The sequence below is a fragment of the Zootoca vivipara genome, chromosome Z (genome assembly GCF_963506605.1).
Source record: "Zootoca vivipara chromosome Z, rZooViv1.1, whole genome shotgun sequence".
Lineage (NCBI taxonomy): Eukaryota > Metazoa > Chordata > Lepidosauria > Squamata > Lacertidae > Zootoca > Zootoca vivipara.
Window position 1 is genome coordinate 7,305,057 of NC_083294.1, and position 118,590 is coordinate 7,423,646.

At 44.7% G+C, this 118,590-nt stretch overlaps 1 protein-coding gene across 6 annotated transcripts; it reads left to right on the top strand.

Moving 5' to 3' along the window:
• Positions 1 to 11,021: 11,021 nt before the first annotated feature.
• On the top strand, positions 11,022 to 98,652 carry TNC (tenascin C). Of its 6 annotated transcripts, XM_035112807.2 has the most exons (27): positions 11,022 to 11,414; positions 40,996 to 41,588; positions 44,344 to 45,936; positions 47,564 to 47,827; positions 50,993 to 51,108; positions 51,212 to 51,368; positions 54,556 to 54,825; positions 56,483 to 56,668; positions 57,085 to 57,174; positions 60,513 to 60,776; positions 66,140 to 66,412; positions 67,436 to 67,708; positions 69,593 to 69,868; positions 71,385 to 71,660; positions 72,818 to 73,090; positions 76,069 to 76,341; positions 80,567 to 80,689; positions 81,967 to 82,110; positions 83,272 to 83,391; positions 84,590 to 84,733; positions 85,071 to 85,201; positions 87,953 to 88,085; positions 89,973 to 90,124; positions 90,358 to 90,454; positions 91,199 to 91,360; positions 96,395 to 96,558; positions 97,778 to 98,652. In XM_035112807.2, exons 2-27 carry the CDS (start codon positions 41,126 to 41,128, stop codon positions 97,886 to 97,888), a joined length of 6,528 nt encoding a protein of 2,175 aa, XP_034968698.2. In that variant the 5' UTR covers positions 11,022 to 11,414; positions 40,996 to 41,125; the 3' UTR covers positions 97,889 to 98,652. The 6 variants fall into 6 exon arrangements, with proteins under 6 accessions (XP_034968698.2, XP_034968699.2, XP_034968700.2 ...); XM_035112808.2 differs by lacking the exon at positions 71,385 to 71,660 and having other exon boundaries at positions 11,023 to 11,414; XM_035112809.2 differs by lacking the exons at positions 71,385 to 71,660; positions 72,818 to 73,090 and having other exon boundaries at positions 11,025 to 11,414.
• The last annotated feature ends 19,938 nt before the right edge of the window (positions 98,653 to 118,590 follow it).

Below are 118,590 nucleotides of genomic sequence, written 5' to 3' on the forward strand. Positions count from 1 at the left end.
GTTGATCCAGATAGCCCTCCTTTTCTTTTGATCCTATATTGTGACAAATATGGGTTGTCTCTAATGCTAGTCCTACTCAGATTTTACCTGTTAAAATTAATGGGCCAAAGTCATGTTCATTAATTTCAATGGGTCCACTCTGAATAGGCCTTGCATTAGATGCACACACATCTATTGTGGTCCATTGACCCAACACAGTACAACAGTTATTAAGGTGTAAGATTGGCCTTGCTAGCCAATAGAGGAGCTTAAACCTGTACATACTGCTTTCTGATTTTTACTGCCTCCGAGAGGAATTATGCTACAAACAGTGTAATACTAGGGTTGCCATATCTTGAAGCGCAAAAAAGAGGACACATTTGCTGACTTCGACTATTCATTCATTCATTCATTCATTCATTATACATCAGCCCAGACTTGCTACTTGCTTAGGTGAACTGCATCATTCTGAATCCAACTTTTATGGGATAACGCCTAAACATACAAATGTGATCCCTGAAACAGCAGGGTCTTAATTTGTTTTGTTGCATTGAAACACTTCTGGATCAGGCACAGCATCGTGAACCCAAGTCATATATCTCCTGAATAAGATGTGAACATACCTGGCGGTGATGCTGCCAACCTGAGCCTGGGAAAGAGGCGTGTGGGCCTGGCACCACAGTGATGATGCTGGTGGCGGCAGAGGCAGCACCCAACTCAGGCTTCAACAGCATGCAATCAAGACTCTCATATGAGACTTCCAATTCCTCTTTACAAGTCCAGTGGGTTCCAGTGGTATCTTTCTTGATTTCTAAAGTTAGTTGTTATTCTAATGATTAATCAAGTTAAGCCAAATATTACAACTTTCCTAAACAATGGTTAGCAAAACAAACACGAGAAAATCCCCTGTGCATTGCAATAGATTAATGAAATAATGCTGCCTCTGGCAACTAGTCCAAAATCTCCCCTGCCTTCAGTCCTTCCATTAATGAGTCATGTTGACATGAACCATTTCCCCCTCCTTGCGACTGCGATGTAAAAGCCAGGGAAGCAAAATAACAGGATGTTTAGGGGGAATTGATGGGCACTGGGACCTAGAGGAAGCCAGAATAGCAATGTGTCATGGCAACCATGTGCACACCTGGTGCTTGGCAGTAGCAGATTAGACCTGATCAAATGCAAGAGGGAAGGAATAGATACCAGGGGCTGTGTGATGGAGGAATTGAAAACAATCAAGGAAAGAGTCAAGGGTGAAGACAGCATCCTCCACTGTAAATAGTGGTAGAGGTCAAAAGAGATAAAAAGGACTTGGCTCTTCTGAAACCCTTTCCCCTTGTTGGGGCAGTTTGTCTTCATCTGTTACCATGAACATCCCCTGTTGTGTGTGGGGATGTGTCCTTTCATCTTCTGTCTTTGTGTGCATCCCTTTGCATCTGAGACTTCACTAGGTGGAATGTTGCTGCATGGTAAGTGGGCTTCTGGAGGCGGGAAATGATTCAGTGCATAGCAGTGATATCTTAACCTATTTTAATAAAATAATAATAATAATAATAATAATAATAATAATAATAATAGCAGCTTTATTATTTATACCCCGCCCATCTCGCTGGGTCTCCCCAGCCACTCTGGGCAGCTTCCAACAGAAAAATGAAATAAAATAATGTATTAAACATTAAAAGCCTCCCTAAACAGGGCTGCCTTCAAATGTCTTCTAAAAATCTGGTAGCTGTTTTTCTCTTCGATGTCTTTTAAAAGTTGTTTATTTTCTTGATATCTCATGGGAGGGTGTTCTGCAGGGTGGGCGCAACTACCGAGAAGGCCCTCTGCCTGGTTCCCTGTAACTTCACTTCTCGCAGTGAAGGAACCACATGAAAGAGTCACCTGTTGCTGTTTTCTGCAGATGCAATAGAGGCGGTTAAGAAGGTCCGCTTTGCCATTGCTATCGCCACTTGGTAGACTCAACATTGAGCTCTAACCCACGTCCAGTCTGATTCAAAATGAGTTTTCCACCACCAACACTCTTAGCCATCTCAGTGATTGTTTCATTGCCCTCAGCTCTGGGGAAAACCGCAGGGCCGTCCAAGCTCCATACAATTGGAGAGGGCACTTCAGAGCCAGACAGTTGATAGCCTTGGTTAACTTCGCATTGTAGGGGGCCACCAGGGAATCAGTTGAGAGGCCATCAATGTGGGATAAAACACCCCCACCACTCTTTGGAAACCATTTGGATCCATTAAGTGGAGGGGGTGGAACGTCCAAATCGGTCCCACAACCCTGCAGAGGGGAAGGGTTGTGGAGAAGTCCAGTTGCACCAGGAAGTGATATGACCATGGCACTTCTTTTGTTTCACTTTTACTTAGTATCAGATCACCAACATCCATAGAGGTCTAAGGCATTTCTGTGGCTATGGGTTGGGCCAAACTTAGTCAGGGACAGCCTCATGGACGCCATGTTTTCCACGATGTCCCAAGCAGCCCCTTGTAAGGTTGTGTCGGCATGGATGTTAAAATCCCCTGGGACAACCAAACTAGATGTCTCCAGAAGAACATACGCCATGATCTGCCCCTTGAGAGAGGGTAATTGAAACACAAAAATAAATCATTACTCTTTTGCACAATTTAAAACTGCACATGTCCTGATGTCACACTTTGCAGAAGAAAATAATCTCAAAATCGTTCCCTTTTCCATAACCTACCACCACCAACCTGATTCACATGATGGGAAGCATAACAGGGTCTGAATTCTTCATCCCAACTCCCCTTGATAGTCCCTTTGGGGAATTGCCATAGTTCAATGGTGAAGCATCTGCTTTGCACGCAGAGGGTCCCAGCTTCAATCATCAGGATCTTCAGGTAGACCTAGGAGGAAACCCTGTTTGAAATTCTGGAAAGCCACCATCAGTGTAGATAGATATTTTTAGGGTTACCATATTCTAAAGAGCAAAAAAGAGTTCACATCTGCAGACTTCTAGGTCAGTATTGTCTACACTGACTGGCAGCATCTCTCCAGAGTTTCAGGCAGGGACTCTTTACCCAGGTCCACATGGAGATGCCATGGATTGAAATCTGGGGCCTTCTGCATTCAGAGCAGATGCTCTGCCACTGAGCTATGGCTCTAAAGCAAACAGAAGATTGCATAAGCAGGGAGAGGTTTAAAGAGGTGGACAGACCCTCGATGAGGCTCTCACTCAGCATTAGCCATTGGCTGGGCAGTGTAGTGTAGGGGGTAGAACTTGGGAGGGTGGACTTGCAGCGGGCGGTGGGTGGAGGGGGAGGGGGAAGCCCTTGGTGAGAAGAGGGAATCAGGAGGGTGAATGGAAGAGGGATCCCAGCAGAAGGAGAGAGAGGGAAGGAAAGGAAGAGGGGTCTGGAGGAGGAGGAGGAGAGGGGAGTGCTGGGGGGGTAGGGTCAAGGGAGACACTGGAAAAGCTATGCAATGGCAAGAGGCGGGGGGCAAGGGAATGCAGCAACAGAAAAAGGGAGAGCAAGCGAGTGGGGAACGATCAGATATTGAAGCAGGAGGAAAACCCGTTTGGGGGGTGGGTTCAGGGAGCGCAGCAGAGCTGCTGGTAAAGGAGGCAGGGGGTAATTAAATCAATAACTCCCAGTTGGGGAAAAGGAGGGTCTCCCAGAGCCAAAGATAGCCTCATTTTCTGGAGGATGCCCCCAAAATGGGAGAGAAAGATGGTTGTGTGGTGTGGGGAGGGAATCGTTGGATGGAAAAAAAAAAGAGCGTGAGAGGGGGGATGTGGAGGAGGCATGCTGGGGGAGGAAGGGGAGGGAGCCGGGGGGGGGGGGAGAGAGGCAGCTATCGATCTTGTCCTGGGGGGCTTCAATCAGGAAGTGCTGCTGCAGTCGGGTGATGAGAGGTGGCTGCCTGTCTCTTGGTCTCCCTTCCTCCTGCTCTTTCTTTCCCCCACACTCCTTTTCACATAGGGGAATTCAAAATTGCCCCAGCACGTGTATCACACACACACATACAATTCAATGGGTTTTCCAAATGACAAATAAACATGCACTGTTGGCAGAGGGCCTTCTCGGTAGTGGCGCCTTTCCTGTGGAACACCCTCCCTTCAGATGTCAAGGAGATAAAGAATTACACAGCTTTTAGAAGACATCTGAAGGCAGCTCTGTATTGGGAGGTTTTCAAAGCTTGATGTTTTTATGATGTTAGATATGCTGTAAGCCGCCCAGAGTGGCTAGGGAAACCGAGCTAGATGGACAGGGTATAAATGATAACATTGTTGTTGTTGTTATTGCAGCTGCCTTCTCCTTTCTGTGCAGCAGCCCCTCCAAACCCAGTCTGCGTCTTCACGCTCTTGCGCCAAAGCACCCGAAAGTGGTGCGAAAAAAGAGACTCAAGTTCCACAGCCAGGCAAGCAGCCTATCAGAAGCTGTTATGATGGTATCCAAAGCATATCTGTGTTTCAGTTCACTTATTGCTTTGGAAAGTGAAATTAGGAAGGTTCACATTTAAATCGAGAATCGATTTCATTGTTGTCCCTTCTCCATTTCCCCCCTCTGCAGAACCCTGTGAGGTAGATTGGGTTGAGAGACAGTGATGTGGTCTCCCAGTGAGCTTCCATGCCAGTGTGGGGATTTGAACTCTGGTCTCCCAGATCCTAGTCCAATGCTCTAACCACAACACCCATAGCAAAGCATGGCTCTAGGAATAATGTACCACAGAGGGAAGGTTGCCTCCCTCATTCTCAGATTCGAGAATTATCCAGTCACAGCATCTACATCTTACCAGGATTCAATCTGATGTTAGCTTTGCACTGGATTTCACCACCATATTCCTACCTGGAAATACAAGGTGATAGGGAGTTGTTCTTGGGGTGGGGGTGAGGAGAGATATTAAATCTTAATTCTGCATAATCGTGCACAGCTAACATAATGACAGCTTACTCATTCCTTCTGAACTGCCAAACATTCTCTCTCTCCCTGCTCTGCAAGTCTGAGCTGAGCAACGGGGAAAGATTGCAGAGAATCTGTCATCAGAGCATTGCTACGGAGCTACTGAAATCTGCTGGAAGGGATTTCAGGATAGCAGCTGTCTTTAATAATAATTTAAGCATACACGCACAAGTTAGCCACAGAAAATGTGAACAAGTCAAATCCCATATGCTTGGAGGTTTCCTTCTCGTCCCCAAAGACGTCGAGGCAGGATATGAGCAGAGGTGTACGCTGCTGTGCCGGAAATGCAGAAAGAAACATGAGGCATTATGCCTCCCTATGCTCTCTTTGTCTGCCTTTCGGGAATGACCTCATCAGCCACGGCCTCCCACCATGACAGGAACTGGAGAACCATACATGGCCCAGAAGAAAACACAAGGGCTGAAGGAACTGTACACACTATATGGCTTAATCAGAGGATCTTGTCCCATGTGGCTTCCTTTCCAGATATGCGGGAGTGGAGTAGGTGTTGAAAAGGGCCAGGAAATCAACAGAAGCTTGGAACGACTGTTTGAGGAAAGCTTACGGCTGGGGTATAGAAACTCTTTCAGCCCAGGGGCCACATTCCCTTTGGAGAAACCTTTTCATGCAAGTGGTGGGTTGGACCAGAGGTAGGCAAAAGCGGGCAGAGAAATGAATGCACATTTTATATTTGTACAGTAGGCAAGTTTCTACACTTACACACCTCTCTTTGTTCCCCATCCACATCAGAGTTCAAGGACACCTATGGCCTGGCAAAAAACACTCAACACTTCAGTACCTGTCATTGAACTACTGGTAGAGATGGGGGAGAAATTATATTTACAGTTTCCAAAACAATACAAGAACTGAAACACAGACATCCTTTGAAATTAGCACTTCTCTGAATTTTGTTATGCAATTCTCCAATTAAACAATGTGTACAAATATATATATATAAATTAGGGGGAGGTGTGCATTAAAAAATGAATAAAGGAATGAAAGTAGCTTGGAACATGCATTATATTAAGTGAAATGCCTTACAAAAATCTGCACGTCTGACAAATTGCCTACAAAAAATGTGTTTATTAAGAGAAAATTGCACTAAAACATGAATATTTTTTTATATGTATAGAAGGGGTAAATTTCTGCAGCCACATGAAAAACTGAATTTAAGATGGGGAAAAGGAGAAACAAAGAGAACCAAAATTGACAGATCCATGCCTATGGGCAATCTTCCATAGACTGTATGTTACTTTTGGGAGAAGGTGGATCCAAAGATGGGAGGACAACAGATAAGACTCTCACCTTTGTACAGTTAGCTACTTGTGGGAGAAGGTGGAGCCACTGGCGTAGCAAGCCCAGACGGTACCCAGTGCAGCACCTGTGCGGCACCTTGTACGGACTGTGCATGTGTACAGGGCCATCTTAAGCATGACGGGCACCCGGGCGCCGTGGTGCGAAGATCGCTCTGGCGCCCCCGCCCCGTTTCTTGCCGCGGCTGGTGGGCGGGCGCAGTGCGCGGTGCCCCCCTGGCGGCTCGGCGCCCTGGCGCCCCGCGCCACCCAGCCTTCCCCTAGAGCCTGCCCTGCATATGCAGCACCTCGCGCATGCGCACTCCATAAGGGGTGCCACACATGCACAGTCGGTACAGGGTGCCGCTCACACAGCAGCCTAAACAGCCGCCATACATGAGCAGCGCGAGAACGGCAGCCTGTAAGGCGTGACTAGTGTCATCCCCCTCCAGGGTGGCACCAGGGCGGCTCGCCCCCAACGTACCCCCATGCAACGCCCCTGGGGGGAGCCAAAGATGGGGGGACAACAGATAAGATTCTCACCTTTGTACAGTTAGCTATGTTCCAGCCACACAAAAGCCAAAGGTTTCTATACACGCACCTCTCCACTGTATATCCAGGAAAGCAAGAGCTGTTAATGAGCACGGTTCAAGGACACATCCCAACCAGGCAAAGGTACCGTAATATATCTTTCAGGCTCAGAACAGTTCTCCCCCCTTGTTCTAACCATTATGCCGCACCAGATGTGAAGAGTGTTGTATTACCTCTCCTATTTAATGAGTATTCTAAAATCCACCCACCCACACTCTCACACATAAACAAATATCACTACAGCCAACCAAAGACAACCAACCACCCTCTAGGCCACCCCCAACCTCTCTCACCACCAAGGAAATACAGCAAGTGAATAGTGACCCTGACACAACCCCCTCCCCACATACACTAAGTAGAAGAATAGAAGCATAACCACCCGACCCAACCCCACTCACCATTCCCCGTCTTTTCTTACCAACCTAATACCGCATGCAACACTAATGTCTCACAACAAATGAGACTGATACGTAGAAAACACAAATTGAAAAGAGACAATGCACGTATTTTCGTAAACTAACAATTTTTTTAATGAAATGAAAGAAAAACTGTAAAAAAAATTTTTTTTGAGAGGATTATACAAATCAACAGAGGAGAAGTCTGTTGATGGCCATGATGACTACTCCATTCTCCATTGTCAGTGATGGTATGCCCAAATACCAGTTGCTGCAAATCAAAGATGTTGGGATCGCTGTTGTGCTCAGGGTCCACTCTTGGGCTTCTCAGGCATTGGGCCAGCCACTGTGAGATTAGGATGCTGGACCGACTGGATGGGGTTTTGCAGCTTCATTTTTTTCTAGCTGCATGGAGATAATGTCTGTTGTGCAAACCATATTAATATCAGCGCAGGATGGGGCCTCTCAGCTGTAGCCCTGAATCCTTTGTTTTCTCCAGTGATGTCCTTGTGTTCCTCGGCAAATTCAGCCTTTTCTTTCCATGCATCCTACTTTAGGGAGATCCCAAGAAAATAGTGAACCTCTCTCTCTCTCCCCATTCCAACCCACCCCCCTCCTGAAACTAGTCCCTGGGTTGGCTAATGGCTCCAGCATGTGTGCTTCTGTCGGAAGTGAGAACTGCATGTAAAGTTATCAGACACCCATCCATCAGGGTAAGTGGCTCCCTCCTCTCACCTTGCCCCACACATTGTTAAATCCTTTGCAGAGCAGTTAAAAGCTGGTGCTGCTAGATGACTCATTGCAAACCTACACAGGGGCTGTGGAGTGGCTGAATCAGCAAAGGGATATACCGTGTGTGTGTGTGTGTGTGTGTGTGTGTGTGTGTATGGGTTGGGAACCCTGTGGTGGAGTGAACCTCTTTCCGAATTTGAGCGAGTTTATCTGCAAAAAAGCTTTGCCAAATTATTGCTGGAATTTTGGTAGTCCTTTAAGGACCCTGATGGAGAAGGTGGCACTGTTAAACTACTGTACATGAAAGCATCTCCTGGAACTGTTTTCAGCAGATGCAAAAGAGATGGTTAAGAAAGCCTTCTTTACTATCATTTTTTTTGTTAATTATTTTTTATTAAGGATTTTCTTGGGTTACAAAGGTAGTGCAATGTCTCATTTTCTCTCTCTCCCATGTATCATTTATACACATCAATTTTACTTATTATGAGGAAGGGGGGAAAGGGATGGGTGGGATGGGGAGTTGGGTGTGGTGGATTGCCGATGTTTCTCTTTTCTTGATATGTGTAGGGGTTCGGCGTCAGCGTCGTTTGTGCAGGTTCTCCGTTGTTTGTTTGTGCTCCTTTGTTGGTGAGAGAGGTTGGGATTCATCTTAGGATGCGATTGTTCATTTGTGGTTGGCTGTGGTGATCCTTAGTTTCTTGTGTGAGTGGGGAGGGAGGGTGTTTTGATTAGGTTAGCCATATTGATTTGTATGCTGACGGTAAGTTTTTGTCAATTTACTATCATTATTGCCTCTTGGTAGGCTCAACATTGAACTCTAACCTGTGTTTTCACCAATAGTGCTCATCTAGCAGTGTCAGTGATTGTTTCTAGTTCTAGTTATCTCCCGCTTGGACTACTGCAATGCGCTCTACGTGGGGCTACCTTTGAAGCTGACTCGGAAACTGCAATTAATCCAGAATGCGGCAGCTAGACTGGTGACTGGGAGCAGCCGCCGAGACCACATAACACCGATCTTGAAAGATCTACATTGGCTCCCAGTACGTTTCCGAGCACAATTCAAAGTGTTGGTGCTGACCTTTAAAGCCCTAAATGGCCTCGGTCCAGTATACCTGAAGGAGCGTCTCCACCCCCACCATTCAGCCCGGACACTGAGATCCAGCGCCGAGGGCCTTCTGGCGGTTCCCTCATTGCGAGAAGTGAGGTTTTAGAAGACATCTGAAGGCAGCCCTGTTCAGGGAGGCTTTTAATGTTTAATAGATTATTGTGTTTTATTCTTCTGTTGGAAGCCGCCCAGAGTGGCTGGGGAGACCCGGCCAGATAGGCGGGGTATAAATAATATATTATTATTATTATTATTATTATTATTATTATTATTATTATTATTATTATTATCATCATCATCATCCCATGGTCCCCCCACCTTGGTTTTCCCTGAGGCAAGGGCGGGGGAAGGGGTGGATGGTCGGAGCAGTCTACCCCGGGTGTCACCACTGAGGGGGGTGACAAAATGCCGGGCGGCACTCACAGTGGTGCCTGCAGCACGCCCAAGCCATGCATCTCTCCTGGGAGAGATGCAGTGGCTTGGGCGTGCACAGGCTCCGTGCTTCCCAGATGTTCTGCCCGCTGCCCTCCCTGCCCCCCAAAGCTGTAGGGCGGCTGAGTGGGAGGAGGCAGGCAGACTCTGGAGGCCCCACGGCACCCAGGCAGCTTCTTCCGTGGCTGCAGAGAGGGCACTTTGGAGTCAGACAGTTGGTAGCCCTGGTTAACTCCACATTCCAGGGGGCCAGCAGGGAATCAGCTGAGAGGCCATCAGCATGGGATAATGTATCCCCTACTATTTGACCATTCAAATTGGTCCCACCTCCCTGCGGAGGGGAAGGGTTGCAGAGAAGTCTAGTTGCACCAGGAAGTGATCTGACCATGGCACTTCTTTTGTTTCACTTTTACTTGGTGTCAGACCACCCATGTGCACAGAGGTAAAGGCATGTCAAAGGCTTTGTGTAGGGACATTTTATCCACCCTAGGCTGTACTTTTGAGCCAGCCCTGACCCTCTCCCCTTAAAACCAAACGAACCTATAAAAAAACTAATTAAAAAAGTACACACAACAATTTTAAAATGATTTGAAACACTCCCCACCCCATTAAAATATTGAAACGGGGAGGATTTTGTAAAGGAATGGAGAGGAGGTAGGACCACAAGAATCTCTGCTCATTGTCTGTCTCTGTTGACAGGACTGCCTCCTTCTGGTCACATTGGGAACTGACACTCGCCCAGCAATTCAAGCTGGAACATCCTGCAGAAACGCCATGAAGGCAGTCCTCAAGGACACCCTGGGATGGGGCTTTGCCCATGATCTTGTTCAAGCACTCTATGAGGGTGTTGTAAATGTCCTTGGCACAAGACAAGGTAGCTCAGTCAATAGAGCATGAAACTCTTATCCGCAGGGTCATGGGTTCGAGCCCCACATTGGGCAAAAAGATTCCTGCATTGCAGGGGGTTGGACAGGATGGCCCTCGTGGTCCTTTCCAACTCTACAATTCTATGATTCTAAGAGATCTGGGACTTGATTAAGCTGAGACACTGAGTGTAGGGCACACTCTCTACCTAGACCGTGCCAGACTTAGTATCTGACAGCGCAGGGGGCCTGCCACTGTCAAGACTCTGGGAGAGGCACCTGTAGACCAAGTGTAGGCACAACTCCAGCTGGTCGCAGCTGACTCTATTCACTTAAGCACCTGCTTTTGAGATCCGCCAGCTATCAACAAAGCATATACTTTTCGTGAGCACTGGAAAACTAGTTCACACTTGTGTGTGTACACATGCACACACTGGATATATGGTGCTGCCTTAAGAGGACTGTCCTAGAAAGTCCTGGCAGCCTTAGTGATCTGATGGGGTGGGGGGAGGGTTTATGTGTGTGCTAACAAAAGTATAATGAAATGTGCAATATTCCTTGGAGAAATGCTCTCCCCTCTGAATCATTTGATGCCTTGAGCTGACTTTCCTACACACACACACACACAGAGTCCCTTAGTGGGGAGGAAAGGGGGTGCGGTTATGCCTTCCTCTCATCATAAATTACATGCAAATGCCTTTTGTGCCTCCGCGCCTATATATGTGAGTGCCTGGGTCTTTCACGCAAGCGAGCACAGGGTCCAGAGACGACCTGTGCCTTTAATTTGCCAACTGCAAAACTACAGAGTCTGTGCCTTGAAGGCATCCCATTACAGTGGAATGAGCTAAGGATCTACTCAGCTATATAAACCAGCAGAAACTGCTTACTCCAACCAGAGTTTGCCTTACTGTCAAACATTCTCTCTCCCTCCCTCTCTTTCCCCCTCTCTCTGTCTTTCTCTCTCTGACTTGTCCTGTCTATACCATAGATGGGACAAGTTTTCTGAATTTTTTTCCCTCAAGACAGAAGCGGACAAGAGAAAAGCATCCTATTTATCCCCTGGAGACTTGACACAACACAAGGAACTAACACATATCAAAGGCAAGCAGGTAAGTCTTCTCTCCAACATTGAGCATGACTTTTTTCAGGGGATGGAAAAGTGAATGTGTTAGAATAGGTTCCATTTTTTAATGGTTTTTTTCCCCCCGAGTTGCTGGAGTTTGGACCTGGAGATGCTTTTGAGGTTACTAGGCGATATGGATATAGATGATACAGATACAGATATAGATATGCAGAAATTTAAAAGTTTATTTTGTGTAATGCCAGATGGGATCAGATCTGTGTTTCTATGGTGTTTTCAGTGGATGCATAAATTAGCCAATGAATGAATGAGAGATGAAGGCATGCTAACGGGAGGGTGTGCATGCACACACACACACACACACAGGCACACACAGGCACACACACCCCCAATTAAAGTAGCAAAGCAAACACACAATGAAAATGGCAAGTGAGGATGGGGAGATGGGGGGTCATTTATGTTTCTGAGACTTCAAGGGGTGATGGAGATTAACTGATAGCATTGGGAATATAGCCTTTTAAAGATGCAAATGAACCTTGTTCATTGTAAAGAAAGAAAGAAGCCCATCTTGTGTTTGGCAGTGGGTTCCAATTTCTTCCTGAAATGTGTGTGCCTGCCTTCCAGACCAAGATTTTTAAAGGCAAAGTTCAGCATGTATATTTCTTTCATTTGGCTATTGAAAACAGAGGGTGATCTGTGCCAGAGGATGAAAAATGCTTCTCTTCTCCCACCTCTCCACAGCTCATGAAGCAAACTGTTTTTTTACACCCTGAGCAGCCTATCACTCTGATAGTTTTATTCACCTCTATACTTTTCTGAGCACCAGCTGGCTGAATAGTGCATTTGTACAAGCATGGGATCTCATGGGTTGAATGAGAAGAAAAATGGGTCTGTAACCCTTGGCTTGTCTGAGTAGCTGGATCTAACTTCTCAACTTGCCAGCTACATGCAGTCGTCTAATATTTTTCAGGACAGGCTGTAGGTTGTTATTAATGGAACATTTTCTTGCTCGCTTTCTCAAGTACTTCAGAAGTCTTGTGTTGTGTAGTATGGATCTGAGGCTGGCTGGTCCTATGCGTTTTCATTCAGAAGCCATACCCATTGGGTTGGATCCAACAATTCTACTTGGAGTAGACCCATTGAAACTATTGGACCTAAGTTAATCATGTCAGTGATTTTCATTTGGGTCTGCTCTCCATATGGTTGATATTGTGTTCAGAAGGGTTTACTCTCACCCAAGTGTGCTTAGACTTACAGTCAGTTAGGCTTATCGCGCAGTTAAAAAGCACCAATACTGTGAAATCCACTTTGAAGATTGCACTGAATTCTGCCTAAAGTGAAAGTTGGACTCTTAAAGGAAGCTATCGTAGGGTTTTTGGTAAGCAGCTTTTTCACAGAGGAGAGGTTGTTTTCGCCTATCCATAGGTGAACCCAAAGCTAAGCCATTTAGAGTTGTATTCCTAACTAAACACCCCATCAGACATAACAGAAAATGTTGTCTGAGGAGATGCCTGAAGGATCATGTTGCATCTACTACTCAGTCCCATGGGAGAGAGAGAAAGGAGTAGTCTGACCTTATGAGCGTTTGCTCCAAACTAACTCCCGCTTTGCTTAATAGAATTACTCACAATGAAGTAAGATCAGATTCACAACACTGCAGTCTTATACACCATGGATGGGAAACTGGCTTCAGACTAAAATAATAATAAAATAAAATAAAACTCCCCTACTCAGACAAGCTAGGGGAACCAGGTGGCGCTGTGGTTAAACCACTGAGCCTAGGGCTTGCTGATCAGAAGGTCGGCGGTTCGAATCCCTGTGACGGGGTGAGCTCCCGTTGCTTGGTCCCAGCTCCTGCCCACCTAGCAGTTCGAAAGCACGTCAAAATGCAAGTAGATAAATAGGTACCGCTACAGCGGGAAGGTAAACGGCGTTTCCATGTGCTGCTCTGGTTTGCCAGAAGCGGCTTTGTCATGCTGGCCACATGACCTGGAAGCTGTACGCCGGCTCCCTCGGCCAATAATGTGAGATGAGCGCGCAACCCCAGAGTCGGTCACGACTGGACCTAATGGTCAGGGGTCCCTTTACCTTTACCTTACTCAGACAAGCAGGGCTGCACTGCACCACCTGCCTACCTGTGCAGGAGAATCCCCTCAACACTGGGGGGGGGTCATTCAGCAAGGGGGGAGGGCCACAGCAGTGAGGCCAGGCTGGGCTCTAGGGCCCAGAGACCCTCAGCAGCAGGCAGGGTGGGATGGGGATCCCTGCATGGGGGTGCCTGGTTTGCGCCCCCTCAAAATCATGTGCTCAAGGCTATGGCACCCCCGCTTCCCCCCCGCTACACCCCTGCTTTGTATGGTAGACTAGTTTCACTCACAGTCCCCTCCCTGTTCTCCATCCAGGCAACAAAAGGGCACCATGAAAGTTTAAGGACCTATCCCAGCTGGGGATGCAGAGTGCGGGGGGATGTTCAAGGAGAGTATGATGTAAGGCTGGGAAGGGGATGTGGCTGGGTAAAAGAAGTGGCCTCCAACTAATGGGGTCTAGAGGACTGCATTTGGGAATAAGTCCCATTGAACTCACATCTGAGTAAATGGGAAGAGGATGCGCCAAGAACATGCATCAGAATAGGCTGTGGATTGTGCACGAGAAAGCACATGGGACACACCAGCCAGACTGCGCCACATTCAGCTTACAGCCCTCCTTGTATCAGCTCCCACTTTCAGCATCCCCTTATGAGGAAGTCTGAATACAACCCAGCCAGTAGCAAGTTTAGGCTTCAACTTGACACACAGTTACCCGGGAACAAGTGCTATTGAACTTAGTGCAGCTTACTCCTGACTGACTAGACGTGTCTGGGACTGCCAAGAAACTGTTTGGACAGAGGGGTGTGCGCACTTGCAACTCCCCCCACCCCACCCCACCGCCTGCCAGCTCCTATTTCACTACTGTGTCTTATTTCATCCCCTTGCAAGCACACACAAAGCAATATGTAGTGCTCCCAGTGCTCCCAATGGCTATTGTTTTAAAGCAACTGGTAATTTATTTATGGCACAGTCTTGGATCAGTTTAATGTGCTGAAAGTATAACTGGTTCCAGTTTTGCTGGGGGGGGGGGAATGCAACCCACTAAAAGAAGTAGTTCTAAATAATCTGAAGAGATAAGCATTGGCAGGATGAGAACGTAACCTTAGCAGAGAAAAAATTTCCACACCTGGCTACCAGAGGTGGAAGATAGGTTTACAATGAGACCTCTCCTTCTTAATGGGATCCCACTCTCACACAAACAATCAATGTTTAGCAGGGGGGAATTACAAAACTCTTCAGGTTTAGAGTTCAAATTGTGTTGGGAAGTAATGCCCTGAAGACTGTCGATTAGTTTATATATTCAGTAGTACAGTTGATCAAGTGGCCAGGACCATTACCATATTTGTGCAGCAACATCCAAATGTGTAATCAGCTTACCTATTGTCTAGGTAGCTTGCCCTGGGAAATGGGGTGGGTCAGATAAGGAGGTGATAGACCTACCTTTAGATCAGGGTTTCCCAAACTTGGGTCTCCAGCTGGTTTTGGACTATAGCTCCCATCATCCCTAGTTACCAGGAACAGTGGTCAGAGATGATGGGAATCATAGTCCAACAACAGCTAGAGACCTAAGTTTGGGAAACCTTGCATTAGATGCATGATTGGGTCAGAGATTGCCCTTATGATCCTTCCAGCTATGCAGTTTGGTAATTGATATGTTAGAAGATGCAAATTGAACAACCCTCCTGGGTGGGACTGTTCTGCTTTAAAATGCCAGTGTATTAGTCTGCCTGTTGAGAGTGGTCCCTTCATGTAGAAAGCTAGCACATCAAGAGAGGTTGGTTCTTCTTTACATGCTAATTTGCTGTGTGTCAAGAGATTCTGAAGGGGAGGGGAGGGAATAAGAACTTGAGAGGGAATAAAGTAGCTGTGATCAATTCCTGTGATCAATGAAAAGGCTAGTGAGAACCTCATAAGCCTGAAAGGCTAGAAACACACAATTTGCTTGTTGGAATATAAGTCCTCTCTGCTTTCTAAAGCTTAAAAGGGATTTGCTTTAGGTTTCTGAAAAACTCTAAAACTATATTTCTTATACTAATTTATTTATTTATTTATTTATTTATTTACTATCCTATGTCTTCATCCAAAGGAGACCATATATTGGGGTGGGGGAACCTTTTCTGCCCAAGGGCCACATGCTTTCTGGGTAATTTTCTGGGGATCACATACCAGTGGTGGATGGGGCCAGAAGGAAAAATAGGCAGAGCAACAAATGTGAATTATGCCATAACACAGTAGACTGGTTTCTTTACCCTCACACATCCCTCTCTGCCCTCCACCCAGGCATGTAAGAGTTATGCTCAGAGTTCAATTCCAGCAAAGAAAACAAAAGAGGGATATGAAATGAAGTCAGTGAGGGGAGTGACCTGGGAAAAGCAGGTGTGGCTGTGAAGGGTTGTATGGTCTAGGAAGAAACTCCAGGTGGCCTGAGGTTCCTCAACCCAATTTGAAATTATGTCTCACAATCTCATAATTGAGAGTCAAGGAGGTGGAAGGAGGTGAGATGAGGTAAAAGAAATAAGCAGAGTGGGGTACTGTAAAGCTCTAGTGGGGATTTGGCCACAAGCTTCCAGAGTCCAAGAGAAGTATTCTTAATATCTGCTCCCAGACATTGGAACTCCCACCCTGGAGAAGCCAGACTGGCTCCTTCCTTGCTGTCCTTCCCCTGGCAGATGAAGACTTTTTTGCTCCAACAAGCTTTTGGGGACTGCCTGCTTTTAATTAAAGGGCTGGTGTTGTGCTGTTTTATTGTAATTCTTGATTTGTTTAAACATATTTAATATAGTTTAAATAGTTGTTGTTGTTGTTGTTGTTTAGTCATTTAGTCGTGTCCGACTCTTTGTGACCCCATGGACCAGAGCACGCCAGGCACTCCTGTCTTCCACTGCCTCCCACAGTTTGGTCAAACTCATGTTGGTAGCTTCGAGAACACTGTCCAACCATCTCGTCCTCTGTCGTCCCCTTCTCCTAGTGCCCTCAATCTTTCCCAACATCAGGGTCTTTTCCAGGGAGTCTTCTCTTCTCTCTTCTCTTCTCTTCTCTTCTCTTCTCTTCTCTTCTCTTCTCATGAGGTGGCCAAAGTATTGGAGCCTCAGCTTCACAATCTCTCCTTCCAGTGAGCAGTCAGGGCTGATATCCTTCAGAATTGATAGGTTTGATCTTCTTGCAGCACCAGCACCATAATTCAAAAGCATCCATTCTTCGGGGATCAGCTTTCTTTATGGTCCAGCTCTCACTTCCATACATCACTACTGGGAAAGCCATAGCTTTAACTATACAGACCTTTGTTGGCAAGGTGATGTCTCTGCTTTTTAAGATGCTGTCTAGGTTTGTCATCGCTTTTCTCCCAAGAAGCAGGCATATTTTATTTTTGTGACTGCTGTCACAACCTACAATTTAAATAGTATATACAGTGGTACGTCTACTTACAAATAACTCTACTTACGAATTTTTCTACTTACAAATGGAGCTCCGTCCGCCATCTTGGATGCGGTTTAGATAGGATTTTTTCTACTTACGAATTTTTAGATAGGGTTGCTTCGACTTACGAATTTTTTCTCCCAATGCATTCCTATGGGATTCGACTTACAATTTTTTTTGACTTACAAATGTGTGTTCGGAACGCATTAAATTCGTAAGTAGAGGTACCACTGTAGTTTTAAGTCTATCAATGTTTAATTGTATTTTAATGATTGATTTTTTCTGTTATTAGCTTTTCTTGTTTTCATCTGTAAGCCTTGAATCCCATCAGGGGAAAAGGTGGGATATATCTATTGTAAGCTGATTAGTCCTTCTAGCCCAGGATGCCCCGATTAGCAGACAGCAAACAGCACCTGAATGAAACAGCATCTCTTGCCTACTGCAGTTTCCAGCAACTGAGCCATGTTTCAAAAGCAGCTGCTGAAGTTCAGAATAGCAACAAACAACAGACAACATGGTAATGCTACAGGAATGAATAGAAATAATAAAGACCGTGAAAACACTAAATCATATATATGCAACCGAAGAAAATGGAATACATAACACATACGCAATTGTCTCTGAAGAGGCGAATTAGACTCAAAAAGTGCCAAGTTCAGAAGGCAACAGGAGGAAGTTGGAGGAAGTTGGGTGCAGGTAGCAACACAGCAGGTGTGAACAGGCGCTTGCCTAGGCAGAACCTGAGATAAGTTTGTCGGACTGATGATTAGGCTCTGCAGCTGAGTATTGGTAAGGGTTGATGGAAACAGGTTGATTAGGGAGGTAGTTGTGTCAGCTGTCTAAGTGCTAAGTCTCCTCATGCTGCTGCCATGAATAGGGATGGGGAACATGCTGCCCTTCAGATGCTCTAGACTGAGTCTAGACTAATTTCCTGTGCAATGTTCTAGTTGCTGCTGCTTCTTTAATTAATTTATATAGGAGAGTTGGAAGGATGGAAGCTGGAGCTATCCACTTCCACCATCACTTGTCTCATTCACATATTACTAGTATTGCAAAAAAGAGTAAATAATACTGAGGTTTCATTGATAAAGAAGAAAATGTTTTTTTTTATTTACACTTACTTCATATTTAGAAGGATGGCTTTGAATTCTAAGTCAACATGGTGGAGCTACTCTCCCATGTCTGCCTCCTGCAAGAGAGGAGGAAGGGGCAGAGCTTGCGAGTTTGGCAAGAAACCACATAGGGGGAAACACATTATCTCTTGCTCTCAATGCTACCCTCTGCTGACTGGGGGCTTGCGAGGTTGCTTACACCTAACGTTCTCAGGACATTTCTGACCTTAGGGATGCATGGTACCGGTATCATTTCGGCTAAATGTGTCCAAATGGACTTTGAATTGAGGATGGGAGAGAAATTCAGTGTGGTTCACATCCTAATGCAAACCTGCTTCATCAGCACTTCATGAAATAATGCACAAACTTAAATGCGTCTCCCCTGAATTTTGCAAAACTGTTCCTCAAGACTTCCTTCCCCCAAAGTGGATTGCTCTGGTAACATGGCATTTGGAGGCAGGATGGAGATGCAGGCAACACCAGCACCCTCAGGGAACACACTGGTGAAGCAGCACCAAGCAAGATTGAACCCTCCTGTCTATTACATGGCTGGTGGGTGGGGAAGGAGGAAGCTCCTGCCCTATGTTTAATTAGGGTTTAAAAATCCTATTAAACATTAGCCCCACACCCAAATTGATTTGAGGTTGGATCTTGGATTCCCCAGGTTGGCCTGGATTGGGTCAAGTGGGAGGGGGACTGTGCACAGTGTTAGTTTTTGGAGCTAGAGTTTGACATGGACACAACTGCTAGTCAAAAATCAGCTTGGACTGCTAGTTCAAAAAACCAACAAATACCAGAGGGAAACCTGAGAATGAAGCAAAAATGAACAAGTTAGTGACCGATTTGCTGGTGAAACCCAAAGCTGTTGACAGTGAGGAATAATCTGCTTTGTATTCAAGGATGCTCTCAGGTTTGGTCACAGTATTTTCCTCCCCTCAGACTTTCTTTGTCAGTGGCAAATGTTCTCCACATGTGGGAAAAATTAAGAACCAGGCACATGTCCAGGAAATCCTGAAATATCCCCCCCTCCCCAAATGTGATGTAAATAAGCAGGAGAGTGGGGAGTTCCTTGGCCTGACAAGAGGCTGTCTGTCTGGCGAGCAGGATGTGTGGGGAGGGTGCGGGAATGGGAGGTGGGTTTCAGTATTGCTTTCTGAGGAGCTGAAAGGAGACTTGACATGTCTTCAGCCATAATGAGTAGGCAGAGCCTGCCATGTCCATCTAATTAAGGTTAAAATACACATTTCATTATGCAGAAACCTGATTGCCCTTTCTCTCATGAGAATGTTTCTTGTTTGATTAGAAAATGCGAGGGAGAGCTTTAAGGACTCGCAGCCGGAATTGGTGGCAGAGGGAGACCTTTGTGTGAATAGACTGGCCTCATTCACTTCAGAATCAGGGTTGTTGTTTTTTCTCAGTCCAAGGACCACATTCCCTTCTAGGCAACCTTCCAGGGGCCACATGCTAGTGCTGGGCAGTGCTACAAGCAAAAGCGGTGGAAGGACAAATGTGAACTAACTTACGGTACACATCCTTCTCTGTCCTGCAGGCAGGCAAGAGCCACCAACAGAGTTCAAGGACACATTCTAGCTAGCAAAAAGGAGGAGGGTGCAAACGAAGGCCATTGAGGAGTGTGGCCTATGATGAAGGGGTGTGAAATGAGTGATGGGGGTTTCAAATTATAGTCTATAGGTGTGAACACAGGAAGCTGCCTTATACTGAGTCTGATCATTGGTCCATTTCGTTCAATATTGTCTACAGTGACTGGTAGAAAGTCTTTGATGTTTCAGGCAAGAGTGTCTCCCAGCCCTACCAGGGGATGCCAAAAATTGAACCTAGGACATTTAGAATGCAAGGCAGATGTTCTGCCATTAAGCCACATCTCCTCCCATGAGAAATTTACGTGGAGATGGCAAGGAGAGGGGCTACTTGGTGTAGCCCTGATCTGTGTTCATGTGATTGTGTGTTAATTGTGAGCAGAAAGGCCAGACAGGGCTGCCTAAGCACACTTGTTGAGTCCAGATTGGCTGTTTGGTGTATATTTGGTAGGAATGGATTCTCAGTGTGTAAAAAGTAGCAGTTTTAGCTTTGCTGCTGTCAAAGATGTGGAACAGTGCTGTGCCAATCTGTTTCCTTGGGAGGAACTGAAAGCAATACTAACTTACCAGTTTTGCAACTGGATAGAGTTAGTGACTTGGTGCAATCATTTTGCTCCTCCCCAATCATTCTGCTACTGTGCTGTGCTAAGCCACAGTTATGTTTAGTATGTCATCCAAACCCAGGCTCATGGTTTAGCTGTCTCCAGACTAACCACAAGCTTCAACCAAGGTTTGTCCTAGGGCAGGGCTAGGCAACCTAAGGCCCATGGGCCACATGGGGGTCATTTAACTGGCCCACAATCTGCCCCCCGAACCGAGCCACCCTCTCAGTGAGTCCCCACGCACTGCGCTAAACCGGCACAACATGCCATGGGGACTTACTTCCGCAGCACCGGAAATCAGGTCTGCACAGATGCAGACACCGGATATCGCGGGCGGGCACGCTCATGCACAGTCCGGCCAATGGAGGGATCTCTGCTGGAGTGAACTGGCCCAGGCGAGGTAAACCTTGCCGACCCCTGTCCTAGGATATATGGTTAATGGTTTATCCAGGAGAGCTGAACCACGACTCAAGTTCAGACTAAACCAAACAAGCATAGTAGCAGGATGACTAAGGAGAGCAAAGTGCCCCCAATCCACACTCCCATGTTTTGTGCTAAGGAAATCAGACTCCCAGTACATTTCCAAGCACAATTCAAAGTGTTGATGCTGACCTTTAAAGCCCTCGGCCCAGTATACCTGAAGGAGCGTCTCCACTCCCATCGCTTAGCCTGGACACTGAGGTCCAGTGCTGAGGGCCTTCTGGCAGATCCCTCACTGTGAGAAGTGAAGTTACAGGGAACCAGGCAGAGGGCCTTCTCAGTGGTGGCACGCCCGTCCATCACATGTCAATGAAATAAACAATTACCTGACTTTTAGAAAACATCTGAAGGCAGGCCTGTTTGGGGAAGTTTTTAATGTTTGATTCTATTTTCAATATTGTGCTGGGAGCCACCCAGAGTGGCTGGGTATAAACAACAACAACAACAACAACAACAACAACAACAACAACAACAACAACAACAACAAGGTAGCCAAAGCATTTCCATCCAGACATTTTGAACTCTCAACATACCCAACCAGCATGGCCAATGGTCAGAGAGAGTGGGAGTTACAGTCCAAATCTGGAAGGTACCACAGTGGCTAACATTCGTCTGCATGCATTCATTCTCATGTGAACAAGACTCAGGGCATTTTCAGAACTCCAAAAATCAGGGGAGAAATCTGAATGAGAAGCCTTTTATAAATATCTCCGAATTCAGCATTATTTGGGAAGGTTGCCAAATTCAAACCATTGTTCCTTGTCTTGGCTATGGAAGGCAGGATGGTCAGTTTTCCTCCTCTTCTCTCCTTCCCTGCTTCTGACATCCTTTTAAATACAAACTGTCAGCTTCTCCTTTCTGTAAACCCCCTTTCTCTTAGCTAAACAACATACACAGTGTGCCCTCAATCTCTCCACAGAAGTTTGCCATTCAGTTCCCCGGAGTGCTTCTCTGAATCCATTCCAACTTGTCAATTCTCAAACTGAAGTCACTACTCAAAAAACAAAACAAAACAAAACAAAAATCTCAATGGTGCTCCGAGTAAGAATAGGAATATTATTTCTACAGTCTCTGAAATGTTCCTTCCCTCTTTGCTAACTCATTTCACTGTTTGACCATTTATAGTCCCAAACTAATGTTAAGACCCATTGTCATGATCAGACAAATCTAGCTGTGTTTGTGTGTATAGATATACGGAGGGAGAGAGGGAGAGGGAGAAGGAGAGGGAGAGGGAGATGGATGATAGGATCACATTCTGTTCCCTTCTCAGCATAAAACTGTCTTCAAGAAATGTCTGAAATTCAAAAGTGAGGATGCCTTTCAACTCTCTACTGGAAGAATATTCCATAGCATGGGACACTAAATGTCTGACTTCCAGTTGAAACCACTCAGGCATCTATAACACAGGGGACAAGTAGCAGTGCTCTTCTCAGTGATTAAGCTGCATTATAAGGACTGAGACAGTCCTAAAGGTATTCTTTTATCAACATAAAAGGCTTAAACTTGGCCTGGTAGCATGTGGGCAGCCAGTGTAGATGCTTCAGCAAATGTGTCACAAGTTGCTAGTCATCTGCTCCCTTCAGCAGTATAGCCACTGCATTCTGCAATAGCTGAAACTTCTGGATCAGGCCCAAAGGAAGTCCCAAATAAAGTGCTTTGTAGTAACCCAGCCTCAAGCTTACCTGGGCTGCAGCAGCCAAGTTATCTTCATATGACCAGACAAAGCTGGTAAAAGGCATTCCTATCCACAGAGGTCACCAGGGCCTTTAATGACAGACATAAGACCACACATGTTTAAAGCAGCATTAAGCATAGCTTCCCCTAAAGAAAACTAGGCACTGTAGTTTGTTAAGGGTGTTAGGAGATCCTTAGTCCCTTTAAGGAGCTACAATTTTCAGAGTGGTTTAACAATCGATCCCTCTTTCCTAGGGATGCGCAGGGAGAAGGGATGAATGAATATTGAAATGAAAGTTGGAAAAGCTAATGTACTTGGAGCAGCAACATAGGGAGGGAAAAAGAAGGAACATCTTGGGGGGGGGAGTTAGCTTTTAAATTTGAATTAATTTGGTAGTAACTTGTTTAAAATTATTGAAAATCAGTTTTAAAAAAATGGCAATCCCTCTTTCCTAGGGAACTCTGGGAGCTGTGGCTCTTTGAGGTGAATAGAGGTTTCCTAACAACTCTTAGCACCCTTTACAAATTATGGTTCCCAGAATTCTTTGGGGAAGCCAGGACTATTCAAAATGGCATTAATACTGCTTTAAATGTACAAAGTGGCCTAAATGTACCTCCACTCTCTTTTATGAGGATGGTGAGTAGATAAGTTTTTCTTCTGATGAAATTCCAGCCCCCTCTTCCTAAATAATTCCTGGGTTGCTCAGTGAGTGTTCCATCCATTGATTGCTAAGAACATTTCTGTACTAGCGTATTTACATGTGTGGGAAGATGAAAAATCCTTTTTCACCATGCACAAGACTACATAAATGGTTCCTAGAAGGCTTGTGTTAATCTTCCTCCACACATCTCCACAGCGGCTTGGCCTAGTTCTGTCAGATGTGGTGAAATCAAAGAAATTATCTTCTCTGGGATGGGAAAATTATCTTCTCGAGAAAGAAGAGATTCAGCACACCATGTGGCAGCTTCTTTCAGCAGGGGATGCTGGCCCTTTTAGGCCTGCAGGCACATCTGAACTGCTTGTTTCTATTTTCAGCCATTGCTAGTACATAAAGACTGATATCACTGATTAGTGGAGACATGGAAATCTGTTCCATCATACTGGGCAGTAAGAGGAAGTTAATGGTGCCCACTGGCAGGGGTGGAGTTCCGTTTTTCAAATTTCAGTAGTGCCTTGTGTAAGCCCAAAATTTGGTGGCCTTCCCACCCCCTTTCTGATCAATTCACTACATCATAGTTGTAAATCCCTGCAGCGCCCCCTATGTTCACCTCCCAGTGTGGTGGAATCACTGCTACCCTAATTCCGGCTCTGCCACTGGGATACTTGGGGTGGAAGGTGTGGAGCCCAGAAGTAGGTGAGGCTAGAGCTGATGACATGCAGAGTTCAATTCATTCTTGTTGTTGTTTAGTCGTTCAGTCGTGTCCGACTCTTCGTGACCCCATGGACCATAGCACGCCAGGTATTCCTGTCTTGCACTGCCTCCCGCAGTTTGGTCAAACTCATGTTCGTAGCTTTGAGAACACTGTCCAACCATCTCGTCCTCTGTCGTCCCCTTCTCCTAGTGCCCTCAATCTTTCCCAGCATCAGGGTCTTTTCCAGGGAGTCTTCTCTTCTCATGAGGTGGCCAAAGTATTGGAGCCTCAGCTTCATGATCTGTTCCATTCTAGTTTTTCTCCAATAATCCTCCTCTCTGCTGAGTTCTACAGGGGGCAGCATGAGACTAAGGAGCAGGTAGAAGCTCTCAGCCAGGGCTATATCCTGGGCTGGTTGTAAGTAAGAAAGAAGAGTCTGGCTCTGGGTAGAATGTGGTTGGTGGGGCAGCAGCCTCGTTGCCTTAATGGACCAGGGCTCGGTGGGGTCAAACTTTTCTATGTTAAAAAAGACCAGATTGGCTTTATCCAGTGGAACAGATGTTCAGTAGGTGGATTAATAGCTAGAACACCATATTAGAAAGGCTTGTAGCATACTGAACAACTGCCCCATTTTAACCTGGACATCCTGGAATTACAAAAGCCCACCATGGCTTCTGATTCCAACCCAGGATGTCCAAGGAGGGCCGCGGCAATGTACTCCTGGAAGGCGATGCCACTTCCGGAAGTACATCACTGTGGTCCTCCGTGTGTGTGTGTGTGTGTGCGTGTGTGGTGACAGGCAGAGGTGCATAGCAGTAGCCAGTCAGCTGACAGGCATGCCTTTGCATGAGTGAGCAAAGGTAAGGTGACATCAGGTGTATGTGTGGTAGAAGTGAATGTGGGTGGATGGTGGGGGTGGTTGGGTGGGCATCAGGCATTAGTGAGCGGGTGACTAAGTGGCAGGTTGGTGTGTGTGTGTCCCAATTTGCCCACCTTGAAATATTGGAGGGTACGCTGTAGAATCTGTGATCTGTGTGTATTTCAAAAAAGAAGTTCCAAGGATCCTGAAACTGAAACATCAGCCTTATGTTTAAACTTCACATTAGTTGCTGCAATTTATTTTGGGGCATGGGGGGGGGAATACAAAGGGTGACAAAAAAGAAAGAAAAAGAAAGAAAAAGAATTACAAGGCCTATATGTATGAGAGCTGTAAAGGGCTTGGCATAATTCAAAGTGAAGTCATTGACAAAAAATGAGCTCCCAACCATGTGTAACTTGGCAAATGAACTTTCCAAAGGCATGTTTAAAAAAAGTTGCAGATCTTTGCCAGCTCCACATATGTATTTTTTAAAAGGAGGGGTGTTTGGAAACAGGGCGGTGGGGAAACGGGCTGCACATGTAGTTGGGGGTGTGAGGAAAACTGATCCAGCGTGTGTTTCAGCGAAGGCAAAGTGCTGTTCTGAGTTGTGCTATTTTATTTTATTTATTTTATTAGAAAGTATATCCCACCTTTCCTCTAAGGATCTCAAGGTGGCATACCTACTTTTCCTCCTCCCCATTTGATCCTCATATAAACCCTGTGCAGTCGTTTAGGCTGAGAGTGCATGAATGGCCCAAGGTCATCCAGTGAGTGTTATGGATGAGCAGGGATTTTGAACCCTGATCCCCCTGATTGTAGTCTGACACTCTAAACACTGTACCAGACTGGCTCTCATTTATTCTGCCAAGGTGGGGGTTGTCAGCCAGGCATCATGGCGTGTGTGTGTGTGCGCGCGCACACACACACACACACACACACACACACACACACACAGCTTTTATTGTTGCTCTGGGCAGGTGCCCCAGACTCGAGTTTTCATTGTTTTTAAAAATGTAAACCTTTAGCTGGGAAGAAAGTTATGAAGCGAAATCTGCAGTTACTGTACCTTTTAAAGTGATTTCTGTAAAATGGGAATGACTCTGATGTGACCGCTGAGCAGATTCCACCAGATGAGCAGATGTTGGGAAAGATTGAGGGCACTAGGAGAAGGGGATGACAGAGGACGAGATGGTTGGACAGTGTTCTCGAAGCTACGAACATGAGTTTGACCAAACTGCGGGAGGCAGTGCAAGACAGGAGTACCTGGCGTGCTATGGTCCATGGGGTCACGAAGGGTTGGACACGACTAAACGACTAAACAACAACAACAACAACAACAACAACATGCAATTAGTGTATGCTGATTTATGCAAACCTAGAAGTAGTTCCTATACTTTAAGCAGAAATCAAATGCATCTTATTTTAGTTGGGAAGACATTAATTAGGTGGTCTGTGTGATTCTTTGGTCTGCTAACCAGGTGCTTCCTGTTGGTGGGCAGCTTCCGTGGACCATAGGAAGCTACTTTTTACTGAGTGAGATCTTTGGTCCATCTAGCTTCATTTAGTGTCGCTGGTCATTAGTCATTGGTCCATCTAGTCAGTGTGAGTGGCTTTTCAGGGTCTCAGGCAGAATTCTCTCCCATTCCTACCCAGAGACACCAGGAATTGAACCTAGGGCCTTCTGCATGCAAAGTAGATCTTCCACCACTGAGGTATGCCTCATTCTTCTCTCCCTTCTTAGGGCTGTTTATCTGCAATCCAAGCTTGGACTAGACAGTCCTTCAAACAGGTTTCCTTCCCAGAGGACCTTCCTGTGCAAAATAGGGTACATGGGCACCCTAGGTGGGGTAGCTGAATTTCTAGCAGGCTCTAATCTAAGGGCATGGCACTGCCTGTAATGAGCTTGCAGAGGCAGTGAGAGTGAGTGAGAGAGAGTTTCCAAAGAGAAGCTGGCAGGGAGGCGGGGAAGCAGGTCTTTTGCTTTCCAGGGAGTCATTTTGTGTGGCCTACTTCTGAAGTTCCATTTCCATTTTTAGAACAGAGTTAATGTTCCCCCTCTTCAGTATGATTGCTGCTGCTCATTGTGGCATGGTGACCTGCTGTTTCCAATCTATGGCCTTTGTATAAACTGGATCTACCCGAGGCCCTTTATGGACAGGACCTGGAAAAGGGTGGAAGATAATAGCAACAGCTTTGCTGATAGAAGGCAAGCTTACTGGTGGGTAAGGGTGGGAAATGCTGTCCATGTTAGTTCACCTCCCATATCTCATTTAGTGCTCCACATCAGTGTGCACTTCTTTTTAAAGTCCTCATGAACATTCATCAGCATTTTAGTGGACGTTTTTCCTAATATGTATATTTTTGTATGTGCCAGTTTTTGCAAGATCATTTTCTCCAACACAATGCATTTATTTGCATGCTATTCCCACTAATATATGCATTTCTATGCACAGTTTACCCTTGCATAGGCAGTGTTGTGTGCATCACATGACTAAGAGTGTGTGAATTTTGGGTGTGAATTTTGAAGGATTGCTGTGTTTTGGATTGCATTTTGGTTCGGAAAGTGTGAATAAAGTAGGTTTGCCTTGAGATGTGAATTGAATTGAATTTCATCCCCTGTCCCTATTAATGGGTGATTTACCTTATCACTTTTCCTTATCACACAAACAAACACACACCTATCACACACACACAACCAAAACAATGGCCTCTTGCAAATCATATCAATAACTTGAATTGGCTGATTTGCCAAAAGCCTCTCACTAATATGCTGGTGTTCTTTTCTCATTTTGTCATATGTCAGTTTCCATGCTGTTGTTGAGTTGTCTTTCAATGCATCCTCATTTTTTCCACCCTGAATGCATTTTCTAGTGCTTCATGATCCAATTAGTGGAGCCAATTTGACTCTCCTAAAATGAAATCTATCTGTGCCCAGCAATGCTCACAAAGTTAAGGCCAGGAGTAAGCATCCTCAGATTGAGGTGAATGAATGTTGTGCTAGGGACTGGGACTGTAGCCAACCACATCTCTCACCAGCCCTACTTCATGCCCTCCTTGAATGTTTATCCCTGGTTGGAATGTGCCATTGAGCTCTGGTAATACCTTTTGGTTATCGGGATGGAGGATAGAGGTGTGTGTGTGTGTGTGTGTGTGTGTGTGTGTGTGTGTGTGTGTAGAAACTAGCCTACTCTACAAAGGTGAGATTTATGTTGATTGCTCCACCCACTTTGCCTTTGGTCACAACCACCATGCCTTTAACATGTCACCCCACAAGGTTGTACAGAAGGAATAAGTCCATTGTTCGGGGGGGGGAGAGAGAGAGATTTTCACCTGTGGTTAAGACAGAGTTGTCTCCAAACTGTCACCTTCTTCAATTGAAAAGGTGCTCTTCATTTCTGAGTCTATTCCAGACACCTTTATGGGTATTGACAAAAGTCATGCAGAACTGCTTTCCGATGTGAGTACTCATGAACAAACTATGTCTGCCTTCATTGTGTATGAAGACTTCCTCCTCCTGTCCCAAGGCCCCAGAAAATTATCTCAAGCTTGGGAAAGGCATTGAAGGTAGGGTAGGTGCTCCAAGTCTTTTCCTACCGAGAACTGGGACCACAAGTGTCAATATTTCCAATGGAAAATTCTGTGTATAATTTATACCAATATTTTCTACCACTCAGGCTTAGGGAGTGGATAGGACAGCCACTGGTTTGTGTCAGTTTCACCTGTCAATCCCAATTCCACATTAATTTGCAGCGAAAGAAAGAAATTGAATCTGCAGTTTAAGCCTGGTGGTATGGATCTATTCAGCTGACATCAAAATTCATAGAAATTTATTATTTATCTATTTATTCCACCTACCTATCTACCTATATGGTTTCTAGGTGGTGAAGTTTCTAAGTGGTGTACAATGATATATTTTTAATGTAGTTGATAAATGCAATAAAACTTTAAAAATAGAAAACTTAATGAAAAGAAAAAGTCTCCATCAAGCAACTCTAACCCACAAGAGCATTGCTGAAAGACAGCTACAGGAAGATTTTACAGAAGCGTTTACATATCTCAAAACCTAGCAACACAAGAAACTCACATAGAGCAGTTGCTATTTGCCTGTGATTGGCAAGGCTTTACCCACCCTGGAAGGGCTAGTATGCCTGCAAATTTCACCCACTTATATCAAAAAGAAGGAAAGGTATAGCCATTTTTTCTGATCTCAATCAGCAGTGGGATGGGGCAAAGTCCACTCTGATAAAATGAGAGTCAGATCAGGCAGCCTATGGAGCACTTTGGAAATTGTTGGGCAGTTTTCTGAAGCTTCAAGTTCAAGGTGAACCAAAATTTATGGTCTGTGCCTATCCCTACTGCATATTAGAACTGGAGGGATGATGGACTGCACTTTGGGTCTTTGCTAACAAGTTTGACGCCAACCCGTCTTAGCCAAAAACACCAAGCAGTGAAACCTTTCACAGCTGAAGCCCATCCACTGTAGCCATGAATCTATTGACTGCTGTGGGTTATGTCAGATAAACTTTGGATACTTTTTATAAACACAGTTGCTTTGAGTCAGATGTTTGAATAAGTAGCTGAATAAGTTGAATAAGAGTGCATTATGTAATGGTTATATTTAGCTGGCCAGATTTACGGAAAAGCCTTGCCTAAATAAAAGGATCTCCACGCTCCTCATAACTCACTCCTGGAAATGAAACAATCAATTTTGCTCTGAATAAGCAACTGGCATTCATAATTCAGAATTAGTCATTCTGTGTTCATGTCTCAGTATTTAATCTCCTGTAACTCCTGTTAATTGCATATAATTAGCGCCAAATCATTGAGACATCCCTGTTAGAGATATCCCATTAACAAGAGCTGGCAGATGTGTTGAGGTCTGCATTCCTTCTGTTTGACATTTTCTAGCCATGCAAGCAAGAGAGAAAACATAAATAAGCCTCCAACTTCGACTAGAAAGATGGCATGACTTTCTCTCCCTTTTGAACAGTCGCTTCACATTCGATAGCCACTGAGAACCCTCTGAACTTCAGGGGCATGTTGTTGTTGTTGTTAGTCGTTTAGTCGTGTCCGACTCTTCGTGACCCCATGGACCATAGCACGCCAGGCACTCCTGTCTTGCACTGCCTCCCGCAGTTTGGTCAAACTCATGTTCGTAGCTTCGAGAACACTGTCCAACCATCTCGTCCTCTGTCGTCCCCTTCTCCTAGTGCCCTCAATCTTTCCCAACATCAGGGTCTTTTCCAAGGATTCTTCTCTTCTCATGAGGTGGCCAAAGTATTGGAGCCTCAGCTTCACGATCTGTCCTTCCAGGGAGCACTCAGGGCCGATTTCCTTAAGAATGGATAGGTTTGATCTTCTTGCAGTCCATGGGACTCTCAAGAGTCTCCTCCAGCACCATAATTCAAAAGCATCAATTCTTCGGCGATCAGCCTTCTTTATGGTCCAACTCTCACTTCCATACATCACTACTGGGAAAACCATAGCTTTAACTATACGGACCTTTGTCGGCAAGGTGATGTCTCTGCTTTTTAAGATGCTGTCTAGGTTTGTCATTGCTTTTCTCCCAAGAAGCAGGCGTCTTTTAATTTCGTGACTGCTGTCACCATCTGCAGTGATCAAGGAGCCCAAGAAAGTAAAATCTCTCACTGCCTCCATTTCTTCCCCTTCTATTTGCCAGGAGGTGATGGGACCAGTGGCAATGATCTTGGTTTTTTTGATGTTGAGCTTCAGACCATATTTTGCGCTCTCCTCTTTCACCCTCATTAAAAGGTTCTTTAATTCCTCTCGCTTTCTGCCATCAAGGTTGATACTCCCGGGTATTCAGGGGCATACCCGGGATCAAAACTAGGGGGGGACAAGGGGCGGTGCCAAGGCACGGGAGGGGGCCACAACGTGGGACCGTGGGCGGGGCTACGGAGCCCAGGTGAAACTGACTCCGGTCTCACCGAGGCGCCGCGAAGCTTTTTGCAGTCGGAGGCGCTGGGGATCTGTTGACAGCACGCAGCCAGGGCGCTCGCTCTGACCCGCCGGGCTGCCCCTGGTGCACTATGGACAGGACCCTGGCGGAGCGCACAGCCGTGGGCGAAAGCGGCGCTGCCGGCGGGGCTGGTGGGCAGTGGTAGTTTCATGGAACCCAAGAAAGTAAAATCTCTCACTGCCTTATATAGACTTTTATAATTGCCCACCCTCGGTCTAAAACATAATCCTGAGTGTGTTGTTTATCTCCTGTCTGCCGTTTACCCCATTGCATTATCTGAGTTTTGGCCACTCATTTGTTATTATAACTACTTAATTCCTGAATCCAGGCAGGGTCGTCTTAAGCATATCTGGCACCCTGGCGCAGTGGTGCGAAGATCGCTCCGGCGCGCCCCCCCCTCCCTATTTCCCAACATGGCTGTCTGGCGGGTGCAGCGCAGCACCCTCCCTTGGTGGCCCGGCGCCCTGCGCCACCCAGCCTTGCCTTAGAGCCGGCCCTGAATCCAGGTCACATGTCACAGGCTCACCCTATTCACATCTTAAATGTGCCCTTAAGGCAGGATCTGTGAGCACAGAGACAATGGGGAGATTTCCCATTTCCTTCGGACCTTGCAGAGAAATATTTGAGGTCATTTTGGGAGAGAGAAAATGGTTTCAGGACTTTTCTGTGGATTTCAGACATGTGGTTTACATATTTGTATGTGTTTGCTAAGACCTTAAAATTCTTATAACACAACCCTACCTGGACGTGCCGGTGGGGATCAAACTAGGGACCTTCGGTATTGGGAGCAGTGGTTAGTGTAAGACTCAGACCTTGGGAGATAAAAGGGTTCAAAAATCCCTACTCATTAGCCATGAAGCTCACCTTGTGCCGGTCCTTGCCTCTCAGCCTGCCCTACCTCTCAGGGTTGTGAGGATTAAGTGTGTGTGTGTGCGTGTGAAGAACCATGTACATCAAAATGAGGGGGAAAGGTGTAAAAGACAGACAGACAGACAGACAGACAGACAGACAGACAGACAGACAGACAGACAGACAGACAGCAAAGTGCAAGCAAAGCAAAGCAAACCCTCCACTGCTTGCTTGAATGCTCCCTCATTACTTGTCTAGATCTATGTATGTATCTATGCGGCCCTGGTGGTTGGGGTGGGTATATATGAATGAAATATTACTACATACCCCTCTAAACACCCAACTGATCACAGCATTCTGCAGGACAGGGTATCAGGAGGTCCATTTCTCACAATATTGAAACCATGACTTTAGTGTGACAGCACCTACCCTTTAGAATTCCCTCCACTTATATATTGGATAGGCACCTTCTCTTTTGTCCTTTGTGCACCTGCTAAATATGGCCTTCTTTCAAGAAGCCTTCTAATTTATTTTCTATTTTACTTACTACATTTATATAGCACCTTTTCCTCCAAAGAGCTCAAGATGCTGTACATGGTTCTCTGCTCCTGTTCTATCCACAGAGCAACCCTGTGAGGTGGGTTAGGCTGAGGGATAAGTGACTGCACAAGTCACCAAGTGAGCTTCATGAAGGAGTGGGGATTTCATGGGACATTATTGGAGTCAGACCAGCAATTCATGCTTTGCCAGATGAGCCCATGAAGGGACTGAAGCTCACAGAGCTTTCCTGTAAAATTTGCTAGAGAGATCTCTGAGATCACTTCCTTTGTCTACCTTGGTAGGAAGCTGTAATACTACATAGTTCCTTCCTGCATGGGTAGCCTCCTCTTTCTTCATCATGCTTCCAAGTTGACCACATATGCATGTCTGAGCTCTGCAGCTCAGAAACCATTTCTGTACTCTTGTAACTTAGATAGTAGTTATAAACCTGCCTTTATTTTGCTTCGGTAAACTGATGCTTCAATATGTGGATTATGTAAGTAAATACTACTTTTATTTCTTCACAAAACAATGTTTGTGTGATTTGTCTTTTTTAAGGGGGGTGTTGTTCCTAGAATGTCAAATCGACCTTGTCTTAGTTTCCAAATTTAAGCTACAAAGGATGATACTCTGCTGATCTTACTAACGTGAACAAGGGATAAAAAATAAGTAAACAATATATCTTTTCTTAGTGTCTAAACCCATTCCTACATATTTGAATCTTGGTCTCCCAGGTCCTAATCTGACACTTTAATAAATACACCACACTGGTTCTAAATAGTTATATTTTATCCCAGTTGTTGTATGTGCTGTGTGTGTATGTTTCTATTTGAAATTGTTTCAGAGGTTTATATACAAGTAGCCATCCAGGTGGCGCTGTGGGCTAAACCACTGAGCCTAGGGCTTGCTGATCAGAAGGTCGGCGGTTCGAATCCCTGTGACGGGGTGAGCTCCCATTGCTTGGTCCCAGCTCCTGCCAACCTAGCAGTTCGAAAGCACGTCAAAATGCAAGTAAATAAATAGGAACCGCTATAGCGGGAATGTAAACAGCGTTTCCATGTGCTGCTCTGGTTTCCCAGAAGCGGCTTTGTCATGCTGGCCACATGACCTGGAAGCTATACGCCGGCTCCCTCGGCCAATAATATGAGATGAGCACGCAACCCCAGAGTCGGTCACGACTGGACCTAATGGTCAGGGGTCCCTTTACCCTTATGTCTTTGTTATGTTGTAAATAATTTTGGGATGGCTCAGGGGAAGCAATCAATAAATGAAATGAAATAATTATAGATTAAGAACAACAACAGTAAGTCATGCCTGTTTCTTGAGAGTGTCTAGAATTTGCCCTTAGAGAGATTGGGTTTCTCTTATTTTACCATTGCAAATCAAGTTCCTTTGCATTTGTTTAGCCAGAGAGAAAGGGAATCATCTTTCCCCTTGGTGATGGCTTCATGCTGTGAGTTCCTTTTGAAATTCTATCCATGTCTGCCCATCATTACATCTGCTATAAACAAAGGGATCCATTTACAGCTATCCCCAAACAACTTTGGCAAAAGTTCCTGTTACACACAATCCCCCCCCCCTCTTTTGTGATGGAAGAGTTACAGGGCAATTCAAGTATGTATGTACCGTATGTGTATAAAATAAAATAAATAAATAAAAATAAAATAAAAATGTATAGCAGAAATATATGAAGCTGTCCTATGTTCAGGTCATTAGACAACCTAACTCAATATTGTCCACACTGACTGGTAGTGGCTTTCTAGGATTTCAGTTAAAAGGTAAAGGTACCCCTGACTGTTAGGTCCAGTCATGGACGACTCTGGGGTTGCGTGCTCATCTCTCTTTACTGGCCGAGGGAGCCGGCGTTTGTCCGCAGAAAGCTTCCAGGTCATGTAGCCAGCATGACTAAGCTGCTTCTGGTGAACCAGAACAGCGCACGGAAATGCCGTTTACCTTCCCACCGCAGCAGTACCTATTTATCTACTTGCACTTTGACGTGCTTTCGAACTGCTAGGTTGGCAGGAGCTGGGACAGGGCAACGGGAGCTCACCCCGTTGTAGGGATTTGAACCACCGACCTTCCGATCGGCAAGCCCTAGGCTCAGTGGTTTAGAGCACAGTGCCACACAGATTTCAGTAGGGGATCCTATTCCCAGCCCTACCCAGAGATGTCATGTGACCTTCTGAATGCAGCACAGGTGCTCTGCCACTGAGCTATTGCCCTTCCCCTCATAGATACACTTGTCAGGTAATGACTGAGCACCTTTGTATATAACAATGCAAGAGCAGCAAGAGAGGTTACTGTTGGCATGCCTTCAACCACTGTTTATTCCTAGTTTAGAACATCAGAAGAGCTCTGTTGAGTCAGGTCAAAGTCCCACCTAGTATTATTAGCAGGAAGGGCTTTTTGACTACAGTATTTACTTATGACCGATGTTCTCTTCTAGTTTGCTATTATTGATCTTCATGTTTTATTTGCTTGAAATGTGTGGTATGGATTTTCTGTTGTGAGTCATTCTAAGCCCTTTCTTTTTTAAAAAAACAAAAACCCAGCAATGAATAAATTAAATGACAACTATGATGATGATGGGAACATCCTAGGAACATTAGAAAACCCCTGATGAATCAGATTAAACACCCATCCAGCCCCATATTCTGTTCTCACAATGGCCAACTAGATGCTTCTCAGAGGTCCACAAAGAGGACAAGAGTTCAACGCACATAGGTACATATATACTTGAGTATGAAAGTTCACATTCCAGATCCCTTTCATTGTGAAGTGGATGTGAATATATATTATTGATGCTTGTCCCAAGTGCCCCCTGCTGCTGATAATCTCTGCCTTCAAAGAATAGCTCCCATCAGCCACAGCCAACATCAATGATCTGGGGAGATGGAAGTTGAATTCCAGCAACATCCAGAGAGATAAATGTTTCCCATCCCTGCAATAAAGTAAAACAGCATGGGAAAAACCTTAAATCCCAATTTTTTCATTTTTGATTTTCCACTTTCTCCATACAGTTGAACCATCAAAGAGAGAGTCTTTTACCCATTAAGAAAGAGCAGCAATGGCAATGACATATCAAAAGTCTTTTCACTCCTGCTGTGTCAAAAGCTGCAATCCTCTCAATCTGCCGCCTCTCTCTTTTTTCTTTTTAAAAAACCCAATCCCTTTCAAGACACACTGGTTTCCCCCCACCAAGTGCCAAAAGATGGCCTGTGGCCCAGAGTCTTTTGGCATCAACTGGCTCTACTAGCAGATTTTCCTTAAGCAAGGCAAGCCATTTCAAGCTGTTCCCCATGAAAGCCTCCTCTGACTGCCACTGTTCATTTTTGTTAATCTGCCCTAATGAGGTCCCTTGCATCTCATTGGAGCATGCACAAGTTAGTTGACCTCACCGGTTCCTCCAAGTTCCCACACCAAAGCGCTTGGCAGCTTGAAATATATAAGCAGAGAGAAATTGACCTGAGTTAGAGAAGACTGCCGAACAAGAACATTGGCACTGCTGTGGCAGCTTTTTCCAACCTGATGCCCTCCAGATGTTCAGAACTCCAATTCCAACTGGCCCTAATCAGTATGGCCATTAATAACGGGAGTTGTAGTTCAAAACATCTGGAGGGCACTAGCTTGGGGAAGGCTGTTCTATGGCCTCTGGTTATTGGGGGGTTTCAGGGACTGCAGAACTTGGAACTTAAACACCACAAAACTAACCAAACTATTACAGATTGCATGCCAACTCTGGTGACCTTCGGGCTTAGCTGAAGGCTTCAGGTTGGGGTCTCAAGCCACAGATCCACCTTCAGGCAGAAAAGGGAATAGGTAAAGGACCCCTGGACAGTTAAGTCCAGTCAAAGACAACTATGGGGTGCAGTGCTCATCTTGCTTCAGGCCGAAGAAGCCAGTTTTGTCCATGGACAGATATCAATGACCTGCCTTGGTATAAATGGGTTTTCTATTTTCTACGTCAGTGAATTTTTGAAACCTGCGGCTCTCCAAGTGTTGTTGAACTCCAACTCCCATCAGCCACAGACAGCATGGTCAATGGTCAGGGACAATGGGAGCTATAGTCCAATGGCATATGGAAGATCACCAGTTCCCTACCCATATTCCATACCGTATGTTTTAATACTATGGGGGTATATGAAGAGTTCTACCCATGCACAGTGCATTCTATTTCATTAACAATTGCATCTATATTTGGTTGTGTATTGTGCTGGATTTTTGGGGGGTGGGTCTCAACAAGTAGCTCATCTAACAGCTCATCTCAACATCCCTGACAATTGTTTGTGCTGGATGGGGTGGATGAGAGTTGTAGTCCAGGAATATATAAGGGTTCCTCATCTTTGTTTTAAGCTACATGGTGGACATTGCTGCATCTTTTGACAGCTAATTCCATGAGTTACAATCTTGGTGGATCAGGGGAATTCTGAGGACATAATGCATCTTGATTTCAGTAATGCTATGGACACCGTCCCCCCATGATATTCTTGTGAGGAAGCTGCTAAAATGTGGGTTGCACAAGGTAACTGTTATGTGCATTTGACCGAACCCAAAGAGTAGTCATTAATGGTTCCTTGTCGTCCTGGGGAAAAGTGGGGTGCCCCAGGGTTGTCCTGGGCCTGTTGTTGTTCAACATCTTTATAAATGACTTGGACGACGGAAATGAGGGGAAGTTCATCAAATTTGCAGGTGAAACCAAACTGGGAGGGGTAGCTAATGCCACAGAAGAAAGAATTGGGATTCAAAATCAGCTTAACAGATTGGAGAACTGGCACAAGCTAACAAAATGGATTTCAACAGGGACAGAAAAAGGTGGGCAGAGGTGGGCAACCAAGGTGATCATGGGTCTGGAACCAAGCTTTATGAGGAATGGTTGAAGGAGCTGGGCATGGTTAGCCTGGGTAAGAGGAGACCGAGAGGAGATATGATAGCCATTTTCAAATATATTAAGGGCAGTCACATGGACACGAGAGCAAGCTTGCTTTCTCCTGAGGGTAGGACTCAAAGCAATGGCTTCAAGTTACAAGATAGGAGATTCAAACTAAACATCAGGAAGAGATTTTTGTTCAGCAGTGGAACAGATTCCCACGAGAGGTGGTGAACTCTCCTTCCTCAGAGTTTTTTAAGCAGAGGTTGGATGTCCATCTGCCATAGATGTTTTAGTTGAGATTTCTGCGTTGCAGGAGGTTGGACCAGATGAGCCTCGGATTCCTTTCCAACTTTAATTCTATGATTCAGCCCCAATTTGGTTCTCTCCAGATGTTGCTGGACTACAGCTCTCATCATCATTGTCCATTGTCTGTGCTTGCTGGGAGAGATGGGAGTTGTGGTCCAAATGCCTGGTGTGTACTTGTTGGAGATATGGAAGGAAGGGCCTTCACTCCTTGCACCTGCCTCAGGGCAAAACCTGCAAATAAGGGTTGCTGGGACCACTAGGCTTCTGTTTCACTTTGAATAAAGAGTTAACTTTTCTGACTTCTGGAGATATGTTGTTTTATTTTTGACCTACGCTGACCCTAGCCCTGATAATATGCAGAATCTTCTAGATTATCTACCCCATGCATCTAGGGTTTTTTTTTGGAGTGAAGCCCATGCATCTAGATTTTTTAAGAGTATTTCATAACAAATAATAATAATAATAATAATAATAATAATAATAATAATAATAGAAACACCTTCTGACCAATGAAGGCTGATCCTCATTAGAACTGGTGGGGCAGAAGGCTGGGAGCCCAACAGCAGATACCACCAACCACCAGAATCAATGAGAGGCACAGCCAGAGCCAAAGATATAGGTAGAGCCAACTAATTATTTTGGGACCCAGGTGGCGCTGTGGGTTAAACCACAGAGTCTAGGGCTTGCCGATCAGAAGGTCGGCAGTTCGAATCCCTGCAGCAGGGTGAGCTCCCGTTGCTCGGTCCCAGCTCCTGCCCACCTAGCAGTTCGAAAGCACATCAAAGTGCAAGTAGATAAATAGGGACCGCTCCAGCGGGAAGGTAAACGGCGTTTCCGTGTGCTGCTCTGGTTTGCCAGAAGCGGCTTTGTCATGCTGGCCACATGACCCGGAAGCTGTCTGCAGACAAACGCCGGCTCCCTCGGCCTATAGAGCGAGATGAGCGCTGCAACCCCAGAGTCAGACACGACTGGACCTGATGGTCAGGGGCCCCTTTACCTTTACCTTTAACTATTTTATTTTCCCCCTTCTTCTCTCTGTTGAGTTCTACAAAAGCAACACTGAGACTAAGGAGGAGGAAGCTGACAGGCAGGGCCACTCCCTGCAATGGTTGGAAGTAGAAAGGCAGGGAAGTCTCGGATGTGCTGAGGACAGGCTGACGTTGGTGGGGCTATGCCCCACTAGCCCCAATAAACCAGTCTCCACTGCTTATGGTTTTCCTGCATGATGCATACATTGATGCTAACAGCAACTTGGCAGGACAATACTCCTGTTGAGATATGACAGGCATACACTATCCATACTTTACAGAAACAACTAAAGGCATTTTTGTTTTGACAAGCTTTTCCAGCTGGATGGAAAGGCCTTGGGTGTTCATGTTGTTTTCAATAGGTGCTTAGAAATGCTTTTAGTTGTTTTATGGTATATTTGTAAATTGCCTTGAGAAATGCAAAAAAGGGGGGCTATGCACAGCCTCCCCACCAATGCAATGGGCCCCCCAATTCCCCCCAACCTAGGCTGGGCTGACCCAGGGAACATCCAACCTGGATCTAGCCCCAAATCAACTCAGTGGCAGGGATGGTTTTAAAATCCTAATTATAAACATGGCTGTGAGGGGCAGAGGAAGGAGGTGCTGTGTGTCCATTGAGCACATTGCAGAACAGGAGGGTCCATCCTGCTGGGTGCTATTTCACTAGCACATTCCCTGAAATGATCGTGCTGGCGTATTACACACCTGCAGCCTGCTGGTTTGAATCACCTTAGGGTTCAATCCTGCTCAGTATGAATGTGCTCTTGTGTGTATCATCTAGGAATAGATGCATAGATGAATAGCCAAATCTTCTTCCTACCTGATGCCCCAAACCCTAACAGCCCCGGCCACTTTGGATTCCTTGGCCTAGGGCAGTCCAGAACTTGCTCCCCTCAGCCAAAGCCCGGATCCCTCTCCATTGGCCCTGTTTAGTTATGTGGACTTTGACTGAAACCAGTGCACAGGCCTAAAATCATCATCATCAACAACAACAACAACAACAACAACAACAACATTCTCTCTTCCTGATTGATGGAGCTAGAGGTATCATGAGCCCACCTCTTTGGTTTAACATCTCTCTAAGCATGCTTAAATAATTATGGGCACACAGTGGCCTCTCTCTTGCCTCTCTTGTTTCAACCGAATTAATCTGCTGTGCCCCAGGGCTCTGTGTTTTAATATGAAAAGGTAAACTGAGCTACCAAGAAGCAATTGGCAGAATCCCAGTGCCTTAGTATTTTCCCTATTTTCACTGGTGAAATGTTGGAGGGCTTGGAATTATCTGACCCCGGAGCCATCTGAAGACAACCCTGTCTAGGGAATATTTTTCTAAATGTTTCTTGTTTTATTATGTTTTTATATGTGTTGGAAGCTGCCCAGAGTGGCTAGGGCAACTCAATAAGATGTATGGGGTATAAATAGGAAAATTGTCAATATGGAATGGGAAGTCCCTCATTTCATTGGAGAAATGTTGGAGGGCATGCAAGGGGTGCAAGCAATAACAAAGCCATCCAACTTAACAGTGAAAAGTGTGGGGAGGTTCAAGCTACCCTCATCTTCAGGAATACAAAAAAAAATTCCTTCAGTAGCACCTTAAAGACCAACTAAGTTCTTAATTTTGGTATGAGCTTTCGTGTGCATGCACACTTCGTCAGATACACTGAAACAGAATCAACCAGACCCTTATGTATATTCAGAGGGTGGGTGGGAATGGGTGATGGGCTGATAGGAGTGGTGAACCTGTTGATGGCTGTTAACGACTGCTGATGACTGCAATTGGTCCTGCGGGGGGGGGGGGGAGCAAGGGCTGAGGCACAAAAGAAAGCTAGATCATGCATAATGAGATAAGAATCCAATGTCTCTGTTCATCCCAGGTGGCTCCGTGGTTTTAAGCTTAGTAATGAGTCCCAATTCAGCCATTTCTCTTTCTTGTCTGTTTCTGAAATTTTTCTGTAATAAAACAGCTGCTTTGAGATCTTGTATAGAATGTCCTGGGAGACTGAAGTGCTCAGGAATACAATTATGGATTTGATGAGTTGTTTTGCTGCTCTAAAGGAATGATATTTTTTATTTACTGCATTTGAGGTTTCAATATTATGTACTGGATTTCTATTTCTTTTTTTATTTCTTTGAGTGTTTGTTTGAACTGAATAGTGTGATAGAATAATAACAATGACAGCAACAACCATAGATGCAAAAATGGGTGTGGCAACAGATGTAACTCTTACCTTCTATACAGTTTGCTACACCCCAACCGTGCCAAATACACACACAAACATCATCCAGTCAAGCAAGAGGCATTGTAATAGTCCATGAACTCATTCCAGCCAAGCAAAAGCACTCAAGGGAGCACATGGGAAAGGACTAGTGATGGGTGTGGCCTAGGGAGAGTGGGTATGGCTCAGGGAGAGTCCAAAGTGCCATGTAGAGAGGCCTTGAAGGCTGCATTTAGCCCCCAGAACTGAGGTTCCCCACCCCAGGCTAATATTTCATGAGCTGCACAAAGGCCTCATCCAGGTGATGAGGACCTTCCCCACCAATCAAGGAAGCTCAGAAGGACACATTTTCTTCTAGATCAAGCCAAGGGGTGTTCAGCCATCTCTATTCCACATCACTTTCTAGATTTGGTTCAAGGTGCTGGTGTTGACTCCACAACAACTTAAATGGTTTGGGCTCAGCATATCCTAGAGTCTGCATCTGCCACTCTGTTTCACCACAGTTTTGAAGGTCTTATTCAGTTGCAAACTGATCACTTCTGAACTCACTGCTGACCTCTTCCTGGAGGTCAACCACCCTGTCATGATATTGGTTTCACAGAGAAGTAACTTGCTCCATGTAACTTTAACTGTTGCAGGACCATTGATAGGAGGGAGAGCTGATCGGCACAATCACTTCGAAACGAGCTTTTCTCATTGTTCCTTTCTATTGTGAACATAAAGGAGATTTGAAGCCATAAGAGAATTCCCAAGGAACTGAACCTCAACATGGGCCTCCATGTTTGGGTACTGGCCTTGGTGACCATCGCTTTATTCCATCAACCCGTTCATGGTGGACTCATCAAAAGAATTATTCGGCAGAAGAGGGAGGCTGGACTCAATGTCACATTGCCGGAGGAGAACCAGCCTGTGGTCTTTAACCATGTCTACAATATTAAAGTCCCCGCAGGCAACCTCTGCTCTGTGGACTTGGACTCAGCAAGTGGCGACTCAGAACTCAAGACTCAGACTGAGGAGGACAAGCAATACGAGGAGCATACATTGAATGAGGAGAACCAGATTGTCTTCACACACAGGATAAACATCCCACGGCGGGCTTGTGGCTGTGCAGCAGCCCCTGATATCAAGGATCTCCTAAGTAGGCTGGAGGAACTGGAGGGGCTGGTGTCCTCTCTGCGAGACCAGTGCACCAGTGGATCCGGGTGCTGCCCCAGTGGACAACCAGCAATAGGTATGGCAAAGAGACATATGGCAACATAGGAATCTGCCTTATACTGAGTTAGGCACAACTGTTCGTATCTAGCTCAGCATTGTCTATATTGACTGGCAGTGGCTCTGTGGGGTTTCAGGCAGTGAATGTCCCCCAGCCCTACCTGAGGGTCCTCGGGATTGAACCAGGAACATTCTGCATGCAAAGCTCCAACTACTGAGCTGTGGCCCTTCAACAATGTAATGACTGTGGTGCTGAGTTAGGAACAAAGGAAGCTGCCTTATACTGAGTCAGACCACTGGTCCATCTAGTCCAGCATTGCCTACACTGACTGGCAACAGCTCTCTAAAGTTTCAGACAGGGGTCTCTCCCTGTCCTACCAGGAGATGCTGGGAATTGAATATGAAACCTAGTAATAATAATAATAATTTATTATTTATACCCCACCCATCTGGCTGGGTTCCCCCAGCCACTCTGGGTGGCTCCCAACATACATTAAAAGCACAATAAAACATCAGACATTAAAAACTTCCTGTCTTCTAAAAGCCAGATATTTGTTTATTTCCTTGGCATCTGATGGGAGGGCATTCCACAGTGTGGGTGCCATCACCGAAAAGGCCCACTGCCTGGTTCCCTGTAACCTCACTTCTCACAGGGAGGGAACCACCAGAAGACTCTCGGAGGAGGACCTCAGTGTCTGGCCTGAACAATGGGGGTGGAGATGCTTCTTCAGGTATACTGGGCCGAGGCCATTTAGGGCTTTAAAGGTCAGCACCAACACTTTGAATTGTGTTCAGAAACATACTGGGAGCCAATGTAGGTCTTTCAGGACCGGTGTTATTTGGTCTCGACTGCCACTCCCAGTAACCAGACTAGCTGCCGCATTCTGGAGGAGATGCTCCAGTGCATGCAGAGTAGATGTTCTACCACCAAGCCATAACAATAGGTGTTATTGTTGTGGGATTCAGAAATGCTGCACAATAAACTGTAGATTCCTCAGGTGTCTGCTGTCCTAAAAGGCTTTCAGTCTATTAGGTGGACCAAAATAAATAAATCAGGAAATGAAGTTATAGTCGAGAAAGGCCCATGATGGATAACAGGCACAGGGTGCAGTTGTTTTATTTGTTCATTCTGTTTAATAATGTATACCTCACATTCCCAAATATTTCTTCAAAGAGCCTACTTACACATTCAGAACACAAAATGCATAAAACATTCAACATTTAAAGGGGAATCAATATTAAATCCTATTAGCAGTCACAAAATAAACCTGGGTGTGGCTGGTACTTTCCCCTGTTTTAAATGGTGAGTGTGTTGTGAATAGACAGTGGGTAGCTAGGGATTCTATCTCACTTTTGTGCACAATAGGTTGCATTCCAGCCATGCAAAAGTGAGAGGTCTGTACACACACATCACAATTCTCCATCCCTCATCCAGCAAGATAAAGCAAGAAGAGGGTTGCATATGGCTCTGTAGCCACCCCTGGGTAGGTGGATAGACTATATGCGCTAGGTGGTACATCACAATTAAGAAGCAATTGGGATTGGCTGTAGGCACCCTACTAGAGGATGGGCCTTAGCAGGAGCATGGTAATACAGACCCCTGTTGTCAGCCCTGGAAAAGCATTCCCAAATGCACCCTTCATCCAGTGAGCTCTGAACAGGCCCAAAAAGGCCACACGAAAACAACCCTGCAATCACACATACAGTTGCAGTTATTGAGATTCCTCCCCACCATGTTTTATCAGTGCAGGTGTATGAATCAAGAATACCAAGGAAGGTAGAAAAGTCAGTGAACCAACTTCTCCTTCTCATTATCATTAATTGCTTGATGCCAAAATAAGTATGTAAGCGGGTTACAAAAACAGCTACACAAATATAAAAACTCAAACATCCATAATGAAAAGGCACATTGTGTTGTATCAGATGTAAACTCTATGTTAAAGGCATTTAGTGGCATACGTGTTCTGCTTGTGAATGCTGTTGCACAAGAAAATGCATTTGCGGTAACTCTGCTGCACAACATATTTGGCACTCTGCCGTGCAATGAATTTTAGCTTGCCCACTGCTAACACTCAGTTGTCCACTAGCCCAGGAGACTTTTGCTTCAGCAGACAGAGAACACTGGACATAGCTCAGAGAAGACTCACTGAAATTAATTGCCATGACTAATTTCGATGAGTCTGTTCCAGATATAATTTAGTTGGAGAATAAAACATTAAACAATATAAACTTGCACCATCAAAATATGTAAAAAAAACACAACAATCTCATTAAAGCAGTTAAAACAGGAGCCTCAAGTCAAGAGAACAAGGGAATGCCTACGTACGTATTTTCAGAAGCTGAAAGGATGCCAATACAGATGGTTGGTTGGTCCCCCCCCCCCCAAGTTTGCTTTTTTTGAAATTTTCTGACTTAAACCAGGACTTGTAAAGAGTAGGTTGATGGCAAGGCAGAGAGAACCCATGAGAAAATGTGTGTTCTCTTTCCACAATTGGAAGCAGTGTGCCTCTGAGCAGTTCTTGGGAATCACAAGTTGGGGGATGGGCTGTTGTGCTCAGATCCTGCTTGTGGGATTCCCATAAGCATCCAGGTGACCACTGTGATAACAGGATGCTGGACTAGATGGGCCGTTGGCCTGATCCAGCAGGGCCCTTCTCATGTGCTTGTTAACGGAGAGAAACTTCTAATCCATAATATTTTCTGGTGCTTCTTTGTTAGTCATTGCTGCATATATATTTTTTATAATGGCCTGCTTCCTTGTTTCACTGGCACAGGTCACATTGATGCTACTCCCTACTGCAGTGGACGGGGAAACTACAGTAATGATGTCTGTGGCTGCATCTGTGAACCTGGTTGGAAGGGCCCCAACTGTTCTGAACCAGAATGTCCCCAGAATTGCAACAACAGAGGCCAATGTGTCAATGGCAAGTGCATTTGTGCTGAAGGCTTCACAGGGGAGGACTGTGGGCAACTCACATGCCCTGGGGACTGCAGTGACCAAGGCAAATGTGTTGATGGCATGTGTGTGTGTTTTGATGGCTATGCTGGGGAGGACTGTGGCCAGGAAGTTTGCTTGGTGCCATGCAGTGAGAATGGCAAATGCATAAATGGGCAGTGCATCTGCACAGAAGGCTTCAGTGGGACAGACTGCAGCCACTCCCTGTGCCTCAATAATTGCAATAACCATGGGCGCTGTGTAGAGGAGGAGTGTGAGTGTGACGAAGGTTACACTGGAGAAGACTGCAGTGAGCTTATTTGCCCCAATGACTGCTACGACCGTGGCCGTTGCATTAATGGGACCTGCTATTGCGATGCTGGGTTTACTGGAGAAGACTGTGGGGATATGACTTGTCCCAGCAACTGCCACGGGAATGGTCGTTGTGACAATGGTTTGTGTGTATGCTATGAAGGGTTCATGGGGGATGACTGTGCCGACCGGAGGTGCCCCAAAGACTGCAACAAACGCGGCCGTTGCATTAATGGACAATGTGTGTGCCATGCGGGTTTCCTGGGCCTTGACTGTGGAGAAGTGAGATGCCCCAGTGACTGCAACAACCACGGTCGCTGTGTAAATGGCCAGTGCGTATGTAATGAAAAGTACATGGGGGATGACTGCAGTGAACTGCGGTGCCCCAATGACTGCAACAACCGTGGCCGCTGCATCAAGGGGCAGTGTGAGTGTGATGAGAGGTTTATGGGGGATGACTGCGGAGACTTGAAATGCCCCAATGACTGCCACAACCATGGAAGGTGTATCAATGGGCAGTGCGTGTGCAATGAGGGCTTTGTGGGTGAAGACTGTGGGCAGCTGCAGTGCCCCAATGACTGCAACAACCGGGGACGCTGCGTCAATGGCAAGTGTGTGTGTGATGACGCCTTCACTGGGGTGGACTGCAGTGAACTGCGGTGTCCAAAAGACTGCAACAGGCATGGTCGCTGCATCAATGGCCAGTGTGTGTGTGATGAGGGCTACACAGGGGAGGATTGTGCTGAAAGGACCTGCCCCAATGACTGCAACAACCGTGGGCGCTGCATCAATGGTGTGTGTGTGTGCAATGAAGGCTTTGTTGGGGATGACTGCCGAGAACTGGCCTGTGTGAACAACTGCAGTGGCCGAGGCCGTTGCATGAACGGGCAGTGTGTTTGTGAAGAGGGCTTCACCGGGGTAGACTGCAGCCAACTGCAGTGCCCCAAAGACTGCAACAATCAAGGGCGCTGCTTCAATGGAGTGTGCATATGCGACGAGGGATACCAGGGACAAGATTGCAGTGAACAGTCCTGCCCCAACAACTGCAACGATCTTGGTCGCTGTGTCAATGGACGCTGTGTCTGTGAAGAAGGCTATGTAGGCGATGACTGTTCTGATGGTAAGTACCACCCAAACGGTTACCATCATGTGCATGGATTTCCAGTGGGAGGCAAGGTGGGGCAGTTGCCCACATGGATGAACCATCATTCTCAGCATTCTTTTATTTATTTTTTTATTTATGCAATTTTAACAGCTTTTATGCACACATTGTACTGTATCCAACTTATTTCTTTTCCTAAGACTTCCTAATCCATCTCTCTGTGGCATACTATGGAAATCTTGATCTGTTGCATATCCTCATATTTTACCCATCATCGTTTCAAGTCTTCCTTTTTGATGTTCTCTGCTACTCATATGTTAACTCCTACTTGTAGGTTAAATTGTATATTATACCCTCTAAGATAATCTCCAAAACACCTCCACTCTTTTCTTATTTTTTTAACTCATCCTCATTCCTAAGTTTTGCCATCATGGTTACTAATTCTATGTATTCTATCCATTTGTTCTGCCAAATTTCCTTCGTGGATATCTCTTCTTTCCAATTTTTTTTTGCATATACTATTCTAGCTGCAGTGGTTGCATACAAAAAAATATTGAGTGCCTTTTTTGGAATGTAATCACCTATTATCTCTAACAGAAAGGCCTCTGGTATTTTGAATTTTAGACTCTTTTTTAAATTCTATGTGGATAATTTGCATGAGCATATTTACATGACTACCACATATAGATCAGGGTTCCCTTCACCTCATGGCACTTCCAGCATAAATTAGACTCTTTTAAATACATTTTCACTAATTTGCTGGGTGTCAAGTACCACCGGTACATCATCTTTTGTACATAACATAACATAACAGGCAGAGAAATTCATGGTTCCCCCCCCATAATTTTTCCCCCTGCAGACAATTCTATGTTGTAACCAATATCTATGGCCCATTTTGTCATTGGCCCATTTTGCCCCACACTTTCTAGGCAGAGGTCTGCACTTTAAAGTTCCAAGACTGAGGGCTCTTTTTTTCTCTCCAGAGATTTCCCTATGAAAACCTGCTCTTTAAAACTGAAGTGCAACAAAAAGCAATTTGGGTTTTCTATGGATTTCCATTTCCTCCAATTCAGCTGTAAAGAGCAGGTTTTTGTGGGGAAACCTCAGGAGCAACAATAACCAAAAAAGAGCACTTGGACCAAGCTTTGAAGCATGGAGGGAAGGTAAGAGGGGGCTAGAGTGAGGAGAAAAGCAATCTCCTCTCAGCACCCTAAACAAACTATGTTTCCAGGAGTCTCTGAGGGAAGCCGTTACAGTTTAAAGTGCTATGATACTACGGTATTTTAAATGCATCGCACAGATGGCTTCAAAGTTAGAAACGAGCTAAAGGTTGAGCACAAACATTTAATAGAGCCCTCTTTGGATTGTACTATGTTGAATAGCAGGGTATGGATAGCATTTCCTTCCCCAACAACAACAAGCAACTAGAAATCCAGGTTCTAGCGTACATAGGGTGCTGGTGGGAGCCTTCAGAACCCTGATTCCCCACCTACAGTCCAAAATGACTACCCCCCACCCCTGATCATGCAGCCTAGCCCTTAGCATGGCAAATGGTCTGTGTCTCAGTTTTAAAAACACATGCCATTTGATTTTCTGCCATAGTACAGTACATTGGTTTATTTTATCATTTAATTTCTCTTGTTAGTAATGCCTCCAAAAGATCTGAAAGTTACAGATGTGACTGACAAGACTGTCAACCTGGAATGGAAGAATGAAAATGTGGTCACTGAATACCTCATCACCTACATCCCTACCGGAACTGGTGGCTTAGACTTTGAGTTCCGAGTGCCTGGGAACCATACGTCAGCCACCATCCGGGAGCTGGAGCCTGGTGTGGAATACTTCATCCGTGTTTTTGCCATCCTGAAGAACAAGAAGAGTATCCCAATTAGTGCCCGGGTAGCCACTTGTGAGTACATTAACACCCAGCTGACCCATTCAACTAACTAGTAGTGACTAGTGGGGTGCCGCCACAGGGTTCTGTCTTGGGCCCAGTCTTATTCAACATCTTTATCAATGACTTGGATGATGGGCTAATACCCCAGAGGACAGGATCACACTTCAGAATGACCTTAACAGATTAGACAACTGAGCCAAAGCAAACAAGATGAATTTTAACAAGGAGAAATGTAAAGTACTACACTTGGGCAAAAAATTTGAAAGGCACAAATACAGGATGGGTGAGACCTGGCTTGAGAGCAGTACATGTGAAAAGGATCTAGGACAGGCATCCCCAAACTTTGGCCCTCCAGATGTTTTGGACTACAATTCCCATCTTCCCCGAGCACTGGTCCTGTTAGCTAGGGATCATGGGAGTTGTAGGCCAAAACATCTGGAGGGCCGCAGTTTGGGGATGCCTGATCTAGGAGTCTTGGTAGACCACAAACTTGACATGAGTCAGCAGTGTGATGCAGCAGCTAAAAAAGCCAATGCAATTCTGGGCTGCATCAATAGGAGTATAGCATCTAGATCAAGGGAAGTAATAGTACCACTGTATTCTGCTCTGGTCAGACCTCACCTGGAGTACTGTGTCCAGTTCTGGGCACCACAGTTCAAGAAGGATACTGACAACCTGGAACGTGTCCAGAGGAGGCCGACCAAAATGGTCAAAGGCCTGGAAACGATGCCTTATGAGGAACGGCTTAGGGAGCTGGGTATGTTTAGCCTGGAGAAGAGAAGGTTAAGGGGTGATATGATAGCCATGTTCAAATATACAAAAGGATTTCATATAGAGGAGGGTGAAAGGTTGTTTTCTGCTGCTCCAGAGAAGCGAACACGGGGCAATGGATTCAAACTACAATGAAGAAGACTCCACCTTAACATTAGGAAGAACTTCCTGACAGTAAGAGCTGTTTGACAGTGGAATTTGCTGCCAAGAAGTGTGGTGGAGTCTTCTTCTTTGGAGGTCTTTAAGCAGAGGCTTGGCAGCCATATGTCAAGAATGCTTTGATGGTGTTTCCTGCTTGGCAGGGGGTTGGACTGGATGGCCCTTGTGGTCTCTTCCAACTCTATGATTCTATGAACTTGGTTGTCTACAAAACACTTACCTTCCTCTAAAATCAGGATTGAATACATGGGTGCACTGCTGGTTGCTTCTATGTTATTGCTTCTATGTTATGAGCCCAGAAGTGGGTACTAGTTGGGGCAGCCATCATTTCCCCTGGTTCAGAAGTCCTTTCTCCAATAGTAGCCAAGTGCAAAACACCTCTTATTTAGCAAAGGAGGCTGGTCCATTAGGGTGAATGGAGCTGACACTGCTCTGCCAGCTCTCAACTGCCTACCTTTTTTACTTAGGACCAGCCCAGAGGGTAGAACTGCCTATCAGCTTCCTCCTCCTAATTCTCTGTGTTGCCCTTTGCAGAACCAAGCAGGGAGGTGCCCAAATTAGAATTAAGTGGTTCTGCCTTTCATCAGGTCTGAATCCACCTACTGTTGGTCTTCTGCCTTGCACCCTATCAGTCCTACTGGACACCAACCAGCTCTTCCCCTCATTCTAAACAAACATAAACTTGTGTAGAAGGCGAACTGGCAATGTGGAGAGCTTGATGGTAAAGAAGCTCTGGATGAACATGGATTTTCTGGAACACGCTTAGGAACAATGGTGGCTGATGCCCATTGAGACTGGTGAAACATGGGAAAACCAGCAGTAAATGGATCCAGTGAGAGACAGAACCCATTCCCCTTCTTGCTCCTGTGAATGAGGAGCCCCAGGACTCCACAACATCAGCATGCCCTGCGGTGTGCTGATGTTAATTGCACAAGTCACAGGGTGTGCTGGTGTGTCATGCGGATGCCCTGTGGCTTGTGCATGTGATGCAAGCAAGCCCCGTGATGTGTACCCATGGCCACCACGGAACTTGGGGGCACCCCTTTCATTGGAAATATTCAGGGCCTCTGCCCTCCCCCTTAGTGCCTCTGCTGCTGAGGCTGACAAGTGGGGCTGGCTGAGGAAAAACCTGGGGTGGTGGGGTATGGATAGACAATAATTCACTTAGAAACATCATGTCTTGCTGGGGCAGATGGGATTTTGTAGTTTTCTTTGCTTCTCAATTCAACAAATTGGGATGCTGGGAGGCATAACTATATGTAAATATATTTATGCATATCAACACATTCAGGAAGAAACCTAAAAAGGACCTGCTGGCCAGTTTCAAGTCCTTCCCACTGCTGGAATCCTCTCCTTGCAAAAGGTTATTTGGGAACAGAGAAGGGCTGGCAGGAATGGGCTGGCTGGTGGAAATTTCTATGTGTGCAAAGGCCTCTCCAGCCAGAAGCAATCCGTCCATACAACCAGCCCTTCCCCATTGTGCGTATGTTGGAGGAAGGTTTTTTGGGGAGAGTATGTGTGATAGAGAAGAGTGCTTAGGAGAGGCGATGGTGGAGAGTTTCCCAAGGTCTGGATTTCCTAAGCTTTCTCAGGGAAAAAAACCCTAAGGAATACAAACAAAATCCTGAAAATTAATAATCATCTCATAATTATTTTGATATTTCTCCAAACTTTCTCAGATGATCTTAAAGAAAATGTCAACATAATTACAATCTTCTCCATCACTAGACATAGGAATCATATACTCAACCATGAAGGATAGGAATAACTTGTTATTTCTCTCCTTCCCCTCTTTGATTGAGCCAGCATGAAAACATTAAGGATTGACACTGCTTTGCTTTTGCACTTCATCAGAAAGTCAAACCTGGAATGACAACATATAGGCAAAGGGGGGAAATGGGCCAAGGAGCAGAGCATGAAAAGATTTAAGCCATCTTTACAGCTGCTGCCCCTGCCCCGCGTTGCAAACAGGAATGTGGTTCTTTGCAACCTTCCAATGAGTTGATGGAGTTGGAGCAACTGCTTTGTTTCAGTCCTGAATCCTGGGCCTTCCTCAAGAATGACAGGGGAAAGATTTGACAGTGTGTTCCCAGTATGTCAGATTTCTTCTTTGTTGCTTGCTTGCTTTCAAGTAGTGTTCCAGCATATAGTGTTGGGGGTATTTCTATATATATATATATATTAATGAATATAGTTTGAATGCTGAAGCCATGCCTCATGCATCTGCTTTCTGCTATTGCTTTCCAGATTTGCCCGCTCCAGATGGCTTGAAGTTCAAATCTATTAAAGAGACATCAGTGGAGGTAGAGTGGGACCCCCTGGACATCCCATTCAGTGGATGGGAGATTGTTTTCAACAGCCTGGTAAGGAAAGATTTGACCTAGGAGTGGGTCCCTTGTGGTGTGAAGGGTCCTGGTTGCATTTCTTGCTTCTTTAAATTCCAATTGTTTAACTTTTGCATTGCAGAAAGAGGAAGACAATGTGGGAATCAGGAACAGTCTAAAGAAGCCTCAAACATCGTATTTGCAACCAGGCTTGGCACCAGGACAACAATATAATGTGTCTCTTTACGTTGTGAAGAATCAAACCAGAGGACCTGGCCTCTCCAGGGTAGTAACAACAAGTAAGTAGCAACTGAATGTGATCAGGCATTAGTCTGACTGATTTGGTGAGTTGCTTCTCTTTTTTTGTTGCGAGAAGAAAATAGATACCCTGGGAAGGTGAGCAAGCAGCAATGCTGAGAGAAAGCTAGAATGGATGGCATTTGCAGTGGATGACTGTAGCAACTGTCAAAACTGATAGCTGCTGCAATCTTCAAGGGGCTTCTAACCAAAGGATGAGCAAGGCCATCAACAAAAGCATAATGAAGTACTCTATATCCAAACACCAACACAAGCATTACACTGGAAAACATTTTAACACTAAAGACTACTTAGATGATTTGAATCTGTTTTTCCCAATACTGTAGAGACTGCAATTGCAGAATACTGAAAAATCAGTACAGTCGCTCTTTCCATAGCGAGGAAATGAGATGCCAAGGTCTGACAGCAAACACTAGAGCCTGTGTATCTGAAGAAGTGTGCATGCACACGAAAGCTCATACCAAAATAAAAACTTAGTTGGTCTTTAAGGTGCTACTGAAGGAATTTTTTTTTTTTTTTGCTTCGACTCAGACAAACACGCCTACCTACCTGTAACTAGAACTAGAGCCTGTGCTGTGAGAGGGAAGGGAGAAAGCAAACCAGTCAACCAGCCTCTTCCTCTTAACTTCCACTGCTGGGAAAGGGCCCGTGCAACAAGAGCTTCTTCTTCTCACCAGACACCCTGCCCCTCAACAGCTGCAGAACACTCCAGATAGCCCAATGCAGCCTTGGGCAATATGAGACTGTCTTTATCTGACTCAGTCAAAGCCTAAGCATGCCCAAAAGCAGTTCATTTTAGGATTCAGGAGTTGGATAACTGGTGTATAATCTTAGTTAAAGGGCCTGTTACCTTTTCTGTTCACATTGGTGTCTTCTGTGCAGCAAAGTTTCAAGCTGGAGGACTTAGAATTACAGAACCATAGAACTGTAGGCTTGGGAGGTACATCAATGGTCATCTAATCCAACCCCCTGCAACACAAGAATAATATTTAAAGAATCATTGATAGATAGCCATCAAAACTTTGTTTGAAAATCTCAAGTGAAGGAGAGTCCATGACTTCCCATGGTAGTCCATTCCATTGTCAAACAGCTCTTACCACCTGAATTTCCCCCCCTAATGTTTAGTCAGAATCTCCTTTTTTGTAATATGAATCCATTTGTTCAGATCCAACCCTCTGGTTATGGACCTTCAAATATTTGAAGATGGCTATCACATCACCACTCTGAACATACCCAGCTCCTTTCTTTCTTTAAAGAAAGCTCCTCAAGTCTTTCCTGATCCTCTGGGGAATCTCTGGTCCACCCATTGGTCAGGTTTCACCCGCTGGTCAGGAATCTCCTTAGAGCTCAGGAAACAAGATGAGGGATCTGGTCCCAGGTCCACATGGGAAGAACCAAGCCTCCTCCTTGGAACTCCTGTAGTAGGAGCACTTGGCACATGAAGATGCTTGGTCTGGGCCATGACAGCCAAGGAGCAAGTCATGGGAATTGAAACCTAATAATAATAATAATAATAATAATAATAATAATAATAATAATAATAATAATTTATTATTTATACCCCGCCCATCTGGCTGGGTTTCCCAGCCACTCTGGGCGGCTTCCAACAGAAAAATAGAACACAGTAATCTATTAAACATTAAAAGCCTCCCTGAACAGGGCTGCCTTCAGATGTCTTCTAAAAGTCTGGTAGTTGTTTTCCTCTTTGACATCTGTTGGGAGGGCGTTCCACGGGGCAGGCGCCACTACCGAGAAGGCCCTCTGCCTAGTTCCCTGCAACTTGGCTTCTCGCAACGAGGGAACCGCCAGAAGGCCCTCGGTGCTGGACCTCAGTGTCCGGGCAGAATGATGGAGGTGGAGACGCTCCTTCAGGTATACTGGACCGAGGCCATTTAGGGCTTTCTCACCTTTCTCACATGTCCTCCCTCCTCACCTCTAGAATGTAGTGGGCAGCAACTGGAAAGATATGCCCCACAGAGGACCTTAAAGTTCATAAATAGCAACACCTTAGAGATCCCAGGCCCTAAAGAAGTCAGATTAGCCTCAACCAGAGCCAGCGCCTTTTCAGCATTGGCTCCGGCCTGGTGGAACTGTCTCATGACCCCAGGGCCCTGCAGGATTTGATTTCTTTCCACAGGGCCTGTAAGACAGTTTTTTTCTGCCTGGTCTTTGGCCTGGAATCAACTTGATCCTTCCCCCCCCCCCCTTTTCCTTTTTTTGATGAGGCTGCATTTTAATTTTAATGTTGTATTTAATCTTGTTTTTAAGCGGTATTTTAATTAATAGTTTTATATTCGGTGTTAGCCGCCCTGAGCCCGGTCTTGGCTGGGGGGGGGGGATATAAATAAAATTTATTATTATTATTATTATTATTATTATTATTATTATTATTATTATTTATTATGCTTCTCAGAACTTCAGTCTCCTAACCTCTCACATAGTGTGGGCTGCATCTAACCGGATGACTACTCATTTCATGGGGGGGGGGGAGACTAATTGAAAGGCTAGGGCTGGGGGCCCACTGACAGCCCGATTCCAAATGTCCCACAAGAACTGGGAGCCAACACTGTTGGGGAGACTAGTAACATAATATTGACACACATTGGGAGAGGAAAAAGAAGAGTACAATGGAACAGTGGAGGATGTAGAGCCATCGAAAAAAACTATCTCTCTGCATTTCTGTTGGGTCACCTTCCTGCTGTGTCTAGATTCTTACAGCAGTAAAGAGGAAGAATAAAGGCACTTTATGTCACTGCAGCTCTCGCTGCCGCTGCAAAAAGAATATGGATGTCCCCAGAGGGTTAGTGAGTGGGCAACAGTATCGAAGCGGGGGGGGGGCTCTCTCTGTATGTGCCTGTAGCAACTGTCAGATCGAATAGCTGCTCACCACATGTGGAAAACATTTTATCAAGTTTTATATGTTTTATTAGATACAGAGAAAGTCAGAAAATGTGGTAAATTAACTAGCCAAGTAATTAATTAATTAAATGAAAATGAAGACTGCTTTGAGATGGAGATGTATGGTCTCTGCACACACCCCACCCCAGAGAATTTTTGCAATTCATTCAAATTTATTTTTGCACCCTTTAAAAAAACCTATTCATGAAGGAGTTGTACGGTATCCAAATATTCTAGATCCCTGCCTCATCCTCTTTTCGTACTCAACAGAGCTTGATGCACCCAGCCAGATTGAGGCAAATGATGTTACAGACACTACAGCACTGATCACATGGTTTAAACCATTGGCTGAGATTGATGATGTTGAGCTGACTTTTGGGCCCAAGGATGTCCCGGGAGACCGAACGACCATCGACCTCTCCAAGGATGATAGCCAATACTCTATTGGGAATCTGAAACCACACACCGAATATGAGGTGACACTAGTGTCACGACGTGGGGATATGGAGAGTGACCCTGTGACGGAAACCTTTGTCACAGGTAAGAAGTGGTCAGAGTTCTCCTTCCTACTTACCCAGCTACCTACCATGGTTTCCAGCGTGGCTTCAATGGATGCAATGGTGTCCTTGAATGATAACTTTGGTGCCCGTAGACCCACGGAGCTCCCTCTCACTCAATGCCCTTTTGGTCATGAAGTGGGGAGGAATTTACCTTTTTTCATCCCTTGGGAACTGCATAGAGCTGGGGGAGGAAGTTGGAAGACAGACACACTTTCCCACTTCCCTTTTCAGCTCTATGTGCTTGTCAAGTCTTGTATTAATTGTACTGGATCTGACTTTCTCCCAGATCACTTGGAAAAGCAAAGTGTATGATCAGAGCAAATTGACAAACCACAAGCTACAAGTTGGGACCAGGCTGGTCTTCCCTTCTTGGAGTTCTTGCCTGAATAGTAGCTGATGACTTTTGCTCCTTGGGCCAATGGATGGGACCAGAATGTTCTTTTCCATTACCTGCTTCTACAGTTCTAGTTCAAGAACTCCAACAGGTAGTTGGAGCAGGGTGTCCTTTTCTGGCAAAGCAGCAGCAGCTGCTTCAGCCAATGGATGGGTCCAGGCTAGTCTCTTTCTTGCCATGATGTTTTTCCTGGGAGACAAGGGGAGCAGTGGGTCTTGGTCTATTGGCTGATTGCAGAGGCCAGTGCGTGTTGCCCTTGAGCTCTGCAAGCTCAGAGCAGACTTCTACTATGCACCAAATCCATTGCTTTTAAAACTATCTACTTTTCGATAATTAATTCAATCCTTTTTTTTTTACTTTTCTGACAACAAATACCTGCCTTGGTACCATGGTGCACTGCAGAACATTATGAAGCAGTCCACGAAGCACATTCAGTGTACTAGTGGAGCATCACTGTTGCTCCACATGAACTCCAGATGTGCACCAAAGCTCACCCAAAGTGCATCCGGAGACACACTTCTCTGGAAATGCTTGGGAGTACTGGGAACGCTGGTGTGCCACCACATTGAGGAATCTCTTGAGAATCTTCTGAGGAACACCAAGGCACCCTGGGATTTAATCCAGAAATCGCTGCTGTATCACAAGGGTGGGGAACTTGTAGTCCTGCAGTCTGTGGATGTTGCTGAATGCCAATCCTTTTCAGCACCAACCAGCATGGCTAATGGTTAGTGTTCACTGGGATTGTAGTGTAGCAACACTCGAAGGGCTACAGGTTTCCTATCTATGCTAACATACCAAGGTTGAAAGTATTGGATTGTATCCAACTAAGTTCTACTCAGGGTAGACCCATTGAAATGAATGAACCTGTTAGTCATGTCCATTAAAGCCAGGCATCCCCAAACTTCGGCCCTCCAGATGTTTTGGACTACCATTCCCATCATCTCTGACCACTGGGTCCTGTTAGCTAGGGATCATGGGAGTTGTAGGCCAAAACATCTGGAGGGCCGCAGTTTGGGGATGCCTGATTAAAGCCAATGAGTCTACTGTGAGTTGGCTTGGGATTGGACAGAAGCCATTGTGCTGTTAGAGAGAGTTCATAAATGAATCAAATCTGAACAGAGCAGAAGGAAGTTTGCCCATCACTAATGGGGAACATGTCCTAACATTTGTTAAGCCCAAAGCTTCAACTGCAGTTCTGCATACCCAAACTTTAACAGTTAACCATCTTCCTTCTTCTGCCCAGAACTGGATGCTCCAAAAAATCTGAAACGCCTGTCTCAGACAGATAGCACCATCACCCTGGAATGGAAGAACAGCCAGGCAACACCTGAAGCTTACAGAATTAAGTATGCCCCCATTTCTGGTGGAGATCATGCTGAAGTCACAGTACCCAGAAGTGACCAAGCCACAACCAAAGCTACACTCACAGGTATGGCTCATCTGAAAGGTAGTCAAGTTACTGTTGGACCAAATGTCTATATAAGTTGCATGGCCTCAAGCTTTGAATTGCATTCTTAAGACTACAAATCTTATCATGCAGGGCTAGTTATAAGACTGCAAATCCTATCATGCTGTGGCATTCACAATTTATTGATCTTTTTTGTTGAACATAATTAAGAGGGGGACACTTTATTGACTGACACAGAGATGGCAGAACATATATGTTTGATATAAAAGACAAATGATTGCACTTTTAAATCTTCACCACTATGGTTATATTCCTTTGAAAATGTATACTTGTTTAATACATTAATTAATAGATTAAAGAACATGTAATTAATTGAAACTTCTTTAATCAAATGGCAACATGAACAAAGAGCTATTTCTGTTGTTGTTGTTGTTTAGGTCTCAGGCCAGGAACAGAATATGGCATTGGAGTGACAGCTGTGAAGCAGGACAAAGAGAGCTCTCCTTCCACTATTAATGCTGGAACTGGTAGGAAAATGTCTCATCTTCTTTATACTGTAATAGGAAACAAATTGCCTTCCAGGAATCCCAGGGCTGTGGATTGTATGTGTAGCCAGGCTTCAGTGCCCTCTTCAGACACAGAAAGGAATAGCAACAGTGATCGATTAGCAGAACAAAGCCTTTGGATTGTCCAGAGTTGATATAAATACTTTATCTTTCCCAGCTTAAGATACTGATGCCTGGGTTCCTGAGCCACAGAATACATTATGCAGGTCTCGATTCAAGTATTGTCACCCAGGGCTGCAGCCTGACCCTGACAGTCTCCATTAAACACTCAGTATTACAGCAGTTCGAAAGCACGTCAAAATGCAAGTGCAGTAGATAAATAGGAACCGCTACAGCCGGAAGGTAAACAGCGCTTCCATGTGCTGCTCTGGTTTGCCAGAAGCGGCTTTGTCATGCTGGCCACATGACCCTGGAAGCTTTAGAAGGCATCTTAAGGCAGCCCTGTTTAGGAAAGCTTTTAATGTTTGGTGGATTTCTGTATTTTGGTGTTTTGTTGGAAGCCACCCAGAGTGGCTGGGGGAACCCGGCCAGATGGGTGGGGTATAAATAATAAATAATTATTATTATTATTATATGCCTGCTCTCTCGGCCAATAATGCGAGATGAGCGCGCAACCCCAGAGTCGGTCACGACTGGACCTAATGGTCAGGGGTCCCTTTACCTTTTTATTACAGGAGTGAGGAAGCTTTTCCAGCTCAAGGGATGCTTCCCCTCAGAGGCATCCCGTTTAGAGATGCACGCCAGTAGTGGGTGGGGCCAGAGGCAAAAAGTGAGCAAAGCAAAGGATGGGATTCTAACCTTCATAAACTAGGCTCCGTTCCAGCTTTGCAGAAGCGAGAGGTTTCTAAACACACACACACACCACCCCTCACCATCCTCCACCCAGGGAAGAAAGGGGAATAATCACAATTCAATGTCACATACGATTGAGGCAAAAGCACTTGAAGAAGTCACAGGGCAGTGCTGCTGAGGGATGGGCCTTGGGGAGGATGTGTGGCCTGGGGAGGAGTCCTGTGAGCTGGACTTGGGGGCCACATCTGGCCCCTGGGCCCTGGAAAAGTAAGGGGAGCCAGTGAAAATAGGAATCATTATAAATATTATTCTCATTTATTTTTTCTCTAATGGGCTGGCAGTTAGTGGGACTGTAGACCATCGCCACAGCCCACTTAAACTGGGACTTGGGCGTATAGTTGGGGTTCCCTTCTTATGATATTGGTTTCCAAAGCTCTTTGAAACCCACATTTTCCCCGTTTGTATATAACCCTAAGCCAAACAGTGGTATGGTGCAAATAAGCAAATGTGCAGGCTTCCAGAGAGAAGATCATGCCTCCCTGTTCACTTCGCTGTTGTTGTTTAGTCGTTTAGTCCTGTCCGACTCTTCGTGACCCCATGGACTAGAACACGCCAGGCACTCCTGTCTTGCACTGCCTCCCGCAGTTTGGTCAAACTCATGTTCGTAGCTTCGAGAACACTGTCCAACCATCTCGTCCTCTGTCATCCCCTTCTCCTAGTGCCCTCCATCTTTCCCAACATCAGGGTCTTTTCCAGGGAGTCTTCTCTTCTCATGAGGTGGCCAAAGTATTGGAGCCTCAGCTTCACGATCTGTCCTTCCAGTGAGCACTCAGGGCTGATTTCCTTCAGAATGGAGAGGTTTGATCTTCTTGCAGTCCATGGGACTCTCAAGAGTCTCCTCCAGCACCATAATTCGCTGTTATGCTTAGCTAAACTGTGCTTTTGCTTAGAGGGTCATTCAAACCTGGGCTTGTGCTTTAACTCTCTCCACAAGCTGTAAACTATGGAGCAAACCTGTATGAGCTCATGGTCTGTTTGGAGACAGCTAAATTTTATTGTATTTTAATCTTTGCTGGAGTACAAATAATAAATTTATTATTATTATTATTATTATTATTATTATTATTATTATTATTATTATTATTTCCTGACTCAAAGTTTGGATGACATGCTGAGCCAAACCATGGCTTAGTTTGGCACAGTACAGCACCAAAATGGCTGGGGAGAAGTAAATTGGCTTCATTCTACTGTCAGGGAGCCTACGTGTTTGCTTATTACATACAAAGCAGGTCAGTGTTTTTGTTGGATGCACTATGCATTCACATAGGAAGTGCTGAATTACCTTGGGCACCAGGTGAATTAACATTCAGAATATCCCACATACTTTCACAAATGATTTTTCTGCACTCTTAAGAGTACAACTCACATAATCTAGATTAGAACCAGTCCCTTTCAAGCACAAAGCTCCCAGGACTGAACTAGACCAGTGATTTCAAAAAATGGATAAATACCGTGCCAACGTTCTGCGGATATATGTACACTTCAAAATTGCAGAGAGAGCTTGCTAGGCTCTATCATGCATAAAGCCACGTAAATTTGGAGCACACTGCACTCTTTCCTCCTGAATCAGCAAATTTCTAATTGGCACTTTGCCTGTCCTGGAAAAGAGAGGGGAGTCAGAAAACTGGTATGTGGGTAGGGCTGTTTTACCTCCCTCTTGAAGCCACTTCTGAAGAGGACATTGGCATGGACTAAAAAGTTTCTTTCAAATCACTAATAGTGGTGGTCAACCAGTGGTTGTCACTAGGCCAGGTCTGAACTACAGGGAATCTGCTCTCCACTGTATCTTATATCAGAAAATGTGTCCCAAAAGTGCATACAAAATTTCAACCAAGCAACAGGATCTGTCTGAGGGTTTGCAGAGGCAACGCTGTTTGATCAATTCACAACTTCATCACAGGGCAGGGATGGGGAACCCTTTTCAGCCTGAGGGCCACATTCCTTTCTGAGCAACCTTTTGAGGGCCACAGGTCTATGGAGTTGGGGCCAGATACAGAAGTGCGTTGAACAGCAAATGTAAATGCCACCATTATACAGTTTCTAGACACACCCACATGCCCCTCCATATCCTCCATGTACGCAGTCTAATAACTGCATTATTAGATAATATTAGATAAGCCATCTACAGGTTTACCACTCTCATCAGCCCATCACCCATTCCCACCCACCCCCACCACCCTCTGTATATATATAGGGTCTGACACTTCTGTTTCTAGTGTATCTGAAGAAGTGTGCATGCACACGAAAGCTCATACCAAAATATAAACTTAGTTGGTCTTTAAGGTGCTACTGAAGGAATTTTTTTATTTTGCATTATTAGAGTTCAAGGAAGACACATTCTCACCAGGCAGAAAGACTCAAGGAGTTTGTGAAGCAAGACTAGTGAGGGGTGTGCCCTGGGAAGTGTCCCCCAAATCTACAATTCTTTTATTTCTCTTTGCACACAGATCTGGATCATCCCAAGGACTTGGAAGTCACTGATCCTACCGAGACAACTCTCACTTTGCGGTGGAAAATACCCCGGGCTAAAATTGATCGCTATCGCCTTACTTACATGACCCCTGATGGGAGGAAGAATGAAATGGCGATTCCTGCCGATAGCACATCTCACATTCTAAGGTCCCTAGATGCTGGGACAGAGTACACCATCAACCTTGTGGCAGAGAAGGGCAGGCACAAGAGCAAGCCTGCAACAGTGGTTGGCTCTACTGGTACGTGCCTTTGTGTTTGCATCTCCCCAAACAGGATATTGGATTGCACAATGGTTTCCAGCCCATGGCTGAGGGCCTGAAGCCAAGAGCCCCTTGTACCCTGACCCTTTGGCTCTGACCCTTCAGTTCATGCCTCCAACCAAATTGTAGGCTTAAATTCCTATAGGGTGTGCATACAGCAGACTCAGGCAGCCCCACTTCTCTCTTGCTCCAGCTTATGTTTGCATCATTTTAATGTTTCTAGAGTTCCAGTGGGCAGGCACATGTGCTTTGACCCCCAAAGATGAGCCCTGTAATATGCCTCTTTTGCAAAGGATGGAACCAGGACACTGTGCTGTTATTTGCATGAAGATGCAAGTTGCCACATTAAATCGTCTTCTAGATTGACTTGGGACAGGTTAGGGACAGACTGAACTTAGCCCCCCTAGTCCCCTTGCAGAGCTACAGTTCCTAGAGTGGTCTAACAATCAACCTCTCTCTTCACTGGGAAGTCTGGGGCTGGTAGCTTTGGGGGAAGCTATGACTGTTTAACATGGTGCTATAGTGCTCTAAATGTGTGATGTGAATATGGCCCTTGTCATGCAAAAAAGCTCATTCACTGGGAGAGAAACCATCAAAGGCACAAGCTTACATCTGATTAATGCTTGCAGCCATGAATATGATAAGAGCATCTTCTTTCTAGGAAAAAGCTTTTCAGGAATGAGTTTCCCAGCCAGTCTTTAGCTCAGTTTTGGTGGTCTGTGAAGCTAAAGAAGTAACAAGATCAAAGTTTCCTTCTGCACATATTTACAAGATGTGCATTGATATTCAGATTAGTGTCTGGATGTTAATGAAATCCCCATTGTTCCTTTTATGTTTCAGCAATAAAAAAATAGAGTTCTTTGATGGTGGGGGACTGGCATGGGCAGCTCGTTCACACCATATGGAAGGTTTTTTCTTCACCCCTATAGTCCCATCTGGTTTTGAAAACCCAGGACAGTGAAATGCAGATGTTCCCCAATTTAGCACATGCTCCACATTGAGTACTTAGGGACCACAAGGAAGGGAAAGGGCTTTCTTCTAGATTCTCCTATCCAATACTGATCATTTGAAAATTTCAAAGCAGTTTATTTTAACCATCTATCAAGGCAAAACTCTAAAAATGTGCATGCTATAAATAACTGGAATCTCTCCACATGAAATATTTTTTTGGATACGTAAAGGTCTATTGTGGAAAGGGATGGTGGGAGGATATTCATTGCTCTCATCTTGCCTAGTTTTATTATCTGTCAACCTCTATATGAGGAAGGTCCAGATTCTGAGGGGTATTCCCATTCCTGCTCAGTGGTAGGGCACCTGATTTGCATGCAGAGGACTGCAGATTCAACCCCTGGTGTCTCTAGCTAGGGCTGGGAAAGACTCCTGCCTGAAACCCTGGACAGCCAGTGCCAGTGTGTAAACTATACAGAGCTAAATTGAGCAATTGTATAAGGCAGCTTCCTGTCTTCCAGGGAAGGGCTGTAGCTCTGTGGTAGAGCACATGCTTTGCAAGTAGAAATTCCCAGGTTCAATCCCCCAGCATTTCCAGGTAGGGCTTTAAGAGACTCTGGCCTGAAACCCTGGAGAACTGTTGCCAGTCAATAGGTTGTATTGAACTGGGAGCATGCCCATTCAGATCAAGGAATCCAAGTTAGTCATGCTCATAAATTTCAATAGGTCTACTCTGAATAGGACTTATATTGGTCACAACCCTATGTAGACAATACTGAGTTAGATGGGCCAAAGGTCTGACACAGTAAAAGGCAGCTTCCCGTGTTCCATATTCTTCTAGGGACTGTATAAACGAGGTCTGAGCAAAAGTTGTATAAACAAGTGAGCTCAGATGTCCAGATCTGGACATTTCTGGCATCAAAGCCTAAACCCCCTAGGGTTTTCTTGTTTTTTATTTATCAGTGACCATCAGCCCAGAGTTATTTCTTCCCCACCCACCTCTTTCTGCAGGACAGGGGTGCCAACTATAAGGGGCTCTGGGTGCCTGAGCAACCACACCGCAGGGCCCCTGACTCAACTTTCAGTGCCTTATGAAGCACCAGAGGTCATGTCTAAGGCCTCGTGAGACCTCAGAGATGCTGTCTTAGGCCTTGTGAGGTCTTGGAACCTGACCTCCGGTGCCACAGGAAGTCGGGTTCCAAGGCTGGGATGTGTGTGTGACGTCATGACGTCACATCGCAATGTGACATCATGATGTCACATGCACTGGGCACCCATAACCTGGAGCCCAGGTTGGTTCTGCTGCTGCTAGGGTCCCTCTGTGGAAGTGCTGATAAGTACAGTTCTTGCATCAAAGTTCTGCTAGCCACTGTTCTGTCTCCCTCTGCCCCCAAGTGAAGTTGTCCTTGTCCCATTATATAAGCACCAGGAGGACCATTCAAACAAGGGCCCAGAAGGATGCTGGGATGTGATTCAAGGAAATGATTGTTCCCTTATTATTCTCCCTTGATTGCCTAATGTGGGCAAGGAATCTTCCATCTTGAGCCAAATCATACAAGACATGTTGCTTCACCCCTTCTGCTATTAAATGACATTGAGTCCCTTTGTACTCCTTTAGCATCAGGCAGCTTGAGTAACCCAGGCCTGGCCTTCTAAACTGGCTTCTGTGATTCTTAAGTTGATGTCCCCCAGGAACAACCCATGGAAGCAAAGACTGGGGCCATTTGAGAGCATTCCTCCAAAGCAAAACATGAGTGGGCTTTTAGGAGCTGCAGCCGATGTCAGTCACACTCTGGAAAATAAGAAACATTAATAACTTAGGTACATTGATTTTAGTGTGTCTACTCTGAGCAGAACTTAGTTGGATTTGTTTTGTGGGATTTGGGTCCTAGAAAAAGAAATGGTATGAATACTTCCAAGGCCCTGATCCAGATTACGTTAGATGGTCTCAAATCCCACTGTAACAACAGGGATTTAAGTTGCATTTCCTCCTTGAAGCTCAGGGTGACACACATTCCCTGCCCGCCAATGTTGTCTTCACAATATCCCTGTGAGGTAGGGTAGACTTAGCTTCATAGTGGCCTATGTCCACTCACATCAATAGCTGCAGTTTAGGATTTGAACCTGAGTCTCCCCCACCCTTTTTCTGGCATGCCAATCACTAGGACACACTGACTCTCCTTCTGGTTAACTCCTTCTGCTCAAGAACCACAGACAGACTGAAGTATAGTTCCATTTGAGACAAAGACAAAGTTCTACTTGTTTTCATTAACATCAATAAAACTGCTTCATACTCTTTACCTCCCTCAGCAGCAGGAAGTTCCTACCCCATTTTAAAGGGCTAGCTGATTCCTGGGACAAAGAAAACCACTGCATCTAGGCCCTGTGCTGTCAATACTGACTAGCAGCCACTCCAAGAGGTTTCAGGTCCATCTCTTTAGATAGTAAAGAAGACAGATTTACCCCACTGTCAGCATCCAGGAAAGCATTCCAATCTGGTATGATTTAGGGAGATAGGAAGCTGCCCTAAAGTGAAGCAGACCATTGGTCGATCTAGCACACTATTGTCCCAGTTGCCTGGTAATAGCTGTCCAGACACAGGACACATTCATTGCCCTACCTGGGGATGTTCGGGGTTGAATCTGGGACCTTCTGCATGAAAGGCAGATGTTCTCCAGCTGAGCTATGGCTGGAGTAACAGTGAAGGATCACATTAAAATTCCTTATAGCATTCATATTCTCAATATGAACAATATGAACCATATATAGAAATGGCAGCAGCAGAAGCTGGAGGCTTTGCTTAGAGTATAATAAATAAAGGAATTTCATTTTTGGAAGGAATGTTTATAGCCAGATATCTGTTGTCCATCCAAGAAGCTCTTAACTCAAGAGTGTATTTATTCTTTTCTTAATCTACCTGCTATGTCTGGCTACTGTCGCCTCAACTAGGCCTCTATATTTCCCATATTTATTATATTTCTACCCCATTCTTCCTTTTAGAGAGCTCAAAATAGTTACATGTAGCTCCCAGTTCAAACTCATGCCTGCTTTGCTTTGGCAATGTTATAGAAACAGATCGTGCACTGGGTTGTTACTAGGATGGGGAAGAAACTGGATTCAGTTTGCATTTAAAGATAAACCTGCCAAATTCACACATGAAATGATGCATATCTGAAACAGATAAGTTCACCCTTCTATAATCAGATACAGCATTGTTGAACTGGGAATGTACATTTGCCAAAGCATCTTGCCTCGCCTTGAAATGCCCTGCCGTATTTGTTGTGCTTGGAATTCCCTTTCCCTTTTCCTAGTTGGGTTGCCTCATTTCTCTCTCTGAGGGAATGCACAGAATTAGTGACCAGGGCTGGTGCTGTCAGTTGGCATGGTCAGGCATTGGCTGAGGACCCACACTCCAGAAGCGGGTCCACTGACAAGCCCCACCCTCAGACTTGCTTGTTAGCTTCCCTGTTGTAATCTGCTTGTTTAACCACCTCTTTTCTGGCTCAAACCACAGTGGTGGTGGTGAGAAGGAGCAACAGATGCCACTGTCTGCTTTCTCATTGGCTCGCCACCTGTCAAACAAGCAGGTGATACTAATGATGAAGTAGTAGAGCAGCTGGTGGGAACGAAGGACCTGCATCCAAGTAAATTTTACTCAGAATAGACCCATTGAAATTAATGTGCCTAATGTTTGTCATCTCCATTGATTTTAATGGATACTCTGAATATGACTAACATGAGACACAACCCACAGTGAGAAGGCAGAGTCAGTGAGTAAAGGAAAGGCATAGAGGGTGGCTGGCCTAAGGGCCCTCCAAAAGCTGGAGCAAGCACTGAAGGTCATTTATCTTCAAATAATGCACAATACCCAGGGGGTGCCATTAGCATGAAAGGTCTTCCCATCCACTACCTGCACTCTCAAATTTACCTCATTCATTCCTGCATTCCTGCAATAGCTTTGGGGGAGCATATATTGAATTGTTAATGGTTTACTGTAAAGCAGCAGGCTGTATGTGTGTGTCTTGCAAAATGAATTTCAGGTCCCTGAATTGCCGTTTTAGATCCTACAGCTTAATATTTTTGCTTGCTAGAAAGCTATAGCTTTACTGAGGCTATCAAGGTTTGTGGGTGGCTTCGCTGATGTTTGCTTCCTCAGCTGTGTTCCTGAATCTCCTTTGGAAATCTTATTCCCAGGTTGTCTTCTAGGACAGATAGCTCCTGAAGTGTGTGTATATAAGTGAAAGGGAGATGGGCTCATAAATATGTAACCAGGTAGAAATGTAACTCATTATCATGAAAGCTTCAAGACAGGCGGCACCTCATCACTCCTTTGCTTTCTTTCTTTGACCTTCAAATCTGATTAACCAATTTGGCTCTCTGTCCTTTATATCTAGAAGAAGAGCCTGAGCTGGGGAATTTATCAGTCTCAGAGGTTCACTGGGATGGATTCCAGCTCACCTGGACGGCAGGAGAAGGGGCCTTTGAGAACTTTGTCATGCAGGTGCAGGAGCCTAACCAGCCAGAAAATGGACATAATATCACCATCCCAGGCTATTTGCGATTTGCGAATCTTACTGGCCTCCTGCCAAGCACTCTTTACACTATCACTCTCTATGGTGTGACTCGGGGCTACAGAACCAAGCCCCTTTCAGTTGAATCCATGACAGGTATCTTTTCTTCTTCTTCATCTGCTCACCTGCTTCAGCCACCTTTTCTTGCTTTGTTGCTTCTTTCCTTTGCAGAAAGAGAGAGAATGGCATCTGCTCAACCCTGCATTGTTTCCCTCCCTCCCTAATGATGAGCAAATCTCCTGTAGGTTGACTATTTCATTTCATGGTAACCTGTGGAACCACTTTCTGGAGAGCTACCAATTTACATGCTACTTGCTTCCCTGCTATTTTCATCTTGAAAAAACAACAGAGACAGGGGTTTATCCGTTGTGATGCATTCCTTATTTGAAGAACATCCCTAGCAGAATATTGAGGAACTGAGTGAAAGGAACTGAGGCTTGGCTGTAGATTAAAGTAATCTTCCAGTCTGAAAACCATAGTCCTAAATCTATAGGGTTTGGTAACTGGCATGTCACTCATGCTCAAAGGCATTTTCCTTTGCATTAAATTTCTTTTATAACCATCTGTCTTCTGAAGATCTCCAGGCAGCATAATATGCCTCTTCTTCCACTCCATATGCTATCAGCTCAGTACAGTATTTACAAAGTTTCTTTGCAAAGTGTTTCAAAAATGTGCAGCTATTTCCTGAGTTTTCTCCCAGCTTAGTTGTGTGTGTGTGTGTGTGTGTGTGTGTGTGTGTGTGTGTGTGTGAGAGAGAGAGAGAGAGAGAGAGAGAGAGAGAGAGAGAGATTGCACCTAAATCCTAGAGTAATTCAACCCTCCGATCTAACCAATATTATTGCAACTTTCCCCTCTAGAGTTGTGCATAGGAGAAGACTCAAAATCATTCCTAGGGAGCTGCTCTGCATTCTGCTTCCGCGCATGGGGGCCTTGATTATCTTAGACATCTATTTTGCATTGGCTTTTAGTTTCTTTCCTTATTTGCTTGCTTGAGCTGGTCTCTCCCCATTTCATCTCCTGCGTTATTCAGCTCGGGACTTGAAGTCCAATAGAACAGACTTTGAACTTTCAGTTAAAATCAAAATTAAAATCAAATCCAATGTTGTTTCCCTTCTTCAGTGATGAAGCCCGAAGTCAGCAACTTAACAGTTTGGGGCATCACCCCTGAAGGCTTCAATCTCTCCTGGATGACCACCAAAGGAAACTTCGAGAGCTTTATCATTGAAATTATTGATTCCAACAGGTTGCTGGAACCCATGGAATACAACATCTCAGGCCATTTAAAGGCTGCTCATATCTCAGGGCTGTCCCCTAAAACTAATTTCATTATCTACCTCTATGGAGTTACTCGTGGTTTCCGTACTCAGGCATTAAGCACTACAGCTACTACAGGTATATGATCCTACCTCATGTATATCATGTGTTATTCAGTTTCTTTTTCAAGATCGTCCTTAACCTCAGCACAATTTACTCTTTCACACTTCCTATTGCTTTCTGATGAATTGCAGAAATGGACAACCAAAATTGTAAGTGTGCAGAAGTGTTCCCTTATATGAAAAGATATTTGGAGCTTTCTTCATAGGCTTTTTTTTTTCAGAGGGAGAAGGGGCGATAAAGAGGAAAATTAACTATTTGTATATGCCACTTTTAAAGTCTTTGTTTAACTATGAAAGAGGTAATGATGGCCACCAACTCAGATGGCTTTAAAAGAGGAGTACACAATTTCATGGGGGGTAAGACTATCATGAGGCACAATGGCTACGTTCTCCCTCTAGTCTGTATACCTCTGAATACCAGTCGCTGGGAATCACAGATTGCGATAACATGATGGTGGACTATGGTAGGCCTTTGGCTTTAATCCAATAGAACTCTTCTTACAATTTTGTAACAGAGATACGTTTTTCTTCCTCTCTTATAAACACTGAAAGTAGGGGTTATCTGGTGAAGATGGCTGGTGGCAGATTTAGGACCAATAATAATAATTCACTCAATGCCTATTTAAATTATGGGACTTTGCTGTGTATGCAGCAGATATTTTATTATGTTCCATGAAGAGCAGCAGCCATTATTTCTAGAAGTGTAGAACGCATCCACTTTAAGGGGGAAATGAGAATAGAAATGCTTGTTAGTCCATCACAATATCCTATTTTGATGGACTTGGGAAATTTCTAAGTAGATTTTCTAAGGTATATTATACTTTCCATTGATCCTCCAAAAAGTCATGGGGAAGAGAATGGAAAGTGTGCTGAATATATGTAGCCACATCTAGCATCTTCTGTAGCCCCTTGGTTAGTTATACATGTGAAGAACTAATGAGTGTAACACCAAATCCCTGTTCCCAGGGAACTCTGGGAATTGTAGCTCTGTGAAGACAAAAGAGGTCTCTTAACAATTCTTGGCACCCTTGACCTGTTAAAAAAAATGTGTAGGGCAGGTGGGGCCTTAATCTTAACAATAAGCAAGTCTCCACCCACCACAGTTTCACAAAAAAATACGAAATTTCCCATTATACATATAATATTATACACATACTATACCCCCCAGATTTACTAAAGATTTACTGAAGTGACCTGCACATAAATCGATAGACGCAGCGACACAAATAACTCTATAAAACAGTCTCAGCCAGCACATTCTATGTGGGACTAGTAGTCCAACAAAACCTGGAGAGCACCATGTTGGTATCAAAATGCATATGTTTCAATATACTTATAAGAGTATCCTGAGGAAATAGAGTACAGCACGAGGATTGACATTTTATGGGTATTATCACAAATATATGTATGCATATTTGCATAAATGTATTTTAAAACATAATTTTGCATATAATTTTCCAGACCTATTTTTTAATAAAAACAACAACAACCCAACAGTGCACATAGTTTAGACAGGAGTAGGTTCTCAATACAAGAGGCAGTTCAATGTGAGAAAAGCCCGTGGGTTAGAATTCTGTGTATATATCTCTTTAAAATTGATTCATTTTCCAGTCCTAGTCGTCTCAATGCTACCTATTGCTTTCCCGTCTTTTTGCCATTGTATAAATTGGACAACCAAAAAGCACCCTTTAAAGGTTGCTGTAAATGTTATCTCTACTCAGAGTTAGACCCAGTGACTAACTTAAGTCCATTAAATTCAGTGGATCTATGCTCAGTAGGATTTAGCTGGATACAACCCAAAGTCTACAGGTAGGATTCCACTGGGCATGTTTCTTCTGCATCATTGTATTCCACTTTGGAGTTTTGCCCATGTTGATTCCAATGTGTTTTTTCCTCATAGTAACTGCACATCTCCTTAGCAAACTCACAGTTTCAGATACTTCCTCTGACGGCCTGTCCCTCATGTGGGAAGCGCAGGACGTTGCCTTTGACCATTTCCTCTTAGATGTTAGAAACACCAACAACCAGTCTCTGGACTCCCAGCAGCACACGGTGCCGGGGGACTTTCGGAGCTTTGTCCTCATCAATCTCAGACCGAACTCTAATTATACCCTCCAGCTTCATGGCATGGTTGATGGGCAAAGTAGCCAGACCTTGACAACATGGGCTACCACAGGTATATCACCTCCAAGGTTTGCCTTTTCTCTTATTCCTTTTACTCATAAGTGCAGTTCCCCCAAATATGATATTTTCCTTCCTGCCTTAATTTAGAAAGGGTGCTTATTTCTCAGAACCGGAGTAAACCTGAAAGGAGGACAATATTGTTACAACTCTTGTGTCCCAACAATTAAGGACTTCTTCTATATATGCACACATGCTAATCTACATCACATATGTGTATGTATGTGTGTGTGCTACTTACAACATACATATATGCATATATAAATATATGTGTATGTACTTGTTCCAGCTGACATTTTTCTGGAGCATCACAGCATCTGATCTCCCATCGCTGACCATCATTGCACTTCTTCTGTCTTTCTTCTTCATGCCTTGATGTTTTCATCATGAGTCCTTGCTATCCCACAGTTCTTGTCTTCCTGAGAGATAGATCTTTGCATGCCACCTTGCTTTATGATGGCACATATCAATGTTCTGCTGTTGGACCTAGAAGACACCTCAGTTACTTATATTTTCAGTATTGCAATGTATCAACCAAAGAGAGGTGGGAAGCTGCATGGTTGGTACCAATACCATTATACATATCAAGAGTCACATCTGCCTGGCATCTCTGCGTATATTATTATGCTGAGTCAATAGCTGGAATGGAAAAGCAAAGCCCATCTCTTTATTGAGCTTCCAGCCCAAGAGTACAGTCACTTCTACCAATCATCCTTGATTGTGGTTGGGTTGATAACATACCTTCCACAAGATGCCAGCGTTTTTTGCTAACAAGGGCACCTCCAGGATAACCAAGATCCTACTGTATGTCTTGCCTGACAGGATTCTTTCATTTTGCATTGCATGCAGGAGCCCTTAAGTTCCAAGGGCTATGCCTGATCTGACCAGAAAAGCATGCTTTGACAATGTCCAAATGGTAGAGAAATGCAGGGGAAACTATTTCAAACTTGCATGTTAAGTCTGGTGGTGTTATATCTGTCTTCTGTGTTGCTGTACATTCCACCATCTTCAGGGGATCATGAGATCACATTGAGCTTACTTCTTTAAAGGCACGTGAGCATTACAAAACCATGCCAGCACTGCTTTGTCACCATATGGCAGCATGAGGGCAGTTCTAGCATGAGTCCTTAATTGGGGTCAGTTAGGTTTCACGCATGCAGCAAGCAGTGCTGAGGCAAGCACAGCTTCCTGGGAGCTGGCCCCTGCTTCAGTTCTACTTTGGTCCCTGCTCACACCCATTTTTCTCCCTTCCATTCCCGAGGCAAAAAATAAAACATCTTATCTTGGGGAAAGAGAAGGGAGACTTATTGGGGGGCTCTCCTAGATGAGCAGAACATCCATTGATGCAAGTTATGTCATTTTTAGACTCTGGACTTAAATGTTTTGTGCCAGGGTGGGGAACCTTACATGTTGTTGATTAAGTGATGCACCTTCTATTTTCTCTACCACCACATGGCTGCCAACCAGTAATGCTTTTCTCTCTCCACTTTTTGTGTTCCCTTTTTCTTCAGAGGTCGAACCACAGCTGGGCATGCTTACACTCACAAATGCTAAGGCCAACACATTCAACCTCTCCTGGACCACAAGAGATGGGCCTTTTGCAAAGTTGGCTGTAAATGTTAGAGATCCCCATTTGTTCCAGGAGTCTCAGAAGCTTTCGGTGTCAGGGGAGGCTCATGACACTCTCGTCTCAGGCTCAGTAGATTATACTGATTATGACATTAACATTCAGGGCACAACCACAGGCGGGAGACACACTGAGTCTCTCATCTCTTTGTTGATGACAGGTACCCATTTATAAGACATTGGGTGTTTGTTCCCCCACCCCCTTTCCATTCTCCTCCTATTTGGATTAAATGAATTGGCAATTATAATTGCAGCATTTTTTCCATGTACTGCCTATCCCATATCTAGGAATGTTGAGGGATTACAGCTTTGTGGAGCAAAGTTGATTGACTTTCAATTGAGGGTTGCCTGTTTGTTTGTTTTAAACCAAACAGCAGTAGGCAATAGACAGTACTAAATTTATATTACCATGTGTCTGGAGAAGAAAACATTGACAGTTAATATGATCTCCATCTTCGTGTAATTATAGCCATGAGCTCTTGGACTGCCTTGGAGGGTGGTAAATTCTCCTTTGCCAGAGATTTTAGACAGATATTGTTGGGCTCAAATTGCCATCAATCCCAGCCAACATGGCCACTTGTCAGGGATGATGTCTAGCAACATCTAAAGAGCTACTGGTTCCACAATTACTTAGAAGCAAGTTCCATTGACCAAACTGAGGCTTACTTCTGAGTAAACACACTGAAGTTTGTCTACCACCCTCATAGTTCAGTGTTTCCCAAACTTGGGTCTCCAGCTGTTTTTGGACTACAATTCTCATCATCCCCAGCTAGAAGGACCAGTGGTCAGGGATGGTGGGAACTGTAGTCCAAAAACAGCTGGAGACCCAAGTTTGGGAAACACTGCCATAGATCTTAGAAGGCACTGAAGAGCTTCCATAGTCTTGGTTATGACTAGGACAGGTCCATGCAGGTATTGATGGGTCTTCTAATAACCTGGTCTCAAACTGCAGCATAACCCTTTTTGCAGCTAACATAGACCACATCATGCAGCTTGACTGTGCTACCCATGAAGATATTGGATTGTACCCAAACTAAGTTCTATTCAGAGTAGACCCAAATTATCCATTTCATTGTTTTCAACAGGTCTATACTGAGTAGGACTGGCATTGGATATAGCCCACTGAGTGATGGATATGCATGTATGGATCTACCTTGAAAACTATATACAAATCTTTCAACATTAATACTACACTGTAATAATTGTTAGTTTCCCCTGCTCCCCCATGGAGACCTGTGGTTTATATCAAGTTACACACACTGTCTTTTCTAACTTTTTTTTTCTCCTTTGTGTTTTTCACACCTTCCCCTTTTTTCAGAGCCTTTGCCCCCACTGGAAAACCTCACTGTCTCAGGCATTAATCCATATGGCTTTACAGTGTCCTGGATGGCATCAGAGAATGCCTTTGACAGCTTTCTAATAATCGTGGTGGATTCTGGCAAACTGCTGGACCCCCAGGAGTTCCTCCTCTCAGGAGCCCAGCGTCAGCTGACACTTAGAGGGCTCATAACTGGCATTGGCTATGAGGTTGTGCTTTATGGTTTTGCTCATGGTCGCCAAACTAGGCCCTTAAGTGTTGTTGCTCTAACAGGTATTTTAATGCAACTGGAATGTTCTCTTCCTCTAATGCACACTTTCTTCATCCTTACTTGGGACACTTTTTTTCAATGCCTCATTTGGTGACCAACCATGGTTTTCCCTCATCACTGGCTACTGACACATCCACTAACATGACTCCCATACTTCTCTTTCTTGGATGCTCTATTTTTCCTGTCTCTTGGAGAACCAAACTGAGAAAACCAACAGATGTTGATTTGTTCAGATGTCTTTGACATCCAAAGAGGGAGTTTCAATGTATCCTCATTGATTGAATCCTTGTTTATGTATTCTACTTCTCTTCCCTTTTTTATTTATTCTACTTTTGGGAAAGCAGATTACATGAGGTACACAGCAAAAGAAGAATTCTCCTATCCAAACACTGATCAGGCTCACAGATATGATTAACTTCAAGAAAACTTGAGTGTTAAACTCCCTATGGGCTAGGTCATTCTGCAAAATGATGACAGGGACAATACCAGCAGTGAACATTATGGCCTACCAAGTATTCTGAAGGGTTGTTGTTGTTGTTTAGTTGTTTAGTCGTGTCTGACTCTTCGTGACCCCATGGCCAGAGCACGCCAGGCACTCCTGTCTTCCACTGAAGGGTACCCCACATCTAAACCGATCAATATATCCATTTAACTAAACTGAGCCCCACCACCATATTGTCTCCACTGGAAAGCTTCAGCAGTGGCTTTGAACAAGGATTTAAATCAGTGTTAGAAACTTACTCCTGAAGGAAGAATAATCTTAATGCTTGGAACATTTTTCAGTAGTACTCCAGGACTCCTTAAAACACCTCTTCTCCATGATAGCCCGGTCTATTTTCTTCATACAAGAGGATCTGCAATGATGGCAAATATGATCTAAGTTTGCATACATAGCTGAGCTTTCATATTCCTTGTAAGCCAAGGTATCCAGCTTCATTGGAATCCTATTGGGAAAGATTTTACTTAATTGATTAATATATTGCCTTTCTTCCATGGACCTCAACACAGCACAGCATACTGTACATAGGATTCCTAGGCAATCTCCCATCTAGGCACTAAATAGACCTAGACTGGTTTTGAGCTGCAGCCAGGTTGTTGTAGCTTGTGCCTTCACTCTCAAGTAGCAAACTCCTAGTTCAAGAGTATGACCTAGTCCTCTATAAATAATTTGTCCTGCCCTCTCAAGACCAAAAGAAAAGGAATGGAAGTAGACACAGCACTGGGATGGGTGGAGACCCTTCCCTACCATCAGATTGATCATTTAATGGATAGACAGGAGTAATATTCCCTCTCTTCAGCTGATCTGCTTTGGTCAGCTGATGAGGGGGATGTCTGCCTGTGTATGTCCTTTGTATGTGCATGTGAGAGTGTGTCGGGATCATACCCATCACTGCATTGCCCCACCATCCTCAGTCCGCACTTAGGTAGCACCCACCTGCCTATCTTCTTTTCTTGCAACCAGTCCAGGGGGGTTCAGTGTTTTAGTCTCAGTGTTGCCCATTGAGAACCCTGCAGAAAGCTCTTGACTGTGTGTGTGTGTGTGTGTGTGTGTGTGTGTTTAATCCTTTTTTTAAAAATCACCAAATTAATTCAATTCCTAGCCGTGAAACTAAGGGTTTTTCCAATCCTTAGCAGCATTCTTTGACACCCACCCATATTTACTTGTAGCCTTTTTGTTCCCTCTCTCCACCTCTCTTTCATTATCTCAGAATATCTTGCTAAGTAAATACAGCTCCGGAAGGTGGAAGAAAATTGATGCTACAGCATGCATGGCTAAACAGTGATACAGCTTTATTTAGTTCCTTCCACTTGTAAAAGTGAAGCAAGTGCACTGCTGCATCAGACCAAAAGTCCATATATCCAAGTTATCTCTTTCCACTAGTGGGCAGCTAGATGGGGTTGGGAACTATTATGCCCCCAAAGGAACTAATTCCAGTTCAGATATGTCCCTTTACAAAATGAGCTAGTTCAGTTCATGTTCAGTTCACAGTTCCATCTAAGTTCATCCAAAGTAACCCTCAGCAAAAAAGAGGGGGGGGGATCAGTATTCCCAAGCTGCTGAACTGAAGTATTCAATATATTTTAGACTAAGAACAACACACAATTGAATGTGAGTTGTAGGTGTTTTTCTCTTTGACATCTGGTGGGAGGGCGTTCCACAGGGCGGGTGCTACTACCGAGAAGGCCCTCTGCCTGGTTCTCTGTATGGATAGGGCAGAAGGGGTGGTTCAATAAGACAGTCCCCCACCACCCTCAACTATCCCCACCTGCCTGCCTTCTTGATTATTACCAGTCTTAGTGTTAGCCTTGCAGAACTCAGCAGTGAGGAGTTTGGGAACAAAACTGAAGTAAGTTGACTCAGCATATAATTGGCTTCACTGATAGCCTCCTCGTCTTCTGTGCCACCAGCCACCACCGGATCAGGGGAGCAGGACTAAAGGGGCTACAAACTTATTATAATTTGTGAATTGGAAGAATAGGTTGTTTCGTTCAAAGGCGTGCTTTGATGTGAACCCGGGAAAACGACAATATTCAGATAATTTACAGTGGCTTTGCTTTTAATGACTTTCTTTAAAAAAAATGAGCAGAAAAATAGGAGATTCTGATGGAAGACAGAGAACGAATGAACATCATGCTTACTACCAGCATGTTTTAATATTGCATGGCAGGGGGAGATGGTGAGTGATAATGCCGTGCTGCTTTGGGGGTCCTTGACGAGTGATTACACCTACACCCACATATTTTGATAAGAATGTGTCTTGCTCATAATCTCTGAATGCATTTCCCCCCTTTTTTTGGATAGCGGATTGTTTCCACTTCTTTGAATTTGTGACGGCAACATTTACATCATACGCTAATCTGACTTGGGGCAAATCTCCTTGGAGTTTCCTCCTTTTTCTTCTTTTAAAGGAAATTAAAAATCTCATTTCTCCCTCTCCTGCTTTCTCTCTTTCTCTTTCTCTCCCTCTTGCACTTTCAGAAGCAGAACCTGAAGTGGACAACCTTCTTGTGTCAGATGCAACCCCTGATGGCTTTCGTCTGTCTTGGACGGCAGATGATGGAGCCTTTGACAGTTTTGTTCTTAAAATAAGGGACACCAATATGGTATCAGACCCTCTGGAACTAATTGTACCAGGCCATGAACGCACCCAAGATATAATAGGGCTGAAAGAAGGCACGGGATATTACATTGATCTCTATGGAGTTACCAGTGGACAACGTTCCCAACCTGTAAATACAATCGCTACAACAGGTATTGTTTGGATAAAGTGTGGCAAGGATGAGAAAGGCATGATCCACTCACCTGCATATGTGTGCATGTGTCTTTCACATTTGTACCTTTCTCCTTGACACGCTACATTTCCATATGCAGGGCCTTGTTTCTTTATTTTTTAAGATGGAGCATCCCATCACGTGAGCCCAACTGTCATTCTGAACTAAGGAGTATTATCCAGTGTTAGTCCTACTCAGAGCAGAGGCTTTGGAACTGATGGGCATGAGTAATTTAAGTACATTAATTCCAAAGGATAAAATTTAGCTGCAAGCAATGCTAGCTTTCCATACCATAAAAAAGTGGAAAGTGCAAAAATTGGTGTAACATCTGTGGAATCCTTGCTGGAACATGCATCCATCACTGGTCAGTAGGTCTTCACACAGACCAACTCATGCAAAGAGGAAAGCTATTTCAAATTGGCTTTACTTGTTAAGCATGGGAAACTGTCCTGTACCAACTCAGACCATGGTCCATCTACTCAGTATTGTCTTCACCAGAGTTGAGGAACCTCTGGCTCAGGGGCCACATTCAACCCACCAGGCCTCCCCAACTGACCCACAAGATCATTTTCCTGCAACCATGCCCACTTGGACCACACCTGATGTCATAGGGAGTTCAATCCTGTTTTATCACTATCTCTCCCCCACTCCATAGGCCAGCTTCTAACAGGTGGGAAGGAACACCTACAAGTCAATCACTCACTGTTTAGGGAGGCTTTTAATGTTTAATCAATTATTTTATTTTTCTGTTGGAAGCCGCCCAGAGTGGCTGGGGAAACCCAGCCAGATGTTGTTGTTGTTTAGTCGTTTAGTCGTGTCCGACTCTTCGTGACCCCATGGACCATAGCACGCCAGGCACTCCTGTCTTGCACTTCCTCCCGCAGTTTGGTCAAACTCATGTTCGTAGCTTCGAGAACACCCAGGCAGATGGGCAGGGTATAAATAATAAATTATTATTATATTATTATTATTATGGTGCAAGGTGATTGAAAATCCTGCCCATGCGTCAGAGGTGACCCATGGGCTGGTGGGAGAGAAGGATCTGACCTGCTGCACCAAAAAGGTTTCACACCCCAGTCTACATTTATTGGCAGCAGCTATCTGGGGTTTCAGGCAAGAGACATTCTCATCCCTACTTGGTGATGCCTTGGATTGAACCTAGATCCTTCTGCATGCAAAGTAAATACTTTGCCACTGTGATACAGCTTTTCTCCCATGGACTCCATGATAAATCTCTAGTCGCTATTACAGTGCCTCCTTCCCACCGTCTCTGTTATCAGAGAACCTTAGTCAGCCCTTTTCAGACTGGCTTAGGAGCCCAGGAGTTGATTCTGTAAGTTGGCAACAGGAAAAACTCCATTAAAATCTCCAACAAAATTTGCTTATAGTGCAGCAATTCAGAAAGCTCCAAGGAATCATGCTTTTGATTTTGTGACTTTCAGTCTTTCGATACACCCAAATTTTGATGCTAATGCAAAAAATATTTCCCCAAAGGCAAAGAAGGAAATCTGCAACACCTGGAGGGCCATGGGTCCCCCCATCCCTGCTGCAAGGAGTTTTGGACTGGAAAGGGCAGAACACGGATAGGTGGATAGGTCCAGGTGCTGTTGGACTCCAACACCCATCAGCCCTTAGGATAGCTTTTTCTCATTCTTTCCTTACAAATCTGGAAATGCTGGAGATGTTTCAGGCTGGGCTTTGTAAGCAAACTCAAGTTAGGAAAGCACACACATCTTCCCAATTTAGAAGAAGAAAAAATTAGTTGAACTTTAACTGGCATGTCTTATTAGATTGTTTTAATGTGATTTGCTTCTGCTATTTGTCTCTTGCTTGCTAATGGACATCTCTTGTGTGGGTTGCTTATTTTTACTGTAATTCTTTCTTCTTCAAAAAAATCTATGTTGTTTTCATTGCAACTGGGGGGCGGCATCTATTTACAGTTAAAAGGGTGAATGTACATACTGAGCTGCCATATTTTTTTCCCCCTGGGTGTTGGAAAGCTCTTACATTTTATTTCCCTTTTGCAGGTTGACCTGCCAAAAGAAATGTCAGACCCATAGCAAAAATCTTGACATGAAAACTTGTAAACTTGAACAGCTTTGACTTGCACATGGTTTTATCATTATCTGCAATGAATATGCAGGGACATTTAACCAAGGGGGAGAGGGCAGGATGCACACAAAATTGGCAGATTCACATCAGCCACATTTTTTTTCTACACAAAGCGTATCTACATCTGATGCCAAAAATCAGCATAAACATTGCGACAAAAAAATGCCCCAACAATGTAATGAAGGCAAAAAGCTGGGAAAGAGAAACATAATGAACAGGTGCCCTGCCAAATCTACATTTCCACTGGAAACTCCAAGGTGTGACTTACCCCAAATAATTTTGGTAACACTAGTGTGTTGGAGGTGCTGTGAGGTGCCTAGGAGATGCCTTGTCCGCTCACAGAACTACAGTTCTAAAAGTAGTTTAGCAATCTCTCTTCCTTGGAAAATATGTGTATTGTAGCTCTGTGAACGGGTCTGCTGACAACTCCCAGCACCCTTAACAGACTGCTGTTCCTAGGATACTTTGGAGGAAACCATGACTGTGTAAAGTGGGATGGTACGCTAATCACCAGATGACACAGTTGGTTAGAGTGTGGTGCTGATAATGCCAAGGATGCAGGTTTGATCCCTGTAGGGAACATCTGCATGTTCCTGCATTGCAGCGGGTTGGACTAGATGACCCTCAGGGTACCTTACAACTCTACAATTCTATGCTTCTATGGTACTGCTTTAAGTGAATACAGTGGAACCTCGGTTTATGAAGACCTCGGTTTACGAATTTTCGGTTTACGAACGCCGTGGACCCGTCTGGAACGGATTAATCCACTTTCCATTACTTTCAATGGGAAAGTTCGCTTCAGTTTATGAACGCTTCAGTTTATGAACAGACTTCCGGAACCAATTGTGTTCATAAACCAAGGTACCACTGTACTGCAGATGAGGACTAATTTCAGTTTTGGCCCCACTCTCCTCCCCATTGAGTTCTATAAAAGGGTAATACTGAAACTAAGGAAGGGGAAGTTGATAGCTAGGCCCTGGAGCATAAATGTGCAGAGGCTTCCCCAATACAAGAGCTCCATGCAGAGGCGTGGGAAGGTCAAGTGGTACCCGGTGTGGAAAATTTCTTGTCAACCCCCCCACACACACACACATTGATTTTATTTATTTTTTTGCCTGCAAAAATGGTTTTATATTATTTCATATTTTCTTACAAAGGAATAATAATAATAATAATAATAATAATAATAATAAACTTTTATTTATATCCCAGCTGAAGTAGTGCTCAGGGCAGCTAACATCAGATAGATAACACTGGTAATAAATCAAACAATAATTAAATTACCTCCTAAAAACATGTTAAAATCAAATTAAATTCTAATTAGATGGCTTTCCGCAGGGTTAGGGTTGGGAACAGTAAGTGCTCCTTTGAACTGAAATTTCAGCCTTCACGACATGGGGAAATGGCCAAGTAAACAGCTGTTTTCGTGGAGGGTGGTCAAGATATTAACTGATATGCATGAAATTTCATATATAACTATATAATCTCTAGTGTAGTAAGATAAGACCTTCGGAGCCGGCATTAAAAAAAATTTTTTTTAAATTAACCACCCTAGTAGGGCAGTAATTGTTCCTTGATAATTTGTCACCCCCCTCCATGATGGCACCCGGGGAGGACCCCCGCCCCCCTTCCTACACCCCTGGCTCCATGTCCACAGCTGAGAACACATGGATCTCTCAACTAGAGCTATAACACCTGACATACTGTCAAAGACCACAAATGATCCATTTTGAATGCAGCATTTGCTATCCCTATGTTGTCTCTTGGCAGAAGGTGTCTTGGGATTTGAGCATTACAAATCTTTTGGGGGGGTGATAGGGGGAGCTGTATGCAGTCTTGACTACAACTTCAAGATCCTTGTCAAAAACAAAAACTTGGCCATGAAGGCAATCATTTGCCTGTGCCAAGTAAAAATGCTTTGTGGTATGGAACTTTCCATTCCAGTCATGACACTGGACCAAGTATTTATTGTAGCTCCTGGACTGGAAATCTGAGACCAAGTGTGTGTATTTTTTTTTCCCAACCAGCCTGGCTGATGCAACAATTTGTTAACTCCTTCTCTTTGTTTGCCTTATTGTCTGTCTCTTGGTTAGCAATGGGACCTCCCAAGGAAATTACATTCTCTGATATTACCGAAGACTCAGCTGTGGTCAGTTGGACAGCCCCACGGACAAAGGTGGACCTCTTCCGGATTAGCTATGTTCCAGTTACAGGAGGTAAGGGAGAAGAAGGGTGTATGAACAGGGATAGGCCAGAGGAGCGGGAACAGAGGCCTGGAGGTGGCCAAATGCCTGGCCCTCAGGATCTTCTCAGGCCGCATCTCCCAATCTTCCATCAGCACTTATCTACGCCCTTCATGAATGGTTTTGCCTGACTTAAATGTGTTCATGAACTGTGATCATTTCTCTTGCTTGCCTGGATGCAGCATAGAGAGAGATGGTATGGGTGTAGGATAAGAGTTGCCTTCGCTGCTTTGCCTACTTTTGTCTCTGACCCTATCCGCTGCTGGCATGTGCCCCCCCCACCCCCCGAAGGTTGCCTTTGGAAGACTATGACCCTTGGGATGGAATAATGTTTCAACCTTTTTCATAATACCAATTGTAAGGGCGAGGAAGTACAGAGGACCGCCCCCTTGCATCAGAAGTAGCTCCTCCCCAAGCAGCGATGGAAGCGAGGGCTCTGAGGAGGCTAGTGAGGGAATGGAGAGAGAGGGCCAGGGCTCCAGCAACATGAGAGAGCCCGGGCCACACAGGAGTGAGGAAAGGGAGGGGGAGAAGGGAGAAAATGAAAGCCTGGAGCGTAGACCCCTTCCTCCGGTTCCGTAATTACGCAGGAGAAAGAGAGGGAGGAGATTCACTGCCCCGAGGCTACTATGTTGGAGAAGATCATGTGGGGGGGGGCAGTGCCGGATTCTGCATCGGGCTGAGCAGACATGTTTTACATACCCAGCTCACTGTAAATAGCCTGCACTGATAAAAAACTGTTTAAAGACAAGCATGCGGAGCGTCGTTACTCTAGAGTAGTCGCAAGAACCTCTGACACCAATGAAACTGGATGTTGGGAGGTTCAGGACAAACAAAAGGCAACACTTCTTGTTGTGGTGCATAAAGGAAGAATGGAATGCTCAACCAGAAGATGTAGTGACAGCAACCCACTTGGATGGCTTTAAGGGGAGATTAGACAAATTCATACCCATGATGGCTGTGTACTACCTCCAGTGCTGGATCCGAATACCAGTTGCTGTGGAAGAGGAGTAGGGAAAGAGCTGTTGCGCTCGTGTATTTCTTGTAGGCTTCTCAGGAACATAATGGTCACTGAGAACAAGGTGCTGGACTAGACGGGTCTTTGGCAGAGCTCTTATGATCTCTTATGGCTGGTAATGTATTGTGAATGTTGGAGACAATTATGAAAACGCTTAAGCCTTTGCTTCTGGTTTCTGAACCTTGCACACTTGATTCCACCAGTCACCCAAGCTACGCATTATCTATTCCAGGTCCCCCCAATTATGTGACAGTAGATGGAAGCAAGAGTAGAACTAAACTGGCAAAGCTGATCCCTGGCGTGGAGTACATTGTCAGTATCGTCTCTGTCAAAGGATTTGAAGAAAGTGAGCCTGTTTCTGGATCTCTGACCACAGGTATGTCCCAGAAGTAGATGGTAATTAAGTGGCTCAGTAGCCAAGATGCTTTACAGCAGGAGTAGGGAACAGGATCCAGAGACCCTGTCTCCTGGTGGGCCACTTTGAGAAAAAGATAGGGCTGACCACTGTCAAACACCTGGTGTCTGGTTACCGTAGGTGTGCTCCTGATTCTTTCCTTTGGACTCAAGTGAGATTGCAAAGGAAGATGCCTGCCAATGTGGGGTTGCGGGCAGACATAGTTTAGGGGCAGGGAACGGTTTCACTCAGAAACTTTTGAGTGCAGCCTGCCACATTGGGGCTTGGTAGCAAAAGCCCTGCTTGCCATGAAAAAAAATGAAGAATTTATTTTAAGGTTCTTGGTTGTTCTTTTTCAGCCATTTGGCGTAACATATAATGTCAGGTGTGCATGATTTGGGCGAAGTGGCTTGATTAGGCCTGTGGACTGGAGATTCCTCACTATTGCTTTAGAGAGTACAAAAGGGCAGGTCCCTGCCCTGAGGAGCTTACAGTCTAAAATTTGACACAGAGGAAACAATGGAGAAAGGGGAAGGAAGACTGGGAGAAACAAGGGAGCAAGATGTGGCCATTACAGTTGCATGTGTTTAGGCTTAGTTACCCACAGCATTGGGATGTAGGTGGCGCTGTGGTCTAAACCACAGAGCCTAGGGCTTGCCGATCAGAAGGTCGGTGGTTCAAATCCCCATAACGGGGTGAGCTCCTGTTGCTTGGTCCCAGCTCCTGCCAACCTAGCAGTTCGAAAGGACCTCAAAGTGCAAGTAGATATATAGGTACCGCTCCGGCAGAAAGGTAAACGGCATTTCTGTGTGCTGCTCTGGTTCGCCAGAAGCGGCTTAGTCATGGTGGCCACATGACCTGGAAGCTGTACGCCGGCTCCCTCAGCCAATAATGTGAGATGAGCACCACAACCCCAGAGTCGTCCGTGACTGGACCTAACAGTCAGGGGTCCCTTTACCTTTACCTTACCCACTGCATTACTGCAGGACATGGGAACTAGAGGGGTATCCTTGACAGAAAATGTGTGTCTTTTTTCGGAAGGGATTTGAAGGAAGTAATGCAGATGACACCACACAAGTGTTCTAGCAAGTGGTACCAAGGCAGATTGTGACATTCTATCTCTCTCTGTCTCCCACTCTGTAGCTTTGGATAGCCCATCAGGGCTAATGGCAGTGAACATCACTGATTCCAAAGCACTGGCTGTTTGGCAACCGGCAATTGCTGCTGTTGATGAGTACATCATTTCCTATGTTACTGAGGGTGGTAAGTCAACATTGCTTTGGAGTAAGGCTGGGGCTGGTGGAGAAATGCGATCCAATTTTAAAGTCAAAACAACCAAATTTGCACTTTCTGATATAGCATGTGAACTGAAACAAAGTCATATTTTAAAATCTACACCCCTCCAGATTTTGCAATGCAGTTCTCCAGCCAAGGAATGTATACTGGAAAAAAATGCATATGCTGGGGGGAATAAAGTGTATGCAAATAACAACATACAAAAATGCATTACCGGTATGTCAGGAGAGATTGCTTTGTAAAAATGTGTATCCGGCAAAACTGAATACAAAATGTGTATATTAGGAGAAATTCACACTAACATTCAGATGAGGATTTTTTTTAAAAAAAATGCAAACAGTTGTAGAATTTTCTTCTTACCTACAACCACTCCAGGGGCTGTCTCAGTTTGTTATTGGCCCTGGGTTCACCTCCTGTTGACCTCCCTCCTTTCTGCCCTACCAATATCAATGGGCACCAGTCACAACTGCATCCTTTGCTTTTTGCTAACTCTGTCATGGAGCTCTCCTAAAATTGTTGGGTTGTACTTGGAGTGGACCCATTGAAATTAATGCACCTAAGTTAGCAATGGCCATGTTTCAATGGGTCTACTCTAAGTAGGACCAATGCTGGCTATAACCCATGAACTGCAGAGGAATAGCCATGTTAAGTTATAGTGGAACCTTAAAGACATTTGAAACTTTAAAGGTGCTTGTTGTATTGTAGCCTGCTTTTGGGGGGTGGGGAGCAAGTTCATTTGTGATCCAGATTGGTTCAATGTGAATTGTAATTTGCATTGTACCCTGACCTCAGACCTTATGATGGAAGATGGGTTTGAGATATTTCTAAGAAATAAAATAAAATTACAGGGATGGAGTTGAACAAGCTCTCTAATCCAAGTGGGCTGTGTTATAGAGTCCTCTTCTCTATATAGGTCGGCAAAAATTAACTAAGAGGAGCAACACATGCTTTGCAAAAGCAGTGAATCCAATATGCCATTAGCTTTGTTGGTTAGAGCATTGTGCTAATAATGCCAAGGTTGAAGGTTCGATCCCTGTATGGGACAGCTGCATCTTCCTGCAATGAAAGGGGTTGGACTCTACAATTCTAGGATTCTATGGTTCAACAAATGCACCTGCTGAATCCAAGTTGCTCATTGATCAATGGCCTGTCTTTGTTGTTTTAGAGCATGAAATGACTCAGAGTGTCTCAGGCAATACTGTGGAATATGATCTCACTGGCCTCCGCCCAGCCTCTGAATATACACTCCGGATCTATGCCAGGAAGGGACCACAGAAAAGCACAGTCATATCCACCAAATTCACTACAGGTAACATAGGCAGGTTCTGCTCCATCATAGGTTCCTGATTAAGCTTGTGGTCCTAAAACAAGCATATTGCACTGACTTTGGATTCTCAGAAGGGAGGGCTGAGTCTGCATGAGTGGGTTTGTATACTGTATATCTTTAACAATCTTTTCCAACCTTGCTCCCTCCAGGTGTTTTTGGACTATGATTCTTAACACTATTGTTAAGAATGGACTATTGTTCATGCTGCCTTGGGTCGATGGCAGCTTTGGTCCAAAACATCTGGAAGGCACCAGGAAGACCAATCTTTATATTAAAATATATTAAAAATAAAAATAAAAACTTCTCATCTTTCTCCTAGACCTTGATGCTCCAAGGGATCTCACTGCAACTGATGTTCAGTTTGAAACAGCACAGCTAACATGGAAGCCCCCTCGTGCCTCTGTTACAGGTTACCTCTTGATCTATGAATCAATTGATGGCAAAGTTAAGGTAAGCATTTGGGTCTAGTATGATAGTGTCTGTTATGTGCAGACTGCAAAGGGAAAGCACCCAGATATTAAAGATGTGTTCAGACATGCATTAGTTTCCCTCTGATTATAATGACAGCACTTCTGTCTGTTTTCTAATGTGTCTTTCACACTGCAGTGGCAGGTGCATTATGGAACTATGAGTTTTAGACTGATATACCAGCATGTTGGGACCCAGGTGGCGCTGTGGGTTAAACCACTGAGCCTAGGGCTTGCTGATCAGAAGGTCGGCAGTTCGAATCCCTGTGACGGGGTGAGCTCCCGTTGCTTGGTCCCAGCTCCTGCCAACCTAGCAGTTCAAAAGCACGTCAAAATGCAAGTAGATAAATAGGAACCGCTACAACGGCGTTTCCATGTGCTGCTCTGGTTTGCTAAAAGCGGCTTTGTCATGCTGGCCACATGACCTGGAAGCTATACGCCCGCTCCCTCGGCCAATAATGTGAGATGAGCGCACAACCCCAGAGTCGGTCACGACTGGACCTAATGGTCAGGGGTCCCTTTACCTTTACCAGCATGTTGCAATAAATTTAATTCGCATCATTGAGCGTGGTGGGACAAAACAATGAATGTTGTTAGACAATATCACTACTCCTTTACCCTTTCCGCACATGCCTGCTTTTGTTTCCCCACGACTGTTTGTTTGCTTTGCATATTGCCCTATACCCAGGGCAGTTAACAACATGAAGTTACAATATAAAAAGCACAACATGGGCATAATAAAAATAATTAAAACAATTAACAACAACAACAATAAATACACTCCTCAACAAGGACCCCTAAACAATAAAACCAGCCCAAAAATACGAATACAAAATCTAAATTAATATATAACATTTTAAAACAACCACCCCCCACCAAATAAAACAGGACCCACCCAAGTTAAAACTCTTTCTCCATTAGAACAATAATTTTAACAAAGAAGGACTGGCAAATGCCCTCATTCCACCTCCAAAGTGCCCCTCATGTAAACCACAGGAAAGATCCGTATGCCGTACACTGCCCCCAATTCTGTCACTTTATCTCACAATTTTCCAGGTTAAGGATAGTTGCAAATGTATCTTCAATGGAATCAAATGTAAATGAACATGTGTTATCTTCCATTAGTTTCCCACCTTTTGCATTGTGTAAAGCTGAAGTATAATGTGAGAATTAACAATTTGGGAAATGTTAGGGCAACGGAGTATATTGCTGTGTGAATGCAGACTTAGAGTGCATGGTTTGTTTGTAAAAGTTCCCAGGTTCCCATATAAGCCTGACAAGAATCTCTGTCAAAAGGCCCCCATAGAGCTGCAATCAATCAGCATTTCACAGGGCCAATGGTATATAGGAGCTTTCTGTGTTCCTTCTGTGAACAGGAGATCTACATCAATTGTCCTTCTATTTCCGTTACTTGGGGGGGGGGTTAATTATGGTTGTATCCAATGTCAGTTCCACTCAGACTAGATCCCATTGAAACCAATAGGCCTAAGTTTGTCATGACCATTAATTTCAATGGGTCTTCTCTGAGCGAAAATAATACTGGACACAACCCAATGTAACCAGAATTGCACTGCTCAGATATGCAGGTAAAACTCGGAAAATTAGAATATCGTCGAAAAGTGCATTTACGGTATATATGAGATAGATGCATGACATGCAAAGCAAGATATGTCAAGCCTTTATTTGTTGTAATTGTAATTATTTGTTGTTAGGTGGGTCAATCATAAATGGAATGTACGGTAATTAATGAAATGTAATAGCGATGTTTATTTATGTATTATTGTAACTATTTGTTTTATTACTGTGGAATTTCCAAAAGAAAGCATTTGTAAAAATTAAAAGAAAAATAAAAAATAATAAGTTGCATTACTAAAATAAATGCACTTTTCGACGATATTCTAATTTTCCGAGTTTCACCTGTCCATGAGACATACCAGAGGCAGGGAACATGAACATTTCCAGCAGTACACAAAACCTTTGTGGGTAGGACTTCAGGCTGTTGATGTGAATTTTAAGAGCAAAGAGGCCAAGCTCAAAAAATGTTCTGCCTGGGCTGGAGGCTGCCATATTTGTTTTCCCAGAGTGCCAAGCATCCCCATCATTCCAATGGGATCTCTGGACACGAGAAACTGTAAATGCCAGCCTGGCAAGGTCAAAGAGGAGTGACAGTGAGTTTTGAACCCCTGCTCTCAAAATTCACCCCAACCCTGAAAATAGCCAGAGGTGGGGAAGTACTGCACTTCTCACATCCATGCTTTCTTCATAAATAGCCTGGTATTGCACAGCCAAATTATTTGCCACCAAATGCCATTTGAGACCATTTTTGATGGGTGTCTAAGACATGATGAGTTTGGGCAGCAGAAACAGCTCCTCTATTTAGTGCAGTCATGTTCATAGAGATGCTACAGTAGGGGATACATATTTGACGCGCTCCAAATATGCTGCTGTGGCTTGGTGCATGTATCAGCCATGTTCACACCAACACTAACCTTGCTTTCTAGCTATGCCACCAGCATATTCTCGTATGAAAGATTTATCTTAAGGGAACCATTCTCTTGCTTCTAATGTAGTGTGGTGTGGGAAGATCTTATCAGGAACAGAAATGGCCTCATCAATCTTTGACACTGTTTTCTTAAGGTAGCATGAATGATTCAACAACCATGTAAAAATGGAACAAGTCTTCATTCTTAATTCATTCACCCTCCATTCATTATTGATTCCCTCCACCCTGCAGGAAGTTATCCTGGGACCTGAGTCGAATTCCTACAGCTTGTCAGAGCTGAGTCCATCCACCCAGTACACAGTGAAATTACAGGCCCTGAACCGGAATTTGAAGAGCAAGATCATCCAAGCAATATTCACCACAAGTATGATACATGCAGGGACCATAGCTGCCAAGTCTCCCGTTTTCCCCGGGAAATCCCCGTTTTCCAGCTGTTCCTAGCTGAAAAAACGGATTTTTTTGTTTTTTCCCGGTTTATTCTGGTGCGGCGGCCATTTTGGAACTGGGCGGAGCATGCTCAGAAGCGACTTTTGATGCTGCTCTGCCCAGTTCCAAAATGGCTGCAGTGCGACTTCTGGTGCGGCGGCCATTTTGGAACTGGGCAAAGCAGCATCAAAAGTCACTTCTGAGCATGCTCCGCCCAGTTCCAAAATGGCGGCAGTGCTAATTCCGGTCTGCTATTTCCGGCCCAGTCCCTTTTTTCTCTGACAGCAACTTGGCAGGGACTGGGAGGTGGGAGGTGGCAGGTGACACTTCCTACTCCCCCCCCCCCCACAAAGCAAACTGGCCCATATTTCAATACATCTGCTGTGCACCTGTCTAGATTATCACATTCAGTTCTGATTGCATCTTTAAAAAAAGATGCCATAGAGCTGGGAAAGGCAGCTCAAAGGGGAAGGATGGTTTCTCAATCCTCCCCAAATCTTCGTGCTCCAATGCTACCAGGAGCTAAGCCATGGTCTGAACCTGGGCCCATGTTTTGCCTTAAACAACAAGCTGCAGTCATGAGTTGTTCTTGGCATACCACTCACGGTTTGTATGGAGGGAGAGAAATCATAATGCTGCATGGTTCATACATCATGCCGAGGCAAACCATGGCTTAGCTACAGGTAACACAGTAGGAGAAGGACCAGGGAAGATGTGGAGCAGCCACAATTTCTGCTGTGTGGGCCCTTGTACTTCCACATTCAAATGTAGGCATGATCATAGCTGCCAAGTTATCCCTTTTTTACAGGGATTTTCCCTTATGCTGAATAGGCTTCCTCGCGAGAAAAGGGAAAACTTGGCAGCTATGGGCATGATTTGCCTCAGCGTCAAGGGTGCCAACTTGAATAAAATATGGGGGGGGTGCAGGTAAGCCCCATCCTGCATAATCGATCACATGATGCAGTGTACACACAACATTTGAATGGCAATGCCCATCAACTTGGGGGGCAGCCCCCTCAAATATTTTATTGCAGGGGCTTCATGACCCTATTAATTGGCTCCTTTGCTCATTGTAAATGTTGTCATGGTGGTCAGAATTTGACAGCTTTGTTGGGCCTAATGAAATGACACTTTTCTTTCAAGGGAGTTCAAGAGAGAACTGGGACACTTGCACCACCAACCTCAGTCTGCCATCAGCCAGCCCCTACCAGCCTGATTTTCTACATACATCTTCTCCAGAGGATCAAACTGCCTATGCCAGTTTCCTCTTACTTAGTCTCATGCCACATTTACACCATACAATTAAAGCACTATGTTTCCTTAGCTGTGATTCCTGCATTGCTGGGGATCAGACTAGATAGCTCTTTAAGCAGCCATGTCCCCCCCCAATGAATTCTGGGAGCTATAGTTCGTTAAAGGTTCTGAGAGTCGCTGGGACACAACCCCCAGAGTTCCCAGTGAATATGAATTGATTGTTTAAGTGCTCTGGGAATTGTAGCCCTGGGAAGGGATTGAGGATTTCCTAACTCCCAGCATCCTTAAAAACTACAGTTGCCAAAATTCTTTGGAGGAAACCATGACTGTTTAAAGTGGTATCATAGCACTTTAAATGTCTAGTGTGGATGGGGCCTGGGTGTTGCTCTTGCAAAACTCTGCAGGGAGGAGTATGGGGACAAATCTAGAATTAGTTGGCTCTGCCTCCACCACTTTTGGTCTACCTGCCTTCTTCCGTGTCAGGCTCAATAGGCACCACTCACCACTGCTTTCTCGGTAACAAGTGCTGGTACTCAAGTAGTCATTCTTTGCTTGTTCCCCTTTGTTGCAGCTGGACTCTTGTACCCTTACCCCAGAGACTGCTCCCAAGCTCTACTGAATGGAGAAACAGCCTCTGGCCTCTACACGATTTATCTAAATGGCAACAAGTCTCAGCCTACAGAGGTGTTCTGCGACATGAGTTCTGATGGAGGCGGATGGATTGTGAGTATTTGTGAGGATATATAAATACACAAGCTGTCTGCCACTGTCCCATTATAGCAATGTTTATAAAAATATCTGAAGAAGTGTGCATGCACACGAAAGCTCATACCAAAATAAAAACTTAGTTGGTCTTTAAGGTGCTACTGAAGGAATTTTTTTATTTTACTTCGATCCAGACCAACACGGCTACCTACCTGTAACCAAAAATAACAATGTTTATTTTTGGGTTCCAGGTGTTTCTAAGAAGGCAGAATGGAGAGCAGGAATTCTACCAGAACTGGAGGACTTATGAGGCTGGATTTGGAAATCCCAGTGGTGAATTCTGGCTAGGTATGTGACTAACAAGAATTCCCTCACATTGCACAAAGGACTGCACCCTTGGCTTGGTGCCCTGTGCAGGAGAACCACCTACACTGGCCTATATCTGGTGCTGCTACTACCTTCAAAGGGTAGTAGACAAAGTAGTAGCCAAGTAGTTCCACTGCCAAACAACTCTTACCATCAGAAAGTTCTTCCTGGTGTTTGGCCAGACTCTCCTTTCTTGTAACTTGAAACCACCGGTTTTGGTCCTACCCTCCGGAGCAGGAGAAAACAAGCCTGCTCCATCTTCCATGGGACAGCCCTTTAGATATTTGAAGGTGGCTTTCATATCTCCTCTCAGTCCTCTTTTCCAGGCTAAACATACCCAATTCACTCAACCATTCCTCATAAGGCTTGGTTTCCAGTCCCTTTATTATCATGTTTGCCCTCCTCTGCACACCTTCCAGCTTGTCAATATTCTTCTTAAATTGTGGTGCCCGGAACTAGACACAGTATTCCAGGTGTGGTCTGACGAAGACAGACTAGAGCAATACTATGACTTCCCTTGATCTGGATACTATAGTTCTGTTGATGCAGCCTGGAATAGCATTAGCTTTTAATGCTGCTGCATCACACTATTGGCTCATGTTAAGCTTGTGGCCTGCTAACACCTCTAGATCCTTTTCACACGTACAACTCGGCTGTCCCCCATCTTATATTTCTGCAGCAGGTTATTCCTGCCTAAGTATAGAACCATGCATTTGTTCCCTGTAGGTCTGGACAGGCTCCACAAAATCACTTCCCAGGGCCAGTATGAGCTGCGGGTGGATTTGCGTGACCATGAAGAAACTGCCTATGCCCTCTATGACAAGTTTTTTGTCGGTGATGCCAGGTCTCGCTACCGGCTGAGAGTGGAAGGATATAGTGGAACGGCAGGTAGGTTTGTGTGCTAGCCTCAGAATAACTTGCAAGCCTCTGTGATTGTTTGTTTGTTCATTTTGGTTTGGAAATTTATATACTGCCGCAAGGCGGTTAACAACACTCCTGCATTGCAAAAGTTTGGACTAGGTGACCAATTGGGTCCCTTCCAGCTCTACGATTCTATGATTCTGCAGAACATATATATAATTATGTGCTGATTATTACGGTGTACTAATTATTGTTATGAGCTGCATTTATGTAACTTATAATAATTTGTTGTTGTTGTTGTTTAGTCGTTTAGTCGTGTCCGACTCTTCGTGACCCCATGGACCAGAGCACGCCAGGCACTCCTGTCTTCCACTGCCTCCCGCAATTTGGTCAGACTCATGTTGGTAGCTTCGAGAACACTGTCCAACCATCTCGTCCTCTGTCGTCCCCTTCTCCTAGTGCCCTCAATCTTTCCCAACATCAGGGTCTTTTCCAGGCAGTCTTCTCTTCTCATGAGGTGGCCAAAGTATTGGAGCCTCAGCTTCAGGATCTGTCCTTCCAGTGAGCACTCAGGGCTGATTTCCTTCAGAATGGATAGGTTTGATCTTCTTGCAGTCCATGGGACTCTCAAGAGTCTCCTCCAGCACCATAATTCAAAAGCACCAATTCTTCGGCGATCAGCCTTCTTTATGGTCCAGCTCTCACTTCCATACATCACTACTGGGAAAACCATAGCTTTAACTATAATATACAGTACCTAATGGTACATAATACATAATGAGCATCGTCAATATATGCTAAACAGCAATGTCAAACTATACCCAGTATCATCCAAGCAATAAACATGGACACCCTGTAAAATACAACATCTAATAACCTATTACCTATTTATCACAGATGCAGCTGTAAAGTATAATGTATATCTAGTAACACCTTCCTGAAAAAAACCAGAGGGAAATCAGAAGCCCAAATTACTTCTGTTGTGTTCTATGTCCTTCCGCCAAAGCTCTGGTAAAGTCATTCTTAGATTGCAAACTGGAGCTGTCAGTCACAGAAGGACCCACACCTCTGCCCCCACCTCCTCATTTTCATTTTATGAAGAATTTGGAGGAAGTTACAGTAATGTATCATAGTTGTTGTTGTTTTTAAAGAAAAGGTTCTGAGACAATCTGAATATCTCTAAGAAAGGAATCCTTACCTGGAGCATGTCTCATTTGATTTCTTCTCTTGTTGAGTCTTGATTAGCATAATCAACAACAACAACAACAACAACAACAGGTGATAGCCAACTAAGTCTTATTTGTAGTAGGAGAAATGAAAAATGGAAACAATGCAGCTGCAGTCATTCATTGTTTGTGGTCACCTTTTATAAGTATCCTAGAATTTCAGGATTGGAGGTGACTCCAAGGGTCATCCAGTCCACCTATGCAATATAGAAATAACAACTAAAGAATCCTTGACACATGGTCATACAATCATTCTTTAAAAACAGCCAATGAATGAGAACTCATCACTTTTCAAGGTGGTCCATTCCACTGTCAAACAGCTATTACTGTCAGGCTGGATCAAATAAGTGTTTCAGTTAAATGTGTTGTAAACTCATACAGTCGTACCTCGGGTTGCGAACACCTCGGGTTACGAACACCTCGGGTTACAAACTGCGCAAACCCAGAAGTATTTTTGGCGCGCGCGCGCAGAAGCACCACACGTGTTTGCGCATGCGCAAAGCGCAAAAATAGCAAAAATAGTGCTTTGTGCATGCGCAAAATGGCATTTTCGGGTTACGAACTTTTCGGGTTATGAACTGCGACCCGGAACGGATCGCGTTCGTAACCCGAGGTACCACTGTACAGGGAAATCCAGTTGGGAAAGATGGGGATCCACAGCGCCATCTGGTGTCACAGGGTTATATTGCTTATACAACACACATAAAATGCTTTTTCTTTATCAATCTAGCTGAGTCCTCAGAAAGCTCTTAGTGTTTAGTAGGAATCTCCTTTCTTATTTCTTGAATCCATTGGTTTGGGTCCTCCCGTCCAGAGCAGCAGAAACAAAGTTTGTTCCATCCTCCATATGAAAGCCTTTCAGATGTTTGAAGATAGCTATCATCTCCTCTCAGTCATCTGTTCTCAAAGCTAAACATAGCTTGCCTCCTCCGCCATTCCTCATAAGGCTTGTTTTCTAAACACTTGATCATCCTGGTTGCCCTCTGCACATGTTTCAGCTTGTCAAAATCCTTTTCAAACTGTGGTATCCCCTCTGTCAACAATGTATGCTAATAACTTGTTGTGACCCTCAGCCTTAATTTTGTGTAAGCTATGCATGGGGGGAAGGGGGGGGAAACAAACCCAACCCCAAGTTCTGGCATTTTTGGTTCTTGCAATGCAGTTTAAGAGCTGACGTCCGTGGTGGTTGAGCACTTCTTACTCTTGATAAAGAGTTCCTCACCCCCAGAAGGAGCAGTATTTTATTTTTGTCCATCAATTTAACACAGGGTTAAAATGGGGTTGCATTGGGATACCTTTGTCTCCTGCAAGGGATTATGGGCCTTTTTGTGTAACATTGCTTCTGTGTGCCATTTCAATTTTAAATCTACCTGGCGCTGAGCAACTTGCTGTTTCTTCTGTCCTGGAATGTAAACAGCCAGGCTGAGCCCAGCAATGTCTCTCTTGAAGCTCTAAGTACCTGTCCTGAATATGGCTTACACAAGAAGGAACATGATGCCAAGAATGTGCTTAGCGGTTCCTCATCATAACAAGCTGTACGTTGTGTGACAAAGCATGGGAAATGTTATGGAAGGCCACATCTGCTTTGTTGCAAAGATGGCAGGCCAAATCCCACAGGCTCCTTCCAGTCCTTTCCTTGCCCCCTTCCCACCCCCTTATATTGGAACCTGTATTGGAATGAGCAGAACGATCTCTCAACAAACACAAAACACATTCAATAGAAAGGGAGTGAAGAATCTAGAGGAGTCGTGACCAGCTAATTCAACTCAGAGCAGGCCCCGTTGGAATAAATAGATGCAAGTAGTCATGTGTGCTAATCTCCATGGGTCTGTTTGTTCTGAGAATCCCCAGAGATAGGTAAATTTATAATGCAAACCATATGCACCCTTCCAAGGTTTGTTTTGAAGCCTGCTAGGGGTGGGGTGGAAACTGCCAGTGGCCACCAGACTAGAAATTTGGTACCCCTCCCCCCCAAAAAAAGAGCAGATGGGTGAATCTGTCCATTTCTGGTTCTCTCAGTTTCTCCCCACCCCTCCCAATATTAAGTTTAGTTCTTCACAATTCCACCATTAGTTTGCTATTTCTTCACTTATTTAAACATCATCATAGAAATTCATCAGTATTTCTCTGCAGATTTCTTCCAATATGGGGAAGGGCTCACTCATATCACTACTTCAGACCATTCTCTTTGTTTCTGCCCACGGTAACATCAGTCTTTCTTTTGTGTTCACAAGCCAGGCTGGCACTATCATTAGGCAGTGGGGCAGCTACTTCAGGCGGTAGATGTCAGGGGACAGCAGCATTCTGCCCTTTTCCTCCTGGGACCCCTGAACCTATCTGCTCTGTGCCACCTAAGCTAGCCCACTGACCTAAGGTATAGTGGAGAAGGTTGTCCCACTGTCAAAGGTCCCACCCACCTTATGCATCTAAAGAACGTAAGTGGGAATAAGAGCAACTCTTCTGGAACACAGCAAAGGCCCATCTAGTACAACTTTCTGTTTTCCAACAATGGACAACCAAAGGTCCCTTGGAGGTGCTCCTGGGTGGAGCCAAGTCCACTGGAGCAAGTATAACCCACTGAACCAGCAGCAGAGCATATGTTACCACTGCCTGGGGCATATGTGAAGTGCTCAGCAGGACGCGGGGGGCAGAGTGCAGAGGGAGCCCACTGCTGCTGCACCAGCCCTACCCTCGACGCTGCTTCAAATCAGTCCAATCAGACTGATTTGAAGGGTGCACTCACACAGCCCTGGCAGCCCTGCACAGCATTGCAAGGCTGGGATAGGACTGCCTGATCCCAGCCTTGCAAAGTGGTACAGGAAGCACACTCACATGCCAGAGCCCAGCAGAGGAGAGGAGCGGCAATGCTGCCATGACCTCTCCACCCCTTCCGCCCCTGGGTCACACCCTCATCTTCCCTCTGTGGTAGAGGGTGGTGGCAGCAACTGCATCCTCCCCCTCCCTGTTGGCCTGCTTAGGGTGCGGCATGCATGGGCATCCCTTTCCCGTGCATAAAGAGCACGAGGTGCTGCCACCACCCAAACCATGAAGGCCTGGCCCGGGCGCACCTTCAGTGAGGGAGCCTGTCATGGGGACATGGTTGTGCCCCTTCCAAAAAAAAAAGAGCACCAAGAGTCCTCCCCCCCCCGCCCTCCCACACTACGCCACCGCACTGAACTCCCCTTCAGTCAGCTCCAACCTACCTGCTTTCTTTATTAAAAACCAGTCAGGACTGCTCAAGAGAGCCAGTGTGGTGTAGTGGTTAAGAGTGGTGGACTCGTAATCTGGTGAACCGGGTTCGCGTCTCTGCTCCTCCACATGCAGCTGCTGGGTGACCTTGGGCTAGTCACTCACCTCACAGAGTGTTTGTGGTGGGGGAGGAAGGGAAAGGAGAATGTTAGGCGCTTTGAGACTCCTTAGGGTAGTGATAAAGTGGGATATCAAATCCAAACTACTACTACTACTCCTCCTCTTCTTCAACCAGTCCCCTCTCCAAGGCCACCTACCTGCCTTCCTACCTGTTCAAAGGTTGGCCCTGCCTGTGGTCTTCCTCCTCCTTTGTCTCAGTGTTGCCCTTGTTAGAACTCAGCAGTGAAGAGGGTGGGTTAAAAACTAGGATTAGTTGGCTCCACCTGTTATTGACTCTAGTGCCATATACTGTTGGACTCCCAGACTTCCACCCTACAGGTGCCAATAGGGGCAGCAGCCACTTGTATTTGGAATGAGGAAGGGGAGACATACTATTTTGACCTTCACCTCGGGTCACAAAAATGTATAGTACAGTTCCTGCTAGCAACAACCTAAAAATCAGCTATGTTTTTTCTCCATCACACAGGCGATTCCATGACCTATCACAATGCACGCTTCTTTTCCACCTACGACAAGGACCATGATGCAGCAATCACTAACTGCGCTTTATCATACAAAGGGGCTTTCTGGTACAAGAACTGCCACCGTGTTAACCTGATGGGTAGATATGGGGACAACAACCACAGCCAGGTAAGTTGAAACAAAAATTTAAAAAATTCCTTCCAGCAGCACCTTAGAGACCAACTAAGTTTGTCAACAGGTAAGTTGTTGTAGTTGCTGTTGTACATTGCACTTGTGATGCAGGGTACAAGTGGCCAAGTCACCACCTTGCAGAGCTTAGAAGTGAAGATGGGAGGTTGTCCTACCAGTGTTAGCCCTATTCAGAGTAGACATTGAAATTAATGGACAGTGCTAACTTTTTGTTGGCACCTGTCTCCCTCAAGAGACAATGCAGTGCGCCTCCGGGGGTGAAGTCAAAACTGCTGGAGAATTGGATTGCCTGCTGTGGCTAAAGAGACCAATAACTCATAACTGATGTGTTCCATGTTGTTTTTGCTGCGTTAGCAGTGCCATCTCTGGGGCACTAGCCTAGGCAATGTGTATGGAGGTCCTGATTATGATGCGTCCCCTCTCAGCCTCCCTGATGTGGTCCAAAAGGAAAGCATATACATTTGGCACCAGCTAGGCTGCAGGAGTTGCCAGAAGGAGGCATGCAAGATGCCACCTGGCTGCTTTAGGGGCTCTATGCTGGATTTGTGTAGGGTTTACTCCTTGGCCCTTTGTTCTCCTGAAGATGTCCCACAAGGCATCAGGTGCAGATTTTTTCCTTGACATTTACTCACTCAACTTAGATCCATTAATTCCAATGGATGTATACCGAGCAAAACAAGGCGAATCATTGCATCAAAGCAAAAGAAACCCTGAACATCCCACTGAGCTAAGTTCAGGGTGTAGCTACATCAGCCCCAACAAATGGCTGTATTTTCAGCTTTGCTTAAATACTTCCAGCAGTGCAGAGCCCATTTCATCCTGTTTCTGTTGGAATTCTCTGGCATCCCTGCCTACATACCTACTCTCTGATTAGACAAGCAAGCAGACGGCACTGCCACAGATCCAGGCACTTAAAAGAGACCCAGAGAAAGGAGATGTGGAATGGTGAAAGTCCTGAAGCCGCATAGGAAGCCCTGGAAGCCCACATTTTGTCCCTTGAGTCTGAGGTTCCCACCATTGCTATTGAGGACTGCTTGGGAATAAATATCAACCTATAGAATTGATGGCTATGATGGCATTTCAACCAGGGATGCCATGGCTTGTAGCTGATACTCTTAACTGCACACAACAGCTAGTAAACAGTTGCCTTCGTCCATTCATTTATATCAACCTTCCATTCTTGCCTCTGTTTTCGCAGGGCGTCAACTGGTTCCACTGGAAAGGTCATGAGCACTCCATCCAGTTTGCAGAGATGAAACTGCGACCATACAGCTTTAGGAATCTTGAAGGGAGACGAAAGAGAGCATGAATCCTCCACAGGGTTGGCTGACAGAAAGAAAAAGAATGGTTGCTTGTTTGTTTGTTTATCCAGAAATTTGGGGGAAGGGAGATTAGAAATGGAGATGGGAACTTTACCAAAGCATCAGTGTTGCTTGACGTAACCTTGGCTCCCTTGACCATTTTTATTGGGGGGGTGGGAAAGGCTTCTTCAAAACGTAGCATGCTCAACTGAGCATCCTTTCCCCCACCCCCCACCCTATCTGTAGCTGGCTTTCTTTGCACCAAAGATGACAATCGCCAGGGAGGGAAGCGGGGAGGGGAGGGGATGTCAGGGAAGAGGACACAATCTGGCATATTCACACACAGAATCACACACAAAAATATATATACATTATTATTGTGATCATTATTAGCCATCCTTGAGCTTTATTAGCTGATGATCTGGAATCTTTCCCTATATATACAGACTGGATCCAGACCTCTCCATGACTAACTGAAGTTCCATTGGTTTCAGTGGGTTTACTCCAAGCATGACTAAAGGTGCAATCCTATCTCCACTCACCTGGGAGTAGTAGTGGCTGGTGCACATTTGGACTGGTAGGGGGGATGGCAGAGTGCAGAAAAGTAGGCAGCACCAGAGCCAACGACATTCTAGTTTTGTCCCCATCCTCCTCCCTGCTGAGTTCGAAAAGGGCAACACTGAGACACAGGAGGATCTAACTTCTTAGTAGGCATGGTGGGGATTGCACTGCAAGTCTGGATCCACCTCTCTCTCTCTCTCTCTCTGTTTTTTTTTTTAAAAAAACACAGATATAGAAAAGGGCAAGGAAGAAAGCAGCCCTATTTAAACATTTCATCCTAAGATTAATATTATTAATATAATGAAAAGAAAAGAAAAGAAAAGGATGATAATAATAATAAGCTAAGTTTTCTTGTCATCATGGTTTTGTTTTTGTTTTGTTTTTTTTAAACAATCCATGCTTTCCAAAACACAGCAGGACAGTGTCTGATTGTACATTTTTAAAAAAATTAAATAAAAGCACAATTTTACTTTTACAGAAATCTCTGAGTCTTTCCCCCCCCACTAATGTGTCATATTGTTTGGTATACATTCAAGGGCTATGGGCGTATATAGGGCTCTCCGCAGTGTGTGTGTGTCTGTGTGTGTGTGTCTGTGTCTGTGTCTGTCCGTGTACCATAGCAACGACAGAAAAATTGCAGGCAGTCTCCATTTAAATTCCTGGCATTGCCAGTGAAAGCAATGATGTGCAGGACTACAGATTTCCTACCCCTGAGTTAAAGGATCCCTGGAAAGGAGTTTTGGAAGAACTTCTTTGTGAGACCATGGGACAATGTTGACAATCAAGAGTATAGATGGTAATGGAGAAAGTACTTGCCTCCTGTACCAAATTACTGCATTTTTCCATCTATAAGACACCCCCATGTATAAGATGCTCCCTATTTTTGTGGCAGCAACCAATGGCCAGCCCACCCTCGGCACTATCTGTGTATAAGACGCCCTCTAATTTTTGACATTATTTTTAAGGGGAGGAAACCCTAGTCTTATACACAGAAAAATACAGTATTCTAAAGGTGAGGCTTAGTCTCAAAATGGCACAGAAATGAATCGAAGGGGAAGGACCATAGCTTAGTGTTTGAGATCCCAGGTTCAACCCCTGGCACCTCCAGATAAGGGCTAGGAAAGATTCTGCCTGAAACTCTGGAGAGTCTCTGCAACTAAGTGTAGAGACAGTCCTAAGCTAGGTGGGTCATTATGGGATGAATCCACTTGTTCCTATGTATTCAGGGAAGGGCCAAAACACCTTGGCAGAGCACACACATAGCATGCAGTTGTTTCAACATTCAATCCCCAGTATCCCGTTTGAAATACCGGAGAGCCTGTGCCAGTTAGTGTTGATAATGCTGAGCTAAATGGATGAAGGGCCTGAAATAGCATCAGGCAGTTACATTGCTAGTGATGATCTTCATGGGACAATGAGGTGCTGATGACAGCTTTCCCCTGGGTTGATGGCCCCAAACAATGCCTTGTTAGGAGAACTTGGGCAATGTTGCTATCAGTCAAAAATGTGACAATTGATAAAGCTGAATCTTTCACCATCAATTTGAGGCTTTGTATTTTGCTTCTGGACTGCAAGAAGATCAAACCTATCCATTCTGAAGGAAATCAGCCCTGAGTGCTCACTGGAAGGACAGATCGTGAAGCTGAGGCTCCAATACTTTGTCCACCTCATGAGAAGAGAAGACTCCCTGGAAAAGACCCTGATGCTGGGAAAGATTGAGGGCACTAGGAGAAGGGGATGACAGAGGATGAGATGGTTGGACAGTGTTCTCGAAGCTATGAACATGAGTTTGACCAAACTGCGGGAGGCAGTGGAAGACAGGAGTGCCTGGCGTGCTCTGGTCCATGGAGTCACGAAGAGTCAGACACGACTAAACGACTAAACAACAATTTTGCTTCTGAAACTCAGTGAAGAATACTGGAAGCAATGGGTTAGTGGTCTCATTTGGGATAAAGCAACCTTCCCATGTCCTTTTTCTGGGTAGACCAGGACCACCAAGATGGTTGTTTGCTTTCAAGAATATCCAATTATCTCTCCCTCCATTATACAGCACCCAGTGATGTGGTTTCTAATGAAGAACCTCTCCTGCTGAGCCCATATCAGAGGTGCGACAATCTTTTAGGCATTCCTTTGTTCAGTACTTTTGAGGGGTAAAAAGACATAGAAAGGGTTGGTACTCTCACTATATGTCTTGTGGGTGCCAGCACAAAATGGGTAGAGACATTTTGAAAGAGAGGGTGAGGTTGGTATCCCATACTTTTTCTGATACATTTGGGTCCCTTCTTGGTCATTCTATCCGGACCCTAGACCCTCAAGACCTATCCTGGTAGAACTGCTGTACATGGTTTCACCTTACAAATGCTGAAGACCTCTTGCATTACAAATCCAGTGCCTCAAGGAGTGGTAAAAAAAAGGGGAAGGGCTAAGAGGCCAAACTGCTTCAACTAACTTAGACTCACCCATTCTCTGCTTCTTTCTCAGAACCATTTCTTACTTTATACCAGTAGATGGCAGGCAGGTTCTGTTCTTTACAAGCAAAAGCGCATAGAATCATCATACGGTAGAATCATAGAGTTGGAAGGAATCCCAAGAGTCATCATTCTAGTCCAACCCTTTGCAATGCAGGAATCTCAGCTAAAGCAGCCATGACAGATGGCCATCACCAAGGAAGGGGAGTCCATCACCTTCTGAGGGAGTCCTTTCCACTGTTGAACAGCTCATAGAGTCCAAAGGTTCCTCCTGATGTTTAGTTGGAATCTCCTTTCTTGTCACTTGAATCCACTGGTTCAAGTCCTACCCTCTAGAGCAGGAGAGAAGAAGATGGCTCCATCTTTCATGTGACAGCTCTCTGGATATTTGAAGATGGCCATCATATATCCTCTCTCCTCTTTTCCAGGCTAAACATACCCAGCTCCCTTAACAGTTCCTCTTAAAACTTGGTTTCCAGACCCTTGATCATCTTGGTTGTCCTCCTCTGCACATGTTCCAACATCCTTCCTAAATTGTGGTGCCCAGAATTGGACACAGTATTCCAGGTATGGTCTGACCAAGGCTGAATAGAGTAGGACTATTACTTCCCTTGATCTGGACACTATATTTCTATTGATGCAGCCTAGAATAGCATTAGCTTTTTTTGCTGCTGCTGCATCACACTGTTGACTCATGTTAAGTTTGTGGCCCACCCAAACCCCTAGACCCTTTTTCACATGTACTGCTAGTAAGCCAGGTGTCCACCATTTTGCGAATCTGGTTCTTCCTGGCTGTGCAAGCCTCTAATGTATGTACCTATGGAAGCGGCCAAGGGAGAGAAGGGGGAGCAGCTGCCCCCCCAAACAATAGAAATACTTAACTAACTGACCAATCACACTGGTTCTGCCCCCCCTCCCAACAAAAGTCCTGGCTACACCCATGCATGTATACAGACTCAATGAGAGCTGTGAGCTTGCTTTTGCTGAGTGATTCATTTATATTACCGGTAGGTTTAATTAAAAACTAACCCCCTTCTCCTCATTAGCACAAAGAAGCCATTCTTTTTCCTGAGCTTTCATAATTTGTCAGTGGGAAATCCCTGTTCACAACAATATGTAGAAGAAACGTCAACGCTCTTGCTCTCATTATGAGTGTGTTTGTGTGTGTGTGTGTGTATGTATGTACACCCACCCACACCCATATAAAAATTACATTATTCTATACCACGCATGTCCAAAGTCTGTTTTGGGGGCCTAATCCGCCGGTCCCCATGACAGTATATGTCCTGGGGTGAAATCCTTTAAAAAGCTCAGCAACTTCAATCCTTAAAAAAAACTCAACAACTTTGGTTGGCCCTAACGGATGTTCACTTCATCAAATCGGCCCTCTCTGAAAAAAAATTGGGCACCCCTGTTCTATACTTTACTACACTGAAAATTTTAAATGTTTCTTTGACTCTCCTGGAATCTTACCACCACACTTGCCACCTTCTTCTGCCACACCAGTGTGGGGCACCACACGCTTTGAGAACCACTGCAGGGAGGCAAATGCGCCCAAGGAGCAGCAGAAGTAGGGCCAGCGAAGGGTGTGGCCTAGGGAAAGGGGGTGTGGCTTAGAGAGTGGTCCAAGGCCCAGACTCGGACTCTGAAGAGGTGCCTCCAGTCCCGGGCCTGAGGCTCCCAGTCCTATTAAACAGCCTCCTATAGTCTCCTACTCAGAGACGCCATATGGTATGAGGGTGGAGAAGCGTGAAATAATGCAAAGCAGAGCAAGGGGAGCCACAGGCCAAACCTCTGCTTTGCAATTAGCTGGAGCTTCATGCACTGCCTCCGCAGCGTTCGCTCTGGAGACCACATCAAAAGCAGTGTTTGCTCTGGTTTCCGAGGACGCAGCTGGCGGTGATATAGTCAAATGGCTTGAGGATGACTGCAGTTAGAAGCTTGCTGCTTTAATTTCAGTTCTTTCCTCGGAAACTTACAAACACACACACACAACCAAAAAACCTAAACCTCACCATTTCCTGAATCTTTACAGTAACTCCTGTGCAAAAGGTTGAAATGATTTAAAGCAGACAGGATGAACTGTGGGGTTGGATCCGAACTCTCACAACAAAAACATGATATCAGATGAACCATTCTGCTAAGTGCAAATTGATCTCTGGAACTCCCTGCCTCTTGATAGCAGGCAGGCACCTGCTAAAAAACATTTTGGTTAGGCAAACCTACCCAATTTATTATGCATATTTGCTTTCAAAATTTGTTGATCTTATTGACAGTTTGATAATTTATGATGCCTACTGTTTTTAAAGTGTATTTGCATTGCAGATAGATAGATGATATGAATATGAATATATGAATGATATGAATATGAACAGGTTGCAAAGTTATTAGGGGATTTGGGTTGGCATCCATCTGTCTCAGGAGACTTGGCCTACAGCCACTCCCACGCCCATCTATCTGCTGTGGGAGCTGGGCAGCACTCAGAGGCTCCTTGTCTCATTGGAGTGTCTTAAGTTCACGATCCATGGAGGTTATATAAGGAACCCAGCATCTTCCTGCCTCCTGAATTCCATGCCGGAGCGAGAGCCAGGTATCAAGATGATCTGCGGGTGAAGCTCACTTTCCCCAGGGTTTTTTTGGGGAGCTTGCAAGAACAATTACCCTCAAATAATCCTTGTTTATTCTCCACACATGATCTCCGCTAATGTGAGAGCTGCACCCATTAAGGCAGGAAGCACTGGGTAGTGTGAGAAAGAAAGTACTCTTAATCTCTGTTAATGCCTCTTGCTTGCCTGCACAGAGGATAGAAAGAAGTGGGTCTGTGTGTGTAGAAATTATCACTACTGCACAAAGGTAATTCTTGCTTTCATTGCTCTGTCACCCTAACCCACAGCCACTGGCATGTGGCTTTCAGAAGGTAGCCTAGAAGGAAATATGACCCTTGGGCTAAAAAAAGTTACCCACCTGGACTGGATGATCTATGGTTTGCTTCCAATTCTGTGTTCTGTTATCTAGCTTCATAGTTTTAAGAGCCAGAATGCCAAGGTTACTCTGGCTGATGCCTGCCATGCTGTGATGTTTCGGCAGTCCTTCTCTTTGATAATACTAGCATATGGGTCTCTTAATGCAGTAAAGTCAGATGGGCATCTAGTTGTCCCAGCTTTACCTCTGGGGCTAACTTTAACATGTGCCAACCAATATTGCTCAACCAGGAACTTTGGTTTATTAGCTAATAAAGAAACAAGAGGATCACATTAATGGAATTAAACAGAGGGTGGTGTTGGTTCTAGCATTTAATACATGCTCTGGCTGACATAAGAAGAAGGCTGTTTATTTTTTGCATGGCTAGAAGGAGATCCACAGCAAAAAGGCATTCCCAGAGGCATTTCCAACTCAGAAGACTCCTTTCTAAAATATTGGCTGTATGTGGATTACTTGATATGAGGAATTGGAACTGTGAAATGAGAAATGGATGCACAGGCATAATCATAAATAGACATGGTACAAGGAGGTACAGAAAAATCAGACAATTTCAGTTCCTCATTTTTTCTAAACTTGTTCAGTTCTCCACATTTCCACATCAGTTTGGAATAAAAATAAAGATTTTTGTAGAGCCATTTCCCCTAAAATAATGCATTTTTAATGTTCTTTTCATCAATATATGCTTTTTTTTCTGGACACCTTACCCCAGTGTATGCATTTCTGTACTCATTACTCAGCTGGAGAACTGAACTGGAGAATTTAGAGGAGTGTGAATTTTGAAGGACAGCTGTGCAGTGGTTCTTGTTTCGTTTTGGAAGGTTCACCCCTGGGTGCAAGACATGAAACAAGAGCAGGCATAGACTTGTCTGAGCTGCCCCAGACATTCCTTACAGTCTTGTTCAGGCATAGGCCACCTTGGCTCTCCAGATGTTTTGGGACTACAACTCCCAACATCCCTAGCTAACAGGAGCAGTGGTCAGGGATCGTGGGAGTTGTAGTTCCAAAACATCTGGAGAGCCAAGGTGGCCTATGCCTGAACAAGACTGTAAGGAAAGTCTGGGGCAGCTCAGGCAAGTCTGGGCTAATTCAGGCAAGTCTGGGCATGTGGTAGCTAGACTTTAAAGAACACACACACAATGCCCACAAACCAAAGCATCCACTGCCACCTGAAATTGTGCAAACTAAGGCTGGATATACTTTTACTCTTCATCCAGTGCACTCCCACCACTGGTCTGAGTAGTGGTGTATACACTTTGTGAGCCCACAACCCACCCACCCACCCACCCACCCACACACACACACACACACACCATTTTTCATTATTTGAAAAGAAAAGACAAGAATGACCTAGCTGTGTTTTAAACAGACAACATGAGCATAGCCTAGAGATTCTAACTCCTCCACCACCCGCAGTGTGGGTAGGGGGATATTTCTTCTGAGTCATCACCTACCATGCATCTGTTAAAAGGCACATACTTTCTGCGAAAAAGGTAGGCAATTCTGTTCTAACCAAAACCTTTTGGTTTAACACATGTTAAGGCTTCCTACATTCACTCAAGCTCCAAAATCCCAGGACATTGCACAGGTTAAGGGCCACACTCTTAACAAACATGTTATCTAGGAAATACCGGTATGGATTTGGTACGGCATCCTATGATGTGGTTAGTCCAACCTTACCACTGTTTTAGAGATGCATGGCTGTCAGCAGACAGTGGTGGACTAAAGTCCATGATTTGTCTGTTTACTGGAATAGACTCAAGGAGGCTAATGTAACTGCCTGAAGCTATCATGCAACTGGAGTTAACATTCCAGATTACAAATATCCATTAAGCTGGAATCTGGTTCAGATTTTTAGCTACTGACTCAGAAGACAGATCCAGTCTAATAGTAGGCTAATAATAATACCTCTCTTATGCTGCCAAATTTCAGATCAGTCCATTGAACCATTTTCTGTGTCACAGAACACACACAATTTTTCATTATAATAGCAGGATGCAATTCAGCAGACAAGTCCTTAACATAGGACTGTGACTGTAAATAAAGGTAAAGGTAAAGGGACCCCTGACCATTAGGTCCAGTCGTGACCGACTCTGGGGTTGCGCGCTCATCTCGCATTATTGGCCGAGGGAGCCGGCGTATAGCTTCCAGGTCATGTGGCCAGCATGACAAAGCTGCTTCTGGCAAACCAGAGCAGCACATGGAAACGCCGTTTACCTTCCCGCTATAGCGGTTCCTATTTATCTACTTGCATTTTGACGTGCTTTCGAACTGCTAGGTTGGCAGGAGCTGGGACCAAGCAACGGGAGCTCACCCCGTCACAGGGATTCGAACCGCCAACCTTCTGATCAGCAAGCCCTAGGCTCAGTGATTTAACCACAGCGCCACCTGGGTCCCTGTGACTGTAAATATAACAATGTAAAAAAAAGGTTTTTCTTTTTTAAAATGCAGATTGTACCTTTGCATTGCTGGCTACTTTCTACACACACATTCCACTCAGTCCTCCAGCCAGCCACACAAGAGGCATTCTCAGAGTTCAAGAACACAGTCCAGCCAGGCAAAAGCACTCAAGGAGGGTGTTAAGCAGGGCCAGTGAGAGGTGTGGCTCTCTGTTGGGTTATGACCTAAGAAGAATCCCAAGGGCCAGACAGCGAAGCCAGGAGGCCCCCTGGGCCTAATCTGTGTTCTGCTGAATCGCCAACCAAAATCGCAACCACCGTCTTGGCTTTTAAAACACAGCAGTAAAAGACTTTCTGTGTAAATAAACTGAGCACATAAAAGATGGAATCAAGGCTTCAGAAACACCAGTCTCCTGGGATACCTCAGTTGGTAGGGCATGAGACTCTTAATTTCATGGTCATGGCTTTGAACCCTGTGTTGGGCAAAAGATTCCTGCATTGCAGGCAGTTGGATTAGATGATCTTTTTGATCCCTTCCAGCTCTATGAGTCTATGATTAGAATTGGTGAGGGAGGGAAACTAGGTAGTGACCTCACTTTCCCCTATAAAATGTTGGAGCTTATGCATTGACATTAAAGTCTCATGCATCAACAGGCATTGCGTACTGTTTTCTTTAGAATTTCATAGAAACATGGGGAAATGATTTTGAAACTTGGGCTTCCCCTGATAAAAGGGACAGAGAGCTGTGATCTTTTAAGTGCTAGGAAAAATTAGGCAGATTTAGAAGGGGAAAAATGCTTACAATGCTGCCACTAGTGTTTGAGAGAGACTTCCAGCATATATTTTCCACTCGATCAGAACAGGTTGCAAATGTAAACAAAATGTTTTCCCCTTGTTGCACCACATAAGGAACGTTGCCGTATGGCATGAATTATATTCTCCATCTGATTCAGATGACAAATATATATTTGTTAGCTGCCAGGAACCTGATTGTGTTGCTAGTTGTCTGCATACACTTAGAGGACCCCATGATTCCCAACTCAAGCGTACTATATACATCAGCAAGAGGTGGCTATGAAATTACTTCCAGGAGACCCACCCAGTTGCCTGGTGCTTAACATAAGAAGCTGCCTTATTTTGAGTCAGATCGCTTGGCAGCCCCATTTGGAAGAGGAGGAGGAAGGGAAAGAAGTGGGTTGGGTACTGGAAGGCAGGCATCCAAGGATAGAAGAGGGAGGTGCTCCTCTGGTTACTCTAGATGTCAGAGGGGCAAGCAAATCTGGTGATTCCCACCCCACCCCACCCCACCCCTACTGTGGAATGCAGAGGCTCATCAGGGAGGGGGGAGAACTTCAACCAGCCAGAAGAAGGGGTGAATAGGAAGAGGTGGTGATAGAGCAAGGTGTTCCATCCCCTCCTTTCTGGTCTTCCAGAACCCAAAGAGGTATGAAAAAGGTGGAGCAAAGGCAAGACCAAGGAGCATCAGATTGCTTGGGGAGGACTTGGGGGAGGCATAGGAGCCAACTCCTAGGGACTGAGGTCCCTTTGCCTCTCCCCCTCAATAAAGTATTTGAGGTGGCCAGCCCCCCCCCCAGTTGATGGACATTGCCATTTAAATGGTGTTTCTGGGAAATGAAATTGTCAGTGAGACAATGGAGGAATTTGTCAGACACATTCTTGTGTGAGTTTGAGTCCCAACAGATATCAGGGAAGTTTAAGTCCCCTATGATTGCTATTTCTCTCCTTTTCAAGGATGCTCTAATAAGGCATCATTCAAGTTGGCAGTCTATAGCATTCACCTACAGTAAAGTCTCTGTTGTTTCTCTCTCCCAGGCCCGGCTCTAGGTAGCCCCCCGGTGGCGCAGGGCACCATGGCGCCGGCCCGCCAGAAAGGCGCCGCGAGCTGCGCCCGCCCGCTGGCCGGCCGATCCGCCGGTCTGCCGCACAGCTGCGCCTGTGGAAGCTGCACTGCGCCCACCCGCCCACCGCGCTGGGAAACGGGGCGGGAGGGCGCCAGAGAGATCGCGCTGTGCCTGCCCGCCCGCCCGCCGCTGCGCCCACCCGCCCACCACGCTGGGAAACGGGGCAGGAGGGCGCCGGAGAGATCCGGCGCACCACAGCGGCAGGGGCGTTTAAGACGGCCCTGCTCTCTCCTTCAATTTCCCCCCATATACTCTCAATCTACTTTCTGTGCTCCAGGTCATGGATTTCTTCACAAGTGTACATATCCTTTACATAAAATGCAACTACTACTACTCCCGTCCTGTTTGGTCTATTCCTTTTGAACAGGTTATACCCCTCAATTTCTACATTCCAGTCATGAGTCTCATCCCATCAGGTCGTATTTGCCATCCTGTATAAAAAGTTCCAGTTTCTCTTACTTGTTTCCCCATACTTGTTTCCTATCAAGAAAAAAGCTAAAACAGACACTGCATGTTTGATTTCCAGATTATTATTTTTTATAGAAACCCTCCTAGGTAAACCACAATTCAGAGCAAGCAAAGAGAACAAAAAAGGTACAGAACAGGGGAATTCTACGAACTCCTCATTCATAGGACTGTTTTGTAGATGAACTGGATAACTTTTTCATGTCATCTAATATTCTAGAATCATGAGAACTCGGTTTGGCAGCTTAGTTGTAATGGATTTGTCTTTGGGGGGGGTTGGGGGTGGATTCTTTGTTCAGTACTATGCCCACACATTGCAGGATCCTTATGCAGTCCCTGAAAGATGGTAGATGTGTGGTAAATAACACCCAAAAATGTTTGTGCAGCTATGTGCATTTTCCCATGAATGCAAACAAACACACACACACAAATACACAGGATGAACGCAAACCCCCAGTGGAAATGACACATTGGAAACTTCTTATTGTAGTCACAAGCTGCCAAGAGTCAAAAGCATAGAGTCAGACAGATCTTTATCTATTGCCACTGAAATGCTGAGGCTTATTTCTCAAAATTCCAGAACTGAAGTTTTTTCCCCTTGAGGTTATTGCCTATTTCATAACTCCCACTTATGCCTCCTCCACCCCAATGATCTTCTTATTTGGCTTCCCCAAGTGCTCATTTTTAAAAAAAAACTTATGCCCTGCTCTACCCCTTAGGTTTATGGGGTGCATAACATTTTTTTAAAAATCACATTGGTGTTCTTTTTATAAAAAGAAGAACTCTTTAAGGTCCCCTGGATTCTCAGAGGCCCAGGTTGTCTCATTTTGTCAGAGATTTCCTGGTGGGCCATTCCCCAGTCAGGCAAAGGTAACCCTCTCATCATTTCCAGAGCAATCAATGCATTCTGTGGGAGTGAGTTTCACAGTTATTTTCTCTGGCCTGAATCTTCCAGCATTCAGCTTCATTTGATGTCCAGGAGTTCTAGTGTTACGAGAGAGGGAGGAGAGCTTTTATCTATCCACCTTCTCCATGCCACAGATACTTTTTATAAACTTTTATCATGTCACCTCTTACTCGCCTTTTCTCTAAACTAGAAAGTCCAAAACACTGAAACCTCCCCCACACACACACACACATTTCTCTCTCCCTGACTCTGGGTAATGTTTCACAGCTGCTGCTACCCCATAATATCTGGCTCACCTGTGCCTTCATTTGAACTGGTAGCAAAGGGAACAATGTGGAAGGCAACAGCAATTCCTATCTCCTCCCAACAACAGTGCAACCCTATGCAGAAGTAAGCACATTCTGACTATCCTTTCCTCTTCTGACCAATGCTTACAAGAGCTTTCTGTGCACATTGACACAACAATGGAAGAAGAAGAAGAAGAAGAAGAAGAAGAAGAAGAAGAAGAAGAAGAAGAAGAAGAAGAAGAAGAAGAAGAAGAAGAAGAATTACTGTGACCACACACATGCCTGTATTGTGTTCCACAGTTATACCTCATGAATGTTTGGCTGCAATCTATCCAGATAGGCTGTGGCAGGGATGGGGAACCTGGGACCCTCCAGATATTGTTTCCCTACAACACCCAACATCCCTTATCCCTGGAGAATGGGACTTTGCTATACACCTCAAATAAGAGCAAGAGAAAGCATCCTCATTGTGCGCTTCTGCCAGGATGGCTTCTTTAACTGCTGCCCATCAATCAGGATTCTAGCTCTATGAATGTTAAATCTGTCTAACCACTTGAATCCCTTCCTATGCCTGAGAGGGGAACCTGTATCTCTCTGGGTTTTGATGGAATCCAACACCCATTATCTCTGACCGATGGATAGGCAGATGGGAGCAATTGCTGCCAGTATCTGGAGCACCAAAAGTTAGCCACTCTTGACTTCTGCCAAAACATGTCAAAGTCTCTCTCATAAATACTCATTCCACTATGTCAAATGCATTTTTGATTAATAAAGGTGTCAAATGTCTTCCCCACCCCACTTGACTCATGCCAATGTTCCCAGGTCTTTGCTTATGTCAAGTTGCAAAGAGAGTGTATTGTGTTAATTTGCCCTGACTCACTGTTGCAGTCCTATTTTTCAAAGATTTTAACACTGTTTTAATGTTTTTAATGGACTGCTGTATTTTTTCGGCTTTGTGCCATCTTGGGTTGCTATACAAAGAGCAGTACTGAAATGAATAAATAGTAGGGTCTAACCATTTTTATTGTCATCTTAACGTCAAAGCGTATAAATCTTATGAGTAACTCCTCTGATTATAGCACTAAACCATCTCTCTCTCTCTGCTTTCTTTCATGTTATTAGATCTTCTGTTATCTAAATCTTCTGTGGTATCTTGTATGTCATTAACATCTCTCTCATTCCATTGAAACCCTTCTCCAATATATAAAAAGATTTTCAAGTTTATCTCTTTCTGCCAAAGTTATTTTTATCTTGAATTCTGATCAAGCTTTGTGTTCCAAAACTGTATTTTATGTATAATTTATTGATATTTCCCCCCCTCGTCACAGGAAGGAAATATGCAGCCCACCCCCTTCCGTGAACCTGAGACCTACTGCATGCAAAGCAGATGCTGAACTACCAATGAGCTACCACCCTTCCCCTAAAATAGGAACAGGGATCTGCCTTATACTTCTTAGCCTGATCATTGGCCCATCTATTGTCAGCCCTGGTTGGTAGCAGCTCCCAGGAATTTCAGGCAAGGGCCTTTCCCTGCCCTACCAAAAGATGCTGGAGATTTAATCATGCAAAGCAGATACTCTATCACTGATTCACAGCATGAGAAATAATAAATGAAAGAAAATGAATGTGTAGTCCTAACATAAATTCTTGATTATGATCTGCCTGAAGACGACAAAAGGGAAAGATTGATTCAGTCAAAATCAGTAAAATCAGATGTATATATTTGGAATGGGCTTAGTGGATAAAAGCCATGTGAACTTTGATTGTACTTTTTTAATAATAATTTTTATTAATTTTCCAATATTGCCCAATATTACCACAGTTTTGGCAATTATACAGATTCCAATTAATATAAAAATAATTCCAATTATTTCCAGATTTATACAATTTAATCAAAGTGGTTCCCCGTGCTCCTTGATCAATTTCTTTGTCCAGTTCTTATATTGCTGCGGTTCATATCTTTTATTAAAACCTAATTACATTTCAGTTGGTATTTTAATCATTAAGATAACAGCTGCATTTTTAGCAATTTCCATTCGTGTTAATACCTTATCTAACTTTCCATAGGATTTCAAATGAATTGTTCTAATTATTTTCCTTTTCTCTGCATGTGTCATCTGAATATGTCCAATTATGTAGTCCTTGGCATTTGCCTGCTGTCCTATTCTTGAAATTCCTCCAGTTGCAGGTGTCTCTCAGAGTAACTGGAGTGGGGCTATAATCCTGGATAATTCTCAAAGTATCTCAATAGCTCCCCCCATCACGCTGCCATCTTGCTTGGTGTTTCCGGACAACAACATACTCCCAGTCCACTCTTTCTCACTACTGAGTCAACATCTAGATTGTTTCCACAGCCCAGGAAAGAGGGATCCAGATTCCGCCACAGGGGATCTTGGAGTACTTTCATTTTAATTAATCACCATCAGGGTCTCCATGCCTCCCTCGTCCATGGCTCCAAATTCCTTTCATCTTTACGGCTGCATTTTGGCCAAAGTGCATGAAAGTTGGATCTCTTCTCTGTTGTTGGGGTTTGGGGGGGGGGGTTGATTAGAAACGGTATCTGCTCTAATTTTCCAAGATAATCCATTCCAGCAATAGAGCTCCTTGCCACTACACAGCTAATTGTTATTGTAATCACAAGTTTTATCCCATACTACAATCAAACCTAATTTTGTATCTTTAAAATTTTGCATCTGGAGAGGGTTGCCAAATCATTAATAAAGAAACTCAAAATAAACAGGAAACCAGAGGCTCCCCTCTCCATCATCCACTGCCCACACCAAATAAAATCATTTTCTCAGTTTTAAACCTCAGATCAATGCAGTTGGGTAATTTCGCAGTTCTGATGACAAAATCTCTCAGAGCGTGCCTGACTTTAAACCCAATTAAAAATCCAATTAACAGGAGAATCTATGTTTCTTAATGGCAGCGTGGGAGGGTTTTCACCAGGCGAAGTGCTTTTACACTCAGCACCTCCCTGTCATTCCATGCCAGAGTGAGAGCTAGGTACTGAGACAAGGTAAAAAAGGTAAAGGACCCCTGGATGGTTAAGTCCAGTCAAAAGCAACTATGGGGTGTGGCGCTCATCTCGCTTTCAGGCCAAGGGAGCCGGCATTTGTCCACAAACAGCTTTCCGGGTCATGTGTCCAGCAGGACTAAACCAATTCTGGCACAACGGAACACCGTGACAGAAACCAGAGCGCATGGAATCGTTGTTTACCTCCCCACCACAGTGGTATCTATTTATCTACTTGCACCGGTGTGCTTTTGAACTGCTAGGTAGACAGGAGCTGGGACAAAGCAACAGGAGCTCACCCCATTGTACGGATTCAAACCGCCAACCTTCTGATCAGTAAGCCCAAGAGGTTCAGTGGTTCAGACCAAAGTGAAGCCCATTCCTCCCTTCCCTGGGAGGAATTTCCAAGAATGAATTATCTTCTATCATTCTTGTTTTTCTCTGCCTTCGATCCCTGCAATGTCATGGGAACTGCCTCCATTAAGGCAGATAGGAACCTGAAACCAAGAACTTTGGTTGTACTTTTAGTTCATGTTTATTTGCTCTAACCTTTTCTGGAAATAAATTATTCGTCAAGGGATTGTGCAGCACCAAATGACTACCTAATTGGATTGAGATGCATGAGATACAGAGAAAGCTAGTCCCCCAGATTAGTATTGTCACTCTACAGCAGGCATCCCCAGACTTCGGCCCTCCAGATGTTTTGGACTACAATTCCCTGACCACTGGTCCTGTTAGCTAGGGATCATGGGAGTTGTAGGCCAAAACATCTGGAGGGCCGCAGTTTGGGGATGTCTGCTCTACAGCATTGCTTACTTCTTTACACAGTGCATAGTGGATTAGACAAATTCATGGAGGAAAGGGCCACAGATCTATGAGAACTTTCCCTACCTCCAAAAAACACACACCCATAATCACATTCTACAATACATTATTCAATCAACGCTGAAATAATTCACTCTTGTGGGAAAGAACAACAAAAGTATTTTCTGTTATTAACTATGGGCCTGAGTAACTATGGTTGGAATGCAACCTACAGGTTGTGCAATATGAAACATGAATCCATGATGAGGAAGTACAGTCACTTTGAGTCTCTTCATATGGTATTGGGTGGCTCCATTTTCTGTGGGCTTGTACAGTTGTGGTCATCACAATATCAGCTGAAGTGAGTATTCCAGATACATGTTAATTAATAGGGATACTGCAGAATTTCTCCCAAAACAGTCTCAGCAAAGTTTTTCAGGGACTTGTTAATACCCACCAAAAAGCTGGGAAGTTTTTAAACACACTGAATTCTTTCCCAGCTCAGAAATTCAAGCTGCAGAAGAATTTAGGTAGCAAAATGTCAAATACAATTCAATATAAACAACTGTAAAGTGATGCACATTGGGGCAAAAATAATAGGAATCACATATACACTAATGGTTCTGAACTGATAGTGACTGACTGACCAGGAACTGCCAGTTATAATCTATATATATATATATAAATGTAGGCATTGCACATGCAGATGAAACAGCCTTTCTCCATAACCGCTGAACCAAATTGAAACAAATTTGGGCAGAACGTACCTTGCCCACCAGGGAGGGATCCGGCGTAATCCCCCCCCCAAAAAAGCACACCTTTCATACCTAAAATAATTATTAAACACACAAAAAAGTGGAGCCCAAATTAGACACCACCAGCAGAAGGTCTGAAGACTCCAGCAGCATCCAATAGAAAGGCAGATCGCGTGTTGTCACCAGCAGAATCTCTGAAGGGCGCCGCCAAATAATGACATCATCAACCGAGCAACTGAAACCACCAAGGCGGCCATTACCAGATAACCCACAGAGTCAGGCCGAGGCCAAAGAATGGAGATACAGGGCGGAGGCCTCGGCTCACATTTAAATACTAGCCCAAGCCAAGGCCGACTAGGCTTCGCCTCCCGGCGGCTGCATTAATAAACGCTTGGCAGCATTAGGCAGTCGTTCATCATTTCCCCTAACATGCACTTGGGGGCACGGCGAGAGGTTTCTGCTTTTTAAATTAGCGGGTGTTGTGTCACATGTGAAGCACCGGCGGCCATTGTAAGTAAGGGCAGTCGTGCCCCTTTTAACCTAGGCTTTATACTATTCTCATGTTCTTATTTAAATAATAATAATAATCTAAATATATAAAAATGTTCACGGTGGAAGGGTTCCGGTTTCCGCCTGCAGGAATGGCGGACCTGTTTTCCATCTCTCTGACCTTTGTAAGGAATTTGGCGGTTGCTAGGGGAGTAAATGGCAACCCCCTACCCTCTCCGGGGGTTACGGAGAGGGGCCGCTGGCCCGCGATGCCCCCAGACCCACTCCGACTGTTTTTGGAGTGGGGGGAGCTTGGGCTGAGCACTTACAAGGGCCAGGACTCCCGGACGCTAATCTGCATGGCGGGGATTTCCATGGTTAAAGAAGATAATTAGGCTTAAATCTATGGACATACTTCAGAAGGAGGGAAAGAAGCGCTGTTTACTGCTGAGAAATTTATGCTGCCGAGTGAGAGGAGTCAAAGATTGTACTGCATCTGGAAGAAGGATTGATGGGGACGGAGCGATAAGGGGAGTGAGTTTTTATTTTATTTTTTTTCTTCATATTGTTGCCTCGTACCTTCCCGGACGCGATGTCCTGGCTTGTTTGGAGTGAAAGAGAAGCAAAAGACTGTGTGAGTTGAACCTTATAACTGTTGTTACTGAGCATATTTTTTTAAAGATGTGGAGTTGCCGATGAGAAAAGCCCCCCCCTAGTCGGACGGAAGGAGTTCTGAATGCGTTCGGAGGATTTATGAGCTGTGACGCACTTTAAATTGGAGCAGCGACCTGAAGCTAAGTTCAGCTATAGGGCAAGGAGATCCATTAATTTACCAAGAGTCTATGGTTTGATGTTTGGGTCTCCTGCCTGGAAAAGCTGTAAATTCTATAATGATCGTAAATCTTCATGGCTATGAGAGAAAAGCGAAAGTGATTTGAGCTTTTTAAGATGGCGCTACTTCGAATTGCTTCAACGCAACAGGAGCTCCATTAAGAAGATTTATGGGGAGGCTGGACTGATTAACTCACACAGGAGAAAGAACATCTGTGAGACTTTGTTTGATATTTATATCAGCAGCTGGGAAACAATCGTGAAAGTGGAAAACATCTATGTGACTGTAAGGGGAAGATCTGGATTATTATGAACTTGAAGGACGATTTGAACTTTAGAAAAAAGACGGCAGTGGACAGTTGCGAGGAATTCCCAATTTCTTGAAGCATGGGAACCCAAATAAAAAATTCTTTAGATGATTTGGCATAACATTCGGTCTGATTGATATATATATGTGTATAATTTGAAATATTGAATGTGATATAATTGGTTTTAATTGGAAAATTAATAAAAATATTTTAAAAAAAAAATGTTCACGGTGCATGCGCAGGGGCCAATGTATAGATATACAGGGGGAAGGGACAACACTCCCTGGGGACTACAGAGGGAAGGGTATCCTACGAAAACACAGGGATGAGCCAAAGGGGTGGAGGGAGGAGGGGCGGGATACATCATGGATCGGGACTGGGTGGGGGGAATCACAGGGATGACCCACAGCAACGCGTGGCCAAGCCAGCTAGCGTTGTTATACAAAGCTACAGTGAAATCACATTTTAAATGCTCTGTACAGTTCTGGTAAGGGACGTGGGTGGCACTATGGGTTAAACCACAGAGCCTAGGGCTTGCCAATCAGAAGGTCAGCATGGGCTCCCATTGCTCGGTCCCTGCTCCTGCCAACATAGCAGTTCGAAAGCATGTCAAAGTGCAAGTATGTAAAGAGGTACCGCTCTGGTAGGAAGGTAAACAATGTTTCTGTGCGCTGCTCTGGTTCACCAGAAGTGGCTTTGTCATGCTGGCCAAATGACCCGGAAACTGTATGCCAGCTCCCTAACAGTCAGGGGTCCCTTTACCTTTACAGTTCTGGTAATCCTCAATTAAGGATCTGGAAGAGATTCGGAAAAAGGCAACCAAAACAATCAGGGGGAGTGAAACAACTCCCAAGTGAGAAAAAGTGGCAACATTTGGAGGTTTTCAGTCTGAAAAGGTGAAGCATCTGGGCAGTATCATGTTTCTAAGATCTGGTCTAACCTTGCTCATCTCCATGAAAGCAGGAAGAGTTTTACAAAGGTTTTTATTAGGCTGGATTTTCCTGGAAAATAATATTCCTGGGTTGATGTGGTTCACTTTTAGCTTGTAACTTTGCCCCTGAACTCTTGCTTCCATCTCGACTGGGCTCCATCACAGTCCTGATGCTCAGTTCCTAGCTCCACTCTGCCAATTGTATTAATGTTTGTGTACAAAAGGCAACAAGGAGCCTTAGTGAAACTAACATGCTTTCTCTCTACCACCGCAAGTACAGATAGAGGTGAAAATGACAAGAAGTTCAAACCCACTGCAATATTCATCTCCAGAGTGAAATGGTGTCTCTGATTCACTGCAGAGATAGAGGGCAGGGGAGAGAAGCCTAATCAAGATGCGAGACCTCACCACAGAACAGAAAAGATGAAATTGACAAGCTTCAGCAGTTGGAAGACGTGAGATGGGGAGCTGTTTCCATTCCCTCATAGCCAGTCTCCCAGCAGTGCACATACCAAGGGTGGGTGAGGCCTCAGCCAAAAATGGACAAGGTAATTGATGTGACTCTTAGTACAGTACTCTACTTTTCATCCATGCGAAATCCAGATGTTCCTACAGCTTCCACCTATGCTTCTCCATTTCCTGTCCAGCCAAACAAGAGATATTTGCACAGTTGGAGGACACATTGCAGTCAGGTAACAACACTCCATGTGAGCATGGAGCAGGGCCAGTGAACGGGATGATCAGTAGAGAGGGGACAGTATGGCCTGGGGAGAGTCTTGAAGTCTGGATAGAGTGGCCTTGAAGACTGTGTGCAACCCATGGGCCAGAGGTTCTCCATGCTTGCTGCATAAGTGGAGAGAAGTGGCTTCATTATAATTATACAGGAGAAGGAAGGAAGCTTATGGTGAGAGAAGCTCCTCACAGTACAGATAAGGAATTTAAGCTGCTTGCCAATTTAATATCTCTGTGGAGAGACTTTACAGCACCCACTGCACAGTTGGGGCAAAAGCAGCCTTTTGGCAAACTGTGGTTGGCGCTTGGTAGTGTAGAATTAACAACACTTTAATTATTTAAAGTATTGTTACCATACTCTTTATTTGAGAAGGCTCTCATAACAGCCTTAAAAGGAGAAGAAGAAGAAGAAGAAGAAGAAGAAGAAGAAGAAGAAGAAGAAGAAGAAGAAGAAGAAGAAGAAGAAGAAGAAGAAGAAGAAGAAGATACTTGCCCTCATGCTTAGAATCTAAAAGACAAGGAACAAGGGTGGAAAGTGTTGAGAAGGGATGGGACAAAAAGGCAAAGGGCTGCACCCAAAGCTACACAGAGTAGGTCCATTGAAAGTCATGGGCATTGCTATCATGGTATGGATTCCCTAATTTTAGTGGGACCACTCTGAGCAGACATTAATTGGCTAAAACCCAAATTTGCAAAGTCCTTGTAGTGACCAGTTTCAGGATCACCATGGCAACTTGGGATGGATCTACATTGATCTGTAAAAATGTTATTAACTGTAATGTTATACAACACTCAATGAAGTTTCCCATTGTTGAAGGCTCGCTGCTCTACAGCACCCTCTGGTGCCACATTTTAT

Coding starts and splice junctions, on each gene's coding strand:
- TNC (XM_035112807.2), top strand. CDS start 41,126: ATGGGCCTCCATGTTTGGGTACTGGCCTTGGTGACCATCGCTTTATTC. Junction 67,709..69,592: donor AAGCACTACAGCTACTACAG/GTATATGATCCT, acceptor TTTTCCTCATAG/TAACTGCACATCTCCTTAGC. Junction 96,559..97,777: donor GGGACAACAACCACAGCCAG/GTAAGTTGAAAC, acceptor CTGTTTTCGCAG/GGCGTCAACTGGTTCCACTG.